This window comes from Ipomoea nil, unplaced genomic scaffold (genome assembly GCF_001879475.1).
Source record: "Ipomoea nil cultivar Tokyo-kokei standard unplaced genomic scaffold, Asagao_1.1 scaffold3147, whole genome shotgun sequence".
NCBI classification, from domain to species: Eukaryota; Viridiplantae; Streptophyta; class Magnoliopsida; order Solanales; family Convolvulaceae; genus Ipomoea; species Ipomoea nil.
Window position 1 is genome coordinate 763,248 of NW_017619575.1, and position 140,512 is coordinate 903,759.

The following is a 140,512-nucleotide window of genomic DNA, read 5'->3' on the forward strand; positions in this document are numbered from 1 at the left end:
TTTTTCGTCATTGCGGATCCCAAAAAAATGAACTATTGCTAAAGTAAATTACGGAATTAAAAAAAAAAAGGAATAAGGGTCAAATAGGCCATCGAACTGTACACGATAATGCAATTAGGCCATTGAACCTAAAAAACCAACAATTAGGTCCCTAAACTAACCAATTTCAAACAATTCTTCCAATTTATAGGTTTCCAACAAGTTAACAGGTCATCCTCCCAAATTAATTATTTTTTAAAAAATAAAATTTAAAAATTAATTATTTAAATAATTAAAAAAAAACAGAATTCAGCCGATTTTTTTTTTTTTTAAATTTAATAATTAATTTTTAAATTTTATTTTTAAAAAAATAATTAATTTGGAGAATGACCTGTTGACTTGTTGGAAACCTTCAAATTGGAAGAATTGTTAGGAATTGATAAGTTTAGGGACTCAATTGTTGGTTTTTTGGGTTCAGTGGCCTAATTGTATTATCATGTGCAGTTCGATGACCTATTTGACCCTTATTCCAAAAAAAAAAAAATCATAAAACACTTGTGATGAGGTTGCTCTAAGAACATACACCAAACACACATCTCAAAATGCCTACCTTAAAACACTTGGAAGTGTTTGACAAATGATTATTAACTAATTGAGTTAGATGATGGCTGATAGCTAAATGTGTTTAGTGATTTGATAAGTTGATACTATTAGCTAGTTGTAAAAAAAATGTTTAGTGAATTAGTTTTTTTACCTTTAGCTTATTGTATATAAAATTACCTCTAAAGACATAAACATATTATGCTAATTTTTTTTTATCTCTTAAATTACTTTTACAAAGTATTATTATTATTATTATTATTATTATTATTATTATTATTATAGATTGCAAGGATGAGTGAAATCATAAAGAAGGAAAAGCGGTATTATTATTGTTGTTACAAAAAAAAAAAAAAAAGAAAGAACAAGGGATGTCAAACACCTTGTACTCGGATGACACCTCTATGACTCTCATTGAGGGAAGGTCACATAATTGAATTCTGATTGTGGGGTATTTACTCTCTTTGTGCTGCAACATATAGAGAAAACATATAACAAATACTATATTGTAATATAGTTAATAGTACTAAAAAAAATAACAAAGGGGCTACAAGACATATCAACAACAATAAGAGATATATAAAGGTGATTGATGACAAGTGTAAAATTATCATTTCATAATTTAGGCTAATCAACTAATAAAAAAACTACGTTTTCAAAAAAAAAAAAAACTAATAAAAAACTACTCTTCTTATCTCTTTTTTTTTTTACCAACTAAATTTTAATTTATCAAGTATTTACCAAACACTACCAAAACTAAAATTGAAGAGAAATTTAATTTAAACATAAAAATTTAAAATGAAAATGAAATATTTAGTAATCAAAATGAAATTTGATTGTGTTTATTTGAGAGCTTATAGTTTATTTTAAGCTACAAATAAGTTATAAGTTTTTTTCGATAAAAATGGAGAATTTAAAATAATAGCTTATTTTGAAATGTTATCCCAAGTAGCGTTTCAAAATAAATTTATATGACTTTTTAAACTTTTTTTTATTTTTTCTTTATTAATTTACAAAAATAACATCATTATCCTTAATTAATTAAAATTTGAATATCTTAATTTATCATTTTATGTCTTTTTACACTTATCAGCTAATTTAATATTTAATTTTAATTAATTAACTTATTTATCTATTAACTTTTCAACTTTTAACTTCCCAGCTCCAGCCATGCCAAATAGAGCCTATATCCAATACAATTAGAGACTTTATCTAGCTTTTTTTTTTTTATTTTATTTTATTTTATTTTAATAAAAAGACAGTAAAAATAGCAACAAAAAAAAAATCCTTTTTTAAATATGCATGCGAAATCAAAGGGCGCAAATTCGCAAAATCCTTGACATTTCAGACAACCTGGCCCACAATCACACGCATAAGAACGTATCTAGCAGGGGCATTTTCGTCATTAACATCAACGATCTTTATTCAGAGTTTCAGACCGAGAAGAGAGTAGATCGCAGAAGAGCTAGCTAGTGACTTTAGTGAGCGGTTCCTCAGGAAGAAGAAGAAGAAGAAGAGAGAGAGAGATATAGAGAGAGAATATGGCGAGGAGACCGGACGAGGAATACGATTACTTGTTCAAGGTTGTGTTAATCGGCGATTCCGGAGTAGGTAAATCCAACTTGCTATCCCGATTTACCAGAAACGAGTTCTGCTTGGAGTCCAAGTCCACCATCGGAGTTGAATTCGCCACTCGTACTCTTCAGGTCATTCATGTTTCTTCTCTTCTCAAATCATTGCCACTAAACAAAAATCGTCTTTAGCATTTCGATCCAATATGTACTTTGGCTGCTTAGTTTTGCCGTTGATGCTTTAGATCTGCGATTCTTAGTGTTACAAACTCATGAGTGTCTGTATACGTGTCTAGATGTACGTATGGATGTGTTGTTTTCGTACTGCTCTTTAGGAATGTTGTGTGCATTAATGAACTGTGATTCTGTGAATGCTCTTTGATGCGTGCACTGGATCTCCTTGGAATTGATGTTTTATTGACTTACTAAATGTAATAAATACTGTGTACCTATTAAATCTTATTTTTTTCCTCTGCAGAATCAGTATAAAATAAGTAAATAATAGCCATTTCTTATTGCTGTTTATTCTAATCTTTTTTCAAGATTGAGGTTAAAGTTTCATTCTTTTATTGTTTTCTTTCTGGGTTTTTGTTGGTGGGGACTATAAATGTGACCTCAACTTCTTGGTTTTCTCTTCAAGCAATGGTGAAGCTAGTAATGGGCCTAATGGCACACATTGCTTTTGGAAAATATTATAGTGGCATCTTTACATTAGGTTTGCTTTGTTATGTGCATTGAGTAAACTTTTATCTCAGTTGCTTGTGCCTTAATTTGGGTTGGAGGGCTGGAATTGTGTTTCTTGATAATTTCTCTGGTTTTCCTTGAATTGTGGGCTGGATTATGAGTTGCTAATTTGTTTATAACAGAGCAGATTTTCTTGTTGTATCTAAAGCTGCTAGAAATAAATCTAAAACACATTGTGTATTAATGAATTAGAGGATTGTTGGACAAGAGCTACAACGATTTGATTTCAGTTTATGGCTATTATTCTTGTTCTTCTTAGTTGGGAATTAGTGAATCGAATCACAATGCTTTTAGATGATAGCCTGTTTACTTAATAGTTTCGTTATGTAGGTTGAGGGAAGGACGGTGAAGGCTCAGATATGGGACACGGCTGGCCAGGAGAGATATCGAGCCATAACAAGTGCATATTATAGGGGTGCTCTCGGGGCTCTTTTAGTTTATGATGTGACAAAACCAACAACCTTTGAAAATGTTAGCCGTTGGTTGAAGGAGCTGAGAGACCACGCAGATTCAAACATTGTGATCATGCTCATTGGGAATAAGGCCGATCTAAGCCATCTTCGAGCAGTTGCCACAGAGGATGCTCAAAGTTACGCTGAAAGGGAAGGCCTCTCGTTCATTGAAACATCAGCTTTGGAGGCAACTAATGTAGAGAAGTCATTCCAGATGATTCTATCAGAAATCTATCGGACAATTAGTAAGAAGTCGCTTTCTTCAGAGGAGCCAGCAGCTGCTATCAAAGAAGGGAAGACTCTTGTTGTTGATGCACAAGAGGCTAACGCAAAAAAACCTTGCTGCTCTTCATCCTAATGGTCATTGGCGCTTTTTTCCTCTCAATTTCTTCTTTTATTATTCCTATTTGCGCCAATTGTTCGAGCTTTTGTATTTTTTTACCATTCCTGTTGTTGTTGTTGTATTATTAATATGACCTTTTTGGTTGAGCTGAGTGCTACTTGAGGCTTTATATGCGAATTGTTTGAGGCTTGTCTATTAGTAGTGCAGTTCATACCTGGCTGCTAGCTTTAATTATATTGTGAAGAATGCAGGCACTTTGCTTGGTGTACTGCAAAAGATATTCATCTCAATTCTGAAGTAAAGATTCATTAGTTCATTACCAATGATTCAATGACCTTTAAACTCATTATTTAGTGTTGGGATCCCTTTAGTGTTCAATGTCCTTGTAAATATTATTCATTGAAACCAGTGGTTGTATACTTGTTCACCAATTATTTACCTGGCTGGATTATTAATGGATCAATGAAAATGTTAATTGTATTTTTAAGAAATATTATTCTCTTTACAACAACAACAAGAAAAAAGAGGGAGAAAAATACACAGACAAAAACACCCACACACATTCAGACATTTGATCTTGACCCCAAAACCCAACAACCAGTAGTAATGATGTATGCCATAAATATATATATAGCAACAAATTGCAATATGCAAAGAACAACAATGTACACATTGTAAACATGTTGTCACATGTAAACATAATCTGGGAAATACATATTTGATTACTTTGCATTCAACATTTGTAAAGCAGGATACAACTACACTATAAGTAGTTAGCTACAACAATTGCTCTTCTGTTGGATTGGCTGTCCCTTGATTTGAACAGTACTAGCTGACTTGTTTCCAGCAGGTTGTGTGCCCATTCTGCGGAAATAATTTATCGCAATCAGTGAAAAAAGTATGCAAAATTACAGACCAACATAAGACGAAATCTTTGGATTCTTCACACTATTTTTTAGGACCACCATCATCGATATTATTCTCATCCTTGATCACACACAAATACTCTGGTCCTTGTTATTATCTTAATGCTATTGGTAGAGATCCAAAACTTGAGTTCAAACATGGCACTACATGTTAATGTATTTAAAAGCGAACATTTTCTCATAACTGAAAGTGCACAATCAATTAAACAGAAATGAAAATTTCTAAATTGGGTTTCATGACATGTTTGGTGTGTCATGGTGCACAGCGGGTTTTGCCACTTAGTGTAATAGATACTCTAATTTTCTACTGCCAAAAAGTTAATATAAAACCGATCATTATTCATTAGTTTTGTTTTATGTTTTTTTGGGGGGTGGGTGGGGTATAACCCCTGATGTAACAGTCAGGTTGGCTTTAACTAATCCAAAGTGGTGTGGTGCTTGGAAAATATTTCAGTAGATGATAATTTCATAGGCTCATAATAATTAGTCGAATGATAGCTAATCACAGATAACTGGTAAAAAACAAAAAGGGAAATTATCTAGCAAATATAGAGAAGGTTATCTCACTTTTTCTTAATTTCACCAGCCATGGTTAAGAAAGCCTGCTCCACGTTGATGGAATCTTTTGCACTAGTCTCCAGGAAAGGTATACCGAGCTCATTTGCAAATGCCTGCAATTCAATGAAACAAAAACAATTTGGACCGGGTTATGTTAGGATTTTATTCATATATGGAGACGGGAGAGAATACAGGTCAAAACACTTAACCCTTACTATTAGCAAAAGAAAGACTATGATAAATAATTAAATATACTATGAAACAAGAAAACTGAACTTTAGGATACAACCTAGGAAAGAAAACATAGAAGTCTTAAGTTGAATAAAATTAAGGTATGCGTGTTGTTCAAGCTACAATGGCCTTGTTTGGCAATCAGAGGTTAGCGGATTGTGTCGGCGGTTAGCGGATTATATTAGTGGGTTTGACCAGCGGCTTGTAAAAAGATGTTTGGTAAAATTAGCTGATTAAGGTTAGTGGTTAACATGTAAAATGACCTATAAGGACATAATAATAATAATAGTAATAATAATAATAATAATAATAATAATAATAATAATAGAAGAAATAATTAAAAAAAAAAAAAAACATAAGGGGAGCCGTGTTGGCTCCCCTTAATTGTACCACTTCTCCCACATTGGTGGGAGAAGTGGTAGGGGAACCTTGAGGCTCCTCAAGGTTCCAAAAATTTATTGCACAAATGCTTGCTCATCCGTTGATGGGCAAGCTGGGTTGCTCATTAAATGAGCCGTGATGGCTCTTCATTAAATGAGCCTTAATGACTCAATTTTTTTTAATATAAAGGGCATTTTGGGGAAAGAACATGCTTTCCCCAAAACACCAAAGGGCAAACGCTGCTCTTAGTGGCGTTTGCAAAAATGGCGGTTTGGAGCAAACCACTGCTCCAAACCGCCATTTTACCAAACATTTAGTTTGGAGTTTTGACTAAGGTTTAGTCAAAACGCCATTTACCAAACAAGCCCAATATTGTTGTTGCTACACAATATGTCAATAAAATTAAGCTACAATATTTGTTGTGCCAGAATCGTAGACACAGTCCTCTCTCATTGATGGTAGAGAAGGTCTTTTTAATAACTAGAAGGTATGGGGATAACCGGATAACTACATGGAAAAAATGGTACCTTTGCCGTTTCTGTGTCCACAACCTTGTTCTCTGCCAAATCACACTTGTTTCCAACTAAAAGCTTGCAAACGCTATCATTTGCATATCTGTCGATTTCACTCAGCCATTGCTTGACATTGTTGAAGCTCTCCATTTCGGTAACATCATAGACAATCTATCCAACAAAATAAGTAAAATACAGAGATATAATTCAGAACAGTTTCAGAACTGAATTCTTAACTAACCCCTGGTGCTAAATTGTTTAACATGTAAGATTTTCAACAATTGCATATCCCTAACTTCTTGGGCCCACCGTGGATTGAGACAACAATTAAGGCTTGTATATATGAGCTAAATTTTAAGTTGTATAGCCTCAAACTGGTCAAAGAATGGACACATTATAAAGTCAGTCAGGAAAGTAAAACAACATGTAAGCTCAAATCTTGCACTAGTTTTTTGGTACCAAATTCCTATCATTCTACGACCCCGTAAATGTCTAATTGAACAAAACAACGTGAATGGATATCTTACAATGATTCCATGTGCACCACGATAGTAACTGCTTGTAATAGTCCGGAAACGCTCCTGGCCAGCAGTATCCCACTAGGAAAACCAAAGACACAAGGCATTATAACATGGAAGTTCGTCCCTAAAAAAACAAGAATTCTATATAATTCAACCTGGGGATTAAAATGTATGGAAAAACCTACTTTAGGTTATTTCTACAGTTCTACTCCACTCTACTCAATCAAATACTTGTCACAAAATGAATAAAAAAAATACTCACAATTTGCAGCTTGATAGTCTTCCCATCCAGCTCCACTGTCCTAATTTTCTGCAAATAATAATCCAAAACCTTGCTAAGAATGAAAAATTATAGGAAATCCGAAAAGAGAAAAAGAACAATCACAGTGTTGAATCAAAACTGATTTTGACAGAAAGCCTTACGAAGTCAACTCCTATGGTGCTAATGTAGCTGTCAATGTACGAATCATCCTGAAATAAACAACCATAGAGCATCGTTATAGCAAAATCTAGTCTCTTTCATTAACCCGAAAAAAAAACAAAACAAAAAAAAAAATTTAACTCTCAGAATTCAGACACTACTTCAAGATAAGCACATTTCAGTACACATACGTAAATCATACACCTATATAGACACCGTATACGTATAGATACGAAGTAGAGAGATGAACCTACAGCGAATCTGAGAAGCAGGCAGGACTTGCCGACGGAAGAGTCTCCGATTAGCAACAACTTGAACAAATAATCGCTGCAGAAAACACAAGAAATGTAAATTGGAAATCAATCTTCAAGAAGAAGCGGAAGAAGAAAATCATCGGTGAAGAATCTCTTACTATTCGGTACTCATTTTTAGTTGTCGGCAAAGAATATGAGAAGCTTGCTTGTCAGTTTGCTCAAGAGGGAAAGACAAATGAAATGAAAGAAGCCGCTAGCTTTTCCACTTGTCATTTCGTTGTTACATATTGGAGTTAATACCCGTTTGGTCCCTAATTATTAAAATTTTACTATTTTAGTCCTCAATTTTTAAACGTGCTTAATTTTATTCCCAATTAAGCAAGTTTTATCCAAAATAGTCCCTAATTCAAACTAAAATAGTCATGATTATGACCATTTTGATTAACAGGTATATAATTTGGAATCAAATTAAACAAGTTAAATGTCGAAGATTGTGAAATATTAATAGTCGATAGACCAAATCATGTATTAACTCTTACATATTGCTTATTTGCACCTCTAGCTTCGACACACAAACATGAGCCCAACATTGTCTTTCATTATTTATTACGAGAAACTTAGCAATGTTAATCTCAAATTTTTATTTTTTTTTTTGGGGGGGGGGGGGGGGGGGAGGGGGGGGGAATAATGATACTAAAATAAATTTATAAGTTTGAATCTCAAATTTGAGGGGCACACTGCTTATATTAGTCTCTAGAACAATGCCAAAACCATATAATGCACAATAATGAATTTATGTACTTGTAATAATGACTTTTATGAACCAAATTTATATATCTAAAGTGATGGCTTTATACTTAATGTAAATTTATTTTATATTTTTTCAAAATAGTGTCATTTAAAAGATTTCAATTATAGATGTTTAAAAAATATATTTTGAATGCATTAATTAAATTTGTACCCCAAAAAATAAGGTTGTAAATTTTTTATTTGTTCTAAGATATAAATATTTATCTTAGGAAAAATAGTAAAATAAATTCTAAAATTTGACCTAAAAGTGCAGTTAAACCCTTAACATTAAAAAGTAAAATGAACACTCAAATATGTCAAAATAGTTGCAAAAGAAATTAGGATCGATACCTTCGCCGAAAAGATCACCGGACGGTCATCTTCTTCAATGTTGAAGACAACCATATGGTCGTCTTCTCCAATGGAGTTCTCTAAGAAGACGACCAGTTTGGTCTATGACCAGACAGTTGTCTTCTCCATTAGAGAAGACAACTAGAGAAAACGACTTAATGACGCCAGTAGCCTGACTTTTGATGATCGTCAAATTGATAATTTAATTGTACTTTTAGATTAAATTTAAGGGCTTATTGAAATTTCTTATTATATTTATTGCATGGGTAGCTCCACAAATTACACATCAAGATAATTGGTCTAGCCCAACACACTTGCTTAGAGAAAATGACGAAGCCCAGACCCAATTTATAGGCCCAATAAAAGTCCAAAATAACATATAAAATTTTATATTGAATTACTTAAATTTTTTTAACGTAATTATGAAGTCATTGTGTTTAAAAAATAAAGAGAAAAAGAAAAAAGAAAAAGAAAATACTGCGTTGAACATTCACCGTAAACGCCGCCAAGACCAGAGTGCCACGTAGGACGAGACTTTTACGTACCAACAAGCTCGGTGGTATCCAGCTGTGTACAGCCTGTCCTCCGTCCCATTAAATACAGTTAATTTTTTATTTATTTTAGAGAAATGGATTTAAATTTCCATATCTGGGTTTGGTTTATTTGCTGGCGACAGGCTGTCTCCAACAAAGTCCTCTCCCTCTCTCTGTTCGCACTCTCTCTCTCTCTCTTTCACTCCTTTCTCGCGACTGCCTTTTGCCCTGGTTTCTCTCTGCGCTTCCTCTCTCTCTTTAGGGTTTTCCGAGCTGCTTCGCCCAGCTTCTCGATTCTGCGTTCGTGCTCCACGGATCGACCTTCTGCGGCTCGTAAGCTCTCGTTTGATCCCTGTAACGTTTCCATTGTCGTATTATTTCGGTTAGGGCTAGGATTTCTATATGCACGGCGCACGGCGGGATCAATGTGAAGGTTTATTATATGTTATACTGTGGCTCTGTTGTAATATGGCGTTGACAACGGTATGATAATATGTTCATGCAACAGAGATGCGTGATATTGCTGCCGTAAGATAATTTAGATTCATTATTACGCTCTGTTGCGATTTCTGGATTGCTGGTGTTTCCTGGGGATTGTTGTAGTCATGATTTTATGGAAATTTTATTGCATGGGCGTTTATGGTTACTTATTGCACGTATGTACTTGCATATTGCCTTGTTTCTGGTTTTAGTTTTCGCGTGGTTAGTTTGTCCTAAACCAACATGAATATTTGATCTTATGAAATCCTGTTGGAGACTTGAGAAATGAACGCCTGCTGCTGTGACATTGAGCAGCTCTGCAGCTGGTAACTTTTGGACACGGAAAGAGGGTGGCATTGCCAAATCACTTGCATGATAATGGAAATTGTAAATCAAATTTTGAAAACGAGCAGAAATTCCCTATTTCTGCAATTTTATCCAATTTTGATATTAAATGCAGTTTCTACAAATGTCTCCTTTGACTGTGGTAAAATGGGTTCTGCCATTGAACTTTGAATATTTTATTGTTTACAAGGTAGACACAAAATTGAGTATGTAAAATATCCTTAATCCATTCATTCCCTTGCTGTCGTCCCAAACATATCAGGTTGCAATATGTAATCATTTTTGGATGGAGTGTCTCATGTCTGTTAGTAGGTCGTATGACATGCTTTCATCATTCCATTTCTTCCTGAGATTTTTGATTCCATATGCTTTTACGGATTTCAAAACAATTTTTTAAAAACTCATTGCCCCTTTGGCATATGGAATATGGGCTTCCTCTATTCTTTTTCTGTTGACATTCTCATTCTGTTCTTTGGTTTTATGAATAATCATCTTCCAACATCTATTATAGGTTTGTTGGTATTGTTGTAGGTTGCAAGAGCTAACATTTGGAGAATGTTATAGGGTGTCTTCAATATTACGAAGACACTTGAAAACACTTTGAAGTTGTAACAGTGTATCTCTCCTTGTTGATTGCTGAAACACTGGCTGGTTGGAGGACTATAAAACAGCCACTTCTCTTTCTCCAACATTGCCCTGGCTAAATTGCTGGTCTTAGAACTATCATATGGTTTTCTTGGCATTCACAGGAGATTTCCAATATCAATCTGTATACTTCCTGTTGCGAAGGATTAGAGGTTTATTTATTAGAGGATATTTTGGTGTCCATGCTGACAGGGAGCATGCGTGGAATTTGTGCTTTGGGTAATGCCCCATCTGAAAGTTGCTGATGCACTAGGTGTGTTGACAATCTGTCTTGTCAGTGCTCTGTTTCTTTTTGGATTATTTTGCATACTGTATTTGATCTACTTCCGCAATCAGATCCGCACCCAAGGGAATATCCAACTTCATTATTTCAGTGGTCCTTGGATTATCAGAATCACATACATCCTTTTTGCAATCTTGTGGGGTTTTGGAGAGATTCTTCGGCTGAGTCTTTTGAGATGTGGTGGAAGGTTGTTGAATGCTCTTAGCTGGAAATGGCAAGAAACTATCTGCAAATGTCACATTGTTTCGAACCTGGGGTTCATGGAACCATGCCTGTTCCTCAGTGTTGTGTTTCTCCTCCGTGCATCATTGCAGAGGTCAGGGACCTTGAATCGGAAATGGAATGGCAAAACAGCCTGCTACCTTCTTCTTTTTTGCCTGCCTGTGTTCTTTCTCCAGCTTATTATAATTTTATCTGGGTCAAAATTTAACAAGGATGGTTACAAGCACAGATTACCTGATTATTTTACAAGTGTAGCTGCTTCGCCTAAGACTAAAGGTGATAATGATGATGGTATTGCCCTTTGTGCTTTCCCCCTACTGAGTACCATTTGTATTGGTGTCTTTGCTGTCATTGTAACTTCTTATTTGTCCTGGCTCGGAAGACGAATTGTGCATTTGATCATCAATAAGGGATTGCGAAAGAGAGTGTACACATTAATCATTTCTTTTTCTAGTTTCTTCCCATTGAGGTTTGTATTTCTTGGTTTATCTGTTCTATCTGCCCCTGGGGAAGTGGTGTTTGAAATTCTTGCTTTCCTGGGTTTTCTTTCGTTTTTGTGTTGTGCGGGGGTGGGTATTTGCACACTAGTGTACTTTCCTGTTGCAGATGCTTTAGCATTGAGGAACCTACAAAAAGATACAGAAGCTAGAAGGATAAGTGATGACCGTAATGACAGTGTTTCTCTAATCACTAACCTAAGCCATGTTGGAGCTATAGTGAATAGCCCTGGTAGAAACTCAGCTGCTTCAACAAGGCCTGGATCAATTTCTTTCCGGACAGTGGAGAAAGATGGAACTTCTGGGACGTATGTGGAGCTGAGCCTTTTCTCTCCCAGTCAGCACTCAACCCCTCCTGACTCGCCCAGATTTCTTGGTTGGCCTATGCTCTCACATTCATAAGTTGATGGACCCAACCTTTTAAGGGTTGACATGAATACAAGAACAATTTACACATTTTTGTTGGGAAGAAGAAACTGTTTGTAAATGTTTTAGATTTTAAATAAGACTATGCTTTTACGAGTAGTTTTTATTGCTAGATAAATTTACACTTATCGACTGTCAAGCTGTTGCTGCTTCATCTTCTATTTTTGTTTTCTTTCTTGGGTATAATTCTTCAGCGGTGTGGTATCTTTTACACTTCTATATATACTCTTTTGCGGAGCATTACAGCGGTGTGGACTATAAATAAAAGTATATTATTTGAATATAGAAACTATATTATTTTGTTTACTATCTAATAATATACATTCAGTATAAAAATAATGTATTTTTAATATATTAAAAATTTAAAATGTATTTTACATTTAGAAGAATGCATTATTTTATATAATATAATGTAAATTCAATATACAAGTAATGTATTTTTTATGATCTACATAATAATTTGTCTTTTTTTGCTCTAATTATTATTGTGCGGATCATACTAACAAATTATATATTTTTAGTATATTAAAAATGTAAATTGTATTTAGGAAAAATATATTATTTGAGTATTGAAGGTACATTATTTTGTAAATTTACATTCATATTGAAAATATATTATTTGAGTATTGAAAGTACATTATTTTGTAAATGTACATTCAAAATATGAACAATATATTTTTAGTATATTAAAAATGTACTTTTTATTATTATATACTCAGCACTGAATGGATCATGATCCACACAATATAATTTGCCTTTTCGTCCCGCCTACATTTGGTTGGTGAAAGGAATTTGTAAATACAAAACAAGATAATCAATTACATATATATTAACATTGTGTGTTCGTAGTATACAAATTTTAAATTAAAAAAAAAATTGTAAACATTTAGACTTGTGTCCACCTTACAAGGTAGAATTGGTTCTAAAGGATAATTTGCCCTACATTTTTTTGAATAAATAATTTGAATAATTTGCCCTACATAAATATATATATCTGCATTGGGAGCTCAACTGGTCATAAAGGTGAAAAATTAGAAGAATGACCAGGGATTGAGTCTCACTAGCCACAATGTGGGAGCTACCTCTAAGCAAAGATCTAGCCTCTGCGGTTCATGTTCATGGGAGCTACCTCTAAGCAAAGATCTAGCCTCTGCGGTTCATGTTCATGAGTTACGATGATTTGGGTTGAGGTTCAACCTTTTGGAAGAATGTTAAAATATGTATTAATTAATTGATTTTATAATACATTTTAAGATTCTATCGATTTGAAGAACCTCTGGAAGATATAATTGATTAATAAAAGAAAAATAAAAACAGAAGATCTCAAGATCTATGAAGATGTCCTGTCGCAATTCATTTTTGACGGCAGGTCTGCTTCTATTTAGTTTGTCAGTTTCGCTTTGTTGGCATTAAACAATGCAAATCTTAACATATTCCATATTTGTGCATCACAAGACACTGATTAAGAAAAATAAATTGTTAATCAACTGTGGTGCATTCATTTTAAATGTGCTGTTAACACACTTCAATAAAAACAAATACGGAGTATTTAACTTAAAACTTTAAAAGTAAATTTTTGTTTGGTTAAAGTAAAAATGTTAAATAACCTATTCAACATGTCAAATGTATTAATATTAACAATAGTAATATATATTACAATCAAAATGAAACCTACAGATAATAAATGTTAAAATAATTAAAATACTAATTAATTTCTCTTTACTTTGTGTTAGTACTTAGTAGAGGACGACAAATTATTGTGTGGACCATGGTCCACATAATGTTATGTGAACCATAACAAAAAGTACATTTTTAATATATTAAATGTACATTATTTTTGCACTTAATGTACATTATATAATATAATGTACACTCAGAACAAAAATAATGTACATCCCCTGAATACAATGTACATTATTTTTGTACTGAATGTACATTATTTTTGAACTGAATGTACATTATTTTTACAATAAACAAAATATGGTCCACACAACTTGTGTGGACCATGGTCCATACAATAATGATTGAGTAGAGGACTAATGCAGTGATGTGTATTATAAAACATTTGTGTTGTTGAGACACTATTAGGAGTGTTAATATAGGACAACCTATCCCTTGGGGGATTAGAAATTTCACAAGTTGACCCGTGGATCAATTTTCTTATGTCTTACCCTTTTTAATGTGAATTTGAGGGCTTCACAAGTAAGTTTTTAATTTTATTAAATATCATAAAGATATATTTTAGATTACATCAATAATTTTATAGTATAGATGAATTACAACTCAACACCTCGATTGAATACTTTTAAAAGCAAAACTTTGATTTAAATTATATCAATAATTTTGTGCTAGAGAGAATTGCAACTCAATGCCTCAATTAATAATTACTTTTCCAACAAAACTTGAATTTGGACTATATTAATAAACTTGTGCTAGAGACAAATTACAAGTTGATGTCTCGATTAATTTCTTTTACAAAAAAATTCATAATTGGATTACATTAATAAATTTCTACAAGAGACAAATTACAGCTCAATGCCTCGATTATTGCTTTATAACAAAACTATGATTCATATTAAATCGATAATATTATGCTAATTACAATTCAATGCCTCGAATAATTGCTTTTACCGCAATACTTGTAAAATCAAACAGAAAAAGCAACAATAATAAAAATTACAATTCAATGCCTCTATTAATTGCTTTTACCATAATACTTGTAAAATCAAATAGAAAAAGCAACAATAATGAAAATATCTCATTAAGAAACATTTTTACAATCATACAATTTTCACAATAAACTTGAGCACAATGTTGTGAATGCAGAAACACTTTATTGAGTTTCCTTTTCCTTCATTTTTTAGATCATTATTTGAATTAGACCAACCCACATTTCTTTATAATTTATTATTCAATTTTGTCATTCAAATTTATGATAACATAATCTTTCACATATATCGCACAAGTAAAAAAATTAGGCAAAATGCCCATATATCGCATGTCGTACAAAAATACTAGGTCATGCATAACTAATTGGGAAAAATACCTTAATTTATTCCTTACATTTTATACTAGAGACGTATTACATACAACTTGATGTCTTGATTAATTACTTTTATAACAAAATAAAAAATCACATTATGTCAATAAATTTGTACAAGAAAAAAATTAAATTCAATAGTCACTGAGGTCACATTACAATTGGCTTCAAATTACATTATATAAGTATTAAAATGTATTTAAAATTTTAATTATAAGAAATTTTAAAACTTAATTTAATACATAAAAAAAAGGACTTGTGAGCATTTGCGGACTCACAGTAGGGGTGATGGGGCAGTCGCACGCCCTGCCCCACTCCACCCCATATTATATATATATATATATATATGTGTGTGTGTGTGTGTGTGTGTGTACACACACACACACACACACACACATATATATATATATATATATATATATATTTTATATATATATAGATGTTGTAATTGAAGTAGATAATATAATTGTATACCAAAAAAAAAAAAAAAGGTTGCCAAAGGTTTAGGTAGATTAAATCTTAATAGGTATTTTATTGTTTCAAGAGATCAAGCAAGGGTTCAAAACTTGTCGATTGCACTTGATTATAATTTTTATATGTAAATTCCTTCATTTTTGTTATTAATTGTAAGATTTATAATGTGTTATTTGTGGCAATTAATTATTTAAATTAATTAATTAATTGATATGAAATATGTTTTGTAATTCAACTATGAATTTTTTTTTAAAATAGAATGTGCATTTTATTAACTACCTAGTCAATATACTCTAGAAGTTTAAATTATGAGTTGTCATATTGAAATTAATCTAGAAATACACATTAATGGAAATGATATGTAATTTTTTTTTTTTTTGAATGCTACTAGCTCTATTACATTGTAGTATCTATTCTTATACTTTCTCAACCTACAACCTACTGAAACACAAAGAGCTAATAACGCCTCCACTGAGGCTCAAACTTACAACCTTCCAAATGAAAGTCCAACCCAGATACCATTAGACCACATAGTCTTGGTAAATGATATGTAATTTAATTCAACAATTTCATATTTTATCATACATATTTTTTTATCACATTTTGAAAATTTTTAAATTTGTACCCTGCTTAACGATATTTCTAGATTTACCCCTGCCAGAGAGTATTGGCTACTGCCAAAATCCTAAGTTCCTCAAAATTCAAGTCGTTCAATGCTATTTAACAACTCTATTCAACATTTCTACATAAAAAAATCAGTTAGCGACTTGGCGTAAACATTTAAAAAAAAAAAAAAAAACATATTAAGACTATATCAAGAGAACTTCTATGAGTCTACGACTTTGAAGTGTGGAGGTGGAAAAATGAAAACCTAGCATTGGCGAAGCATAATCCTTTTAGGTAATTGTTATTTAGCACCTAGCTTACATTTCTTTATAATCTATTGTTCAATATTATTATTCAAAGTCATGATAACATAATTTTTCACGTACATCGCACAAGTAAAAACTAGGCAAAATGCACATACATTGCACGAGCAAAACACTAAATCATGTAAGGCAAAATACATAATTTCCTTACATTTTAAAATTAGAAACATATTATATATTGAAAGTACTATTAAACAGAAAAAATAAATTTATAAATTACTAAAGAAAATAAATAATGAATAAAAAGTTGGTTTGAGTGTTTGACTAATGAATACTGACAGGCAAAATGAGATATAGTGAGTATATATATATGTGTGTGTGTGTGTGCGTGTGAGAGAGAGAGAGAGAGAGAGAGAGAGAGAGAGAACACATATCATTATAAAAAGTGTGAACATATCCACATTTTTTCATGTTGAGAAATCAAACGCTAGGATCGTATTATTACTTAATTATAAAATAAACTCCGTTCTTAAAAGTTTTCAGTGATTATAAAATTGATTCATCATTTTTTACTAAAACCCTGAACCATTAATGAATTTGATGGAAGATTAAGATCTATCCGCAAATTATACTTCTTTATTTATATTACTAAGGAAATTTATAATATAATTTTGCTAAATATAAGAAGTATAAACATTTTATTTTGTACTCCATATATAATTATGTTTGACAAATAATCCTTTTTCTTTTAACAATTTTTTTAAAAATATTTATAAAAAGAATTAAAATTAAGATCACAAAACATTCCAATAAATTTATGTTTGGATTCGCCATGACTTGATTCCTAAAAGCACTAAATGCAGCAGTAAAAAAATTCCTTTTCTGAAATATAAATATACCGATTATAAAATTTTATTTAGAGTTTGGATTAAGTTCTAGTAGTAAAATAGATTCTAATTGTTTTTTCTCATAAAAGTGATTTTTTTTCCCTGAATAGTAGAGGGATAAACTAGGGTGACTCAATATCCCATTATACGAGATGAAGTGGGAGGACCATGCTGTTGGTGGGATCAATCATAGTGAATTAATAGTCTATTAGGGAAGAGGTAGATCACGGTGACTAAGCGGCCTATTAGTCAATCATTATTACATGGACCATGGTCCAACCAGTTGTGTGGATTATAAATAAAAAAGCATATTTTTAATATACTAAAAGTACATTATTTGTGTGCGTAAAGTACATTTTTTGAAAGTTTATTATTTGAGTACTGAAAGTACATTATTTTATATATCCTATCAAATGACGTATCTTCAGTACACAAATAATGTACTTATAGTATATTAAAAATGTACTTGATATTGATGGTACACACAGCTATGCGAACCACGGTTATTGTTTCAAAAAAAAGTTGATTCTCCAACCCTACGGACCTCACTGCCCGGCCAGGCCCGATAGAGCATCTATTAGGTGAGTGGATTATGGATAGATAAATTAAGATGACTCAACTCTAGGCTGTCAGTGACTCAACCATTTATTAAGTGAAATACTAGGTTGTGAAACTTGATCCATGCGTTTTTGTTGACATATTAACAATTCATCCACGCCCTAAGAGCCGCCCGACAAGAGCACCTGTTAGGTGAGTAGATCATTGTTGTTAGGTGAGTGGATCATGCATAGACGATTGGTGGATAGATAAATTAAGATGACTCAATTCTAGGGTGTCAATGACTCATCCATTTATTAAGTGAAAAAACTAGGCTGTGAAACTTGATCCATGCGTTTTTGTTGACATGTTAACAATTTATCCACGCCCTAAGGGCCCCACGACCTGACAAGAACATCTGTTAGGTGAGTGAATCATGCATAGATGGTTGGTAGATAGATAAATTAAGATTACTTAACTCTAGGCTGCCAATGACTCAGCCATTTATAAGTGAAAAGATTAGGTTGTGAAACTTGATCCATGCATTTTTTGTTGACATATTAATAATTTATCCATGCCCTAAGTCCCACGGACCGGCAAGAGCATTTATTAGGTGAGTGGGTCATTGTTGTTAGGTGAGTGGATTAGACGGTTGGTAGATAGATAAAATTAAGATGATTCAAGTCTAGACTGTCAGTGACTCAGCTATTTATAAGTGAAAAGATTAGGTTGTGAAACTTGATCCATGCCTTTTTTGTTGACATATTAATGATTTATCCACGCCCTAAGTCCCACGGACCGACAAGAGCATTTATTAGGTGAGTGGATCATTGTTGTTAGGTGAGTGGATTAGACGGTTGGTAGATAGATAAATTAAGATGATTCAAGTCTAGGCTGTCAGTGACTCAACCATTTATAAATGAAAAGATTAGGTTGTGAAATTTTGTCTATACGTTTTTTGTTGACATATTAACAATTTATCCACGTCCTAAGGGCCCCACGGACTGACAAGAGCATTTATTAGGTGAGTGGATCATTGTTGTTAGGTGAGTGGATTAGACGGTTGGTAGATAGATAAATTAAGATGATTCAAGTCTAGGCTGTCAGTGACTCAGCTATTTATAAGTGAAAAGATTAGGTTGTGAAACTTGATCCATGCGTTTTTTGTTGACATATTAATAATTTATCAACGCCCTAAGAGCCCCACGGACCGACAAGAGCATTTATTAGGTGAGTGGATCATTGTTGTTAGGTGAGTGGATTAGACGGTTGGTAGATAGATAAATTAAGATGATTCAAGTCTAGGCTGTCAGTGACTCAACCATTTATAAATGAAAAGATTAGGTTGTGAAATTTTGTCTATACGTTTTTTGTTGACATATTAACAATTTATCCACGTCCTAAGGGCCCCACGGACTTACAAGAGCATTTATTAGGTGAGTGGATCATTGTTGTTAGGTGAGTGGATTAGACGGTTGGTAGATAGATAAATTAAGATGATTCAAGTCTAGGCTGTCAGTGACTCAGCTATTTATAAGTGAAAAGATTAGGTTGTGAAACTTGATCCATGCGTTTTTTGTTGACATATTAATAATTTATCAACGCCCTAAGAGCCCCACGGACCGACAAGAGCATTTATTAGGTGAGTGGATCATTGTTGTTAGGTGAGTGGATTAGACGGTTGGTAGATAGATAAATTAGGATGATTCAAGTCTAGGCTGTCAGTGACTCAACCATTTATAAATAAAAAGATTAGGTTGTGAACTTTTATCTATACATTTTTTGTTGACATATTAACAATTTATCCACGCCCTAAGGGCCCCACGGACCGACAAGAGCATTTATTAGGTGAGTGGATCATTGTTGTTAGGTGAGTGGATTAGACGGTTGGTAGATAAATAAATTAAGATGATTCAAGTCTAGGTTGTCAGTGGCTCAGTCATTTATAAGTGAAAAGATTAGGTTGTGAAATTTTATTTATGCGTTTTTTGTTGATATATTAACAATTTATACACGCCCTAATGGTCCGCACGAACCGACAAGATCATTTATTAGGTGAGTGGATCATTGTTGTTAGGTGAGTAGATTAGACGGTTGGTAGATAGATAAATTAGGATGATTCAAGTATAGGCTGTCACTGACTCAGCCATTTATAAGTGAAAAGATTAGTTTGTGAAATTTTATCCATGCGTTTTTTGTTGACATATTAACAATTTATACACGCCCTAATGGCCCCACGGACCGACAAGAGCATTTATTAGGTGAGTGGATCATTGTTGTTAGGTGAGTAGATTAGACGGTTAGTAGATAAGTAAATTAGGACGATTCAAGTCTAGGCTGTCAGTGGCTCAGTCATTTATAAGTGAAAAGATTAGGTTGTGAAATTTTATCCATGCGTTTTTTGTTGACATATTAACAATTTATACACGCCCTAATGACCCCACGGACCGACAAGAGCATTTATTAGGTGAGTGGATCATTGTTGTTAGGTGAGTGGATTAGCGGTTGATAGATAGATAAATTAGGATGATTCAAGTATAGGCTGTCACTGACTCAGCCATTTATATGTGAAATGATTAGGTTGTGAAATTTTATCTATGCGTTTTTTGTTGACATATTAACAATTTATACACGCCCTAAGGGCCCCACGGACCGACAAGAGCATTTATTAGGTGAGTGGATTATTGTTGTTAGGTGAGTGGATTAGACGGTTGGTAGATAGATAAATTAGGATGATTCAAGTATAGGCTGTCACTGACTCAGCCATTTATAAGTGAAAAGATTAGTTTGTGAAATTTTATCCATGCGTTTTTTGTTGACATATTAACAATTTATACACGCCCTAATGGCCCCACGGACCGACAAGAGCATTTATTAGGTGAGTGGATCATTGTTGTTAGGTGAGTAGATTAGACGGTTGGTAGATAAATAAATTAGGATGATTCAAGTCTAGGCTGTCAGTGGCTCAGTCATTTATAAGTGAAAAGATTAGGTTGTGAAATTTTATCCATGCGTTTTTTGTTGACATATTAACAATTTATACACGCTCTAATGACCCCACGGACCAACAAGAGCATTTATTAGGTGAGTGGATCATTGTTGTTAGGTGAGTGGATTAGCGGTTGGTAGATAGATAAATTATGATGATTCAAGTATAGGCTGTCACTGACTCAGCCATTTATATGTGAAATGATTAGGTTGTGAAATTTTATCTATGCGTTTTTTGTTGACATATTAACAATTTATACACGCTCTAAGGGCCCCACGGACCGACAAGAGCATTTATTAGGTGAGTGGATTATTGTTGTTAGGTGAGTGGATTAGACGGTGGGTAGATGGATAAATTAGGATGATTTAAGTATAGGCTGTCACTGACTCAGCTATTTATAACTGAAATGATTAGGTTGTGTTAGGTGAGTGGATTAGACGATTGGTAGATGAATAAATTAAAATGATTCAGGTATAGGCTGTCACTGACTCAGCATTCATAAGTGAAATGATTAGGTTGTATTAGGTGAGTGGATTAGACGATTGATAGATGGATAAATTAAAATGATTATACTTTAGGCTGTCACTGAGTCAGCTGTAAGTAAAAAGATGAGATTCTGAAACTAAATCGATGCGTTTTGTTGATTTATTCACAATTTACAACTAAAAAAATCAACAGGTTAAACGAGTGCGGGGAAGAATTCCAATTTCTGAGTCTTCACAAACTTGGTTAGTAGCTAGTCAATAAGCAGTAAGTTTTGTCTTTTTATATATAAAAATCACTTTTCCGAATTCTAAGGTCTCTATTTTGCTTGCTCTTCTTCCTTCTCTCTCATACGTTGCACGGCCATAACTATCGTGATTATCGCCAAAAGGTTCTTACTTTACTGTTAAAGGATACATTCTTGAGTCTGGGTTCTTGCCTTTTTTGTCTTTTTCGTGGGATCACTGTAGGATTTTCAGTCTACTTTTCTCGGAACTTCACAATGACATAGTTTTTTTTTTCTTTGCAGCAAATAGAAGCAATTTTTGGTGCTGACTAACAACCATTGGTGAGAGAAAGTTGAGTTTTTGAGTCTGGGTGTCTTGATTTCTTTCTTGCAGAGCCATGCCGAAGAGGAAGGACAAAGACGACGAGGAGAATCAGACGAAAGAGGTGATCGCCGAGGACTGGTGCTTCGCGTGCAAGGATGGTGGAGAGCTGCTTCTTTGTGACCACCGGTCTCTCTCTCTCTCTCTCTCTCTCCCGAAGCTGATTTTTTTTTTTTTTTTTAATACATTTAAGACATTCCTTTTGTTCTTCGAAACAATTTTAATGTTTTGTGTGTTGTAAATCATAGAACATCTGATTAATTTGACGGATTATTTTAGCTTTGCTAGTTGGAAGAAGGGGCGAGTTGAAACTCCTGAGGTCAAAAAATGGGCCCTTTTTTATTTTTTATTTTATTTTTTTATCATATAAGCTTTATGCTGTGTGTTACTCTGGAGAGAGACAGCTTTCAGATTTCTAGGTCGAAAAAAATAAGAATGGGCCCTTTTGAGCATATGCATGCTTGGTTTTTGCCTGGAACCAAGGTTAATTTTGTCTTTGTATATCTGCCCAAACAAAGAGCCTACATGTGCTTTATTATCTATGACTATGAATTGACCATTCTTTGTTGGCTTGTTGCTCCTATAATATTAGCCTTTGAGAAGGGGAAGAACTTTTGACTATTGGCTACATGTGTACTAATCATTGGTGTTCCTTTGACCCTTGCTTATCTTTGGTTTCATTTCTCTGAGGTTTACTTTACTAAACCTTAGCAGCTTAAAGAGAATATCACTTCCTGTGAAGAGGAAGATGTTATTTTTTATGTATATATTTTTAATATGGTTGAATAGTTTGTTAACTTTCTTTTTTCGTTTGAGCAAAGTAAATGGCGATTGTTGGAATTACTGTTGTAGTGTTGTGGCACTGTCTTATCTATCACAACAAAAGGCTTCAACGTTTTTTTTCTTAAAAAAAGTCTCTTTAACCGTTTATAAAGAGGGGTTGTGGAGTCTAGAGTGCTTGATTGCTTGCCTTGCAAAGTGGTATACATGTTTTCTGTTTTTGTGAGGTTATGAAAGTTTCCCGCATATTAAACTAAATAAGGAGTATCTTTATATGTAAATTTATTTAATGAAAGTGTGTTTTTTTACAGGAAATGTGTTAAAGCTTACCACCCAGAGTGCGTTGGGAAAGATGAGTCAGCTTTGACGAGTGATGAAAGTTGGAGATGCAGTAAGCCACAAATCTCTTCTCTTGTTTCCACATTAGTGCTAATGTCTCGGTTTCTCATCTTGGTTGCATATTGTACTGTTATCTCATAAGATTTCTTTCCTTAATCCGTTATTACACATTAACTCTTTCAAGTTGATATACATGAGAGGATGTTTGATTTTTTGTGAGAGAAGACTAGCGATCAACAAATCTTTAGCATATATATTTGTCAATAAATACCGAAGTTTCACTGCCTATGCTGCCATCTTCTCATGTCTTCCTAATTAATAATAAGGGTGCATATTTAATTTCTCAACATATCAAAACACCGGTGAATTGAATTTGACTGTAAATGCAGGTGATCCATTTAGTGTTGCCTTTGATCTCTTACAAGCTACTATTACTCTCCTTATATATATGCTTTAAGGAGAATGTTTTACTTATATTTGTTCTAAAAATGAATGAAAACGAGTTTCACTATATCCATGCTTGACTTGACATTTAAGGTTCTTAACAAGTTGAACAATTTCCTATAGAGCTTATTTTAATTAAAATTTATCTATTATAGATTTGCTGTAATGCAACGCATATTGTACTAATTATATTTATTTCCCAGAATGGCACTCCTGCTTGATTTGCGATAGAGCTTCAAGGTACCATTGCTATTGCTGTCCAAATGCAGTGTGCCGTCGGTGCACAAGTGATGCAAAATTTGTGCGTGTTAATAAAAAGTATGGATTTTGCAATGACTGTCTAAAGCTAGCACTGCTTGTAGAGGAAAATATGGATGTCGACTCAGAAGGGGTATGTATGCCTAACAATTGGATTTGCATTTTCTGAAATTATATTATGTATTCTTGGGCGTTAACTACTAGGTACTCTTTTTTTAGAAGAAATATTGTCTTGGACATATTCGCTTGGCCAAGGCAATGCTATATGGAGAAGAATAACGGAATTACCTATAGGCTCTAATCAATATCCCTACCACTTAGTGTGCTGACAGTAGGGACGGGGGATTAGTCTTCTGGCTATCGGCTGGAGGGATACCTTTGGGCAACCAAAAAAAATAAAAATTGTTAGAATACTGGCATTTGTTGTTGTTGTTGTTGTTTTTTTTTTTTTTTTTTTTTTTTCCTGTGGTCTCATCCTCATCTTCACATCACTTTTATCATTCTTCGTCGTCATGTTAATGGTGGTAATATTTTCCTGTTGCTTCTCAGGAAAGTGTGGACTTAAAGGACCGGGAAACATATGAGGGCCTGTTCAGAGAGTATTATGAGATTATCAGGGAAAAGGAAGGATTTGATGGAGATATTGTTCTTAAAGCTAAAATCCGACTAGACAAGGACAAAAGTGATTCTGACTTTGATGGAACTAATGAAGGTGAAGATGAGGTTCGTTTGTCATCTGACTCTGATGAAAATGGATATGATTCGGGAGGACAGAAACATGGACAAAGAAGGAAGAAATTGAAAATTCAAAAGACCAATTCTCATAAAAAGGAGAAATCTAAAAAAATGGTATTTCATAGTTGGGGTTCTGAAGCTCTCATGCGGTTTCTTAATTTGATTGGTGAGGATACAAAAGAAGAATTATCACCGGATGATGTGGAAAGGATTATACTTCGATATGTTAAAGAAAACAAGCTTTTCCACCCAACTAAGAAAAGGAAGATTATTTGTGACTCCAAGTTGCAATCTATCTTAAGGAGGAAGGAGGTCAATAAGAACAGTGTGCCTAAACTCCTCGAAGGTCATTTTGCTGCGAACCAAGAGGAGTCAGAGGATGACGAGATTTCCGAAGATATTGAAGATGGAGCTGAAAAAACTGTGGAGACCTATGAAGTGGAAAGAAAGCAAAAGTCACCAGACAGTGATAAGCCAAAATCAGGCAATGATAAGCCTAAATCGGGCAATGATAAGCCAAAATCAGGCAATGATAAGCCAAAATCGGGCAATGATAAGCCAAAATCAAGCAAGGGTATTCCCAAGAAGGAAGGGTTGGGGAATATGTTCCAGAGTCGTTATGCTGCCGTTGTTCCAGAAAACATTAAACTTGTTTACTTGAAGAAGGGCTTGGTGCAATTGTTGTGCAAACAACCTCAAGAATTTCAAAACAAGGTGGTAGGGAGTTTTGTTCGGGTCAAATCAAATCCAAATGATATTCGCCCTAGGATTAGGAGCTCATTTCAACTTGAGCAAGTCACAGGTTAGCCTTAATTACCACCTATTAATTAATCATTCCGAACCAAATATTTCCATACCTTAAATTTTCATCGGATGTCTATCAATTTTCTCCGTTGATTCTTCAATGTGGTTTAACCCTAACCCTCTTGAGTTTCCTTAGGCATTAGGTGTGCTTCAGTTGCCGAAGAAAATGATGAGGTTATGCTTCGTGTTTCAAATATGCCGAATGATATCTCCTTGAGCATGCTCTCTGATGGCGAATTTTCAGAGGTAACCTAACCTAGTTCATGTAATTTTTATTTGTTTCGTTTATTTTGCCCATGGTTTTAGTATCAGACCAATTGCCTGTGAAATTGGCCATTCCGGGTACTTTCTTGAGTCATCTGATACAATATAGGAGTGACTGATGCTAGTCAGTGTTGCAAAAATCGCGCCTAGGCGCTCTAGGCGCCCTAGGCAGTCCCCAGGCGCCTAGCGATTTTTTCAACCTTGATGGTAGTAATGAATATTTCTTACCATTTTACTTTGCCTTTTGATCTTGTCTTGAATTTTTCTAATGAGTTTGTGTTAACATATTTGTAGGAGGAGTGTGCAGAATTGCGACAGAAGGTGAAAGCTGGCCTGCTGAAGAAGCCTATTTTGGTTAGTAATTAGTTGCTTATAGTTTTTGTGTTTATGTTACTCATACTTGCGTGAACTTCTGTAACACAAATCTAGTCCATTAGGTCGATGCTTACAATTTCAAGCGTTTGATATTACGGGATTAAACTGTCACGAGACCATTGTTTTTTTTTTTTTTTACAGGTAGAACTTCAACAGAAAGCAACAAGTCTGCACGAGGATATTGTGAAGCATGTAAGGTTCATGGTAGTTTATTGTTAAAGAAGTGCTCGGTTTTGGGTTTGGATTCTAGAGTGTTTAAACTTTAAACTCGATTACGAGAACTGCATATTTATCGTGAAAAACTGTGCTAAATTTGTTGACGTTTCAATGAAATTAAACTGTCTCGAGGATGGTTTAGGAGGTTGCATTAACAAAATGAATTATTTCTCATATGTTTTAATTTCTCTCTAAATGTGTCAGTGGATTCCTAGAGAACGGGCTAGATTGCAAAACCTCATCAATATGGCAAATGAGAAAGGGTGGAGGCGTGAATATCCTTTTAAGATGTGGCATATATGTTTTGATTATTTGAACTGTTTTGCTATAACATTTTATTAACTTATATTACATATTTATGTGTAATAATATTCTTCTCTCCCGATATAAAGAACAAAATTCAGAGTTCACCTTGACTGTTGCTTCTACTCTATATGAGTATTTGGCCATGAAAAAGAATCTTGACGATCCATTTGGAGTGTCTAAGCTATTACAAAAAGTCCCCGTGGTGATTCCGGATATAGAAGAGCGTGACAATACTCCTGAGGACATCAACAGCGAAAGAAAAGAAAACGGAGCCTCACAAGAATCACCTTCAATAGTCGTCTCCAAAGGTATTCGAATTTCAATGCTTTTGAGCTTCCTTGGCATTGCTAATTCAATTATTTTATCGATCCATCAATTCCATTGTTTTCTTCGGCTCTTAATCTCTTGTGCAATTGTATATATACATGGGAACCCTGTTATATTGCATTGCTTTATGGAGGATTATTTTGTACTGAATTATTTGCTTCTTGTTCTTGTGAAGAAAACGAGCCTAGCAAAACCGGACAGCCTCTCCAATCAACTGCAAATAAGGAGTCGAAGAGCTTAAAGACATGCCAGCAGGAAGGAGCTTTGCCTGGTAACGAAAAACCAGATTCTCAAAGGTATGTCGGGCTGGAAACAAAAAAAAACATAGCAATGATGGAACTCGATGATGATGAAAAGTCTGTTGTTATGACTTGCAGTGATAAAACGCAAATGCAGAAGCCAGATGCCAATCTGGAAAACGAAGAAACCCGCGAGCCAGCAATGGCTAATCTGACAGAATCTCGTGATAATGATCAAAACCTAAATCAGCCAATGGATGTCAAATTGGACAAGGAAAACAGCCACAAGGAAACGACGGGTGAAGTGATTGAAGGTGGCGGTGATGAAAAGTCAAAGGCTGTGACTTGCGAGGGCAAAACTCAAAATCAGCCTATGGAGGTCAAGCGGGAAACAGAAAACATAGCCGCCATGGCTGCTGTGATGAAACCCGGTGGTGGTGAAAAGTCTGTCTTTCTGACTTACACTCATAGGAAGCCAAAGCAGGCAACGGCTAATCTGACAGAATCTCGTGATCACGAAGGGTCTGGAGGCGATAAAACCCAAAATCAGCCAATGGATGCCAAACAGGACGCAGAAAACAGCCACAAGAAGCAAACAACGGGTGAAGTGATTGAAAAGCCGAAGGTTGTGGCTTGCTATGTTAAAAGGCAAAATCAGCCTATGAAACGGAAGCTGGAAACAGAAAAAAGCCACAAGCTTGGGACTAGTGATATAAATGAATCTAATGCTGCTGAAAAGGCGGAGGAGGTTGCAACCGAGGACCCAGAGGCACTCGTGTGGCATATTTCTGGGATGAACAAAAGAAACGAGAAGTATAATCTGTCGTTTTTGAAGAATTGGAGTCAATCAAATTTTCAAGCACTCAAGTACAAGGTTTGGAAGGAAGGTCAATGTGAAGAGAATGCAATTCCATTGAAGGATGCTATCAAGCTGGCTTTTCCAAAAGCCCACTAGGTAGGTAGCCTGTGCTGTTCATACCCACAACTCAGCACAACATTCAAAATGCGACAAAAAAAAAAAAAAAAAAAAAAAAAAAAAAGTTGTAGGCTCCAAGAACCTGTATCTATCTCTATCTATGTATACATGCATAGGCTGATGAACATATGCCATGCTATCCTTTAAAACCTTTAAAAACCTTGTTGGGTTTTGGCTGGGAGCTTCTGTTATGGTTGTTTCCTTAGACAATTAGCCTTCTGTTTCAAGTATTTTCTGCAAAATAATGGTGTTGTTTTGTGAATTGGTTTTCATCACCTTCAATGGCATAACATTTATTGAGAAAATCAGCATTTAGGTTATGTTGACTTTTTTTTTTTTTTTGGTGTAGCCTAAGGTTTTCACCGTTGAACATAGTGACTAATCCCTTCGCTGAATTGTAGACATTTTCATTTGGTGAGACAGCTAGCCTGGAGGTTTAAGTTTGTTCCATACTCAAAGTCAATGATGGATGAGTTACTTTTACTCAACCACACTCCCAGGTTATTATGGTGACTCTTCTGTGAGATCGTCTCACAAATTCTTAACCCTGAGATGAATCGGTTCGGATGAAAATGTAATATTTATGATGAAAAATGTAATATTAAGTATGAATAAATTTATTATAGAAAATGGAATAATTATACTTTTAAATCAAATATTTATTATTGTCTGTCATGTCAGAAGGTCAGCTAATCACGTAGCTTATGTCCTTGCACGGACGACTGATCAAATTTCTATCCTTGGTGTGTGGGATTCCATTCAACCCAGTTGTATTTCGGAGTTGGTTCCTTATTAGTTATGAAGTTCTTTGGTTTTCAAAAAATCAAATAATTATTATGATCAATTAATTGATTTTTACTTTTATGAGTATCGTGAGAGGTTTCAATCTTATTGGAGATTTTGCTTGGTGATTGATGAAGGCTATAAATGGCTTTTCAAACTTCTTATTTTGCTTGGTGATTGATGAAGAAGGCTATAAATGGCTTTTCACATTTCTTATTTTGCATGGTGATTTGATGAAGAAGGATATAAATGGCTTTATAAGAAAAACGCAAGCGCCGTTGCCGGGGATCGAACCCGGGTCACCCGCGTGACAGGCGGGAATACTCACCACTATACTACAACGACCTGTTGATCCAAAGTGCTTAAAATACATTTGTATTTGCCATTAGATGATAGACGTCATAAATATTCTTTCACCATTTTCAACTATGAATAAATGAGACTAGTTACTACTAAAGTATTAATTATAGTAGTTCATATTATTAATTCTTAATAAATAATTGTCAGTGGGATGTGATTAACATTTGTCAACATAAATTTATGAGAAATAAAGTAAGACTTGATTTAGTACTAAAAATAACTCTTATGTTAATAATATTCCATAATTAGTAGTTATTGTTGGTACATACAAATCAAATCCTAATATATAATCCTACTGAATTTGGGTCAAATTCAAACAATTTGTAATATTTTTTTTCTCACTTTCTTAATCAAAATTTAAAGATAAATATAATTTATTAATCTTGAAATATTTTACAGATTACACTTTAGCGCTTGACAGATGTGCATAAAAGTTTTTTTTTTTTTAAGAAAAAAATCGAATTCTATTTTGAGTCATAACTCGTATATTCATTCTATAGCTTTTAGATGATATAGCAGTAGAGTCCATCTAGGTTGTACACAAATTGAAAATGAACAAATGGAGAAACGGAAAATGTGAGAAAAAATATAAATATAAAAAATTCAAGTGTATATAAAAATATTTTATTTAGATATACATAAATATTAATTATTTATTATTCCGTATTTTTTAAAGTGTATTGTTGGATTTTTAAAAATAGATAAACACCTTTGAAATGTATGAAGTTTCTATATATAAATTTTAAAAAGAAAAGTTTTATAAATACAGAAACATTATATTAACTCTTGAAAGTTTATGTACAATATAAGAGTTTACTTTTAAGAATTAGGGAATATTTCAGAATCTAAATAATCTAATAAATTAGTATATTCTTTATTTATTTGATTTTTTTTCTATTATTACCATGCACATGCATACATAATATCTTTTCTTATATTATTTTTTTACTTAGGTTTTAATTAAATGTATTATATTTAGTAATATATCATATATGAAATTATTACTTGAATAATATTAATCATACCATAATTATTAATTAAATGATCAATTATACTTTTAATATAATAATATAAAAACGACTGTTAGGGTGAATTATTTCAGGTCGGGTGGATGTGACCGGAAAATCAATTGCGGGTGATAGATGTGATTGGGGATCTAATTATAGGTGAAACAATATGGCCAGGAAGTTAACTAAAGGTCCGACCACAGGTCGGGAAGCTTCGAGTGGAGTAGTGTAGGTTGGGAGCCAAAAGTCTGTCCCCCTCCTCCCAATGTGCAATAAATGTCCTTTATATAGGGATGGAAGAGGGGACACGTGACGGGTGCTCAGCATGTCCTCCACACATATCCTAAGGAGATCGGGCAGCGAAGCTAGGCTTGCCACGTATCCTTAGGGGTTTAATTACGTGATGAAATGCTTGGTGATCATTGTTTAGTTATGGATGAGACTGGTTGTGCTCGGAATTGTTTGGCTTTGTTTTGATATTTATATCACAATAGTCGTCCCGACTGGACGAGGTCGGGAAGTCTATATACAAGGAGATTGGTAAGTTTAGTTGATAATGAGACAAATGAGGTATACTACTAATATATTGAGACCAGAAGGTCTACTACTAATTTAACGAGACCAGGAGGTCTACTAACAATGAGATCGAAAAGTAGGCATGCACTCTCAAGGTCGAAAAATATGCTCGAGAGACCTGTAAGTACACTAATGAGATCGGGAAGTGCACTAATGAGGTCGAATAATACACTAGTGAGCTCCGCGGGGCAAGTGAGTTGCCCTATAACCCTATCATCTACAACTATGAATTTAAAAATAAAATAAAATTATATGCTATTATTTAAAATAAAAATATTTTAATGTATTAAGATTTTAGCATTAGGTATTAATATTGGACATATATTTTTGTACATTGCGCATATAAAATACTACTATCATTATAAAAGTAAAAATATAGATTTGTTTTGTGATTTTTTTTTTTAAAAATTTTGTTTGTAAAGCAACGTTTCACTTGCAATTGAAAAGTAGTATTTGGCAAGGAACATTACACAATAAAAAAATATTCTCATAGAATCGTTGATGATGTAACTTTTCAAAATACATTTTTTATAATAATAATAATAAAATATTTGTCACATCCATTAACATCAATAATAGACCACTACAACCCACGTCCAAGCTCCCATCATATTCAACCCAAAACCTTACCTGTTTGGTTCAAAGGAGAAGAAAAATAGACTTTACTTTTATTATTTGATTAATAAAAATTTATTATAAAAAAAAATTAAATTTTCAAAATTGAGAAAAAAATTTTTTACTCTTTTTTGAAATTTTATTTTTTACACGGAAAAAGATATAACATTAATTTTTATATTATCTTCAAATATTTTTATTATTTAATGTTATTTGAATCATTATACTAATTATTCTCAATACTATATTTTTACTCAACCAAACAATGAAATAAATATTATAAGTAATTTTTTGAAAGGTATATGTAAATATTTTCATTAATTATAAATTAAATTCATTCGCAATTTTTATATACAAACTAAAGTACTAAACAGGCTGCTGTTGCTTTAAAAGTAAATGATTATTTCATTTTAATTAATCACATGGGAAAATGACTTAAATCATGGATTATCCAAAATCATGGCGGGGTCCACCTACACCACGTGGTCAAATAAGAAGGCGAGTATTTACTCTTTAAACCTTAAACTCACGCGAAGACAGCTCGTCTCACGTCGCCGCACGGCTGTTTGTGCCACCGTGTTCCTCGGACCACTTTTTTCCATCTTCTCTCTCTCACTCTCGCTGTCGCGCGTTCACTTCCAAACACGTTTCTGCTTATGTCGTACTGTAATGGCAACCGAACCAGCATTTCTAGTACTTATCTGTGTCCTGTTCGATTCTTCTCCGATATCTCTCTCTCTCTTTCCTCTTTCTACTCTCTATCTCTCTCTCTCTCTCTCTCTCTATATATATATATATGTATGTATACACACGTATATTTTCGGTGTTTGTATGTGTAACTCTTTGCCGTTGGTTACGGCGGTGGTGTGGTGGAGCCGTGAAATATTTTGAAAAGTTTTTGGCTTTCGAGGTTGGTTGGGGTTGAAGCGACGTCGTTTATCGGGGACTTATTAAAGGCGGTGGATTCATTCTGTGCTTAATATGATTCGAATACCTTTATTGCCTTCTTTCTCTTAACTTTCTCTTCTTATGCTTTCCTTTTATCCGACGATGCTTCGACTGTTTTTCTTGTTTCCTTGAAAGTGTCAAAGCGCCGCCATTCTTTTTCTTCTCCTGTTGCTTATCAACCTCCTTTCTCATTGTAAATCCTCGGGCCGGGGCGGCTTTATTCATGAAATTATGAAGCCATTAAACACTGTAAGTGCAAATACAAATATTGTTGTTTGTGCGATCGAATTGAGTTTGAAGTTTCTGTCTTTATTTGCTGCTGAATGTTTGATTATGGTTGTTTTTTAAGGAGCAAGAAGTGATTTTTTGTGTTTCCCTTGACTATGTTTCTGACTTTATGGGGGTGGTGAAAAGAAAAGCGTGGGATGAATAGAAAAGAAATGAACTTTTGAATGCTTTTGCATATGCCCCTTTTTTGTACTTTCAGGGAACATTTGGGAAAATAGTTTTGGTGCTATTTTGTATTGGATGCTCAATGTTTGATTGCTGAGAAAATTTTTGCTCTGTACAAAAAAGAGGAACAAAGTAGACATTATTGCTTTTGTTCGATTTGGGTTTTGTTTCTAGTGTTGTATTACATTAGTTTTTTGTTTGTTTGTTGAGTACCCATTGATTTCTGAAAACTGGGTAACAAGATTTTTCTTTGTCAGCATATGTTATACTGTTTTGTAAGTTTTAATGAGGTGTTTTTTTTTTTTGGTCTGTACTAAAAAAGGCTGTTTTTTGCCTTTTGCCTGTTTGGATTTTGTTTCTAGTGTCATGTTACATTTGTATGGTCTTTTGGGGTATCCACTGAATTTTGAGAACTGGAGTTGGGAATATGATACTTCTTCAGTTTTCTGTGACAATTGATAAGTGTAATTTCTACAGACTGTTTTTGTTCTGGTGAAATTCTGGAAAAACATCCCTGTGCAGACTGTTCAGTGTTGTTATCTGTACTATGAATACGAGAAATTAAACATTTGGATGAAATATATGTTGTTTTTTTCTTTAAATTGTGAGATGGAATTTGAGCATTTGTTCCCATTTTCTTATAATTTTGCTTGCCTTCTGTTACGCTTTCAGGTTACTGCACTCTCAGATCCTAAAACTAGATCGTGCCTCTGCAGTCTCCTTGTCACAGCCGCGCTAATTTGTGGCGTATATTTCACAGGAAATGTATTCTTTGGAAGAGATTATAAGGCAAATAGCTTCTATCAATTCAGAGTTTATTTTTATGAATAGAACTCGATGATTCATGCATTCTTGTTTGGTTGATTAGCCTTTTAAGTTTTAACATTCAAAAAAACGAACTTTGTGCAGATTCCTGTCCAATTTGGAATGAGTTACTCGATGCAGAGAGCAAAACCGTGTAGATGTGAGGTCCGTTTATTAGTTTTTTTTTTTTTTTTTGAAAGTCTTGTTGTTTGCATTAATGTTGTGACCGATTAATCTTGAAATTGATATGTAGGTATCATCTGCAATGGACATTAAAGCGAGTGTTGAAGAAAAGAATCCCCAGACTGGTAAATGCGTGGTACAGATAATTACTTTATATTACCCTGTTAATTATATTGGTGTTTCTTGAATTATCTCTTTCGGGGGTGGGGGTTCCAGCCCGAGTTGTGTGTATAAAACTTATCCATTTCTGTCTCTTAGGGCAAATGCAGGCCTATTGGTAGCGAGGCACTACCAGAGGGAATTGTTTCTAAAACTTCGAATTTGGAGATGCACCCTTTATGGGGTCCTGTCAGAGAAAACGTTAGTAACTTCTGAGTTCTGACATATAGTTAATGATGTTCTTTGCTTTCATATTTCTATGTTACCTGTTTGGTTCTGCTGTTGCTTAGGTTTTGTTCGAGATCTTGAATGTTTCTTTGTACTATGTTCACTTTTATGCGATGTTTTTGAACCAGGAAAAATCCAAGAATCCAGTGAATTTGTTGGCTGTTCCAGTTGGGATAAAACAAAAAGAATTAGTGAACCAAATTGTTAAGATGGTGACTGCTCTTTATCCCTTTCAATCCTAGTTTCCTAGTAACATGTTACATTGTGTTCTTCTTCTAAGTAGTTCTTCATTGTACAATTGCAGTTCCTTGAGAACGATTTTGTTGTTATGCTATTTCACTACGATGGTGTTGTGGATGAATGGAATAATCTCGAGTGGAATAGGCGTGTCATACATGTATCTGCCATAAATCAAACAAAATGGTAAGATCGAGTTCATTGCAATTCAAGTCGTTATCTCTATAATCTTGTATAATTAGTCTCTGAATTTGCGTTAATCTCAGGTGGTTTGCCAAGCGGTTTCTACACCCAGATATCGTTGCTGAATACGACTATATCTTCCTATGGGACGAGGACCTTGGAATCGAAAATTTTCACCCAAAAAGGTACTGGAAAATGGAAATAGTTTCATTGACTGGCTCGTAAGCGAGCTAACAATGGTTTCTGATTCTGAACATTTTTGTGTTTCTTCGTGAAGGTATATATCAATTGTTAAAGAAGAGGGTCTCGAAATATCTCAGCCTGGACTCGATCCTAGAAAATCAGAGATACATCACCGCATCACAATGCGCAGAAGGAATTCTAAAGTGCACAGGTTAGATAGAAATCGCCTTTGAACTGATCAATATATTACAGAATTGTTCATCGTACTAGGAACCCGAGGCTCTATAGTTTGCTGAACTGTCATGTTTTTTGCCACATTCTTTGTTTAATACTTCGTATTTTAACTGGTCTGTTCTGTGATTGCCCTCTGACCAGGAGGTTCTATACAGTAAACGCGAAAGGATGCAACAACAATAGTACTGCTCCCCCGTGTGTAGGGTAAAGAATTCTCGATCTTTTGCACCTGTTTCTGTTTCAGAAAGTTTCGTTCTAGCATTTTTTTTTACTTAACTTACTTGAATGGTATGCAAATATGTCTTGTAGATGGGTAGAAATGATGGCACCTGTGTTTTCGAGAGCAGCCTGGCGTTGTGCTTGGTACATGATCCAGGTAATTCGACAATATCTCGTGCTTTTCCTTCTGTATTTGTCGTAATGTGATTCTTATATTAGTTTCGTTTATATAACAGAACGATTTGATCCATGCGTGGGGTTTAGATAAGAAGCTTGGATACTGTGCACAGGTAAATTCTCTCGCAACTCTTATACTTTTTTTTTGTTTTTCCTTTTCCGGTCTGATCATTTTGTTTGCGTGTTGGTGATATGTCGGGATCATTTCCTCAGGGAGATAGGACGAAAAAAGTTGGAATTGTTGATGCAGAATATGTATACCATCTCGGTCTTCCTACGCTTGGTGGCGATCCAAAGAGACAAAAGGCATGTATATTTTGCTGCTTTGAATGGCAAAACATCCTAAACCTACATCTCTAGATTGATAGATGTTAAGTGTCCCACATTGATAAAATAAGAGAGAGAGCATATGGGTTTATAAGTCCATGGGTTAGACTAGCTAATTGGTTGAATTCAATCTTTTAGTATGGTTTAGTGACTCTAGCCAAATCTTAATTTATAACAATATAAATAACTTAGGAAACTGTTTCTGAGCTTGGTCTGACTACTACTCGATACTCTCATTGATCTGTACAGCTGAGTTCGAGCGACCATTCCCCGCCTAAAAACAACCTCGCTGATTCAGAAACATTGGTATATCTCTAGACTGGATCGAACTTTCCTTAACCAGACATTCTTCCCTTCCTCAGACCCCCGGTTTCTTACTGTATCTGATTCGAAAATTCTGTTTGACTTCACAGGGAACTCCTCCATCAGTCCATAAGCCGGATAATAGACCCGAGGTACGTTATCAGTAGCAACTGTTGTTGTCACCTCTGAGATTTTGTGTGATTGCAGTGAAGTACTATGATGTTTTGCAGGTGAGGAAACGATCGTACGATGAAATGAGGGCGTTTGAGAACCGGTGGGAGAGAGGTGCTGAGCAAGATAAGTGTTGGGTTGATCCGTTTCAATAACAAGAACTGCAGAATGGTCTGATAATCCCACTATTGTACTCACAGCCAAAGAACACAAAACATCATTGTACAGACTACAGAAGCTCCCATGATGCAGTGTCACAGTTTCAGAATGGCATTGGAAAGCTGCTGCAGATATATAAGAATTTTTTGCTGTTTTTTAAAATTTTCAAATGCCTTTTTTGGGCACACTTTTTTTTTCTCTCCCTATAATTCTTTAATAAGTGTGTAATTCACTAATTTGTAAATGTTCCATATTTCATCACAGAATAATAATTGGTGTGCATAAATGCATAGTCTCTATATTTACATTTTTAAGAAGAAAATATTTTCAGATAGTTTATGTATACGTGAAGCTCTGAGTTGTTTGAAGGGGACTGAAATGGGAGATGTTGATGTTGAAACTGATTTCCAGATAGTTTATTACACTTTATTTTCAGACTCATTGTATTCTGCTTTTGGTTTTCTCATTGTTGATATTAAGGAAGTCGCATTTACTATAATTCTATAAATGATGTCGTCTTTTGCGCTGCGAAGCGATCTGTGAATCGTGCTGTCCATGCTATTGTAAAGGAAGGTGTTTCTATGTCTGATTGCGAGGAGTGGTTAGATGATTATCTTCATTAACTTGTTGACTGTCTTCTTTCAGATCTTTATTCAAATATAAAAAAAAAAAAAAAAGAAGATGATTTATTAGAGTGGTCCGACCATTCTAATTGCGTACACTATTCAAACTAAGAATGTTAATAGACAATCCTAATAAAGTCAATTGTGCTATTTTATTGTGATATTTGTCGAGAAATAATTTTAAGGAGGTAAACTAGCTTATTTGAGGGTATAAACCGAATAAATTCTGTCTTTGTCTTGTGACTTTAGTAGACAAGGAACCGCAAATCAGCTATAATTGACCGACTCAAATCATGAAGATCAATAGGTCGCAACGTTAAACTTGTAACTTTGTGAATATCAAGTCAACAACCTAAAAAACTTAGCTATGGATGTTTTAAAAGATTATTATACCAACTGAAATCCTTAACTATTGCAATTTCTTTATAAAAATTTCCTAATTAAATTTTTGCTCAATTTAACGTTACCTAAAGTCGTCATATCCTTAATTTTCACGTTAAATGGCCATTCGAATAGAATATGACAATATGACCCAAGAATTCGCAGAAATTACAGGTGTATATATGTAAGAGGGACGAAGGGTTTAAGGTTTTCCCTTAACCCCTTTCTGGACATTTCTTCTCTAAGCTTATTTTCACTCAATTAGGGTTTCTGATACAACTTCGTCCCCAAGCACAGTCGCCATGACTCTGTATCGGATCCTCCTCCGTTCACTGCGCCGTTCCTCCGCTAGCGCCACCACGAGCGTCGCCGCCGCCCGAACTCAGTTCATCTCCGTAAATCACCTACAAAATCCCAGCTTTCTTCTCCCTCACCGATCATTTGCCTTCTCCTCTGCCGAGGAGGCCGCAGCGGAGCGCCGTCGCAGGAAGCGCCGGCTCCGCATCGAGCCTCCACTTGGTGCCCTACGCCGCGACCCTGCTCCGAGGCCTCCTCCCTCCGATGATCCCCGGTCTCGCCTCCCTGACTCCACCTCCGCGCTAGTTGGGCCTAGACTGAACCTTCACAACCGCGTGCAGTCCCTCATACGAGCTGGAGACCTCGACTCCGCCGCAGCTGTTGCTCGGCACTCGGTGTTCTCAAACACCCGCCCCACAGTCTTCACCTGCAACGCCATTATCGCCGCTATGTACCGAGCTGGCAGGTATAACGATGCGAAGGCCCTTTTTCAGTACTTCTTCAATCAGTCTAACATTGTTCCTAATGTCGTATCCTACAACAACCTTATTGTTTCACATTGTGATTCCGGAGAAGTTGATGAAGCCATAAAAGTTTATCATCACATACTTGAAAATGCCCCATTTAGCCCCTCATATGTGACTTATCGGCATCTTACTAAGGGTCTAATCAACTCAGGGCGGATAAATGAAGCTGTGGATTTTCTCAGGGAAATGCTCAACAAGGGTCATGGTGCAGACTCATTAGTTTACAATAATATTATTTTAGGGTTTCTAGAATTAGGGAATTTGGAGAAAGCAAATGAGCTTTTTGATGAGCTTAAAGAGAGGTGTCTGGTTTATGATGGAACTGTGAATGCAACTTTTATGGATTGGTTTTTCAAACAGGGGAAAGAGAGGGAGGCTATGGATTCTTACAAGGATCTTTTAGACAGAAAGTTCAGAATGGTTCCTGCAACGTGTAATGCATTACTTGAGGTTTTGTTAAAGCATGGGAGGGAGAAAGAGGCATTGGATTTATTTGATGCAATGTTGGATGATCACACACCCCCAGTCTTCCAAGCAGTGAATTCTGATACTTTTAATATTATGGTGAATGAATGCTTTAAATTGGGAAAGGTTTCAGAGGCTATGGACACTTTCAAGAAGGCCGGAAAGAGTGTTAAGTCAAAGCCTTTTGCCATGGATGTTGCAGGTTTCAATAATATGATCACAAGGCTTTGTGAGCTTGAAATGATGGAGGAGGCAGAGAAGTATTATACTGAGTTGTGTAATAAGTCTTTGAATCCAGATGTGACAACTTACAGAACAATGATTGAGGCCTATGTTAAGGTGGAGAAGATTGATGGTGTGTTGGAGAAGTACACAAAAATGGTGGAGGCAGGTTTGAGAGTCATTCCTGTTTATGCCAACAAGTGGTTCAATTTCTTGATTAACAAAGGTAAGGTCCTGGAGTGTGTCCCAATTCTCACAAAGATGGGTGAGAGAGAACCAAAGCCAGATGTTATGACATATGACATTGTTATTAGGGCTCTTTGCCAGGAAGGGAATTATGATGCTAGTTTTAATTTGCTTAGCCAGATGGTGAACTATGGCGTTGGACTCACCTCTGCATTTAAAGAATTTGTATTAGAGGAGTTTGGAAACCAAGGCAGGAGAGATGAGATTGACTCACTATTTTCCAGAAATCCAACCTATTTTCCGAATTCACGACCTAGGCCTCCTCAAATGCCTAGACAAGCTGCAGCTCATCAAATTCCAAACCACTCGTCATGGCAGAATCAAGCAATGCATCAGGCATCACAACCCACAGTCATGGCTGGACAAGGAGTTTCTCAAATTCCTGGACAGCCGTCAGGGTTCGCTCAGATGCCAGGACAGTCTGAGAGATATCCTCAATCAGCAGGACATACAACACCGCCCGTCATGGGAGGACAAGGATCCACCTACAATCAAATGTCAGGACAGACATCACAACCCACAGTCATGGCTGGACAAGGAGTTTCTCAATTTTCTGGTCAGCCGTCAGGGTTTGCTCAGATGCCAGGACAGTCTGAGAGATATCCTCAATCAGCAGGACATACAACACCACCCGCCATGGGAGGACAAGGATCCACTTACAATCAAATGTCAGGACAGACCGAAAGACCTCACTGGGGATTTACGCCACCATCAAATGTCATGGGAGGACAGCCACATGCATTTAAACAAGGATCCAATTTCGAACAAATGTCAGGACAGACTGGAAGACCTCAATGGGGACAGACACCACCATCAAACTTCATGGGAGGTGAGCCACGTGCATCTGAACAAGTGCAGGGTCATAATGTAAGACCTCAGTTTACAGAACAGGCATCAACTCCCTATTTTATCGAACAGCAAGGTGAACAAATGTCAGGACAGACTGGAAGACCTCAATGGGGACATACACCAACATCAAACTTCATGGGAGGTGAGCCACGTGCATATGAACAAGTGCAGGGTCGTAATGTAAGACCTCAGTTTACAGAACAGGCATCACCTCCCTACTTTATCGAACAGCAAGGTGGACAAAGGGCTTCAGGTCAGATTGTAGGACCTCATGGGGCAGGGCAGGCATCACCACATGCTTCAACTGCAAGACAGGAAGATGAAGTCCCACAAATGGCCGGAAGAGTAGTGCAGTTTAATTCTTTTGGTAGATAAATCATTGTTGTCCATGCTTCTTTTTTCAGATACTATTCTCTGATTTTGGCTTCCGAAAGGGCGAAGTTTTGTTTCATTCTAGTGATCTTTGTGCCTCATACTAAGGTATTGATGTTACCCAAGAAAGAAAACACTTGATATTATATTGTAGTAGCTCTGACTGAGATTAAAGAGTTCTTCATAAATACAATGCAGCCCTCAGCTGTTCTCAACTTCCACATATAGTTGTAATATTTGCATTTGTTACACAGAATAAAATACATTTGCAGAATTTGTCATCCCTTAACATTCCCCTGTCACCTTATTATATATGTTAAGAGATTAGTGGTCTTGAAAACTGAAAAGTGATGTTTGGACAGTTTGGTTTTGTGCAATTTTCTGGCAGTTTTGTTAGTTAGGGCAAAGAGAGATTCATTTGTGCTAGGAAACCAATGTCCTAAAATTAATATTAGATGGTCATAAAATTTTGGACCAATTCCTCTTGATGTTCTATACTATACACTGCTCCAATAAAACAATGAAACTGAATAACCTAAATGGTAGAAATGCCAAAACCTCTGGCATCATAGTGGAGAAAAATTAGACCATTCTCTACGCAGCAAAACTTCAATATCCCATCACTTTGGAGGACAGGTTTTGCAAGGGTTCTAGAGCACTTGGAGCAAACTTTCTAGCAAATAGGAAACAAGTTTCTGTTTCCTCAGAGTTATAAGAACACGATGTACCGTTATTCCTTATGCTTTCCAGGAAGCCTTCAGTAATGTTGACTGCTGTATAAGTCGCTGGGTGGGGACCGCCTAGCGACCAGTCCACGTAAGTCACAGAGCGGTTTGCGTTCATAGGCCCGTTGAACATGTGCAGATATGTCGGGATGTAATGCTCATCTGGGTAGCAAGAAGGGTGGCAGTAATTCTTGAAAAGGTTGTAGTATTTGGTGTCTGAAACTACTATGATAGCTAAAGCACGGTCCATCTCGAACCATTGAGACCCTTTTCTCCAATCTGGAAGTCTGATGTCGGGATACATGCGGCGACTATAGCGCCCACGCCCATAGCGAGATGGATCATCATATGACTCGACAAAGCTATGATCTGATTCAGTGAGGTATTTGTAGACAGTTGGAAAATCATAAACCGGGATACAGCTCTCAGACAGAAGAACAAACCGTTCGTTTGAAAAGTCGAGAAGGGCGTTGGCTAGAAGCCGCTTCTCTGCATCAACCAGTGATACTGATCCCCACTCAACTTTCTGAAAGAAATAACTAAAACGGATTAGTAAACTGGCACAAAAACAGTTTTTTTAAAAACACATTCCCGCATCCATGCTTTCTTGATTTAGGATATTTGAGCCAGATAATAATTCATAATTCATTGAGTAACTATTCAACTTGAGATATGGTAAGTAACATGCTCTTAAAGGTCTAAAAAAATGTTTACACCCAGAATAAACCACTTCTAATCATTCATTCAAACAAAGAATTATCTTAACAGAGAAAAAGCCCAGTAGATTGGTATGATTGTATGAACCTTAGCTTTCACAGTAATCATAGATTCATGGTCTAGCTCGGTTTATCCTTCATCTTCCTCTGCCATCCATGGCATGCAGAGTTTCAAATGGACCTTGTAACTTCTCCTAAAGCTTAGTATTCATAATTCAAAGCTAGCTTCATTTCTCATGAGTTTTATTTAAGTTGCTCTAGGGAATTGAAACACATCAATGTTTTATAATACTAATTACATTACAAAATATCAACTCTGAAACATTTGGCTCAAGTACGATGAGGTGCCCCAACAACTGTTTTTTGCTTCAAATCTAAAGATAACTAGCAGAAGAACATATTATATACCCTACCTATCAACGGCCATTGAAAGTTCGAGTACTCTAAACTTTCTTGTGAAACCAAACCAATGGAGTAGATATTCACATTCTCTATAACAATAGAATTACCCAAAACAACACACTAGTCACAAAATATGCAGGACGGGGCACCAATTATGAATCTCTCGAGAAAGAATGGAATGGGAATGTACCTGACTCTTGATCTGGCGCCTGTAGAAAACAGAGGTATTGGCTGCTATGAGCTCATATCCGGGAGGCGTGTGCACATAAATGGAGTACTTGTTCTTGTCCTGCCACTCAAAGAACCTCTCCCACAATGGCATCAGAGGCAATGGACCTCTAGTCAAGAACATGAAGGCCACTTTGGGCACTCTCTGAAATGGGAACTCTTTCTTTTCAGGCACCAAAGATGCCCTCCAGAACAACTCCTCATCTTGCATACCATGAATCAAATTGCTTGGCCTCACAAAACTCTCCAAACTCAAATAACCCTTACAATCACACCCCATTCCTGTGTCAAGCAAGATAGTGTTGCTGGACTGTTGGATTTGGAAACTGAGGTATCTGTTAATGTGTGTGCTTGAAGCCAACCCAATCACCACTCCAACTACAAAGACAATAAAAGTTGAAACCACTGCTAATATACCCTTTGATTCCTCTCTTTCCCCTTCACTCCTCATTCTTCCTCCTTTTTCCATATCCAAATTTCTCTGCGTTTTTCTCTTTCTCCTCCCCCTCTATTTCAACCCGTTTTCATCAATTCTCAATCAGTACTAAAAACCCAAGTTTTTTTTTAATCAAACAGAAGAAAACAGCAATCATAACCAGTAAAAGTGTGAACTTTTAAACAACCCTCCACGATTTCCAACCGGAACCTAATAACCCAATGCTCAGAATTCCTTCAATCGCAGGTAACGGGCGCTGATTCTCGACGCTTCTGTCTAGAGAGAGAGGGAGAGATGGATCAGACTATTCAAAACTGAAGAGCCCCCAAAACACGACAATCGTCGTAAAATGTTGAAGTTTTAGTGGTTTGAAGTCGTGTAAAAAAAAAACCGCAAATTGGAAAGGTAAAAGAGTGGGCGGAGGGGTAAGGGTATATCAAGAAATGAATGTTGAAGATATAGACGAAACGGAGGAATTCGGCGCTTAAACTCTAAAGTGATCGGTAATAATGGGGTGGGTGAGATGGTGACGGAGGCGGCAACCAGTTGAAACGGTCTTCACCTCCGCCATTTACAACACACAACTTTACGTACGCGTACACGTTGCGGCGTAAACATGGATTTTAACCCCTCTGCTTCTATTACTGTCGCTAGTATTTAAGGAAAGTACAATATATTATTCCAATTTTATAATCTTAACTTTTACTCTCAGTCTCACACATATAATATCTTGATATAGACATTTGTGTTCATATGGGCAGCTCAACTGGTTATAGAGGTGAAACTTTGAAAGAATGATCAGTGATTGAGTCTCACCAGCCTCAAAGTGAGGGGGGCTTCTTGTCCCCGGTAAGCACCGGTCTAACCTCTATGGTTCATGTTCAGTTGAGTGATCATGATTTACAAAATTTAAAAAGTCTATATAGTAAAACTCTTACTGTTAATTCATATTTGAATTTTATTTATTTATTGTTTTAATATGCAGGAAAAGAAAAAGAGGAGAAAATTACATGAAAAAATAAGAGAAGAAAATTTCTTATTAACTATCGTTGTTCGTGATATCAATAAGTATAGAGTAAAAAAATGATGCATTATAGTATTACTTGTCATAGAACTCTTATTGGAATAGCAAATTTAAGAGTTTATCGACATTCTTACTTTAAAAACTGATAGAGTATTCGTCATAAAATTTTCAAATAATATAGAAGGTACAATACTTAAATTTTTACATGTTAACGTGTCTCGACGCGGTGTCTCGACGCGCTTTAATTAGTAAGATTTTTAGAACTAATGAATGAGTGTTTGTTATGTGGTAAAAAATTGAATAAAGAAGTAGGTGATTTGAGTTACCTAAAATTGGGTTCACGTCATGTCACATGTGTGGTCATTTAAGGAAATAATGATGAGGCATGAAGGGTTGATGTTTATCTTTTTTGATACTATATTTTAAAGCAGTTGGGCGTTAAGCTCATTAAAAAAAGGGGCATTATGGAATTCAATGTGTATTGTCTTATTCACCTAAAAGATTTTGTGTTCACATTTTTAACGTTGAAAAGAACTTACAGCCTTGTAATGGTCCAACTTCGAGACATGAATGAATGAAACACAATAATGGACAAAAAAGGTATTGATTTAAGTATAAAATGGATGTATGTGATTAAATGGGTCGAGCATGATTTTTCGAGTGATGAATGTGGATATAAAATTTGTACTTATGAGTGCACACGATCCGCAAATAATATAGAGGAGTAGTGAGTATAATGAATTCAGTAATCCCAATTAATTTACTAGTGCCTAAACTCTAAAGTGGGTTGCTATCTAATTTGGACAATAATTCACCTCATGATATATGTGTTTAGCGCCTGCTACAATTTTAATTCTAAGGATATGAACAAGACATCACAAATCTCTGTAGCCCTCACCATTATCTGTTGGCGTTCATCTCCATGCAACATTAAAGTGGACCATTGACATATATGTTCATTTTTAATATACTATGAATTCATTTTAATTGTATTATAAATTCATTATATTTCGATACAAGTTTATTTGTAATGTACTTATAAATAAATACTAGTTTTTTACGCGAATTGCGCGATTGGGATAATGCCCAATGTTTTTTTTAATAAATACTTTAAAGTATATTAAGGCAAGATTATATTGCAATTGTTCATGCATAGATAATTGAATGTTGAATTTGCGTATTTAAATATGTAATTCTAAGTTTACAAATGCAAGATAAGATAATATAGTCAAGATTGATTATAATTGTCAATATTATAATTGTATTGGTATGGTTGAAACTAAATACGAGACATAAGGGAGAGCAATTAAAAATTAGGGCATGAAATGTTAAATATATACTAATATTGAAGATGTAATTGCTGGTTGCCAAAGAAGGACATTGTGAGGTAGTTTTATACCTCAATTTGTTGTGTGATTTGAATACTCTTTTTGTCAATAATTTTCCCAAATAGTTAATATGATTGCCTTAATTATATATATATATATATATATATATATATATATATATATATATATATATATATATATATATATATATATATTAAAACAATTATTATTATTATTATTATTAAATATATGTATACCCTTAGGTCAGTTTACATGTTAATCTAAACAGCTAAGTTTTCTAAATATCTTTTTACCAACCGTTGATATAATTCGCTGGTCAAATCCGCAAATATAATCCGCTAACGCTAACCGCTAACTGCTGATTGTCAAACAAGGACATTGCGAGGTTGTTCTCACTTCAATTTGTTGTGTGATTTGAATACTCTCTTTGTCAACAAAACCCGTAGTTAATATGATTGGCCTTATTAATTATATTTTTTTAATTTTTTTATGGTATTAATAAAATACTTGGTAAATAAACATATAGCATTATTTTGTATTATAACTTTGATATTTAATTAAAAAATAGTGCACAAAAAGATAATAGACAATATAGTGAATAAATCAATTGATGAATTTGAATGTAAAGTATTTTTACGTTGGAGAAATATAAAGACAATATAACTAATATAATTATTTCTCTTAATTAATTTATTGATAATGAATATTCTTTTTAATAAAGACATTGTAGGGACAATGTAGCGAATATAATTATTATTTACTTTAATAAGAGTCTGATATAGTAATAATTATGCCAACTTTGATTGGGATGAGTTCGAACCTAAAACCTTTCTTATTGAAATCAATGAGTAAATTAACCGTGAACTAACAGAAATTAACGGAAAAGAAAAGATAATATTTAACGGAAAAGTTAACGGATAATCATATTCATTAAGGATAAATTAGTAAATCTTAAGAAAAAATAAAATCCGATCAATCTGAGCCATTCATTTGATTAAAAAATTTGACCGCCATTTTTTATACCCATTATAGACCTAACTCTCTTGGGCTCTTATTAGTATAGTAGATGTAGTTATTAAATTTGCAACATATTAAAAATAAATTTGTATCTGACATGCTACACGAAGTGGCCAAGTGGGCACCAAACTAATATAAAGTCTTTTATTGGTTTCAAAAATATAACAGAAGTTTACGAAAAATTATTATGTGGACCATGATCCATATAGTTGTGTGAATTATGAATATCAAGTATATTTTTAATATATTGGAAATACATTATTTTTGTACTGAAGGTACATTATATAAAATATTGTACTCTTAATATATTAAAAATATATTTTAAAAAAATATACCTTACATACATAAATAATGTACCATTTATACATTTAAAATGTACTTTTTATTTATAGTTCATACAATTGTGTGGACCAAGGTCCATGTAATAATGATCGGAAGCTTACATTGAAGCCCATCCAGCGCAATTGTGAATTTTGGGCTACTATTTCACTTTAAATCTTCAGACTTTTTTTGTAGCCCACTTGCAAACTATAACATCACTTTTGCATTTTTTTTCCTCGCAATTCACAAACGTTCTCTCTTGATTTTTTTTTTTTTTTTCAAATCAAATAATGACATAATTTTTATTTTATTCCTTATGAAATACTGGGTAATATTAATATTTTTTGTTCAATACTCGTTATGTACACCAAACACAGTATTATTATTATTATTATTATTATTATTATTATTATTATTATTATTATTATTATTATTATTATTATTATTATTATTATTATTATTATTATTATTATTGTTGTTGTTGTTGTTGTTGTTGTTGTTGTTGTTGTTGTTGTTGTTGTTGTTGTTGTTGTTGTTATATGGAAATACGGTTTTAATATTTAATTCCAATCAATTCACAAATTTAATATTTAATTTGTTTATATGTTTTTTTAGTACTATCAATTCTATTATAGTGTACTATCTATTTAATATAAGAGTTTGATTCTGTGATCTTCCTTCAAGGAAAGTCACAAAAGTGTCAATTGAACACAATGTACTTGACAATTTGTTTATATGTTAAGTACATAATAGATTAAATATTTAATTTTGCAAAAATCACATTGACTATTAACGTTTTTTTATATTAGATCATCCATTTAAAAAAGTAACCGAGCTTATTTATTTATTAGATTTATTTATTACTATTGTGAGTTCTCCTTAGAAAACTAGTATATGTGTACTTCTAAATTTTATTCCCATTTTCAAAATTTTGAAGTAAACATTTTTTTTGGAATCCACATTATAAAAATAGTATATCGTTGTTTGTCACATCAAAAAATAAAAGAAGAGAGTAGAATTTGAAAATATATGTAATAAAACTTTTCCACATATTTAATAATGTTGCTTCACAAAAATCGTTGGTTGGCAGAGTTTCGTATGTTGCCGTCTTGAAGCATGGAATCTGACTTTGATTTTTTATTTAGAAATTTTGATTTTGATTACGTTAGGCTAAGTGATGAATGCATTAAACCAACAATATTAAGAAATTATATTTATTTTCCCGAATTCGCTAATCCAACAATAAATTCGATAAAAATATGCTGACATTTATAATTTATCAATTATCATGAAGTAAATATAACTAATTTCATGTTAATAACCTTTTGATCTTGTAACATGAAATGACTTTTTCTATGAAAAGTCGTTTGAGTCTCAGTGAAGATAGTATGAACTATTTGTGTTTTAGTAGAGTTTACAATGTTGATTGACACTAATACTTATTATACAAAGTCTTTAATTTTTAATTGTACTCAACATAAAAGATAGCCGTGCATATTCACACCTTATAATTTTCTAATTTATATCAGTTGTGAACCTTCAATAAATTGACTAACTATTTAAAGCATTTATCATATGAGCAGGAAGTTTCTAGACTATTTAAAAAAAAAAAAAAAAAAAAAAAAAAAAAAAAAAGCCTAAGAGCATCCACACTTGTGGATATTGTTGAGATAATTCAGCATTAATTCTTCCCTTATTGAGATAATAGCTAGTGTGGACATGGGATAATTGAGAAATAATCTCCCTGCAGGGAGATTGTCAGAAAAAAAAAAAAAAAAAAAAAAAAAAAAAAAGAGAAAGAAGAAGAAGCAAGGCTGTGCGCGTGCAGTGCACGCGCCCGGAGGCGCGTCAGGCGCGCCAGTCGGCGCGCCTGACGCGTCTGAATACTTTCTTTTTTTTTTAATTTTTTTTTGTTTTGTTTTTTTCTTTTTTTTTTTTTCTCTCCTCTCCCACACTCTCTTTCCTAATCACTCTTACATTATCTCCCCATTCTTTCCAACCAATGTGGATGCTCTAACAATTAACAAAGTCAAAATCTGCTTTTTCAGTCAGTCATATTTACGTTTCCTCCATCCGTGCGCCACGTAGCAATAATTCAGATGGTTCTTGCGTTTTCAGATAGCGAAACGGGGTGCCCGTGAGAATAAAGACGATCGCCTTTTCGCCTTCTTTGAGAGCTAAGCTATATGGGGTGGGCCCTTTTATGCCTAACCCACCTGGCGGCCTGCCTCACAACTACGTTTTGACCATTCAACTTCTTTTTTTTTTTTTTCCAATAGTGATGCCATGGACTTAGGTCCAGGAAAATTAGGATTTAAATACACAATTTATATATTAAATATTTACAATTTAAATTATAAACATTATGTAAATTGTAAATATTTAGTATATAAAATTATGAACATTCAATATATAAATGGTGTATTTTTAGATCCAGATTCAGAGTTCACATATTAATTTCCCTTTTTTTTGGGATGTATATGATTCAACATATATCAAGATACAACAGCCATTCAATAATTCATATTTAATTCATGGTGGGTAATAATGGAAACAAGGGATCGGATTTATGATGAATGAATGACTGTATTTCATTGTAGGGAAGGGCGAGGGCCGATTATGTCTTTGATTTGAAATTTTTTATTGAACATCTATCGATAAGTTAAAAACTAATTATTAAACTCATCCAAAAAATAATTAGTTTGAAAAAAAAAAAAAAGGGACATATTGTTCCCCAACTTCAAGCTTAGGTTTAGTCTCAAATCTAAAACTTTTACCCTATATATTATCAATAAATTTTTACGTTTCAAATTAACCTTCAATCCATGATCGAAATTTATTAGCATCTTAGGAGATAAGGCTTACACGAAGAGTGAGCATGACTTCAAAAGGCCTAATCGGCCATCCATTCTCGATACAATCGATATTTCTGAAATCCAAAAAGATGTTAACAACAGTTATTATTGTAACAAATTATACAATATGTCTCTAGTTGTTTAATATTAATGATTGTTCATGACTTTGCTATTATTTGTTTGAGATTTTATAAAATCGTTAGAGTAGAAAGAAGCGACAGACTTCTAATTCTAATACTCACCAATGAACTTGTATACCTTAACCTAAAATTTTATTTACAAGATATTGTTACCCGTTCTTAGTTAACACGAAAATTACACATTCTTTAATTTAGGTTTATTTGAGTCGTTGCACTACATGATTAAGGGCGTAGTAAATTAAAATGTGAGTGTTTTAAACCCTTACACCAAAAGTAGAAGGTGCTATGTGTGACCCATATTTTATATGGCTAATTTGAGTATTTGTCACATGTCTTTAAGTTGTTTAACTTATTACCAACCTTATCCTCTTGAGAGAGAGTATAGGCATGTAGTAAATAATTGTTTATTAGGTTTTGTCGTGAACTTATCGTTAAAGTAGAAATTTTAAGTATGGTAAATGATTAAATATATATATAATTATGGTAATATTTAGTTTATATTAAGTTTAAAGATGTAAGATAATTTTATCCAATAAAAATAATAGTATGATATTTGTAGCGAAATGTACACAACTCAATAAGAATAAAAATAGACATCAATAATAGGTAATAACATTGGTTCATTTTATAAGTTTTTTTTTTTTTTTTTAAAGATGTTAGATCTTTATAGTATTGTATAATAATAATAATAATAATAATAATAATAATAATAATAATAATAATAATAATAATAATAATAATAATAATAATAATAATAACACTAGTACAAAACAGTTCATTAGCGTATGTTATAGAAGGCAATAGGCGTCTGTCGTACAACAAGATGCCTATGAACCAGACGCTAAAAGTCATCACTTTAGGCGTCTGTTGTTCGCTGATGCATGTGCATGGTAATTAATAATAATGGGGAAAGATGCACTAAAAAGGTTGAGGTCCAAATGAATTAGAAGAGGTAGTGGATTGTTTAAACTCGGTTCAATCCCCTGGTCCCTCAGAAACACCATTTCTAGTTGCTGAGATTTGCTTATTAAGGATTGGAAGGTTGAGGTCCAAATGAATTAGAAGAGATAGTGGATTGGCTAAACAACTCGGTTCAATCCCTTGGTCCCTCAGAAACACCATTTCTAGTTGTTGAGATTTGCTTAGTAAGGACTGGGAAGTGGTGATCAAGCACATTTATCGTGAACAAAATGAGGTGGCTCACATCTATCGTGAACAAAATGAGAGTCTCAATAACTGTACATTAAGTTACGAGTCTTTCTCCATCTAATCCAAAAAAATAATGGGAAAATATAATAGATCAGAAATTATATCAGTAATGATATTTTTGTTCAAATATTTATATAATACAACTCTTATAAGATAATGTATAAAAAAAATGTAACGAAAAAATGAATATAATTGATCAACTATCATTCACTGTTATTAGTTTTTGGATTTTGATATATAATATGATGTAATCAAAACACTTTCGTTTGGGATAAGCAATGAACAGAGTCAAATGGGATTTAATTGAGGGGGGTGATCTGATAATGTAATTAATTAGATAATAATGGTCATGGTGTCCTATAATTGGTGCCTTTATGTGGTTAAGGAATTTCCCATACTATTTTATTATTTTATTACAATAATTTATGTTTAGAAATGTTGTCATGACGGGCACTACTTAGTTACGAAATATTGGCTCAGTACGCAACCTATTGCGTATTCTCTTAATTAAACCACATCGGACTTATATCATTTCATTTGTGCAATGTCACGATTTTAGTCAAACATTTGAAAAAATAATTTTTTGAGGACAAGTGTACTCTAACTAAATTAGTTAGATTGTTAACTTCGTAATTATAAACTTACAAATTTGACTTACAACCGAAACAACCTTTTTGGTACTCATATTATGCTGCATGTATTATTATTTATTTATATATAAAGATATAAAGATAAATATGTAAACATATATCAAATATAGAATACCTAGCAACGCTAATATCAATCGTTATATTGTGGACCCTGGTCCAATACACAATTTATGTTCATAATGCACAGAATTTGTGTTTATAATACACATACAATAAACACGATATAATGAACATGAATTCTGTGTTAATTCATGTTCATTATATCGTGTTTATGTGTATGTATATTATGAAATGAATTATGTGCATTATGAAATCAAATTCTGTATATTGGACTACACCATATAATTTGCCCACTAATATGTGCGTTGCTTTATCTATTTATATTCCCTGGTGTGGCTGGCGTATATGTTGTGGCCTCGTGGGGCAAAACAGGCCCCTCGTGCCGCAGAAGGTGGCGTGAGACAAGCATTTAACAATTTTGTTATAACGTTAACTGTGTTATAATTATGGCTCAATAATTGCTTCATGGATCTGCAGGTACAACGTTTACTACGGTAGATGATCTGATGGTTTGGAGAGTGGAAACAGCTAATACTTGCAAATGATCTTGATTCTCGTACTTGGGGTGCATTGGGGCCCGCTACCCATAGTAGAATAATGTGACTAAAACGGTTAAAAGTTGTTATAACGAGATTGTCGTGGTCCATTATTTTGGCAAATTTTGCTACGGAGATTGAGCTGATAGAGCAAGATTGCAAAACACGTTAGGCAGCCTCTAAGTGTCGAGGGGACGCCTAACGTCTAGGCGCTGATTATTTTTATTTATTATTATTTTTTAAATAATTTTTTTAAAAAATTAAAAATTGTGAAATTCACTAATAAAACATAAGGTTCCTCTAGTTTTTTCTTACAAATTATTTACATAAGTGGTTGTAAAATCGTTTTGAATATTGTTGAAACCATTTAAATACATAAAAAATTAAAATTAAGAGCAAAAGAAATATTTTTTTGGAGAAATTAGAGGGCCAAACCGCCTTTGGCTTTTTGCGGTGTAAATCTCGAAAAAATACACAATTTGAAAAAAAAATTGTCCAAAACGAACAACCGAGTCAAAAGTTATGCCTTCCCGAACTTTTAACACTTTAAAACGCAAAAAAAAAAAAAATTAATTAAAATAAACGGTCGAACCGGCCGGCCGGCCGCGGAGGAGGCCGATTCCGGCCTTCCTCGCGGCAGCCGGCAGCCGCCTAACGCCTAGGCGCGATTTTTGCAACCATGGCTGATAGTGAGCGGAGTTCACCTGCAAATTAATCTAATTACATAAATTTTAAAAATTATGGACTACATTGCATAAAAATGAGGAGTTAAGATATCTAATTGGATTTATTTATTTTTTTAGTTTAAGAGTTTAATTGCATTTTTGTCTATACTTGAATGATCTATTTGATCCTTATCTCAAAATTATAATAATTGGAAAGTTCGATCTAATCACAAGTACGTGACACGGTTAAACATGTGCTTAAAGGTAATTTCAATAGTAAATTGTTCCAATTACTATTGAAATCATACTAACTTTAGTACTTGAAGAGTTGAAATTCATCGGCATGGGACGATTTATAAGTGGATTGTTAATGCAACAATAAGATCGAAGATCATCAACACTATTATAATTAATCTATTAATCAATTATAGATTTACAGGGCGTTTAGTTGGAGAGGGGGAATTATGTGGGAAAAGAATTACAATTCAATGGGAGATGAATTATTGGGAATAAAGCGAGAATTTAAATTTCAGTGTTTGGTTTACAGGAATAGAATTATTGAGAATTTCAATTCCAATGCTTGGTATATATGGGAATTGAAAGGGAATAAGTAATATAAAGTCAAAAATGTCAATTGTTGTTGTTAGGCATTAATTTTAGGTTAAAAAAGGAAGGGGTAATTTTGACTCATCACTATCTTTTTTTCTTCCTCAAATTCCAAGAATTAAAATTCCAGGAGGGACATGAAATTTTAATTCCATGAAAATGAAGAAATTGCAATTCCATGGAATTGCAATTTCCTTTCAACCAAACAAAGAAATTTTGTGGCCTTTGAAATTATGTGAGAATTAAGTGGAAAGTGAATTTAAATTCCCTTCAACCAAACGCCATGTTCGAGTACATAAATAAGATTAGAATAAAATTCATATAATATACACTTTGCCCTAGATTTATTAATCCACGAATAAAGCTCGTGTTCGTAATTTTTGTACTACGTTACATTTAATTTGTTTTTTTCCTTTTTGTTTTATTTTGTATTGTCGGTAGTCACTACACTCTGATTCAAAATATCTCATTTCACAGTATATTATTTCTTGTACTATTTTTCCTATTTTATTTACTACTCCGTATTTACTAATCAAATCAACTTATTTTTGTGAGTACTATTGACCTTGTTACAAGTAGCTTTCTACTCGAACCCATAATTTGTCATTTAAAAGAATCACTTCATGCCGTTTGACTACAAGATTTTTGGTAACTTATTTTTCTTTGCTTATCCTATTATTATATTTTAATAATTTTTAAACTTATCTTTTTGTGATTAATAACTTTTAATGTAATTTTTCAATATATAAATGTTATATATTAAAATTATATTAAATATTAAGAAAATCGAATTGTAAATAATTTGGGGGTTAGTCCATTAATCAAATTAGACACATAAAATGCGATGAAAGGAGTACAAATAATTTGCAGATGGTACATGGTACCATTGGTTCATTGAATATCATTTCAATTTTCAAGTATACATGTAACATGATCGATCAAAATTTTTCTAGTACGCACCCTCGAATAGTGACTACGACTTTTCCTCGTCACAAATAAAAATGATACAACTCTACATTCAACTTTGCATTATTGAAAACCATTTTAATACTACCAGGTACGACACATGACAATGTCACACCATTATAATACTAGCTATTCCATCTGTCTCATTTTATATGCATGGTTCGATTATCTAAATTTGAGTCGTCAATTATTTATAATTAAACATTTGTAATATTTAATTTAGTGTTATAAATAAATTTTATATATTAAAAAATTAAATTAAAATATTATTAAACACACAAAAATACTTTTAAAAATTAATAGAACCCATTCAAGAAAATAAACGAATAAGAGTTGATTTTATCCATAAATAATAAAGTGAAAAAGTAAAATTATAAGTATATCAAGAAATACATGATACAAAATATATGATTGTGTCATATACTATTTAAAATTATTTCTATACAGCTAGGTATAACACATTATTATATGAAGTATTACTAAAAAACCGTAATACCAAACACATGTTTATATATGACAACGTTTATTTTAACTTCTTTTTTTTTTTTTTTAAATATTCTCTACTTGTCCAATTAATCACTTTTTACCAATTTAACGGGTTTAATGGTTTTTTTTTCTAATAATTATTAGATGGTTAAATTTAATTATTCACTTGCTAGGAGGTGTAGTTTACGCTACTTTTTTCTTTGGAGGAAAATAAAATATATCGACCCTTTAAAGGAAAAAAATAAAATAAAAGTGCTATTGTTTATCTGCATTTTTAATTTGAAAATTAAATTTGAAATATTTTTCAAGTTTGTAAATACAAAATAGAGAGTTTTTAATATTTTATTTTATTTGAAAATATTAAAATTTTGAATACAATTCTTTTATTTATTTTTTTCTGAAAAAAAAAAAAAAGAAAAAAGAATGACAAGTTCCCCGTTTACACCACATGCATGCCTTTACTTTCTGGAAATTATATATTGGACCATTATTTTTATGGTGTTATAGCCAAGGCATCAATATTCAATAATCATTTATGCTATATAATAAATGCTTTATTTATTGACGATACCGATAGCGACAAACAAGTGTGGGGTTGCATTCATTGTATTTACTATTTGTGGTGTGCCAATTTGCAATTATAGATACAAACACACCATATACAAATTGAAACGGACTAACGGAGTATAACGTACATTTTGGGAAAATTTTAAAATCTCTCTCTTCATGAGGTCTGTTTTTAGTGCAATAATTGCATATTAATTAATTGGATTTTTTTTTTGAAAACAATTAATTGGATTGATAATATAAAGAAAACAAAATATTATGAACATATATTATATTGTAACCTAGTCAGTAGTACTTAAAAAAATATTAATCCACAAAAATATTTTTCTAACATTTCTTTAGTGATAGAGGAAAATCTGCGCAACCACTATTCGAGTGTGTACACTGGGTAAACTTCACTTTTGTGTAATAGATTACAAACTACAAAAGAAAGATAAACAATACTAGGAATACTTTGTAGGACGGGGTTGAGTGAGATAGTGTTGGACACCTTTTTCCTTGTAATAAAGTTACATTACTCTAAAAAAATTATTACAAATAATATCTATTTCGTAACGTATCATTATTTTATTGGATATTTTTTTTTAAAAAAAAATGATTATTGTGTGAACTGTTTATTCATTTATGGTAACACTGACCAATTTGCAAGTAATTAATGAAAATACATTTGTTCCTTTTTAAAAAAAAAAAAAATCAATTCTACGTAATATGTGGTAAACTTGATGTAATGATTTTAGTAATGAAAAATAACATTTTCCTTTTAAAAAAAATGATTATTGTTTTAGTTTGGAAAGCAAATCATATACCTACCAATACATATAATTGGAAAATTTTACAAACGGTAAAAATGCTAATTACTAAAAATAAAAAGTAATGAAATATATTTGTAATTTTTATCAGTTATATTATTGATTGAAAATCTAATGCTGGTAGAGTAATCAATTGATAAAATCTACTCAGGACACCTCGTGATATAACCACTTTTATTATTTTATAATCCCAAAAAAGTATTCTATGACTTTGTGTATGTGATCGACGGACTCAAGTACTCAACTTATAGTATTTTGACAAAAATTAAACTCGGAGACAATCAAATCTAAGTTGGTCAGGTTGGTGGATTGGTAACCACAAGTTTTCAAATTCGTCTCCCAATGAAAGCGGCCTATTGGCTAGCTTCTTGATTTAAGACGGTCAATTATGAATAATCTAGGTTAGTTTACCTTATTGTGATAATTTGTCCGGTAGGATTACAAGGCGGGATTACCCCATAATGCACTCTCTTGAGTAGTGATTGTGTTTCCCTCTTCAACAAAAACCAAAAAAAAAAATAAAAAATTGTGACCTTTTGATAAGAGAACCATATTTCCACCAACTCGACTACTCATTTTGAACATATTCGATCATATTTTGATTATTAAAAGTTTTTAAAATATTATACTTGGTAGAAGATGATTCACTTTGAACATTTAATTTGTACTTTGGCCTTCATGTTTCAAACTTTGTCACCAAATAACATTAGTTATTATCTTCTAACAGGACAGTGTAGGTTTCTTGTAACTTTTTTTTCTTTTTTTCTTTTTTTCTATACTATAAAGGAAAAAGGACTGTAAAACTTTTATTTTAGGTATTAATTTATTTTTTCTAAAGTTAGTAAATTTGATTTATTGTTAGTATGTACTTGTCCTCAATTGTATATCATTCGTTGCAACAATTCTTTATATATATATAAAAATATGAAGAATATACTATTATACATGTATATGATAAACTCTAGTGTAATTGGATCAAATACAAATTAGTTTCATAGTAATAAAAAGGAGAAAACATTGAGGATGCTACCAAACTTTTACAATTTGTACAATTAAATCACTGAAGAGAATAGTTGTGCAATTAAACTATTTAACATTAGAAATTTGGACAATTAGTATTATTTAACTTGGTTTAAGGTTAGATTTTTTGAAAGCAATCAAATCAGTATATATTAGAGATATAAGCTGAAATAGAGTCAGGAGGGATATCATCTCAATACATAGCTGTAGACTGACCAAATGCTATAGAAGCTAAAGTATGAGCTAGTAAATTATTCGATCTAGGAATAAACTTGATTAAACAATAATCGGAATAAGAAATAACAGATCTGCAACTATCAACGGCATAGCCGACGTACGAACGAACTGGAACACTGGTGGAAGACAGATAATGCTGAAGAGTTAGGCAATCCGTGAGAAGCTCTATAGACCGTTCCCTGCGATCCCTCAGCTAGGACAAGACTTCCTTGCATGCGAATGCCTCGGCCATTAACGGAGAGAAACAATCATGGAGATTGGCGTTGAAGGCCGCAACATAACCCCCATTCTCGTCGAGAATCACCGCTCCAACCGAGGCTTTGTTTGTCGCAGGGTGAAATCCGGCGTCGAATTGATATGTGCGCGACAGTAGTGCAGTTGCATGATCCGGGTTGGCAGAGTGGGTTGCGACAGCCTCGGCAGTGGACGGCTGGTGGCTGCTGCCCGGATGCACCCGGCGCCAAGCGTGCATGGCGGCAGTGGCGGTCGCCAAGAGTTTCTTCGGCGTCGGAAGGTAAGCATCCCAAACCGCACCATTTCTTGCTCTCACAATATAATATAGAATAGCAGCTGTGAACATGATTTCATTAGTGTCTAGAATATTCATAGCGTACTTCACCAAATCAAGAATGAAAAATATTTGTCACAATATTGAGAATTGGAAGGTGGGATTCACGCCATATGGAACTTGCAAAATCACACAATACTAAAGAATGCATAGTATCCTCATGAGTAATACCACACATAGCACAAGTATGATCAACCTCCCCTCTCTTTATAAGCAAGTTCTTGGTAGTGGGAAGAATATCACTTAAGGCTCTCCATATAAAAGTTTTTCATTTAGGGAATTTTAAGTTTCCATATGGAGGGTCACTTATCAAAATTGCCCTCATAATCAACATAATTCCAACAATAAATCTGTAGCCACTTTTAACAGAATAGTAACCTTTTAGGATCTCCATGTCAATACCAAGTATCCTAGTTTGGAGAAATAGGTATCTTCAAAATAAGAGCCACGTCCGTAGGCAAAAAAAAAAAATCAGACATAATTGAATGGTTCCGTGAACCAGTATCCTGGTCAATCAATACTGGTTTAAGGTGAGATGATTTAACACTTTTCTCCTAATACAAATACTAAATTATATATGTAAAAAATATATATGATGTAAATATGCAATGAGAGCATTTGAAATTTAACAAATATGGAGTAACTAATAGTAACCCATTGTTTTACAAATATTATTAATATTTTTACAAAATGAATTTAATAAATTAAATTTTTATTAATAACTAATAACATATCCCATGGATTAAAAGTAAAATTTACTGAAGAATCATGATGTTTACCTAGCAGTGTAGCACCCTTAGATTGCCTCAATATATGGGGTTTGTCCGTTTGTGATTGATATAAGTGTTGATAAAGTTTCGGTCAAAGTGAGGGGCAAAATAGACCAAAGGATCAATGGGCATGAACTTTAAACGACATTTTAAGCTTCTTCTCCAATCTCTCTCTCCTATTATACATGATCACGCAACGCTCCAACTTCCTTCCCTCTACTCATGCTTTAACAGAAAAAGGAAAAATTACCGTTTCCTTATTCAGATGAGAATTGCATCTGAACGGCTCTATCTGAAACCTAGAGCCTGATTTGCTCGTGAACAGTGAGATTCGGAAGCTTACGTACGCCGGCGGAGTTTTGTATGGATAAGGAGGAGGTAGATATAGAGAATGCGGCGGAGAGGAACGGAGCTGGTAATTGGGAGCGGGAACGGCACGATGACGGGGCGGAGAGTCACGATGAGTGGGCGTCGGGGCAAATCAGGGAGCCTTTGCTTCTTTCCAAGAGCAGAGTCAATAACACATCGCAGATTGCCATTATTGGAGCCAACGTTTGCCCCATCGAAAGCCTCGATTACGAGTATGTTCTGTTCGGTGTTGATATGCTATTGTGTTTCTCACTTTAACTACTTTATATTTGTAAAATCCAGAAAGTGCTAACTGTTTTTTTTTCCCTCAATTTCTCAGTGTTATTTTTGAAATTGAATTTTGTCTCTATTTGACTGTTAAACGAGTCATTTCTCCCTAGTATTAGAGTTTTTGGAATAAGGAATCGGACACTTTTGTATTATTGGGAGGAAGATGAAAGTTATGCCTACGGATTAGGATTTGGGTACAAGTATAATTAGTTAGCACAGTTGGATCATTTTGATTTTTCTCATTATGCTTTTCTCTTTTCAATTATTGTGTTTTCGGTTGTTTTGCTATTACTTTTTTTTTTTTTTTTTTTTTTTTTTTTGGGAGTTACGGATCACATGGTGTACGGGTCAGCTTAGATCTATTTGCCGAATTGGGCTTTTGACTGATATTGGCTTGCGTGCAAAAGCTTTAATGTAATGTACGAACTTATTGTATTGGGTATGGATGGAGTATACATGGAACTTATGTGCAAGGATGCAATCATGCCACTTTCTATACATTGCTATTATCTGCAGTGGGGTATCTAGCAGTTAAATTCCAATTTCACTCCCTTGTTATTTAATGTGCAGGATTCTTGAAAATGACCTAATTAAACAGGATTGGAGGTCAAGGAAGAAGGTTCAGATATTCCAATACATATTTCTCAAATGGACGCTTGCATTTCTCATTGGATTGGTTACAGGGATTGTAGCCCTTTTTAATAACCTTGCAGTGGAGAATATTGCTGGTTTCAAACTTCTACTTAGTAACAACTTAATGCTCAAGGGAGAGTAAGCTCTGTTCCATTAAATCTTAATTTATGAAAATTTTCATGCTTTAATTTCATTTGCAACTATTATTATGTGTGTCAATTGTCTTTTTGAGCTACAAGCTGTTTGGTTGATGTTATGTTGAAGATGCTTTATAAGCCTATTAAGGATCTTTTGACTAGTGTGCTTTACCTGCCACACCATAATTTGGCATTTTACTGGCTCCATGAAGGAAGTGACACTACATTGGATTCATTCATATGCACAATTCCCAGCAGAGTCTGAGCTCACAAAGTCTTTATTGGTTACAAAATATGTTAGCTTTATATGTTTATTTCAGTGTAACGCCATAACAAGATCTAGTTATTTCATTTGTTTTTATTCTTTGGTAGTGATTTTAAATTCAGTGCAGGTATTTTCAGGCATTTGCTGCAATGGCTGGTTGCAATCTGATTCTCGCAATTTGTGCTGGATTCCTATGTGCATTTGTTGCGCCTGCAGCTGCTGGCTCTGGTATTCCTGAAGTGAAAGCATATCTCAATGGTGTGGATGCTCATTCAATATTGGCTCCAAGTACCCTATTTGTCAAGGTAGGTTTGCCTTATTTTTCACGCACAAAAACCTGCATATAAAAATCTGAGTTAAGCCGTATGCTTAAAATGACACTATGGATGACAGTGTAAACGAATTAGGGTGCAAAACAAATACCATTGACAGTAAGGAAAAAATTATTAGTTCAAACAAAGGAGCTTTGCCTTCTATGGGAGTGACTTCTGATTCAGAGCTTGTATTACCTAAATCAGTTTTGTTTCTTTATTTTTATTCTTCTTTAGCTTCAAACTGCCTAAAAAGCTGGTGTATTCTACCATTCCAATATTGTTAGGTTCCTATAAGCACACTGTTTTTTTTTTTTTTTTTTCTTCTCACTTTCAAGAAGGTATATGCTTATTATTTGCAGAAGAACTAGATTTTTATTTGTACATTGCAACTTTGCTGGACAATTCCCTCTTACTCATGATGCAATTGGTAACTTAGTTTTGCTATGAAAATGTTTTGGTTCATGAGATTACACATTTGTTGCTTACTTTGTAAGTACTTGTTTTATTGTTAAGCTGCTACGCCAATTTCATAGCTTCAAAGACTCAAATAAATTATTGTAATTCATTGAACTTGGCAGATTTTTGGTTCCATCTTTGGTGTTGCTGCTGGATTTGTTGTGGGAAAAGAAGGGCCCATGGTTCATACAGGTGCTTGCATTGCAAACTTACTTGGACAGGGAGGTTCCCGCAAGTATCGTTTGACTTGGAAATGGCTTAGACTCTTCAAAAATGACCGGGACCGTAGGGATTTGATCACCTGTGGAGCTGCAGCTGGTGTTGCAGGTGCTTTCCGTGCCCCAGTTGGAGGTGTCCTTTTTGCCCTTGAAGAAGCTGCCTCATGGTCTCTCTCTCTCCCTCTGAATTTGGGCTATATTTATTATTCTGACTACTTCCTCTTTCATAAAACCAATCAGATGACAAACAGTCAATCATCACCACTTGTTGGGCATATGAAATTAATGATAGAATGGAGTAAATATATTCTAGCATCTAGTTTGATGAAAGTGTTGCCCAACACAAAATGTAATTGAAAATTAGAGTTTCTTAGCAAAGTTATCTTGTTGTGCGGCCCCACGCCCTTTAAGTTTTGATAGTTATCTTTTTAGTTATTCATTTTAGGTGGCGGAGTGCACTTCTTTGGAGGACCTTTTTCACAACTGCTGTAGTGGCTGTGGTTCTCAGAACTTTTATCCAATTTTGTCGGTCTGGGAAATGTGGGCTATTTGGGCAAGGAGGCCTGATTATGTTTGATATTCATTCAACCGTGCCTAACTATAACACTATAGATATGCTGGCAGTTATGTTACTTGGAATACTTGGAGGTGTTTTGGGAAGCCTATACAACTATCTTGTGGACAAGGTTCTTCGAATCTACAGCATTATCAATGAGTATGCCCTTTAGTCGCTTCTTATGATGCCATATTATATATTTTCTTGCCTTGTTTTGTTCTGGTCTTTTACAACTGAGCAAGCATAATTATTAGCAATATTTTAATGTTCTACACTAACTTTCCATGTGGGTGCATAATTTCTGCTTGTGGTAGTTTCATGATGTGAAGATTCTTTAGAAGCATGTACCCTGCTTCTCTCATTCTCTGTAGTGTAACTAAAGGATTTTTCTCTTTGCCCTTGTTGACATGAAGTTGTAATTAACTATTTCACTTGAGTTTTAAAACATCATCAATAGAGTGGCAGGTGAGCAGTGTCCTAGTTGCATGATAAGGTTGCTGTATTCCCTTTTCTTTTCCAAGTTACTTCATCTTAAAAATGTGATTATGTCTTTGACATACTTGTTAAAATTTTGTCTTTGCCATAGTTCACAGAATGTGGATTTTCATGGTTCCTTTTGGTCTTATGTTGATTTTTTCACGCTATGCAGAAGAGGTCCAGGTTTCAAGATGTTGCTTGTCATGACCATTTCTATCTTGACTTCTTGTTGCTTGTTTGGCCTTCCTTGGTTGGCATCATGCAGACCTTGTCCTCCAGGGTTGGAGAGTGAATGCCCTACCAAAGGTCGATCTGGGAACTTCAAGAATTTCCAGTGTCCAGCAGGGCAATACAATGATCTTGCTTCCCTCTTTCTGAACACCAATGATGATGCCATACGTAATTTGTTCAGTTCAAGAGATGAGAGTGAATTTCTACTCTCTACCCTATTTGTGTTTTTTGTTGGGGTTTACTTCCTTGGGATTGTTACTTATGGAATTGCTGTTCCATCTGGGCTCTTCATTCCTGTCATCCTTGCTGGATCCTCATATGGGCGTCTTGTTGGGAACTTCTTGGGTTCTGTCTCCAACCTTGATGCGGGTCTCTTTGCCCTGCTTGGTGCTGCCTCCTTTCTTGGTGGGACGATGAGGATGACCGTGTCACTATGTGTCATACTGCTCGAACTCACAAATGATCTCTTAATGCTCCCACTCATGATGCTAGTTCTGCTTATATCGAAAACCGTGGCTGATTGTTTTAACAAAGGGGTCTACGACCAAATTGTGAAGATGAAGGGTTTGCCTTTCATGGAAGCTCATGCTGAACCATACATGAGGCATTTGGTTGCTGGGGATGTTTGCTCTGGACCCCTAATAACCTTTTCTGGTATTGAGAAAGTGGGCAACATCTTTCATGCTTTAAAGATAACTGGACACAATGGGTTTCCGGTGATTGATGAGCCACCTTTCTCTGAATCACCAGAGCTATATGGGCTTGTTCTTAGGTCACATCTGCTCGTTTTGCTGAATGGAAAGAATTTCTCCAAACAGCAGGGGTTGATGGGCTCACAAATCTTGACGAGGTTTCACGCATTTGATTTTGCAAAGCCGGGTTTAGGAAAGGGGCTTAAAGTTGATGATTTGAATATCACGGAGGAGGAGATGGAGATGTATGTTGATCTCCATCCTATCACAAATACGTCTCCTTACACTGTAGTGGAGACGATGTCTCTGGCAAAAGCTGCAATACTCTTTCGAGAGCTTGGTCTCAGACACTTGTGTGTTGTCCCAAAGCGACTTGGGGTAACGTTTTTCTTTTCTTTTCTTTTCTTTTGCCTCTCATCACGACTTTGCTACATAATCTTCTGTCCTTAAAAGGAATTTGAAAACTCCTTTGTCCTTTATGATAGCATCATTTGTGGCTTCTCAGTTCTAACTTGTTAACATTTTCATCGTCGTTTTCTTTGCAGAGACCACCAATTGTGGGAATCTTGACGCGACATGATTTCATGCCCGAGCATATCTTGGGACTCTACCCTAGCATCAATCCCCACGGCCATGGCTAGTCGGGATTCGGTGAGTCTGCATTGGCAAAGGTCCCCATTATTCCCTTTTCTGAAGTTTCAGAGAGAACTTTGGTTATTTACATAGCATTGTGTTACTGTAACGGCATTGCGTTACATAGAACATAATGGAGAAATAGAGTCAACGTACTAAACTGTCGCCGCATGCAAAACAAAGTTGTTTGTTTGTTTACGCATTCGTAGACAAACGTAAAAACAGTACGTAGTAATAATGTGGTCTCATACTTCTGTAAGTTTATTCGTTTTCGAGTGCCAAATTAGCGCTCGTATATGTATTGAACTGTGTAATATTTGTCGTTTTTGGGTGCGAAATGAGCAGTTGGGCACTAGTATTTGTATTGTAGTACTTAGTATTATTTATGTGAATTTATTTAATAATTTGACCTTGTTCTACTTAGTATTATTTATGTGAATTTATTTAATAATTTGACCTTGTTCGGCAATTTTTTTTTTTTTTTTTTTTTTTTTTTTTTTTTGATTAGTTCATTTTTCCTTGCAAGGCAGAATTTCAAGAAATTTGTAATTGAAAGTTGAAACTACTGGTGAATGGTGATTAATAGCAAAATATGCCAAATGATTATGTGAATTGCTTTGAAATATAATCAAATATCCAATGCAAAACTTCTATACAAATGTCAAGCGATGCTCGTATAAGATTTTATACAGAGTATACTATTTTTATTGAGTGTGTGTGTGTGTGTGTTTTTTTTTTTTTTTTTTTTTTTTTTTTTTGTATTTTATAAAAATTGAATATAATTTGTTTCTTTATATTAATGATGTTGTGCAGTACTTATAATTCAATATAATTTTCATTTATAATATTGCTTAAGTGGCACGATGTGATGCCTCTCATAGTATTTGCCACCTTCGTCATGAAGATTAAACATTTGAGAGAATTTTTATAATACATTATTGTAAAAAGTTAAATAAGAAAAAATTGAAATCTTTTAAAAGCTTTTTCTGAAGAAGTTATAGAAGCTAGTCTTTGATTTTCTTATATGCGCTTTAAGCCTTTAAATGTGATTTGAAATAATAATAATAATAATAATAATAATAATAATAATAATAATAATAATAATAATAATAATAATAATAATAATAATAATTATTATTATTATTATTATTATTATTACTACTACTACTACTATTATTATAATTATTATAATAATAATAATTATTATTATTGTTATTCTTATTATTGTTATTATTATTATTTTATTGTTATTATTATTGTTATTATTATTTTTATTACTGTTATTATTATTATTATTATTATTATTATTATTGTTGTTGTTGTTGTTGTTGTTATTGTTATTGTTATTCTTATTATTGTTATTGTTATTATTATTGTTATTGTTATTATTATTCTTTTTATTATTATTATTATTATTATTATTATTATTATTATTATTATTATTATTATTATTATTATTATTGTTATTATTATTATGACAAACACTACAATCTCGATATCTCTATCTCTATATATATTAAAGCAAAATGATGGCCAAAATTTTTTTTCTTCCAAAGTGTGAAAGCATTTATTGTATTCACATCACATGAATTAATATTTATTATATATCAATTCTTATTTTAATTAATTAATTAATTATATATATATATATATATATATATATATATATATATATATATATATATATATATATATATATATATATATATATATATATATATATATATATATATATAAACAAAATCCTAGACCTGGCAATTCGTGTATACGGGTCCGTTAACAGGTCGACACGAACACGATAAGGCTAAACACGAACATGACACGTTATGGTTAACGGGTTCAAATTTTTAATACGAACACGATTTGTTAACGGGTTGACACGATAGACACGTTTTGTTAACAGGTTTCAAGTCGTGCTGACACGATATGACACGAAACTCGTTTAAACCCGCTATTTCTATTAATATGTTTAAAAAAACTAAAATTTAAAATTAAGTTCTATAAAAAAAAAATAAACCTATAGTTCAATCCAACAAACAAACTAAAAAATATTCAATCCATAACATTCATAAAATGATAAAATAACATCCAAAAATCATAACTAAAGGAGTCCATACTAGTTTTTGGAATCAATTGAACACAATAAAAATTCAAATTTTAAATTGTTGAATAATGGTGTAGGATTTTGGCCTAATGTAGGAAATTCATCCTTAGTCATGTTCATAATATTTTTTGTAATCTCATTCATGACAATGATTCTTAGCGGGTTATAAACATGTTTGGTAAACGGGTTCGTGTTAAATAGGTTAACACGATAATATTAACGGGTTAAACGGGTTCTTAATAGGTTTACCGGGTTGACCCGTTAAGACACGAAACATAACGAGTCCTTAATGGGTCAACCTGGGACACGTTAAGGCTGAACACTAACCCGTTATTTTCGTGTTCGATTTCGTGTCGTGTTAACGAGTCGTGTCCATAATTGCCAGGTCTACAAAATCCTCCTATATCATTAAAAAAAAAAAGTAAAATGGAAATTAAGAATGGGTAATTTATTTTATGGAAACAAATAAAGTAATTAAGTATAATGGGAAAATTCAAGAATCGGTAATTTATTTATGGAAGCAAATAAAGTAATTAAGTATAATGGGAAAAATTCATTAGTACTTCTTCGGATTAAATATGGAACGAAACTGAAATAATATATTTACCAAAAATAATTAAATGTTTATGTAAATAATAATGCATAATTATGGTATCTTCATAATTACGGTCAAATGAGTACATAATTATACATATTGCATTATTTTTGTAGAATAAGAATATTACCGTCAAATGAGAACATAATTGGTAATTGGTAATATAATAAATACAATAACCATAACCTAATTTGTTATCTACATTCTTCTAGGATATAAATACATATTAGCATCCATCTCAAACTACCATTACAGTATACATAGATGTAGAGTTTGAGTGCAATTCAAATACATAGCGAACAACCTAGGTTCGCCACCGTAGTTTCGATCATGGCTCCTATTAGGGAAAAAACTCTTAGACACTGTCAATTGTAAGATAATAAATACGGAGTATCTAACAGTAGTGAGGGGGGCTTCATATGCGCAGTAAACAAAGGTCTAGCCTCTATGGTTCAGTTGACTTACCATGATTTACATCATCTCAGATGCTCTGTCGAGTCGGGGTGTGGGGGGCCCTTATGGTTGGAGCAACTAATCGCTTTAGCCAAATCATGAGCACTGAGTAGGCTGGTTCGCTGACAATCAATGTGATGAACTACACAAGAACTAAATGTGTTAATGAGGTTCATACATGCATGAGTAACTAAGCCAACACAAAAGAGATCCCCAATCTCTTGGCAGCCACACACCTCCAAAACATATTGCATGATGCAGCCATCACTATATAATAGTCTATACAAAGTTCCTTACAACAAAGGACTAATGACTCACGTTGGGCACGTTGAGTTGCAATAGCTGCTAAACACGAGACACAATCGATAGGTGCAGAGTGCATGAAACACAGTTTCCTGCTCCGATCCACAAACTGGGCATGCAAGATCCACTTCCACTTTCTTCTTAAGTAGGTTGGACGTGATGGGAAGGATTTCTTTCCAGCTATCAAGAGGAATGAGCGCCCCTTGGGAGGGGCTTTAGACCCCAAAGCTTGTTCCAAACTCCTTCCTAAAGGGGTGCATGTAGGGTGGTTGACGACACCATTTGTGAGCAGTCTATACCCATTGTGAACCGAATATTGACTTCTCAAGTCCTTATGTGGCTGCCAAGAGATTGGGCAGATTAAACAAATGATGAGGAGCTGCCATCCTGCTTACCCAAATGAGGCAGGTTAAACAAATGTAGTTGCTTAAAGCCTAGGCCACCATTTTCCTTAGGGATGCTCATAGGATCCTAAGCTAACCGATGGATACTCCTTTTATCACTACCGTTCCACCATCAGTATTTGTTCATGCAATAATATTTTCACACAACTATTTGGGGAGTAGGAAAGCGCTCATAGCTTGCGCCAAGTTCTTGAGTAAAAACCTCTTTTCCTATATGAGAAAGAAACTTTTTGTTCCATGCCCCTATCTTCTGCCTAAGCTTTTGCTCAATGTTAGAAAAAACAACCTTCCTATTAAGCCCAATAGGGGAGGGGAGGCCTAGATACTTCCCAAAGTCTGGAACTTGAGTCACATTAAGCATATTTTCCACTGTTGGGCGTTTGTCGGGTTGGCCGAGTTCAGCTCTTGCTTGATTCGAGACGTGATGTTGTGGCTTACCATGGAGGGATGTGGCTAAATAGTTAATGTCCACCTACTTATCACCAATTAGTTTTAAGTAGGATATGACAACCAGATAGTCAAAGAACTATGTGGTCAAGCGTGCTTGACTTACAACAGTCACGTGATGAGTGAACCACTGGGAAGTAAGCATAGTACAATACTGAGATCTAACAATTGGTATCAGAGCCGAGGTCACGGGTTCAAATCGATGGCGAGGCAAAAACCGAGTCCAGGTCTAGTCCCGGATGGGATATGGGTAAAGGTCTGGCCCAGTCTAGTCCTAAGAGGGGATGATGGGCGCGTAGGATAAGGATCGAGTCAGGCAAGTTGCAATTGTGCTTGGTGTTCAAAGGTTGTGGCAGGTGCTGGGAGGGAGATTGTTGGGCATCGGTCGGGTTGGCCGAGTTCAGCCCCTGCTCAAATTCGAGACGTGACACTATGGCTTACCATGGAGGAATGCGCTTATCACCAATTGGTATTAAGTACGATATGATAACCAGATAGCCAAAAAACTCTATGGTTAAGCGTGCTTGACTTTCAGCAGTCACATGATGGGTGACCCACTAGGAAGTAAGCACTCGTAGAAGTGAGAGGCCCTTTACACATATTGGGCATGTAGAAATATAACTGAGAGACCCTCTGCACAAATGATAAAATGGTACAAGGAGAGGGGGGTCCCTTTGTCTAAGCCCACATGTGGGGAGATTGTACCACTCGAACTACCATTTACTAGGATATTATACTTGGCTGTGGTGACACACAACATCACCTTATCCACCCATTCACTCACAAACCCCGTCATTGTAATCTCTCTCTCTCTCTCTCTATATATATATATATATATATATATATATATATATATATATATATATATATATATATATATATATATATATATATATATATATATATATATAAAGCCCACTCCATTTGATCATAATCCAATTTCATGGCCACCACTTTCCCAAACTGCTCCCTTCTCAATAAATGACCAACTTCTGCAGCAATCAAAATAGTATTAGTTAGTTATCAATCTATTAGGGATGAACACACTCTAGGACTCAGAAATGACATCCTCTAGCATAGGCTTCACCCTATTCGCCATCATCTTGGCCATAATCTTATACACCATATTACATAGGACAATGGGGTTGGTCAGCCATTATGTCAGGAACCTGCTTCTCAGGAATAAGAATAATATTAGTATCATTAAGATGATCAGGGAAGACCACATCACTTAAGCACTACAAACTCACAAACATTACCACCAACTACATTCCAAAAACTTTGATAAAAACCAAGGTCCATGCCATCATGGTCGGGGGACTTGTCTAGCCACATAGAGAAAAGAGCCTTCATCACTTCTTCATCAACAGTAAAAGGGAGAAGCAGTGGGTCGTTTTGAGTCCGACCAATGCAGACCTATAAAGAATCCAAAAAAAAAAAAAAAAAACCCCATTTCCTGACTCCTATCTTGTAAACAAAAAATGCTACTGTAATACTCTAGGACCACCGGTTGGATAGTATATTATCCCCCCCCACCCACACACCTTCGTCATCTCTTACTCTAACAATCAGATTCTTACTTCTCCTAGCATAGACATACTTGTGGAAGAACTTAGTATTAGAGTCAGCATTGTGGAGCCAGTGTTACTTGGTCGTTTGCTTCTAGAATGCATTTTTATGATTAAGCAATCAGAGCAACCCTCTTAGTCGGCCACCACACCTACACAACCTCTCCTGCAACTGTAAATGACTGACTCTACCTAGGATTCCTCAACTACACCCCAACAACCCTCATCCAACAGCCATGTGTTTTCAAATCGAAAGTGACCCCCACCTCGACTCTCCAACGGACAGTCATGAATATCCAAAAATAAACCTAAGTGGTCGAATGTGTAGGTACTAATATTAAACACCATTGCTTTCCTGAACACCCTCTTCGCCACCACCCTATCTAACCTCTCATCTACTCACTCCCTCGTCCCCCTCCTTCTTTCCAAAGTAAATGGATAGCCCATCGTAGGAACCTGCAGGAGCATAGAGTCAACTAGCGTTTCATTGAAACCCTGTAAAAGGTTAATTAGGTGCAGGTGCAACCCCCTCTCCCTCCCCCTCTTCTCTTCTGAGTAGCAAGGTCATTAAAATCTCCCATTACCCCCACAGTAGTTGGGATCTAAACTTGAGAGCCCGCAAAAAATCCTGCGCCTCCCTATGCCAACTCCTTTTTTAGAAAACCATTGTAGCCTGTCAGGCACTAGGGTTGAAAGCCTAAGATCGAAATGACAAGATTAATGCGATTTATGGAGTAGCTCAAGAGACTGGCCATACTATTGTGTTTCTAAAACAAGGCTAACCATCCACTCAGATCGACTGGTTCCAGATAAAAAAACCTCTTCAAAATCTAACTTCACCCATAGACGATAAACATGAGAGTGTCCTACCTTCGTGTTCATCAAGAAAATCAAGTCGTTTTTTTTTGGACACCATGTCTACCACCTGGCGAACTATACATGGATCGCTCAAATGACGATAGTTCCACTCAAGGTACTCATTGCGAAGGGCAGATTTGGAGTTCAGAACCTGCTAACAAACCAACAGATGCTTCCCCCCATCACGGTATCCCTCACCCCTTTAATATCGTTACTTAAACTCCCCTTGCCCCTTATTCTCTTTAGCTCAGCTGCCAACTCCCATCCTTCCCCCTTTTCTTTGCTCATAAAACCTACTCGAACCCTCTCCCCCCGCCGTCTATTCACCACCAGTCATCCTCCCTCCCGACGCTAACAACTATCTGCCCAAACGATCGGACAACAGGACACCTGCCATCTCGCACCCAAGTTACAAGAACCCTTATGCAAACCCGCCCTCAACCAGGCACCATACGGGTACGTCTTCGGAGAAGCCTGAGTCAACCGCGCCTTCAAAAAGAACTGATCCATCTTATGTAGATTTTAGCTCACTATTCATCAAACACTTATTCTATCACGATTCAATTAAATAAAATTTTGTCACATTAAATTTGACCCGTTCCATCTTAAATTAAAACGAGATTACAAAGTTTAAATGCATTTAATATTTCCTTCCTATAAACATTAAACCTTTCCCTTTATGGCAATGCTCAAAATTTGTTGTTTTAGGTATGCATTTATGGTTTTCAAAAAAAGGTATGCATTTATTACCTTTTTCAAGTTAGGTAAAACAATAATTAAAAAAAATCGTATAATTTTATATAACGGTCACAAAATATTAAAAAATTTAAATGTCAAATTTTCGTATTAGTTTTAATATTAAAATAACAATATGTGATATAATATAAACACATTTGGAAAAAACATTATGTATAATATTTGTTGTTATTTTAACCTATTTTGTAAAGTAAAGGCTATATCCCATATATATATTCTCTTCCAAAAAAACACCTCACTTACCAAATGATGCAGTGTTATTCTCCCATGCAGAATTCCACCAACTTTTTCCACTCTGCCACATTCTATTTTCCTTTCCTAGGTAGCAGATATAGTATGTGCATGGCAGATATAGTACATGCATGCCGATATAGTATATACATATGGGATAACGCCTGAAATAGAAATTCAATGAATACGATGATTCCAGGCGACTGTCTCGATCGGAATGAAATGTTTTACCTCATTTTATTTGATTCTTGAAGGCCATTTATGATTATAAATTCTGGCAAAGACTGGTTTTTCCATGTATAATATATAAGCTAAGGTGGGTTATATGGTGCCGGGGATACATAGCTAAACTGTTTATAACAATGGAGAATATTGAGACTAACGAATCTGTTGTAGTTAACAGGTGTGGTATATATGTTGTTCATTTTCATTTCATGGGTTACGTTATAAATAGCGAATGGATCGGAGAATGCGGGGAAGCGTTAGTAGATAACATGAGTGTTCTTGTCGGGTTAGAATGTGGGTGCTCGGGGACAAGGGAATATCTCTTTTGTGAGCAACATAGGTGTGTCGATCTGTATGTGTTGCTTGTTTTCCTTTCATGATTTATGTATGTTTATCTGGTTTTGTTTTCTTGCTAGATTCTCGTTTTAATCTGTAATGGATCGGATGTGTTGAAATGTTCTTTGATCTTTTGTTTATATCTGACAGATTCGTGATGTGATTATCATTTGTGCAAATAGAGAATTGGTTATACATGGAATTCCTGGAAGATTGAATTCATCAGAGTTGTATAAACACTTCTTTTAGTGCAAAAAGTAAAATCATTGCTTTTTTTTTTTTTTTTTTTTTTTTTGGATGAACAATAAGGGATGAACGAAAACCCCAAGGGGAAAGCACAAAGAAACCCCAAGTTTTTATTCTCCCTGGCACAAAGAAACCCCAAGTTTTTATTCGAAATAGCATGATTGAACAAGTTGTTGATGATACAACATAAAAGGGGAAATCACCATTTTCCCCCTCGTGTAGTTTCCAGTTTTCAATTGACTCAATTGTTAGTGTAGTTTTCAATTTTCAATTTCAATTAGTTAGATCCTCAAATTGTTTAAAATCTTGTTAATTAAACTCTTTGAGAATTGCCAGGCACCTTGTGAGGTGTTGTTGACTTTTTGACTTCATTAGGTTGAGAAAATCATGAGATCCAGGCCAGAGTAGAACCAGCATTTTGGTCACTTGTAAGGGTTTATTTGGGGAGGAAGTTGAGAACTTTTTTTTTATTTATTTAGTTGGGGACTCTTTTTGTCCAATCTTTAAGGGCAAACATATTTGTGATTTTAGAAAGTTTTATTAGAAAAAAAAACTAGGGGATTGTGGATTTTTTTATATAGTTTTTTCTCCTCCAAGTAACAAATTTTTGCAGGACTCACAGAGTAAGAAAAAAAAAAAAATAGGCGCACTGTTGTGCCCAGTTAGTGTGTGCCTTTTTTTTCTGTTGGTTTTGTTTTTGCATCAGGTTTTATTTTCCTCTTTTTTCTTCTTCAATTCTCTCCCTTCTCTTGCTATATGACCCCGTAAAAATTAACCTAAAAACCAAACAAATTAGGTTGCTCTAAGCATTCCTATTTTTGTAACACATGCATTAAACCTTTCCATTTGCAGCTATAATTCTAGAAGTGTGTAATATTTACTACTAAAACTTTTAGTGTGTGGAGGTAACACATCCCTCACACCCTAGGTAGAGTGTTTATGGATTTTGAGTGTTTAATTTGTACACATTTTTTATATGACTGGACAAAATACATTGAGTGAATGTACATTCCTATATCTATGAAATATACTATGTGTACTCGGATTCTCTATTCTGAATTTTTATTTCAATTCTTGAAATTTTGATGTAGATACTTATAATGAAACTAAAGACAAAAAAATGTAGTTTATCGGTGTCAAAGAGTATTATATTTATATAGTTTTTTCAATTGTTTGCAGAAAAAGACAAAGGAGACCGAGCGTTAAGGTGTCGGAAGCCGCGGCTGCATCAAGTAATGGGACTCCTGAAACGAGCAGAAGAAGAAGGAAGAAGAAGGCTAGGGTGGAAAGCAGCGAAGAAGAAGAAGATGAAGATGAAGTTGAAGAAGAAGAATATGAAGATGAAGTTGAAGAAGAAGAAGATGAAGAAGACGAAGAAGAAGAAGAAAGGGTGCCTTTAACGGCGTCGGGGAGCACGGTTGTTGAGCAGGGAGAAGACGCGAATTCCCGGCGGTCGGCGGTGACCACCACCAGGCTGGTGGGGAGGATCTGGGAAGAGTATTTCTCCAGTAGTTCTGAAACGACGGGCAAGGGAAAAAAGAAGAAGAAGCCGGCGAGATCGAAGAAAGTTGCTGAGAAATGGATGCCTTATTATCAATCTCCGAGGAAACAGGCGGGTACAAATAGCAGAAACGAGGTTTCATGGATTGCCGGAGCAACCGGGGTAACTTCTGACGACGACGGCGGCGGCAATGCGCTTTATTACGGCGGAGTCTCCATCAATGGAGTTTTGGTTTCTCCCGGCTCCGTCGTGCTGGTGAATCAGCCTCGACGCGGCCGAGACTCCTACATTTGTTTAGTGGAATACATGTTTCAATCCTCGGACGGGACAAAGGTTGTCCATGGACGGGTAATGGTCGGCGCATTCGAGACAGTCCTAGGAAACAATGCCGACAAGAGGGACCTCTGCCTAACGGAGGACTGCCTCAACTTCTATCCCTCCGACGTGACAAAATTGTTGGACGTTAAAATCCAACCGAAACCATGGTCCCATCAGCACAGAAATCGCACGGAAGAAAAAGAAGACCCAGAAACAAAATATTTCTGCAAAAACTTATACTGCTCGGATAAAGGCGGGTTTTTCAGTTTAAAAACCGAATCCATAGGCCTCGGCAATGGCCATTGCCATTCCTGCAAAACAAGAAAATCCCAGGAAGAAAAGAACACATTCTCGTATTGTGTACCCACGAATAGCTTCACATATCAAGGGATTCACTACGAAGCTCTCGACTTCCTCTACATAAATCCTTCCCATTTCGTGGAGTTTAAGAATGGCGATCAAAGTGTCAACGAAGACGACGAGGATTCAAGGCCAAAAGCATATGCAATATGCCAGTTTGTGTCAGTGGATACTACGACGTCTTCTTCATCGGCACAGCTCAACCCTGACACCATGAATATCACAGTCAGAAGGTTTTACAGACCTGAAGACTTGAATGCCATGGATGCTTACCTCTCCGACATCCATACGGTAACCTTAAACTAATCTGCACATTCTTTATTCTATGTTGTATGGATCAAGATTTTGCATGAATAAAGAATATTCAAGAACGAGGTTTATCTTGAAATATGTTGTCTAAATGCATTATTTATGTTCTGAACTTTCAGATATATTGGAGTGATAAGACAGCAACAGTGCCTGTCAGCGTGGTGAAGGGGAAATGTGAAGTTTGGACAAAGAAAGATTTTGTATTTATGGAGTTTCCTTATATGAATGAGCATACCTTCTTCTGTGAATATGTAGTAGCTGACCCAGATCATAGGCCAAAATTGCAACCGGTAACTAATCTTAACTACCTTCTTAATTGTTTTTTTGGGTGACACAGGAAATGCACCGTCACTACTGGAGTGTGTGACCTGGTAAACTCAGCTAAAGTAAAACCAATTTAGGTACAGTTGTGCATATTTAATTGACTCAAACCAGGAAGACCTTCAATTCCACTGAGAGTCAAACTTGGACTACCTTCTTTCTTGTGACAATCTTGTTTGAACTTTACTTCTACTACAAAAAGAATGACATAAACAAAAGATAAATTAGTTTAATTGGTAAATTATATAATTTTGCCTAGTAGGGCTAGCTCAAGTAGTAGATCACTTGATTTAAAGTCAGCACTTTAATAGCAGGCAGGGTGAGGTTTGACTCCCATGCATAAAATTGATTGAGAGGCTATCTATCTGGAGGCTTAGAATTAGTACGTCTTGCTTAAGCTGAGAAATCTAATTAATGTATAAAAAAGAATGACATGCATCAATGAACTGTTTTGCTTTTAATTTATGTCTTATTTTGGTGGCTAGCTTTTTGAGGGCTGCTTGCAACTCAAAGAGACAAGAAGAAAGACAGAAGAGGAAAAGGAAGATGAATCAGGCAGCAAATGTGGGGTTCCCAGAGGCCCCTTGGCTACTCTGGACATCTTTTCTGGTTGTGGTGGCTTATCAGAAGGTCTAGAAAAGTCAGGTAATTAACAATAATAATTTCCCAGTATTATTTTACATTATATATATTCACTGTATGTACTAGCTTAAATCCCAGAACAACAAATTATATATTGGTTATGGCTTTGGTAATAACTTGCAGGTGCAGCAGTCACAAAATGGGCTATAGAGTTTGATCAAAAGGCAGCTGAAGCTTTCAAGCTGAATCATCCAGATGCCTTCACACTGGTTCAAGACTGCAACGTGGTTCTCAGGGATGTGATGATGGCGAACGGGGATGCCGACGACTGTATTCCTTTCACTGAAGCTTCATCCACGTCGTCTGCATCAAAGCTGAACGATGGGGTTCTCAGCCACCTGCCTAAACCTGGAGACGTCGATTTCATCGTTGCAGGACCTCCCTGTCAGGTTAATTTATGTTGAGCATATAACCATTAATGTGCAATCCAAACTATAAGCTCATGCTTCAATTTGGTATCAGAGCCAGACTAAAGGTCATGTGTTTTCTTTGTCTCGATGTGCAGGGGTTTTCTGTCCTGAACAGGTACAAGAAGAACTCATTGAGTGATGAAAAGCGCACGATGATACTGTCGTTTTTATCCTATGTTGATTACTTCAGGCCCAAGTATGTCCTCCTTGAAAACGTCAGGAACCTCGTCAGTTTTGACAAAATGAACCCATTTCAGCTCACCCTAAAATCATTTCTTGAAATGGGCTATCAGGTATGTATATATACCATTACCATACAAACTTATAACCAAGATTATTAGCAATTGCTGGGAAACCCAGACCAAGATATATAGTCAAACTGCAGATTTATAACCCTAAAGTTCTAAGTTTCAATCTTAGCTAGTACAAGTAGACTATTCACATTCTTAGTTTAAATCTATTAGTTGTGAACCGTGCAACAAGATGCATGCTCAGATAGTTAGTTCGGTGATGACCTTCGTGATCAGTTGTGGACAGTTTAAACTGGTTTACTCAGTGCACATCCTATATATATATATATATATATATATATATATATATATATATATATTGGCTTCAACCTTTCTTGTTTCCTTTGGATGAGTACAGGTGAGATTTGGAGTCCTTGATGCCGGATTCTATGGCGTGGCGCAGTCGCGGAAGCGGGTTTTCATATGGGCGGCGGCGCCTGAAGAGACGCTCCCTGAATGGCCAGCGCCAATGCATGCATTTCCAACGCGAGAGCTGAGAATCAAGCTAGATTTAAACGCAAATTCCCATTACACTGCTGTCCAGAGCGCAAGAGATGGTGTCCCTTTGCGTGCTCTAACTGTCAGAGACACCATCGGAGATCTTCCTCCATTGACAGATGGAGATAGTATAGGAACTATGCCGGTACGTATATTCACATGATAGATGTTTTTTGAAAATTTCTTTGATCGATCCCTCTAACCCAGCACAATATGTTTCTTGGTTTGCATGTTCAGTACAAAGGCAATCCTGTTTCCTGGTTCCAGAAAAGAATCCGAGGAAATCAGAGTGTATTGAATGATCATACCACGAAGAAACTGACTGAAATAAATCTCATTCAGTGCCTTTACCTCTCCCCAGGTGAAGATTGGAGAAATCTTCCCGACAAGAAGGTAATAATATAATGTTCTATAAATCGAAACAAACACTCTTTGAAGTGGAACATATCTTTTAATTTTCTTTAATACTTGTGTTTTGCTTTCATGTTTTTCCAGATTAATCTATCAAGTAATGGGAAGCTTGAAGACTTGAAACCAAACTGGCTGGTTAATTCGCGGGGTAAAGGTTACCAGTCAAAAGGCGTTCTAGGAAGGTTACATTGGAATAAAAATTTCCCGACAGCCATCACCAACCCTCAGCCAAGAGGTAAGGTTGGGAGATGGTTTCATCCCGTAGAGCATAGGATGATTTCTGTCCGAGAATATGCTCGATCTCAGGTATATGCATGTTTCATCTTATGACATGACAAGATTTGGAATCATTCGTGTGCATTGTGTGTGTGCAATATAATGTAGAGTTTATAACATGTAAATGTTTGTATGCAGGGATTTCCTGATTCGTATCAATTTGTAGGAACTTTAAGGAACAAGTATCAACAAGTTGGTAACGCTGTACCGCCACCCCTAGCATATGCACTAGGGAGAAAGCTCAAAGTGGCAATGGAAGGCAATAATTCATAGTATATATATATATATATATATATATATATATATATATATATATATATATATATATATATATATATATATATATATATATAGCTATGACAACTTGTAAGTTACTAAGTTACCTTGTATAAGTGCATCCTCAATAGCAAATTTTTGACAATTTTTGAAATAGTGAAAATATTGTGAGATGGTTTTTAACAAATGTAGGAAGTAGTTTTTTTTGTTGATTTTTTCTCTTGCAAAAACTATGTTTTTAAATAATAAAAAAAATTTCAGTGAGATACGCAAGTGTGTCTGGCCTGCTGGCCACTCAAACAGACGTGTTTATTCCACGCGTCCAGCCGCTTGGGCGATTAAGAGTGGCGGTCACTCTCAATTGGGGGCCTCCTTTATTCCTTTTTTTTTTTTAATTAAAAAAATATACAAAGACCACCTTCTTGTTTTTATTTTTTAAAATTTTTAATTTAATTTTCTTAACATACTCCTACGTATTAATTTTCAAAAATTTTACACTACAAGTTTATTTATTTAATATTTTAATGTAATATTATTATTAAATTTATAATTATTAATTAAATTAAATTTTCTTAATTATCAATAATAATATTATTAAATTTATAGTTATCAATAATATTGTTATCAAATTTATAATTATAATTACAATAAAGATTTTTGGAATGATAATAGATAAAGAAATAATTAAAATATAGTGGAGTAAAATAGTGAGTCCACACAAAACTTAAAAAAACACTAAAATTAATGGGAATTTTTTTTTTTTGATTGGATGAAGAGGTAGATGCATATATATATATATATATATATATATATATATATATATATATATAATGTAAAGATTAATTTGTAATAAAATAATGGTTATAGATAAATTTATGTAGATTTTAACTCACTATTCATCCAACACTTATTCACTCACACTTTAATTAAATAAACTTTTGTCAAGTTAAATTGACCAGTTACATCTTTTTTAAACCAACTCAAAACTTCATTAATGAATCAACAAAGCAAAAATACAAATTGGTGGAATAATGGATCAGGAACCGGAGCCAATTGGTGAATCAGTTGCCCGTACTAACACATGAGCCACTTGATTCGCTGATTTCTGGACATGGTAAACAACAACGTTCCCAATTTCTTAGAAACTTTAAATGCATTTAATATTTCCTTCCTATAAACATTTAAAGGATTTCCTTTGTGGCAGGGCTCAAAATTTAATTTGTTGTTTAGATATGCATTTGTTGACCTTTTCAAGGCTTCCATTGGCACTTAGCTTCAAACTTTCTTCCTGGCCAATGCAAATGCTAGAGGTGGCGGTACATTTACATGATATGCACACATAGTGCACGCATGGATGATTCCAATTCAAACCTCATCATATCATGTGAAGATCGATAACAAATGTTTGTATATTCTCAGATATAAATCATCCTAAGCTATGTTATACAAGGTAACTTAGTAAGTAATTTAGTAAGGTAACTTAGTTCTGAAACGACCGGCAATGAAAAAAAAAAAGACTACGCGGGCGAGATCGAAGAAAGTTGCTGAGAAATGGATGCCGTATTATCAATCTCCGAGGAAACAGGTGAGTACAAGTAGCAGAAAATTGTTGGACGTTAAAATCCAACCTAAACCATGATCCCATCAGCACAGAAATCGCACGGAAGAAAAAGAAGACCCAGAAACAAAATATTTCTGCAAAAACGTATATTGCTCGGATAAAAGCGGGTTTTTCAGTTTAAAAACCGAATCCATAGGCCTCGGCAACGGCCATTGCCATTCCTGCAAAGCAAGAAAATCCCAGAAAGAAAAGAACACATTCTCGTACTGTGTATCCACGAATAGCTTCACATATCAAAGGATTCACTACGAAGCTCTCGACTTTCTCTACATAAATCCTTCCCATTTCGTGGAGTTTCATAATGGCGATCAAAGTGTCAGCCAAGACGACGAGGATTCGAGGCCAAAAGCATATGTAATATGCCAGTTTGTGTCAGTGGATACTACGTCTTCTTCATGGGCACAGCTCAACCCTGACACCATGAATAGGATGATTTATGTCTGAGAATATATTCGATCTTAAGTATAGGCACATTTTTTATATATCTTGATCGACATGATGCGGTTTGAATTGGAATCATCCATTTGTGCACTATGTGTGCACTATTTGTGCATCGTAGTGTTTATATCAAATAAATGTTTGTGTGCAGGAATTTTCGGATCGGTATAAATTTATAGGAATTCTAAAGAACAAGTACTAACAAGTTGGCAAAAATTTGGTGTAAGAAATTAAATTTGGTGTAATGAGTTGGAGATGAAAAAAAAATGTGTAAAAATATGCTTAGAATATAATATTCCTTATGGTGTAAAATTTGGTGCAAAATTTAGTATTTCGGATTAGAAATGGTCTTTAAGTATGTATTTATTGACCTTTTCAAGTTAGGCAAAAAAAAATTCTTGATAATGTAAACGTATAATTTTATATAACGGTCACAATATGTGATATAATATAAACACATTTGGAAAAAACATTATGTATAATATATTGTTGTTATTTTAACCTATTTTGTAAAGGCTATATCCCATATATATTCTCTTCCCAAAAACACCTCACTTACCAAATGATGCAGTGTTATTCTCCCATGCAGAATTCCACCAACTTTTTCCACTCTGCCACATTCTATTTTCCTTTAATTTCCTACGTAGCAGATATAGTATGTGCATGGCAGATATAGTACGTGCATGCCGATATAGTATATACATATGGGATAACGCCGGAAATAGAAATTCACTGAATACGATGATTCCAGGCGACTTTCTTGATCGGAATGAAATGTTTTACCTCATTTTATTTGATTCTTTGAAGGCCATTTATGCTTATAAATTCTGGGAAAGACTGGTTTTTCCATGTATAATATATAAGCTAAGGTGGGTTATATGGTGCCGGAGATACATAGCTAAACTGTCTATAACAATGGAAAATATTGAGACTAACGAACCTGTTGTAGTTAACAGGTGTGGTGTATATGTTGTTCATTTTCATTTCATGGGTTACGTTATATATAGAGAATGGATCGGAGAATGCAGAAGCGTTAGTAGATTCAATTTGTGTGCAGTGTGTGTGCATTGTAGAGTTTATAACATGTAAATGTTTGAAAACGGAGATTTTTGGATTGGTATAAATTTAATTTGTAAGGTTTTCAAAGAATAAGGTTTAGAATTATTCGTGCGTGCACAACGTGTGCATGTAGAGTTAATTTATATCATGTAAATGTTTGTGTGTAATTGGTATAAATTTGTAGGCACTTTAAGGAACAAGTATAAGCAAGTTGGTAACATTGTACCGCCACCCCTAGCGTTTGCACTGGGGAGAAAGCTCAAAGTGGCAATGGAAGGCAATAATTCATAGCATATAATCCATATATATAGCCATGATGACGTGTAACTTACTAAGTTACCTTGTATAACATAGAATGATTTATATATGTTTGAGAATATACTCGATCTCAGGTACATACATGCACGTTTGTTCTCTTGACATGATGAGGTTCGGAATCATCCGTGGGTGCACTATGTGTGCATCGTAGATTGAGTTTATATCATGTAATGTTTTGCATTATATTGTGTGCAAGAATTTTCATATTAATATAAATTTGTAGAGACTTCTATGAACAAATACCAGACGTTGTACTGTTACCTCTAGCGCATTTGCACTAGAAAAAAAGCTCAAAGTCACAATGGAAACCACTAATTCATAGTATAAACCATGATGACTTATAACTTAGCTTACTAATTTATACTAATTTATATTGACTTTATTCGGTAAAACTTATAATTTATTTTAAACTACAAATAAGCCTGAATTATATAATTAAATATGGGAACACGTCCTACCTAATAGCTCAAGTGATCAATTAGTCAATCTTTAGTAAAAATCTGTCATTATTTAGCACCTGAAAACTGTCATAATCAATTGTGTTAAATATTACCACAATTTACTATCATCACTCCATAAATAAGTAGAGAATTGAAGTATGCACGAGTGACGTACACTATCATAGCAGCATACGTCACTAACCTCCACTTTCCTCAGCCTCGGCCATATACATCCTCACCACAACTGAAAATGAAGCTTTCATTATCTTCTTCTTCTTCACCAAAACCCCAAAATGCCATCCACATACTCCTCTTCAAATACTATCCAATAAACTCAAAATTAGTACAGGAAAGCATGCATGAGCATAAGAATCGAATTGTCTGTCAAAAATGCAGGTAATCGATTTTCATTATTGTTTTCCATTATCCATTCATGTTTAAAACATTTATGTTTAAGGTTCATAAAGACAAGATCTTTAATTTCCTGAATTGGAAATACTAAAACTGCATTTACTTATTAGTTACCTGTTTCTTTGATGAGCAGATCAATAAGTGATTCCTCGAGAACTTCACTGTCGTCAATGTTAGAAGCACGGAATTCTTATGCGTTGTTGAGGTGGAGGAGGAGGAGGAGGAGGAGAGGTAATGCCTTCAGTTCTGAGCCCGGCCTTCTGTTATCTTGTCTATATATATGCTGGCTTTTTCTTTTTGGTTGTTCTATGTTGATAGTTTTTAGGCCAATTTATAAATTGTAATTTCTAATTTCGGGTTAACCAATCATATTTGAACCAAATTTATATTCGGATATATCAGAATGGATAACCTATTAGGTTCGCTAAAAGTCCATGGCTTGGTGGGTTAAATAAGTGAAAATGGTAATGAATATAGTCGTAGTGGTGGATAGTTAAGTAAATTTTGTTGGGGTAGGTAGGCAAATAGTGGTGGGTGAAAGGAAGCGGGAATTATAATGGAGGTAGTGATAGTGGCGGTGATGTGGGAAGGTAGGTATACAAGGTGATGGTAAGATAGGTAGGTGGTGGTGATCTGATGATACGTAAGTAATGGTGGATGGATGGGTAGGTAGGTGAAGGTAGGGGTAAATAGAAGTTCGTATGTATTATGTATGCAACAATGATGGTGATTAGAGATAAAGTTATGCATTTTTTGTATTTGAACAATTTAGAAAATATGGAGAAAAAAAAAAAAAAAAAAGCTTTCCAAAATCATTTGTTAAGTTGGAAAAATGGAGAATTTCTCTAATTTCCCCGAACTAGAACTAGAAAACAGGAAAAAAAAAAAAAGATTCTTCGGTTACTTAACAGGCTCCTAACTTGTTGTTTCTCTGCTGGTGTTACTTGGTATAATTGTATAGTTGAGAACTTTGATGTGTACTTCATTTACTAAACAGGCTCGTAACTTTTATTATGTTGAAAATGAGTCTAAATTCAGGCATTCAAAGTGAGAACTTGTTCTATACAATAAATGTTTTTTTGTGTTATAGAAATACATAAATAACTAACTCCTCTATACATCATTTACCTGTTCTGTATATAGGACAAGGGAGTTGAAGCATAGTGAAAATTTATGAAGAGTTTCTTCTCATGCATAATAACTCTTCGTGATTTCAACTTTATTCGTTTAAGTACGAGTGTATGATGACTAATAAACCTTGAGAATCCCATCTGAATAGCCAGATGTTGCATGTTATTTAATTCAACACCTAAGCCCCCTTAGGTAAATTCATCATTTATCGTTCATAAGCCTTGTTTTCATAATCTAATTTATCTTAATTCTTGTCTTCTTCCAGTAATGTATGCTGAAAACATGACATCTCGAGTAACACTCTGAACTACTCTATATTAAATACTCTTTTTCTGCAACTGGTAACAGGAAAATGCAAAGAGAATCGAGTATTGGATATTGTCGTGCTAATAAGTCAGATACTTATGTTGAAATCACCTATAAAAGAAGGCAAAAGCGGACGAGGTTGGAGAGCTGTGAATATACCTCGGGTTCTTGTAAAAAACCGAGGCCAGCTGATGTCAGCTCTGAGCTGGACTTATATGAGACCGAGATAGTCGGGACTGGAAGGCCTCGGGTAGTCCAAACTGAACCGGATGCAGTGGCGTTGACAAGAAGAGGCCGAAATGAGTTTCCAGTAAATAGAAGACTGACAGAGTTCTCCTTCTACGACGAAGATGAAAAACTGCAGCTTGTTGAGGTCATAGAGACGAAGAAGATGTACATTTCTGGTGCCATTTTGCCTTTGGAAGGAGCTTTTGGGAAAGGCAAAGAAACGGGAGTGCAGTGCAATAGATTTGGACCAATTCTAGAATGGTCGATATCTGGATTTGATGAAGGGTCGCCAGTTCTTTGGATTTCCACTGTCATTGCACACTATGAATGTCTCGAACCTTCCAGTTCCTATAAAATTCTGTACGATCTTTTCTTCCAGAAGTCACGTGCATGTATCGAGACTTATAGAAGATTATCTAGACCCTATGGAGGCACCCCGGAAGTTAGTCTTAACGATTTAGTATCTGCAGTTGCTTCAACAATGGTCGAAACTAGTCTATCACACACTGTGTCAGTCCAAGACTTAATTATTTCGTGGGGCAGGTTCATCTATGAACAACTAATTGGCTTAGAGAAGTCAGAGTCCACCGAAGATCCAATTTTTAGTGAACTTCCTGTTCTAATTGCCCTAAGAGATGCTAGCATGAAAATCTCATTTGTGAAAAGCGGAGAGAAAACTAAATGTTTGCAGGGCGGTGAATATAAAGCAACAAAAATATCAGACACCTCCATTCTCACTTCATCAGAAATCGCGAAGCAAGCAGCTAGATTTGCCGGTCTAAAGAACAAATCCGGTTTGTTGTCAAAACCTCAAGTAGTTGAGAAGGAATCAGATGCAATAAGACTAACAAAAATTGATCTGTCAGATTCTCCTTCTAATAGAAGATTGACAGACTTCACTTTTTACGACGAAGATGGCATAATTCAGCTTGTTGATACGCTGGAAGTGAAGAATATGTATGTTTCTGGTCTCATTTTGCCCTTGGAAGAATCTTACGATGAACCAAAGGACAAAGGGGTCAAATGTGAAGGATTTGGGCCAATTCTAGAGTGGTCGATATCTGGATTTGATGACGGCTTACCAATTGTATGGATTTCGACTGATGTTGCTCACTATGAATGTCTTCACCCTTCCATCGCCTACAAACATTTGTGTGGCATGTTCTTCGACAAGGCTCGTGCATGTGTAGAAACTTATAGAATTTTATCAAACACTTGTGGAGGCAACCCCGATCTGAGTCTTAATGAGCTACTAAATGCAGTATTTCACTCGATGAGTAAGAGTGAGAATATACCTCAAGGGATATCCATCGAGAATTTAATAATTTCATGGGGTGGGTTTATTTATGAACAACTGCAAGGTTTAGAGAAGTCAAATTCTGATGAGGATCCAACGTTTGGCGAACTTCCCGTGCTGGTTGCCCTTAGGGATGCTAGTGCAAAAATGTCAGATATAAAAACTGGAAAAAGGAAAAGGCAAATCATCAGGTCTAATAGCAACCGATATGTCATTGCATTTGCAGAAATAGGAAAACAAGCAGCTTTGTTTGCCGGTTTAAAGTACAAATCAGATCGGTTGCTAGATAGTTCCAGAATAGGTGAATCTACAAGACATCGACTAGTGGAGAGGGAATCAGATGCAATAAGATTCACAAAAACTGGCCGGAAGGACTCTCCACCAAATAGACAATTGAAAGACTTCATCTTTTATGATAAAGATGGCACGTTGCAGCTTGTTGATATGCTAGAACTAAAGGATATGTATGCTTCGGGTTTCATTTTTCCTTTGGAAGCAGCTGCTCGAAAAGAAAAGGACAGCGGGGTAAAATGTGAAGGCTTTGGCCCGATTTTATCATGGTCAATATCTGGATTCGATGAAGGCTCACCAATCATATGGGTTTCCACTGATGTTGCTCACTATGAATGTATTCGTCCTGCTGCCACTTATAAAAATCTATACAATCTATTTCTCGAGAAGGCCCGTGCATGCATTATGACTTACAGGCTTTTATCAAAATCTTATGGAGGCAATCCTGATCTGAGTCTCAGCGGGCTACTTACTGCAGGTGTTCACTCGATGAGTAAGAGTAAGAATATACCTAAGGGGACGTGCATAAAGAATTTAATCATTTTATGGGGTAGGTTTATTCATGACCAGTTAATGGGTTTGGAGAAATCAGAGTCTGAAGAGGATCCAATCTTTGGTGAACTTCCTGCACTTATAGCCCTTAGAAATGCTAGCATGAGAACTAGAACTAAGGAAACGAGATTGGAGAGCAGAAACGAGGTAGAAGAACCTTCAGCTCCATTTGCTAGTTTAAATTATAGATCAGATAACTTCAGGATAATTGAATATAGAAAACTTCAAGAAGTTGAGGAGGAATTGGATGCATTGACGTTGACAAAAACTGACCCTAATGATTCTCCGCCAAATAGAAGATTGATAGACTTTTCTTTCTATGATGCAGATGACATATTGCAGCCTGTTGAAATGCTAGATGTGAATGCTGTGTATGTTACCGGTATCATTTTGCCATTGGAAGAACCTTCCAATAAAGTGGAAGCGAAAGGAGCTAAATGTGAAGGATTTGGGCCAATTTTAGAATGGTCAATTTCTGGATTTGACGAAGGGTCACCAGTCATATGGATCTCTACCGATGTTGCTCACTATGAGTGTCTTACGCCTACACCTGCCTATAAAAGATTGTACAGTTTATTGTCTGAAAAGGCCCGTGCTTGTGTTGAAGCTTACAGAAGGCTGTCAAAATCTTATGGAGGAAATGACAATCTCACTCTTAACGAATTGCTTGCTTCACTTGTTCGGTCAATGAGCAAGAACGGGGGCCTACCCACCGGGACATCCATCAAGGAGTTAATTGGTTCATGGGGTTGGTTCATATATGAACAATTGGCTGGTTTGGAGAACCCCGATTCCAAAGAAGAACCAATCTTTGGGGACCTTCCGGTGCTCATCGCCCTTAGGGATGCCAGCTTAAGAATTTTGGATTCGAAAACTGGAGCCGAGGAAAAAAATAGTCATTCCAATGAGTGTGCGCCTATCAAAATGAGAAGAGATCGATTGCTACAAGAAAAAAAGAATTGGCTGGCATCCTTCAAACCAAATAAGAGGCTGCATCCAGCAATATCCCCTAACAACTACCATGTAAAGATCAGTGAAGATGAGATTGCAGATGATTACCCAGTTCCTGCTTACTATAAACCCGAGGTGCAAGAGAGAGATGAGTATATTATCTTCGACGAAGATAGTTGTATTTCTTATCCCGACCAGCTTCCTCATAGCAGCCTTCATAACTGGTCTGTCTATAATTCAGAGGGAAAGATGATTTCTTTGGAGCTTCTCCCTATGAAATCATGTCCTGGTATCGATATGACAGTTTATGGGTCTGGTACAATGACAGCTGATGATGGAGGCCCCGGGTTCTATCTTCACGATAATAATAGTCCATCAAGTTCTAAAGAGCTAAGCATCGACGCCACACCTGTCTTTCTGAGCGCCATAAAGGAGTGGAGGATTGAATTTCGATCTGTCATGTTCTTCATTTCAATTCGAACTGATATGTCCTGGTAAGATAGAATTGTTGAGTTCTTTGGAAAGCATTTCATTATGGAATCAGAGTAGTGATTCTTGTCTGAGTAATCTTTTTCTCTGTATAATACATCAGGTACAGGTTGGGGAATCCATCAGAGCAGTATACTCCATGGTTGAAACCTGTGTTGAGAACTGCACGATTAGCTATTGCCATTATTACGTTATTGAAGCTGCAAAGCCGTGCATCCTGCCTTTCCTTTCTCGATGTCATCAAGAAAGTCTCTCAATTTGATAAAATTCATCCTTGCCACATTTCCTCGGATCTAGCAGGTGTTCGCAGGTATATACTTGTTCATGCCCAGATTATCTTGCAACTGTTTTCAGAGTATCCCGATATTACAATCAGCAAATGTGCTTTCGTGTGCACTCTCCGCACCAAGATGGAAGAGCAGCACCAAAGAAAATGGTCAGTAAATAAGAGTGTGATCCCGAAACAAGAACCATGGATGAACTCGAGAGCTTTCAAGGTTGCCACGATCTCGAAAAGGAAAGCTATGCCTGCAACCACCACCAAGTTGATAAGAAGGATCTGGCGGCAGTATTGCTCAAATCACATGCATTGGGAGTCAATGGAGGCCAATGAAGAGGAGGCAGAAGAAAATGAAAGAAAGGATCTAAAGTACAGAAGAGAAGATGAAATTTTAAAATTACAGAAATGTGATCATCCACACTGGAAAACAAGGTCTGCTAAAAAGGAAATCAGATGGGATGGAGAATCAGTTCAAAGAACATCCCGAGGTGAGGCACTCTTTACACAGGCTCTTGCCAATGGACATGTGGTTTGTGTAGGCCACACTGTGGTGCTAAGAACATCCGATTCAATGAAACATTCGTGTATATGTTTCATAGAGTACATGTTCCAATCATCAGATAACAGAAAATTGGTTCATGGAAGACTGCTGCTTAGAGGTTGTCAAACTGTTCTCGGAGATACTGCTAGTGAGAGGGAACTCTTCTTGACAAATGAGTGTAGAGAATTTGAGCTCGGTGATGTCATAGAAACCATGGTTGTGGAAATCGGGCAAAGACCTTGGCATTATCAACACCGCAAGGCAAATGCAGATAATGACAAAGTGGAAAAACAAAGAGCTTGGAAGGGAAAGATAAAGGGGTTACCCATGGAATACTTCTGCAGAAGTTTATACTGCCCGGAAAGAGGTGCTTTCTTTTGCCTACCAACTACAGTAATGGGCCTTGGAACTGGGGATTGTAACTCGTGTAAAATGAGACAAGCCTCAAATGTGAGGGTCTTCAAGCTCTGTACATCCACAACAAGCTTCACATATCGGGGAATTCAGTACAGTATTTGCGACTTTCTCTATTTAAGCCCTTTGTATCTTGCAGCAAATGAGAAACAGAAAACAACTTTCAAGAACAGCAGGAATGTCGGTCTTAAATCATATATAGTCTGCCAACTACTTGGGGTTGAAAGTGACAACTCCTTTGAACGAGCTGACCCTGAATGTGTGATGATCAAAGTTAGGAGGTTTTTCAAACCTGAAGATATTTCAAAGGAGAAGGCTTTCTTTTCTGATGTTCAAGAGGTAATATATTTTTAATGTGTATGGCGAAAACCTATGGGTTTAATCTACATGCTGATAATGAGACCTTTCTTTTCCTTTTTTTTTTTTTTTTTTTCATTAGCCATTTTAAACTCCTTCATTTTCTATTCAAGATAAAGATTTATTTCGAATAATTGAGAGTTTAAGTGCTTTTATGCCCATTCTGATAGCTACGTGTTTCCTCCCTTCTTTAGCCATTAAATTCTTTAATTTCTGTTCAAGAACAAATTCTTTCAGGAATGATAAAATCTCTGATATGTGGGGTTCTCATTATTTTCCTGTCAATTTTTTTCTTAGATATGGACACTAAATGCTCATTAATGAATCTTCAGGTTTACTACAGTGAACAGATAATTAAGGCACCTGTCGCTGCTGTAGAAGGAAAATGTAATGTTAGAAATAAGAAAGATTTTCAATTTAAAGATTGCCATAATAGCCTTTATGTTTTTGAGCATGTCTTCTTCTGTCAACATCTGTACGACACTGAAAGTGGGACTCTGAAGCAGGTTATTACTTATATTTCTATATGTTTAGAATATATTTTATACGGATTTTTTTTTTTTTTTATCTACATTCCTAAACCATTTATTTATCTTGCCAAAAACTATATCAAGTGAATCTTCGTGCTTCAATCACAAAGTTGCTTATGTGCATTATATCCTGTTCGGTGGCAGTTACCCCGTAATGTTGAGCTAGGCTTCCTCTCAAAAGAGCACATAGTCCATAATGATTCAATCAAAAATGAAAAAGTGAAGTGTATAGAAGGAGAAAATAAACCCGAGTGTACTGAGAAAGCAGTGGATGAAGCTGCTAAAAATCCTCTAGCCACTCTCGACATATTTGCTGGTTGTGGTGGCCTGTCTACAGGTTTAAAAGAGTCGGGTAATAGTCTTTTAACTTATGTGATGTTTTCAACTTTATTTAAGTATATTACTGACTTATTCATTGCACCTTATTTGAAGGTGTATCGGTGAGTAAATGGGCAATTGACTATGAAGAAGCTGAGGCTGAAGCTTTTAAGTTGAATCACTCAGAGGCAGTGACAATCACTAGTAACTGCAACGCAATTCTTAGGTTGATGTTTGGTCACACGTACTTGTTCCCATCTAAATTGTTCGAGTTCTTCTTTGATTGGCAGAGATAGCTTCTTTCTTCATCTTTTCATTTAGTTAATCATTTAATGGCAGGGCAATCATGATAGCCGGTGGAGATGGAGATGAGTGCATTTCAAGTTCAGATGCAGCCGAGTTGGCTTCAAAGCTTGACGAGAAGGTAATAAACAGTTTGCCACGACCTGGAGAAGTGGATTTCATTGTCGGTGGCCCCCCTTGTCAGGTTTGCACTGTTAAAACTTTTCCATATGAACTTATGATTCTACTTTGTTCATTGTTTATCTCTAAGCTTTCTTTATGTGCAGGGATTTTCTGGACTAAATAGGTTCCAAGAAAGCTATTGGAGTAGGACGCAATGTGAAATGATCTTATCGTTTTTATCTTATGTGGATTACTTCAGGCCTAAGTACGTCCTCCTCGAAAATGTCAGGAACTTTGTTCGTTTTGACAAAGGGAAAATGTTTCATCTAACTCTAGCTTCGCTGCTCGAAATGGGTTACCAGGTACATCAATATAGTTCCATGCCAAGAAATAACTGAGAAAAGTTCAATAACATGTATAGAATAAGGAGTGAATGGAGCTTCCTTTCTCATAATTTGTGGCAGATCTAGTTGAAACTTGAAAGTTTGACAGTTTTTCTATACATATGTGGTGAAATGTATTTAAGTTTGTAACATGGAGGTCTAATTTGGATGGTTTCTTCTTTGTCTCCTTGCTGTTCTTCTATTTCCATCTTCCTTTCCCTTTTTGTTTGGAGTCGAAGGTGAGGTTTGGAGTATTGGAAGGCGGGGCGTATGGTATAGCTCAGACACGCAAACGTGCATTCATATGGGCAGCTTGTCCAGAAGCCACGCTTCCTGAATGGCCCGAGCCAATGCATGTGTTTTCAGGTCCTGAACTCAGGATTCAATTAGATTCGGTTGGCAATGCTCATTATACTGCCGTTCGTAGCACTGCAGGTGGTGCCCCTTTCCGTGCTATCACTGTCAGAGATACGATAGCAGATCTCCCAGCAGTCAGAAGCGGGGCATCAGCAACAACCATGGAGGTACAATACGCTTTTCAACATTATGTTCTTTTTCTGTCGTTGTATGTATATCTTGCAGTCCTCAATCGGTTTGTAACTTAGTATGAAGGCAAGCCTCTTTCCTGGTTCCAAAAGAGGGTCCGAGGTGGCATGGTACACTTGATAGACCACATTTCAAAGGAAATGAATCAGCTGAATCTTACCAGATGTCAGAAGATCCCCAAATGTGCGGGTGCTGATTGGCGTGATCTCCCACGCGAGAGGGTAATCTTCCTTATTCTTATTCTTATATACTATGTATGTAATGTCCAGCCGCGCTGATTGGCACTGTTTGCCCAGGTCCAATCGTTAATTGTCTGTTACTTTCGTGTTTTAGCTCAACCGGTTTCTCTTGCAGGTTCAATTGTCAAATGGAAAGGAGGCTAATTTGGTACCTCGGTTCCTGAAAAACACAGCCAAGAAACACAATGAATGGAAGGGCCTATTTGGAAGGTTGGACTGGGAAGGAAATTTCCCAACAGCCATTACAGACCCTACCCCGGGTGGTAAGGTTGGCATGTGTTTTCACCCTGAACAAGACAGGATAATTTCTGTCCGAGAATGTGCTCGATCCCAGGTACCATGTTTTCCCCCTTTTCTTTACCTGCCAAAAAACACACACATTCTTTCAACATATAAAATGGTTTTGTAGTTGATCTGCTATCTCTAAGAATGTTATCTATTCATGATTCATAATGTATGGATGTTGATCTGAAACTTTTCTGAATGGACAAGAGGTTATTTACTGGAAAACATGCATATTCAAATTCAACTGAGCATTTATAACTCATTAATTCATGGAAATGAGATCTGAAGTACCTTGTATCTGCAGGGATTTCCAGATAGCTACAAATTTTCCGGCAGCATTCTACATAAACACCGGCAGATTGGCAATGCTGTCCCTCCTCCGCTGGCTTTTGCACTGGGAAGGAAACTCAGGGAAGCAATTGAACATAATTTGTACCATAATCGTTCCACATGTAATCTTCCATAAACCAAAAGCAACATCAAATTGTTCATAAATATGTTTGTCGTTTCATTTTTCTGTAGACCAAACAGCCAAAGAGGCAAATAGTAAATTTCATGAGCTTATGAGATCCAACAATGAATCCAATGTGAGATAATACATCATGTATCCTCTTAATTTTCAACATTTCCTCTTCATTGCCTAGTAATATCATCACCTTCAGGTGCTTTGACTGGCTCATACAAGATTAAAGTAATTCTGAAAAATCCTAAACTGCTAGATTAGACAAATCTGGTTAAAATGGCATCTGCACAAACTAATGCTATCATGTTGCTTTGGTGGTGCATGTTTCACACCGTAAGAGATAAACCATTGTCAGCCACCGTAAGATTAAGTATCATTGTAGCTGCTTTTGGAGCCCTGTTAACATATTTAAGGTAGAAAAAGAAAAAAAGTTAGCTACTTAGAAATCTTGGTAAGCAACATGATTATAAACATGGTATAAGCTTAAAGTTCAAATGACATGACCACAAAAAATCTTATTAAGCAAGAAAACAACAGAAGCGTGGTTCTAAATGTCCCACCCATCCATTACATAGTTATGGGGAGAGAGAGAGAGAGAGAGAGAGAGAGAGAGAGAGAGAGAAAGAATTAAGTACCAAGACTCTGGTGCCTGGTAGAGTGAAGCTGAACTGCCAAAGCATGATTGAAGCATCTCAGTGTTAATAACACCAGGGCTAAGAGCAACAACTGCAATTCCAGTTGGTATCTCCTTAGCTATTGATTTTGTCAGACCCTCTATAGCCCACTTGGAAGCACAATATGGTGCTACCTGTCAAGACAAGTTCCACAATTTGCTCAAAATCAATTCTGCAAAACTGATTATGGTGCAGGACAGAACCACACAGTTGGATCTTAAGTTTGGTATCATTCAAACCACATGAAATTTATTTCTTAAGATCTCAATACAGGGAAAAACAGAATATTATCATGCATATTACAATTCAAGATGCCAAATCTCTAAGTCCCAATACCTTTAGCAATCTATATTAAAATATAGGAACATACAAATTGGGAAAATAAAGTAAAAGTTTAACCTGTGCAGCTGCTGATCTTCCCCATCCTGAAGACAAATTAACAATAATTCCTTGCTTCTTGTCAATCATAAGTGGAATGAAGTGGCGCAGCACATTTGCTACTCCTTTCACATTTGTATCAATAACATTATCAAAGTCCTCTGCTGGGACCTCCCAGAGCCTGTTGTTCCTATTAATGGTTCCTGCATTGTTAACTACCAAAGAAGCTCATACTTTCTATATCAAGAATCAGTTACAATGAAATTGAACAAAATGTAAACGCCTTATCCATTGGAGGACAAACCAATTTATACAGACAAACACCTGCCTACATCAAGTAACACAGTAACACATAAACACCCATCAGAATCTGCACCCTGTATTTGTTGCCACCAACTCACCGAGCATACAGATCTTTCTGTCCTACTTAAGTACCACATGCAAACAATTTTTTTTTTTTTTTTTTTAAAGTCATGATACCTATAAATTAATACAGGGTACTTATTTTCCATAGCCAAAATCTGTTTGGTGAAGTAGGCAAACTTAAACACTAGTAGTAGAGACATAGATTATGTAACAGGTTTGCTAGCAGAGGCCAAAGGGAGATGAAAACTGATTGTTCATAAAAATCAAGAGCACTATAATATATCCCAAACTTTTACACACATAGTCAACTTTAGGTTGGGGACCCAAATATTTATACTCACCCAAAGAGTTGAAATAGAGTCCATACCTACAATATCAGGAATGCTCTTATTCTCCATAACAGCATGTGCCAATTCTTCAACACTGCTATTTGACCTCTATGAAGCAACGATACAAACAATAACCATCAATATACAATTCATAAGAGAGCAAACATAATTTCGTATGGAGAATTTCCCGCAAATTGGCAGCCATGATTTATTTCAAATAAGGTTGAACACCGCATCAACAAATTGTGTTTTAGAGGGAGAGAGGGAGAGCTATAATAAGTGTACCACATCAACTTTCATGATGAGGTGTTTGTTTTGGGAAGAAGATGTGGAACTGGAGGCGGATGCGAGCTCGGCATGAAGAGAATTGAGCTTATCCTGGGAACGAGAGCAGCCGATTATGGTGTGACCTCTCTTCGCCAATTCTAGGGCTAGAGCTTTGCCCAGCCCCCGGCTCACGCCGGTTATCAGCACCGTTTTGTGAGCTCCGGGCGCCGACATTGACAATTCTTCTAAATTCACCGTCGTCGGCGTTGAAAGTGTTGTCATCTTCAGTCTCAACTGTGAACTACAGTTATGATAGGCCACAATTCCAAGCCCATAGTTTTCACGGCTCACCTTTCCGCATACTTTTGGGCCGTATCTTTGGCCCAACTCAACAATCCAGTATTCTGTTTTGGGCTATATGCCTTTCTTCGTTATCCTAGCCCATTGGGTTTCGGCCCAATAAGTCCTCCGACTACTCTTCTTTCTAAAAATTTCCCACAACCAACAACCGAAAAGAGCATTCTATTAACGGTCTGCAATTTCCGGCGTCAAATTTTTCCAACATCTGAGACAAAACCCTAGCAGCTCACCTCGACTATTACTTTTCTGGGAAAGCTCTGCAACCTTTTTAAGAGGTTCGTTTCTCCATTATCGTATCTGTGTGTGTTTCTCTGTGTTTAGTATGCTACTACGTTCCATGTTCCTAATGTTTTTCTGCGGAAGCTCAGCTGGAAAAAGAAACTGTGTTTTTTTTTTTTTTTTTTTTTTTTTTTTTGGGGGGGGGGGGGGGGGGGGGGGTGGACTGGTAAGGTATGCATGATAGAGAGTGTGTATTTTATCCCTTAATTGAGTTAGGAAGGATGATAATTTGATATTGGATAAGTTTGGTTAGCAGAGATGGGTTCAGTGAAGAGGAAGTCAATAGAAGACCCGACTGATACAAGTAGACCCGAAAAGCAGCACAGAGAGGATAGTTTACTGGGTTTGGATGAGCAAGTGGCTTGTGTGCATGATGTTTCGTACCCGGAAGGCTATGTCCCTCATGCTCAAAGTTCTGCTAAGACTGAAGAAAGCTTAAAACCTGCAAAGGAGTTCCCTTTTACGCTTGATCCTTTCCAATCCGAAGCAATTAAGTGCCTTAACAATGGTGAATCTGTCATGGTACGATTTCCTATGATCACAACATTTAGCTTCCCTTGGGTGTAGCTTGTTTATTGTGAAAGTTTTCATTTTTATGGGATCTTGTACTAAATTTGGTGATAGGTGTCAGCACACACATCAGCTGGTAAGACGGTTGTGGCTCTGTATGCAATTGCTATGTCGTTGAAGAATAATCAGCGCGTGATTTACACTTCACCAATCAAAGCACTTAGTAATCAAAAGTACAGAGAGTTTAAAGAAGAGTTTTCTGATGTGGGATTGATGACTGGAGATGTAACCATTGAACCCAATGCTTCTTGCTTGGTATGTTTTTTTGCTCAAGTATGTTTGGTTATATATTCTGTATTTTATGGGCTTCTATGACTAGCATGTGCTCCAACCACAGGTAATGACCACAGAAATCTGGCGAAGCATGCAGTACAAGGGATCAGAGGTTACAAGGGAGGTGGCGTGGATTATTTTTGATGAAGTACACTACATGCGTGATAGAGAACGGGGTGTAGTTTGGGAGGAGAGTATTGTGATGGCTCCAAAGAATTCTCGATTTGTATTTCTCTCAGCTACTGTGCCTAATGCCAAGGAGTTTGCAGATTGGGTTGCGAAGGTGATTGTGTCTTTTTAAATTCGTCTTAGGGACAAAAACATTCAGTTTTAGTGATATGCAACTTGACATGTTTAGATATTTTACTGTTTATTGTGATAATGGTATTAATCTTGGTTGTTAAAAATGCAGGTCCACCAGCAACCCTGTCATATTGTTTATACAGACTATCGACCTACACCTCTTCAGCACTACATGTTTCCTTCTGGTAGTGATGGTCTATACTTGGTGGTTGATGAAAAGGGAAAATTTCGTGAGGAAGGCTTCCAGAAAGCTTTAAATGCTCTTGTTCCTGCTAGTGAGGGGGGTCGAAAAAGGGAAAATGGAAAATGGCAGAAGGGTTTGGTTGTTGGTAAAGCGGGTGAGGATAGTGATATATTTAAAATGGTGAAAATGATTATTCAACGTCAATATGATCCCGTAATATGTTTTAGCTTCAGCAAAAGAGAATGTGAATTTCTTGCAATGCAGGTTTGTCTTTTCTGCTTTTGCTTAATTGATAATCACAATTCCCATGAATCCTTAATTCCTTATAGTGTTAGCTCAACTGTCCACTTATTTTTAGGAAATAAATTACATCTTACACATAGGATTTACTTTAATTAAATGTGTTCCATGAATTTATTTATATTTTTTTGGTTGTTCAAATGATTAACCCTCTTTGGTTCCGGACTAAATGCTATTCTTTTTGGAATATTTCTAGATGGCTAAAATGGATTTAAACAATGATGATGAGAAGGTGAACACTGAAAGTATATTTTGGAGTGCTATGGACATGTTGTCTGATGATGATAGAAAGCTACCACAAGTAAGTTGCTATCACGTCTTCACATCACAAGTGAAATAAAGTGCAGTTTCCATTATGATACATAATTGCTACTAAATTGTACAGTCTTCACATCCTTTTCTGTCTTTAGCTTCTTCTTTTCATTTTCGTGTGCTCTTTTTGGCTTGCATCTGACTGTGTAAGGAAAAGTGCATCTTCTTCATATTTAAATATTTTAACATGTATACAAATTTGAATTTAAGGGATGTGGTTGATGATACTATTATATATTTATACCTATGGACATATCTCAGGTTTCAAACATGCTACCCTTACTGAAACGTGGAATCGGTGTACATCATTCTGGGTTGCTTCCTATATTGAAAGAAGTGATTGAAATCCTATTCCAAGAAGGGTTTATTAAGGTTGGTGAAACTATTTAGAATTATGTTAGCTATTGTATTTTTTTCTTTCCCCGTTTTTGACGTATCTATACTCGCTCTGAATGACATGGATTTATGTCAGTGGTCAGTATTGTCTTCTTTCTATTGGCTTCTCAGTTTGTGCACTGTGAGCAGACATCTAAAACTTACGTAACCTGGCTTTTTTGGTGCTTTCTTTTGAATATATAATAAGAGACTGAAGTCATATGTGATTAAACACATCTATCGCATTGTTCTCGTGTTTGTGGGAAAAGTCAGAAGAAAATTACATTTCACTTTCAGGATATGTTCAGAGATCATTGGGCTCTATATCCAACTATTTTTTTTTTTTTCTGGGGGGGTTTATATTTGTTACTTCTCATTCCATACTGACCATGATGATTAGTTTCCGCTTGTGAAACTATTCAAAGATCATTACTTGAATTCATATATTGATAATTTTATTTTAGTGTTTGTTTGCCACAGAGACCTTTAGCATAGGGTTAAACATGCCTGCAAGAACTGTTGTCTTCTCAAATGTGCGCAAATTTGATGGAGATAAGTTTAGATGGATATCCAGTGGTGAATATATACAAATGAGTGGGCGTGCTGGTCGTCGAGGAATTGATGACCGGGGGATTTGCATCCTGATGGTTGATGAGAAGCTTGAACCTTCTACAGCTAAATTGATGCTAAAAGGAAGTGCTGATCCATTGAATAGGTATTGATTCTTGGTTGGACATTGCCGCAATCTTAACATCTTTAGTGCCTTTGTTTGTCTAATTTTTCCAGCATGTCTGATATTTTACCTTTGTATTTGAGTTTCTACTTCTCTTCCTGATAAACCTTTTTTTGCAACCAATGAATATTCCTCATTTCTAGCTAGCCTTATTTAAGCTGCCAGACAGCCTAATTTTGTATTTTCAGGATTACATGTCTGATGTCTTGTTGTAAGCTCCCTCCTGTCTGTGTGCATGTGCACTTATACTCATTGCTGATTTTTGCAGTGCTTTCCATCTTAGCTACAACATGCTGTTAAATCAGATACGATGTGAAGATGGTGATCCTGAAAATTTGCTTAGGAATTCATTTTATCAATTTCAGGCAGACCGTGCAATTCCTGATCTTCAGGTCAGTTGAGTGGTACTAATATTTCTTTTATTTTTTGATCTACTTTTGTTACATTTTGGAGCTGTGCTTGCAGAAGCAAGCAAAAATACTTGCAGAAGAGAGAGACTCAATTCTTCTTGAAGAAGAAGATAGCTTGGAGGATTATTACTCTCTGTTACAACAGCACAAGAGCCTAAAAAAGGATGTTCGAGACATAGTCTTCTCTCCAAAGTATTGCTTACCTTTTCTGCAGCCTGGCAGGCTTGCTGGTGTATACTGTACAAATACAAATGAAAACGTTCCCTCCTTCTCCATCAAAGAAAACGTGACATGGGGAGTCATCATTAACTTTGAGATGGTAAAAGGCCTTTCTAAAGGTGAGATGAGTCCAATTTGATACGATTTTCATTGATTTTCAAGTTCTTATGCAGTTATTCTATGTTCATTCAGATGATGAAGATATGAAACCAGAGGATGCCAACTACACAGTAGATATTCTTACTAGATGTGTGGTGCATAAAGATGAACTTGGTAAAAAATCCACTAAAATTGTTCCCTTAAAGGATCCTGGGGAAGCTGCTGTTGTTTCTGTTCCATTATCCAAGGTAAGCTTATGCTGTATGTGGATTTCCTTATATGGAACCATAATATGTGGCATACCATTTACTTATTTCTATTGGTCCTTATTTTGAAAATTGTCTGTATTCTTTCAGTTCTTAAAATATTTACTCCCTGGATCCCTTTTTTAATGGGTAGTTGTGTTTGGCACAATTTTTAAGGGAACAAGCAAGATGTGATATTATTTCCCAATATGCCCTTCCAAATGGACCCACCTAGTCAAACAATTTAAAAAGTTAAAATGTATTAAGGGTAAATGGAAAAAGTAAAAAGTTAGTGGCGCTTAAATTAGGAAAGTGGACAATTGTTTAGGGACAGGCTAAAAAGGAAAGAATGACAAATAAAGTGGGACAGAGGGAGCATTTATTTTTTATGAAGTAATAATAGGTTGAGTAGCATTTGCTGCAGCCTCAGCATTTTATGACCCTTTTGAAACTGACAATTAAGAAATTGGTGTCTATATTTTACTTTTACCTTGCTTCTGAATATCATGTAGAAGCTGGAGAATATGGAGCCCTTGCATTTCTCTTTTTCCGGTTGGTTGTTTGTTTTTTTGTTTGTTCTTTGTTCACTCTTGCTTTACACAGTGTCTTTTGTAAAATTGTTATAAAAGTAGTTCTCTCTAGAGAAAATGACTTCTAGTCCTATCTGGCAAATTGCTTATACCAGTGATAAGTTCAGCTTGCCTTTACTGTACCTGTACAAATGTAGTCCCTTATCACTGTACCCTATATTTATCCTGAAACATATCTCAACAGATTGACAGTTTGAGTAGTGTTCGCCTGAAAATACCAAAGGACCTTATACCATTGGAAGCTCGAACTCATACCTTGAAAAAGGTTTCTGAAGTTCTCTCTAGATATGCTAAAGAAGGCGGTATGCCTCTCTTACACCCAGAAGATGACATGAAGGTATTTCAGCCCAACCTTATGTTTTAGCAGTTTAAAAACTTTGGGTTTTCATTCAATTAACACATGTTCTTCAGGTTAAAAATAGCTCATACAGTAAGGCTGCACGCAGGATAGAGGCATTGGAGAGCCAGTTTGAAAAGCATGACATATCAAAATCACCTATTATTGAGGAAAAGCTTAAAGTTTTGCACAAAAAGAAAGAGCTTACAGCCAGAATCAAATCAATCAAGAAAGCATTGCGTTCATCCTCCGTCTTAGCTTTCAAAGATGAACTTAAAGCCAGGAAAAGAGTCCTCAGGAGACTTGGGTAATAAGATCACCACTCTAGTTATATAAATTTAATTTTTTCTGTTGTGAATAGTCTATGTATCTTAATTCCTGCAACAACTTTGAGCTGAAGTGAGAAAAAAAAAAAGTGCCATAGTGTATGAATGCACAGGAGCAGAGAAATTAATTTGGGTTAACAGAGTTAATCAACAGTGATACTTGAATGAAATTATGATGACGTGGCACAATCTTATCCTCAGTATGGACAAGTCTGGAAAGCATGCTCTAATTGTTTATATATTCTCTCTTCTAAAGATCATAAATATACTTATCTAACAGTCGAACATCTCCCCATCCTTAATAGTGACAAATCTATCAATTGTAGTTAGGTTCTTTGTTTCGGTCTTAATCTTGTTCTTCGCTTTGTCTGATTTTTCTTGATATCTTTTATAGATTCACAAAATTGGAGAACTCTTCACTTTTTACTTCATATGGCATTCTCTTTTTGTAAAGGATCCCTTCAAAGTGATTAAATGGTTTGTGAATGTACAGATACATCAGCAGAGATGATGTTGTAGAGTTGAAGGGGAAAGTAGCCTGTGAAATCAGCAGTGCAGATGAACTGACTCTGACTGAGCTTATGTTTAATGGTGTGTTCAAGGAAATTAAAGTAGAGGAGATGGTAGCTCTGCTTTCTTGTTTTGTGTGGCAAGAGAAACTTCAGGATGCTCAAAAGCCCCGGGATGCGCTTGAGTTGCTGTTCACACAATTACAAGATACAGCTCGGAAGGTCGCCAAAGTTCAGCTTGAGTGCAAGGTACTTTGTTTTTGCTGCTCTGCATTTCCATTTATTGGCCAAAAGTCGATGATTTTTATGATTTCCTTCTATGTGCTCTCTACTTCTGTTGATGATCTTTTCTGTTATGCTTATTACAGGTTCAAATAGATGTTGAGAACTTTGTGAGTTCTTTCCGACCTGATATCATGGAAGCTGTCTATGCTTGGGCTAAGGGATCCAAATTTTACGAGATCATGGAATTCACTCAGGTCTTTGAAGGCAGTTTAATTAGGGCTATCAGGAGATTGGAGGAAGTTCTTCAACAACTAATACAAGCTGCACAATCTATCGGAGAAACCGAACTTGAATCCAAATTTGAAGATGCCGTTAGCAAGATCAAGAGGGATATCGTCTTTGCTGCATCGCTTTACTTGTAATACGCATACTTAAAGCCTGTTCGGCAAATGTTGAACTAGTTGACCAACCTTGAGGGTGGAAATCCCTACCCATTCTGCAACAGGATACCTACCAGAGGTGAGATCTCTATGAAGGACAGACATGGAAATACTGGGTAAGCTAAAGATTTATTTTTGCACATTCCATGGCATCCCTCTTCACAGATTACTCAGCTCGGAATGAGACACAATTTACATGGCCACGGTGAGGCTTCCATTTTTGCCCTTTGGTACCAAAACACCAGGCTTACTTGATTGTTGTTATCAGATCCATAAAATGATCAATTTGTGTTATAACAGCAAGTAGTGTCAGAATTTTGTGGACAAGATTAGTTACTGATCCAACTATAACATGGATGGAATTTTTGGATATTACAATCATGTATACAATTTTTTCCCTTATTTACCATAAGTTTGCAGTTGCTCCTCGAATTTGCATTTTGGGTGAAGCCGGCAACCAAGAAGGTAAATAGACAGCTCCTACAGAAAGTCAAATTTGGAATCTTATGTTTACCAAATCAATTGCCTGACTAACTTAGCTGAAGTTATTTTTATTACTTTCGGTTTTTCGTTTTCTAATTTACTAGAATTGCTCTAGCCATGTTTAAGTGGATCATGTATATGTGGTGATGATGATTGATTGTGAAAATTAATGATTTGAAAAGTATCAAAGATCAGGAGATGCTTTTTCCACAGATCAGCAAAATATAATTAAAGCCTCATAATTCTATTTTAAAAAATAACAAAGTGTAATCGGAATACAATGTGTACATAAAGCATAGATCATGAGATAATTTGCCAGAGATGAGCAAAATATGAAGCCCACAAAATTTCAGCTAATATAATCAATGAAGAAGCTGCAGTTATCACACTTGCAAACTGGAAGGAACGGCTGCCAGCATTCGATTCAGAACCTGAAGAAAACATGCATTCAAGAATCAAGAACCAAGTATATAATAAGACATATATATGCATATAACATGTTTGTTTCATAGTATAATTGTCTAGCTAGACCAATGACATGCATGCATACCCTGAAAGCCCAGCATATAGGCTTCCAAAGCCACAAACCTCAGCCAAGTTGATCAAGCAGTTGACTTAACAATCACAATATTACAAGTTTGACTCCCAGCCAAAGCGACCTATTAGCCTTCTTGATTTGAGACACTCAGAAGTAATCTAGGCCGATTTACCTTACCTCCTTGTGGCCCTAGGGGCCTATTGATCTTCTCGATTTGAGGTAGTCAACTACAGGCAATCTAGGGATTCTAAGCTGATTTACCTTATCTCCTTGTAGTCCCTTGCCCTTAAGGTAACAAGGCGAGTATACACCTTGTCGGGCAAATTTCTAGAGAAACTCACTCCAGTCAATTAAGCTGGTCAGACTGTTGCAAGCTTATATATGGTCATTTGATAACAAGGCGGGATTTAGCAAGAAAGAAGTATACCTTGAACGCATCCAATGTAGTTAACACGCTGGCCACATCTAGCGGGCAACATCTGAGCCTGGTTGATATCAATCCCGGCCTTCTGAGCTTCATTGCTGCCACGGACACTGACCATTTGACACAGGCATTCCGGCATGTTCTTTATCACATCCTTCAACGGGTCGCAGCAGCTGCTGGGCGGGTCTCGGCTCCCGTTCAGGTACTGCATGCAAGGCATCAGCTTGTTTATGCACTTCTGGCTATTCTGAGCTTCACTTTCTACAGCTAACCCACAAACCACAATCACTGCCACGCCAAAAACGCCCCAAAAACACCTCATTCTCATCCTCAATAACCTTAGTTTCAGTAGCTAGCTAGTGCGATAGATAATCCGCATAAAATGGAGGGTGGGTTTTATATATGGAGGGGTTGATTTGACTTTGATGGTTAAGAGTTGGTGATCTAACACTAACGTTAGTTGATTGGTGTTTTATGACTTCTGTGGGTTGCTTGAGATGGCGGTGTAAATTGACAGTTGGATAAGTTGATGAGCTACTTTATATCACAAACAATCCAACCCCATATATGCCTGGCTTTTCCATTTAGGTGTTCATTGACTTTTTTTTTTTTTTTTGGAGGTATTTAATAAGAGACTAATTGATTGTAATAACTTATTAATAAAGAAAAAAAGTTAAATAAACCCCTAAACTTTACCTAAAAAGTCAATTAACCTTTTAAATTTTTAAAAAATACAATTATACCCTTTAACATGTTATATTGAGGCAATGAATACAAAAACCGGTAAAAATGACTTACTATTACATGTCATTAGGGTTTCGACATCAATTTTATCCATCTCCGACGACCAGCGATGGCCGAATCGTCGCCGATCGCCGTCTACCAGAGAAGGCGACCAACTGGCTGCTTTCCCCGGCAGAGCGATCAATTGGTCACCTTGGTCGCTCTGCCGAGGAAGGCGACCATCTAGTCACCTTCTCTAGTAGACGGCGACAGTTCGGTTGTCGCCGAAGATAGATAAAATTGATGTTGGAACCCTAATGACCTGTAATAGCATGTCATTTATCAATTTTTGAACTTTATTGCTTCAATATGACATGTTAAAGAGTGTAATTGCACTTTTAAAAAATTTAGGGGGTTAATTGACTTTTCAGATAAAACATTTAGGAGCTTATTTGAATATTTTTCCTATTAATAAAAATTAAAATTTTGTAATTAAGATACCAATTTTGTTAAGAAATACAAATAACAATTTTATTACATTTTGGAGTGAATGTTAGTCTTCAGGATGCTTGTGAGCGAGAAATGGAAGTGCGAGCATTAATAGAGAGAGAGAGCAAACATGATGCTACAAATTCTTGGACAATTGTTAAATGTAATTTATTAAATGACATAATAATGAGTGTTTCTCGAATGAGAAGAATAAGTCATGAATGGTTATTTCACATCCTAGTGTTCTTTTCGATTATACCTCTTATTGAGTATGATAAAAAGTCTCGAGACCTCTACCTGCATGTTTTATATACTCAAGACATGATCCTGGTCATCCCAACTAAGTTAGTCAAATAATTGACCTAATAATTACAAAATTATTCAACTTATCAGAGATTATCTATTGATCTTCTTTATTTAAATCATCAACAATAGATAATTTAGACTAAGTTATCTCCTTTGATTACCTAGAACACACCAATTACCCAAGACAACACATTTATTCTTTGCCTACATGAGCAGATCAATTGGTCACAAGAGTAAAGTTTGAAAACAATAACCCGAGATCGAGTCTAACCTCTTTGTTCAGTTGAGTTACCATGAATTAAATCTTTCCATGTACTCTATTGAAAAATAGAGAGAACATTGGAGCTGAAAATTAAACTTTTTTGGGAACAACCCATTTATTCCTTCTCAAAAAAAAAAAAAAAAAAAAAAAAAAGGGACCAACCTTAACCAATCGTATGCTATGGACCCGTGTCCAGCATGCATGCTGGACACGGATAATAGTGCCATTAGGCACTGTTATCTTCTATTTTTTTTTTAATTTTAGACCGCTTCGTTATAGGAGTATATGTTCATAATTTTATTACTATATGTTCATAATTGTTAATTTATAATGTAGAGCTCTATGTTCATAATTCCATAACTGTACATTCATACTTCCATAATTGTACATTCATAATTCAATAACTGTAACTTTATAATTTTCGAAGCTCTATGTTCACAATTTTAGAGCTCTATGTTCATATTGTAAGTTCATAATGTCAGAGCTCTGTGTTCATAATTGCATAACTGTACATTCATAATTTCGTAACTGTACATTCATAATGCAATAACTGTAAAATCATAATTTTCAAAGCTCGATATTCACAATTTTAGAGCTCTATGTTCATAATTTTATCACTATATGTTCATAATTGTAAGTTCATAATGTCAGAGCTCTGTGTTCATAATTTTATAACTTACATTCATAATTCCATAACTGTACATTCATAATTCCATAATTATACATTCATAATGGCACAAACGAATAACGCCGTTAACGGCGAGACAAAATCAAAATTATTTTTTTAAAATGAAATGACACATTTTCTCTAAAAATAACGTCGTTTTAGACTCGTGTCCACAATGCATTATGGACACGAGTCCACTGCATAATTTGCGAACCTTAACACCATATTATTCGACCCAATTATAAGGACTCCAAACCCATTTAAGGCTCACAAGCCCAATGCCGAAAATCATGGTCCATACAAGCGCAAATTATGCCCTAGACTTGTGTCCACAATATGTGTTTTGATTTTTCCTTTTGAGCACACTAATATTTTACCACATTATAATAATAATAATTATTATTATTATTATTATTATTACTATTATTATTATTATTAGTATTTTTCCCTGTGCATTGCATGGAATAGATTTTTATAATCTTTAAGAATATTTTGATCAATATACAAATATAAATTCTAACAACGAATATTATATAGTGCAATTGATGAAATAGGTTGTATAGATTATGTTTATTTGGTGTTATCCGTGCTTAAATTTGAACAAATAATTCTCCAATTATCCGTGCAGTGCACGTGCAATGCACGTATAATTTTTTTTATTATATATTTAGATAATAAAATTGTTACTATTTCTTTAATCATTTTAAAATTTGTTAAATATTCATTCAAATATGTGTGAATACTAATATAAAAAAGTCATAAGAAGTGAGATTTTTTTTTTTGAAATCTCAGTAAAAATTAATTCTGGAATCGAATCGGAGGAGGAAGCAAAGACGTGATCGCACAGAATTCTCTCTCCATTGAACAATGTCTTCATGGAAACATCTACAGCACCGAGCAAGCTCTTAATCTTCAGGTCTAGAACTTCCGGATCCATCTGCCGGACCTGCGAAGAGCTCATTTTCTCGACTCCGAGCTTGTGTAATCCTTCGTCTATGATTGATTTCCGAATTACTTTGTAGATTTTCAAGCACTCATTGGCGTATCCAGATGAGATCATGCACTCGGCAATCAATCTCAAATCCGTCATCGCAATGCTCGACGAATCTTCAACTTCGGCTATGCAATCGCCAGCGGCCCTGATTTCATCCTCCTCGTCGTCAACGTCGTAATCAGACTGGCTAGACTGAGTCGAGGCACGGGAAACGGATTCAAGATCAAACTGAGCTCGGTTCATGGAGAGAACCTGATAGAACTCCTTCTGGAATCTCTTCATTGCAATGTGCATAAGGTTTTGTCCACGGACGAGTTTGTCGAAGCTCGAATGCTCCATCTCCAGAAACTGCATCGCTTTCTGCAAATTATACACACACTTGATGAACCCTTTTGCTTCTCTGCGGTTCTCGTAGATCAACGAAGTGACCTTTGCGAAGTTAGACCCTTCCGGGTCCCATTCCGAGATCGGCGGCCCGAATACCTCGAGCGTCCGGTGCATAACGGAATCCAAAAAACTCCGCCTCAATGACGAAGAAACTCGAGAATCAGTGGCGGATGGCGTCGAGGAACGCTTGGGTGGACAGAAAATCGTCCACATGCCTTTTCTGATATTGTTGGGATAGTGCAATTTATGAAATGGATTGTATCGATCATTTTTTTTTTGTTGTCCTTGCTTGAATTTGAGCAAATAATTCTCCAATTATTCGTGCACGTGCACGTGCGATGCACGTATAATTTTTTTTATTTAGATAATAAAATTGGTACTATTTTTTAAATCTTTTCAATACTTGTTAAATATTCATTCAAATACGTGTGAATACTAATATAAAAAGCATAAGAAGTGAGATCATGCACTCGGCAATCAATCTCAAATCCGTCATCGCAATGCTCGACGCATCTTCAACTTCGGCTATGGAATCGCCAGCGGCCCTGGTTTCGTCCTCAACGTCGTAATCAATTTGCTGGACTGAGTCGAGGTACGGGAGACGAAATTCAGGATCAAAATGAGCTCGGTTCATGAAGAGAACCTGATAGAACTCCTTTTGGAGCCTCTTCATTGCAATCTGCATCAAATTTTGTCCGCGGACGAGCTTGTCGGAGCTCGAATGCTCCATCTCCATAAACTGCATCCCTCTCTGCAGTTGATGAACCCCTTAGCTTCTCTGCGGTTCTTGTAGATCAACGAAGTGACATTTGCGAAGTTAGACCCTTCCGTATCCCACAGGCCCGGATTTTGGGTTATGCAAGATGGGTTACTGCATAGGGTCCCAGATTTTAGAGGGCCTCAAATTTTAGAAGCTCAATATTTCATTTTTATCTAGTTAGTTTAGAAATAAAAACTAAAAGTTTTCAATTAAATTTAAATGATTTCATGAAGAAATGGTAGGAACATGTGTTTATTGTGTTTCAACTTTGAGGTCTAAGGTTTAAAACTTGTGTACATGATAAGTGCATAATTGTTCATATTTATACCCCATATTTAACCTTGTTTTGTTTATGAAGTGTCACAATGTTGTTCAAAATGATCTTTATTTTGCTCATTTGATCCATTATGCACAATTCATTATCTTTGAGTAGAAATGAAGGATTTTAGATCATGTTGGAGTCAAGGGGAGCCAAGGTGAAGCTAAGGAGATGGATGCAACACTTCCAAAGGAGCCAAAGAGTGATGTATTCAATAGTGTTGATCATATGGACAAATTAAACCAAGGCAAAAGTGGAACAAGTGTCAACAAGTTGAAATTCTCGCATGGATTGGCCACTATTCTGTTTTCGGGCCATATCTCGGTCTACAAATATCCAAATTATGTGATTCTTGTCCCATTGGAAAGACGACTCAAAGATCTACAACTCATATTCAGACATCAAATCCTAAAAAGGAAGTCACAGAGTTCAAAATTATCCTTGAAGTTGAAGTTTCAAACTTACAATCCAAAACTGACCACTGTTTGGTTTTTGGACCATATCTCGGCTTATAAATATCCAAATGAAGTGATTCTTGTGCCATTGGAATGAAGACTCGAAGGACTACAACTTTCATGAAGACCATAGTTCCAAATTATGACGTTTTGAATGCCAAAAGACACGGCCAAGTGCACGGTCGTGTCTGTGACCGTGTATTTTCTGTGCATTCCAGTAGCTACTGCTGTTTTGGACAAGGCCAGGGACATGTCCATGTCCCTGGCCGTGTCACCTCTGCTGCAACTTTTTATAAGTCCGTTTTTTGTCATTTTTACTTGGTTTTGACTCTTGTTAGAACCCTAGACACTCTCTTTCATTCTCCTTCATATTTTTAGGTTAGATTAGGCTTAGATTTATGTTTCTTAACACTTTTGAAGCTTGTAATCTTGGATTTGAAGCTTGGATTCCAACATTTCAAGATTTACCATCCATTTCTTAGTGAAGTTTTCTTCTCCCTTTTATCTCTTTATCTTGCAATGTTTATGCTTTACACTCATGTTCTTGTGTTCTTTATGCTATTTAATCATGAGTAGTTAGTTTATGGACTTGAGTTAGGGTTGTATTTCATATCTTGATGCTTAGTTTGTGATTATTGTAAAAAAAGGGAAGAACACTACCTAGGGTTCATGTATTTATGAAGGTGTTGTGTTTATATCTTGTTAATGTTTGATGTACACATCCATTAGCTTGTTTTTGGAGGATTCTTTGCCTCAACGAGAGTTGGGTGATGAATCCAAGCCACCCCTTGCATAGACCCGATTTCTTCCTACGAAAATAGGGGAAATTTGGGGGCTTTAGATGCTTTGTGTGCTTGATGGACTTGGAATTGATTCACCACGAACGTGGGGCGATTCCTTGTTCTAATCCTTGTTTATTAATCATGAGAATGGTTCGTAGACTAGGATACCTACGTGCATTCCCGCTTGATTCCTTGGTTACTTGTTTTCCCCAATCCTTAGGTTGTTAAAGCATCTAGAAGAATAGAAGATAATGCTCCCTAGCTTGAGTCCTATTTCTTTATTTCGTGTTTACATCTTGTTATATGTGTTTGTGTTACTTTGTTTAGTTACCGTAGCCTCAATCTCATTATTATTTGCTTAGCTTCTTGTTGATTTCCTTATGCTAGTGCCTAGTTTCTTGTGATTGCATATTGCGTGTCATAACCCCCAATCCCCTGAGGACGACATTACACACCCGAGCTCACATCTTATTTTTGCTACAAATCAGTACATTAGACATGTTTATGAGACTTACAACACATTTCATATTTCTAAAAATATTGTTGGATGAAAAGGTGTTGATGAAACTGGGACAGATGCAGTAATTTTTTTTCTTATGAAGGTCACCGCATACAAAGTCATGTCTAGATTTTAAGATCCTATACTTATAGAATTATATTTTTTCAAAGAAAATTGAAATTAATTTTCAATCTCATTTGTATTTTATATATATATATATATATATATATATATATATATATATATATATATATATATATATATATATATATATATATATATATATATATATATATAAAAGGAAGGGTTCAGGTGCGGGTATAGCTTCCTGTGCGGTTGTGCGGTTAGATCTGAGCTGTTGATCAAATTTAGATCAACGGCTCAAATCAATAAAAATTATAAAAAATAAAAAAAACGCGTGTCGGGAAGAAGATAGCTCCTACACAGTGTCTACACAAACGATAGCGTCTACACAAATGATAGCGTCTACACACAGCGTCTACACATAGCGTCTACACAACCTCACGCACATTAAGTACAAACCCCATACACATTAAGCACAGCCTTCACGCACATTAAGCACAAACCACACGCACTTTAAATATTAACTCACATATTTTAAGTTTCAACATCTATTGACATTATTAAGCACAACCTCACGCACATTAAGTACAAACTCCACACACATTAAGCACAACCTCACGCACATTAAGCACAAACCCCACGCACTTTAATATATTAACTCACAGATTTTAAGTTTCAACAACTATTCACATTAAGCACAACCCCACGCACATTAAGTACAAACCCCACACACATTAAGCACAACCTCACGCACATTAAGCACAAACCCCACGCACATTAATCACAGATCCGCTCACCTTAATTTTGACCTACATGCAAAAATTACAAAATTACCACCGCATTTTTTTTTTTTAAATTTTGACGTTTTTGGACGTTAATTTAAGCGAGATGAATGGTCCAGATTAAACCGCACAACCGCACCTGGGCACCCTAACCGCACCAGAACCTAAATCTATATATATATATATATATATATATATATATATATATATATATATATATATATATATATATATATATATATATATATTTGTTCCGTCAAATAATTGTCAAGCGTGTAAATGAAAACATAATTCTTAAATAAAAACTTTATAAATGAATAAAGTTCATATTTTCCTTTTTATATATGAAACTTAATAACATTAATAGTTTTTATTATAAATATTACAACAATACTTCATATTTAGTTATATGAGTTTAGATCATGCAATAGAATTACTAGATTCACATGTTAAAACAACATATTAGAGATGTATAATTTCTTTATAAAACTGATACATCTCATTTACAAAAAAAAATAAAATAAAATAATACAGATACAAAGTGTAATTTATATTTTATTTATATTTATTCAAGGATTTTTTTTTAATTTTTAAAAACAATTGATTCATTGCAATGATTATCTTATTAGTTAGAAATTGTTATACATATTTTTTTTTGAAATAAATTAATTTTAAATGAGGTCTATTATACTCGATTAAGGTATGCAAATTCAACTATAATTAATAGTGTAAAAATGTAGAATTTATTTGAGATGGTTCTCTTATTACTAAGAAAATGTTAGTTTACTTCTTATTAGCATTGAGAATAACATCATACTAATCTATCATTCTTTCCAAAAGATTGAACCGCAATTCTAAGGGCCCAACAGCGTATCTGGATTCTGAGAGGATATAAAATAAAATATGTATGTGCAACTTAAGAGAGAAAACCATCGAGTATTGGGGTACACAAAAAGTACATTTTTTAATATATTACATGTACATTATTTTTGTACTGTATGTACATTATTTTTATATTATATGTACAATATATAATAAAATGTACACTCAATACAAAAATAATATACATCTCTTGAATACAGTGTACATTATTTTTGTTCTGAATATATATTATTTTTGTACTGAATATACATTATTTTATACTATACAAAATATGGTTATACAATTTGTGTGGGCCAAAATGATTGTCTAACCTTTTACTATTCCTTTTTGTCATTTTCTTGATGAAAACAAGAGGGCAAGTAAAATGAACACAAGTGTGAACTCGCCGAAAGGCTAAATCCAGAAAATTCAACGCATACATCTGAACCTAACACCAAACACATCACGCATCATGGAAGATGTTGATAATACACACATTTATCACAACAACGTTAAAAACACCTTAAAAGTGACGGCACACAAAGAACAAGTCAGACTCAAACAAACTCATATTACAAACACAATTTTTTTCCTTCAACCACTATTCATACACGTGATAACTGATAAGACCCCAGTTGAAAAATGCAAGGCTATGGCTATCTACTTACTATATATATACACAGAAGCCACCTATTACGATGACACGCTTTTATTATATTGAAGAAAAAAAAAACTTACAAAAATCCCCAAAAAATTAAAATAAATAAAGACGAGTATCTGTCCACCTCCACATTAGAGGCGGTAGGTAGTCCACGCTTTCTTCTCCATAACTAACTCGAGTCCAGACAAGAAAAACGTACAGAAACCATGAAAACAAAGACACTACTAGGATAGGGATAGGAGTTCTTATCTTTAGTGCACAGACTGTGTCTTGCCAGCTATCTGATCTTTCTTCCCACCACCACCACACGGTAAGTTAACTAACAAAATCGGCCCTTTCAGCATGAGTTATGTGTCAGGCTCAACAACGCTTGCAGTCAAAATAAAAATCACGAGGGGGGTATGTCCTCCGGTCCCGTGTTATTACTTTGTCTTCTGAAGAGTGAGGGGGTAGGTAGGCGTCATGCCTGTTCCTCGGTGCTGTTTGGAGCAGCATCTGAAACTGGCTTGCATGGTTTAACGTCCTTGGCAGGGAGCTTAATCTTAGGTGAAAGCATCTTGGCTTCTTCATTCGAGTAGATGTAGATTTTTCGGACCATGAAGCAGAATTCACTATATACAATAGAATAGCGCAATGGTTAGCAACTCAGCCAAAGCCGCATGATTATACTTGTCTAACAAAAAATATATATAGAGAGAAAAGTGAAATGACTCAACTGCCATGGGTCGTCTCCAACCATCATCATGTCATCCTCATCGTCTGTGTACACAACCTGCCATTTCTTGACTGATCCACACAGTTCACCTTCCATCTCAAACATCTCGTCCAATTTCTTGAGCAAATCTTCATACCCATCAAACCCTGCAAGATCTACTGCTCTCCCAACTGCCTTTCCTTGCATGTGGACCTACGATTACCCAGAAAAATAAATAAGTTGGCTGCTCCCTTTTGAGGGAGAAGAAGGTTATTCTTCTTTTCGAATGCTACTGACTCTATTACAATGTAGTATCTGTTCATAACCACTTTCTCAACCTACTGAAGCACAAAGAGCCAATAACGCCTCCACTGAGACTCGAACTCACAACCTCTCATATGGGAGTCCAACCCGGGTGCCATTAGACCACAAGGTCTTGGCAGAAGAAGGTTATTCTAGGGTTTTAGAGAAACAGAACTTTTTGGATAGTGGGTAGTGGGTACAGTACCTTAGTGCAGCTCCTAATTTGCTTGCTTTGTGATTCATGGGTGGATCTCAGTGATGATCTTTCAGGATCAATGTCAGATTGAGTAGGGTCTGATGGGTCAGAATTTTGGTCAGATTCAGTATCGAAAGATGGATTAGGATGACTCTCCACCACAGCTGGAGGTGCAGCCACGGGTGAGGTATCTTCAACCGTGGAATGGTCCAGCAACTCAATTCCAAATAACCTGTAGCCATTTGCCGGTCTCTTTTCAGCAACCGGTGCCGTTGAGTCTGTTTTGGATTGATTAGGCCAGTACATTGATTTAGCGGAAACAGAAGGCAGGGAATCATTCTCTCCATAACCGAGGTTGTTGTTAGCCTTTGAATCAGAAGAGAGTTTCACTGATAGGAAAGGGTCTATTACACGGGATGGATCAATGTGCGAGAACGATGAGGGAGAATCAACAGTTGGTTTCCACATGCCTATATATTTCCAGGAAGAGGGTTACAGGTTATAAGATAGATATAGTAATACACTAAGCGAATACAAAGGTACTTGAATGAAGAAAAAAAAAAAGTTAAAACCTTGTGCAGAAAATTCTTGTGTATTTGAAGCTAAAACTGTCTGGCGTGCCCGTTTATTCCTTTGTGGAGGTTGGGGATTTTGTGGTGGTGTTGCAACTAGTGGTTCAATATCCCATGGCGATACCCTATCAGGTCGGTAAATTGAAGATGGCTCATCCCATTGAACCTGAACAAATCACGGCTATCAGATATTAGCCACAATTAATGTAAATGGACAACAAACCTAGGGACAAATGTTAAAAAGAACCGCTAATAAAACAATAATTCTGAAACATGATTGCAAGTATAATCACCTTCAGATTTCTCCATTTAGAATTGGGCCATCCACACGATTTATTCTCTCCAACGCCAATAATGGTCCCACTAAACCTGAAGAAGAATGTTAATAACCATGATCTATTTATTTGAGCTACTCCAGCAATCTAAGCAAATTTCAGCTAAGCCATATCCTCATAGACCTAAAACAATCGTGTTATGAAAATACCTTCTTTCCGGGACTTCCTCGCCCTCAAACCTCATCTTAAACCTCATTCCAACAGAAAACTTGTGATCTTGTGCTTCAAGATATCGGTTCACACTCACAACGAACTCGGCTCGGCTTGTCCTGGACATCAGGCATTTAGTTGTTTAATACAAAAAACAACAAAGCAAAATTGACTAATACAAAAAATTACACACAGCACAACCTTGGCTTGTAAAAAACCGAGAAAAAAGTCCCTGTTGTGATGGCGTGTTTAGCAGTAGCAAGAACTCCGAGATGCATGCTGTGACTTGATATAACAGAAGATGGCATATTGTTTAGTTGTCTCATGAGCCTCCTAACCCCAACTCGGAGCTCCCCATTTTCACCCCTGCATTCAGTGAAATTACATCTTGTAAAAGTCGGGAATGATATACCCTGACTTGGGAAGCAAGGGCATCTAAAAAGGCAAAACACTTTGTGATTTCCCATAACAAAAAGTTTAGATATGAAACTTGCCTGAGGAAGATGAATGCATCTCCGGCAACTAATTTCTTTGCACTTACAAAAACACTCCAACCAGTTGTGAGTAAGTGACGCCTAGGTTGACCTGAAAATTAGCTCTTGTCAAGACAGTTTATGGCAAACAACATAATAAAAAGGCATCCTAACTAAGGGATCAGTTTTTCGTTAAGTATTTGTCAAGTAAAAAGATTGAGAGAAGAAATAGAATCCACATTGATGACACAACTAGATTGGATTAAGGCTTACTTCAGTTGAGTAATGATAGAAAAGCATAATTCAAAAGCAAAAGTTACCGCGAAAGATGTGACGAAAATGCCACTGACTGGCATGAAGATCAGTAGCAACCAACTCCTGCCATGGTGGTTGTTGAGTCATATCCTGCACACCAAACATAAAGTTAAAACCAACTAGGAGAAGAATGATTAAGGGCTTAAGGGAATTGAATTGCAAAGAATATAATGAATACCAATGGAGGCAAACATTCGTCCGCGTGTCTCCTGAGAACAGAGAACCCACCATGGGTGCTTGTGTCAGAAGCAGTAAGTGTCTTGCAAAATGAATGGACATTATATTGTTGAGGTTCAGGGAGAGGAGGATCAGGACTCGTGATCTCACTTTGCTGCTTCCACAGAAAGGAATAAAGTAAACATAATATCAAGAAAAATTTCTACAATATTTGTTGAGCATATAGCCATTAATGTACAATCGAACTATCAGCTTAGGCTTTTAGTTGAGATGGAGCACATGCTTCAATTTGGTATCAGAGCCAGATCATAGGTCATGGGTTCGAATCTTAGCGCCAGGGGTTCGTGTATCGAACTATTAGCTTTTAGTTGAAAAGGGTCAACCCACACAAGTACAAAAGCAAGCTTAAAGTTTTAAAGGGAGTTAAAACTTACATCTGTTTCAGGAAGCAATGTTATTTGTGCATACACCTCATCTGTCTCTGTTTCGGCCTACAGCACAAGCAGGGCTACTGCATTAAATTCAAACACAGGCGAAGGCTATTTATAACCAAATGTGTGAAGTAAACTTACCTGAAGACGAACATTCAGAACTCTGCACAGAATTTTATCTGGTAAATCGAACGAAGGAAGCTGCTGGTCTACTCCCTGATGGGTAGATGCTTCAAGCTGCAACAGAATGAAATAAAAAGAGGGACACAATGACTTAATAAAAATCTTGTAATAATGGGGGAAAAAAAACATAAACAACCACAGAGTCACATCTAGGCGACTAAAGAAATGTATTCAGGCGAATGATACCTGTTCCATGTGACCTTGCGGAAAATAATAAACTCTTTCCCCTTCACGAGGAACCGTCACAAGTGGTCCAGCACAGGCATGCCACAACTCCTTGTACAAAGGATCATTTGAAGCCCCTATAGCAAAAACTCAACTAGTGTTACTCAAGGGGGTAGAGGGGGGAATGCAGGGAAAAGAGGAAGGAAGTAGACAACCAACTTGTCAATATGAATACGTATAAAATTCCATACAAAGTTTAAGAAGTCTTTTGACCAGAAGATAGAAAACCAACCTGGATGAGCCCCTCCAGTAAAATGATTTGCAGCAATGTGTGCCATCATAAAACTTACTTGAACTGTTGAACTGTTGGAACTTTTTTGTGTGATAATCTCACAATTAGATAACCAACCCTCTCTTGAACCTAATTTAAACGCTTCTGTTATGCCAAACAAGAAGAATCAGATCCAACTACTGAAACTGAGACTAGAAATAGTCATTATAATCAATTAAAGAAACTAGTAAATGAACTATATGACATCTTAAAATCCCAATCCTACAAGCTCGCAATAAATGGATTTCTCAAAAAGCACAAAACTTTGCCAAGTTCAAAGATGTTTTCATTACATAATTGTGTCATAACCTTAAATTCATCCATTACTAAGTAAACCAGACTAATTTCTTATTACAAACGAAAATAATTTCTTCAACTCGCTACTAGATTACAGTTTGTGACCTATACTTTCACCACATCTACAAATTACCCAAACTTAGATGAGTAACAAAGAGCAACCTCTACTTCAGTTGTAACACGATGAAATCTCCAAACATATTTCAGGCTGAATCATCACAATTTTCCGACTGGAATTGGCCAGTTTCCGGCGACATTTTGGCCATAAAGGATGGTAGAAGCTATTTGACAAGTTCTAGGTCGTTGTGTGCAAAAGAGGAGAAAGGATGTTACGCTATAATTTAATCAAAAACATTTTTTAACATAAAAAACTGTGCAAAAATCATTCAGGAAGAAGAAAACACAACAAATATGAAAGAAGTTAAATTGTCAGCAAACGAATCACCAAATCATAAGATCGAAGCAAGAAACAGCCAGAACAGATCCACCAAATCCAGGGAGCTACAATTAACAATCACACAAAACCCAGAAGCTCAACGGCTTTAACAGCGAGGAGCAGCTAAATTAAGAAATAAGCGCAGCCCAGAGAAGAAAATCCAAAATCGAGACCAAACACAAATGGAAAATTCCCAAAAAAAAATCAAAACCTTACCTTAAATATTCAAACGAATTGCAATATTCCGCAGCACAACCTCGGAACAATCCGTCATTTCCACACCCCCGATACACCACACCAAACCCAGCACCTCCCAGTTGACCGATTAACCGGGGAGCAACCAATTAGGGTTTTCGCCGAAGTCCAAGCCGAAGAAAAGATAGAGAGAGAAAGAGAGATCGGAGACGGTCTTTGCCTGGTGGGAGCCGACAGTAGTTTACAATTTCTCTCTCATAATATGCGTGTATATATTCATTGTATCCATCTGTTTCTCTCTCCCACACTAAGACTTTGAATATTTATTTCCCAAAAATAAAAATTAAAAAAAAAACTCCAACTTTTCTTTGTTGTATGTTGGACTGTGTGGAGCAGTGGCGTCAAACAGGATAGACTTTGGACTGCAGCGAGACAGGGGTTGGCAGAGCCAGCAGTGCGGGGATGTGGGGTATCTCCCCCTACCCCCCACCCCCCACCCCTCACCCCACCAGAGCGTAGAATAATGAGTGCCCTGAAATGCCAACAGGTTTCCGGTCCACTGTCCACGCGCGCGTGTCACCACAATATTCCTACACAATTCCTTGGGGTGCTGCCCTGCCATGGAGATTCCTTCCATATTTAAGCTCTGCTTTCCACTTCCATTATCTCACTATTTAATACCAACTTACCCGTTACCAAGTAATGTATTACATTTTTATATTGATCCGACCAATTTCACGGATATGTATAAGTGAAACAGGCAAGTTTTTACCCTTAACAATATATCATATTATAGTAGCAAAACCACATTTTGTCTAATCCAAGGTTTTTTTTTTTTTTTTTGAGTTAATTCCATGAATGATTCATTGACTATTGACATTTACTAACTTTTATCTTTTGATTTTCAATTAGATCATAAATGGTTTCTTGACTATTAATTTTTACCAATTTTTTGTCATCCACTTTCAATATAACCATAAATGGTCCATTGACTATTGATTTTGTTTCAAATTTAGTCATTCAGTTAAATATCCATTTAATAAACCTTAAATTTAAAAATAATTGAGTTCATAAATTTAATACATTAAGTTCATCATTGCGAAGAACTACAATTTTTACATAATTAATAGTCAAGAGACCACTTATGGTTAGATTGAAAATAAAACACGAAAATTGATAAAGATCAATTGTTAAAGGACCATTTATGGTATAATTGAAAATCGAAGGATAAAAATTAGTACATAACAATAGTTTACCATTTATGAAACTAACTCTTTTTTTTTCTTATTCCCTTCTATCTTTTAAAAAACAAAAGAATAAATTTATGGTTCAACAATGTAAACAAAAATAAAATGGTAAAGATTTGGTTTATCATATTTTGATTTACAGGATCAAATCATCAATAAAATTTATAAAGATACATTAAAATTAAAATATGTAATAAATCAATAGTCAAGAGACCATTTATGGTTAGATTGGAAATCAAGCACGGAAAATTGGTAAAGATCAATAGTTAAGGGACCATTTATGGTATAATTGAAAGTCCAATGATAAAAAATAATACATAACAATAGTTTACCATTTTTGGAATTAACTTTTTTTTTTTTCTTATTCCCTTCTATCTTTTAAAAAATAAAGTCAGAATAAATTTATGGTTCAACAATGTAAACAAAAATTAAATGGTAAAGATTTGGTTTATCATATTTTGATTTACAGGATCAAATCATCAAAAAAATTTATAAAGATACATTAAAATTAAAATATGTAATAAATTCAATAGTATAATTCATAATGATGTCATGAGTACTTTGTGTTTAATAAAGTTTTTTTTTTTTAATATTACTGACTCTATTACAATGCAGTATATGTTCATAACTACTTTCTCAACCTATTGAAGCATGAAGAGCCATTGGATACAAGCTCCTTGGCTGTGTTTAATAAATTGTACATTCTTTCACTTTTTTGTCTTTCATTAAAAAACATACAATTTTAATACATACATAACATTATTAAATGCATATCATTGTATAAAAGCTCCTTAAAATTGTCCACATAAACTAGTTTAAATGGTTTCACCACCTGACATAAAATCAACACTTCAATTATGAACAAAGACGGGTAGATATAAATTGTCATCATACTTAAAATATGTTAGAGTTACAATATTTTATAATTAAGCTTGAGAATAAACAATACACATAACGTGTTAACGTAACTTGCTCACCCAGCAAATTAAACACATACTTTTCATGCACGCGTTGAGCGTATTAGCTAAACTATTTCTTTCTTTTTCTTCTCCTTGTTGCCTTGTTGGTGTAACAAAAACCCAACTTAGTGGTTGGCTTTTGCCATAAGAATTAGTGACATTACTTAATTTATTATTAGTACAACTCGCAAGTGTATGCTTCATTAATAGAATGTTAATTGTTCTCCATAGTGCAATTGCAGTTGCACTTGCTTTGATTATTGGTGGAGATGGTGTTTTACATTATTGACCCTGGGGGCATTAATGGACCGTCACTCTTTCCTTTCCCATCACCATTTTCATTCCAATCATATTTTCCAATGGTTCACACTCATCAGTCATCAATTAGGGTAAAAATACAATAGTTAGAGATTTTGTTAAAATTGAAGTGATTATATCAATTAAACCTACTTGTAAAAGATCATGGCATATATATTGTAAAAATGATTGATTATTGTTGCAATCATTCATAAGTATTGTAAGTTTTTGGACGAAAATTACTAAAATAACTAAAAGCTCTTATAAGGGTATTTTTCAATGTGATTTTTTTTTTTTTTGGTTGCGGGCATCAATCTCCAAGTCATTTATACAAAAAAATGAAATAAAAAAAATAAAGAGAAAGGGAGAGTCGAAAATGGAAGAGAATTAGAGTGGTTGTCAAGCTAGCGACCACTCCAATCGCCTAGTAAGCATGTGAAGAGTATGTGCCTACTGAACACATTGTGTGCTGCTGAATTGTCAAATTTGATTGTTCTACAATAACATTTACACTATTTCTTTTGCCACGTTATGTTATTTTTATTTGAACATAAAAAAATAAAAAAAAAAAATCTCAAAAATCACCAATGAGATGCCATAATCCTCTCTAAAATTTATGATGATTTTGCCTTTACCACAAGCCAAAGAAAAGATAAAGGCCCTGTTTGGTAAAATGGCTGTTAGCTGATAGCTGTTTGCTGTTAGCTGATTGTGTTAATTAGAGGGTATAAATAGTTGATAACATTAGTTGATTGTAGAAAAGTGTTTGGTAAATTAGCTGTTTGCTGATAGTTGTTTGGTATAATTTTTTTTCTCAAAAAGCTAATTGAAAAAGTTGCTAGGAGTAGTTTTTTTAATTTTAGCCTTTTGGAGTTGCAAAAAGCTAATTAACCAAACATTTATATTGATAGTTTAACTAAATCAAACAATTAATAGTGATCAAATAAGCCAAAATTGACCTATAGGCTAATTTTTTACCAAACAGGGTCAAAACCCCTTGGCCACATTTACCTCTCAAACCCACAACCAATCTCCTTCAAACTTCTAGTCTCTATATTTTATATATCGATTTCATTCGAATCACAAATTATTTATTGATAGATCTATGTCAAATTAAACAATTTTGTCTTTTTTTTATAATAATAGAAAAATATTTTAAACATAGTAAAGTCACTCATCACATTAAAAAAGAAAAAAAAAAGACTTGCACTAACCGCAATTCGATTTTTGGAATTTTGCAAATTATTAAAATTTGTATGTATGACTATAAATCTAAATAAATGCTACTCCCGTTGATAACAGCAAGGAATCAAGGAAGGAAAGTCTAGCAAAGAATATTGAGGTCATAATTGGAACAAAATAATAAAGAAGTAAAAGTCCAAATAGTCCGTGAATTCCAGTGTCCAAGACGTGGCATTGCCGGGACTTTTTTGGAAATGGCGAACTAGTTCCAAAGTTAGTAGAATACGCCCTTGAAGGAAACCCCAAAGACGGAAAAACAAAGCCATAAAAGGGCAGAAAAGTCCGTTGGAGGGTATATTTGTAACTTTATCCAACAATCTTCCCACGACAACTCACTACTGACTTCGATTTGACCGCGTTACTGTTCGCCGGCTTGTCGCGTGTGGCATCCTACGCGCTTCAACTGTTAACTGCCACGTTTCCTTGCCGGCCGCCCTTTATCCGAATTCATCATTTTAATAAGGCCCAGTTAGACCAGCCCAAATTAATATGTCCAATTTATGGGCTCGATCGTTCTATGTTGGGCCCAAATTTGAAAGTGTGCATCACGTGCCCATCCATTCATATTCCTCGGACATCTTGCTTTGTTTTTCCTTAATAAATTCTTGGATTGGGCCAATTATCAGTTGAAACTAGGAATTCATGTCTTTTATGGTATACAAATCTTTTCGAGTTTGGTTTTGGATAAAAAATCACAACTAAGTTATGGGTTATATATTATGGACTTTTTGGGGGTAAAGAAATGTGATTTTTCCATAAGAATCGAATGTACTCAGTTAGCCCAATTAAGAAGCAAAGGGATAGTTATGCTGTGGGCTCGTGCCCAGAGTGCACATGGGCACGGTAACGGTGCCGTCAGGCACCATTATCTTCCTTTTTTTTTTTTTTTAAAAAAAAAAAAAAATAAAAAATAATAATTTCAGACCGCTTCGTTATAGGAGCATATATTCACAGCTTTGTGTTCATAATTTCATAACTGTACATTCATAACTCTATAACTGTACATTCATAATTCCGTAACTGTACATTCATAATTCAATAACTGTAAATTCATAATTTTCGAAGCTCTATGTTCATAATTGTAAGTTCATAATGTCAGAGTTCTATGTTCATAATTTCATAACTGTACATTCATAATTCCATAACTGTACATTCATAATTCCATACTGTATATTCATAATTCCATACCGAACATTCATAATTTTCAAAGCTCTATGTTCATAATTGTAAGTTCATAATTCCATAACTATACATTCATAATTCTATAACTGTACATTCATAATGTCATAACTGTATATTCATAATTTCATAACGAATATGCCGTTAACGCCGTTAACGGCGTTTCGAACAATTTTTGTTTTTTTTAGTTAAAACAGCGTCGTTTTCACGGAAAACGACGCCGTTTTAGCGCCGTGCGCACCTTGCAAGGTGCGCACGTGCGCATAGCATAATTTGCCGAAGCAAAGTACTGACCAGATTGATTTTTCAATACAAAAGGTTTAAACGGCAAATTATTGTCCACACAGTGCTGTGTGGACCATAATAAAAGTACATTTTTAATATACTAAATGTACATTATTTTTGTACTGAATGAACATTATACAATATAATGTACACTTAGTACACAAATAATGTACATCCCCTGAATACAATGTACATTTTTAATATACTAAAAGTACATTATTTTTGTACTGAGTGTACATTACTATAGTATACAAAATATGGTCCACACAGCTTGTGTAGACCATGGTCCTATGGTCCACACAATAATGATTGGGTTTGAACTCTCGACTAGTGTTGCGAAAATTGCGCATCGGCGCTAGGCGGTCGGCCTCCTAGGCGCCCCCGCCTAGGTGCTTTAGGCGCACTAGGCAGTCCCCAGGCGCCTCCGCCCGCCTAGGCGGTTCCAAACGCCTAACTATTTTTTCAATATTACTTTCGACCTCTCTTAAGAAATGAGAATGCACGACTACTCACGTGACAAGCTGGTTATCATCCTCATCATTAATTCAAATAATTTCAATATATATAAGTTGTGATCGAGAGTTTGAGAGCGAGAATATGGGCTAATCTTGAACAAAAGAGGTGGTAGCTAGTGCCGGAGTGGAGTGATGTTGACAGGACATAGGAATGGAAAGAAGTCAAAATGGGTAATGTGAGTGGGTACTGGGTGGGTGGGTTGTGAAATCGGAAAAGCAAATACAAATACAATGTAGTGCCGGCATCCTCGGAGGCTGTTTGTGCAAAATAATGAAGAATAATCTGGCCGCCCTCTATTTTCCTTAGCTCCTTTCCATTTTTCATCTTCAATTCTCATCTCATCTCAAGCACAAATTAAAGGGCGGGCAGGTCGCAGGTGCCACTCACATGCAAATCTCTTTATTCATAGATTTCGATTTGATTGATGATACACGTACTGAGGTTAATTATTATTATATAGTAATGCTAAGCTGATCTCACAACCATAATGTAGCCCGTGTATAGTGCAAAACACATTGGGTTTAATACAATCAATTGGACGGATATAGATCAAAATAATACAACATTTATCATATCTATCACTAGGGTGGGTACAAATTAAATGAGTCAAATTAGACAGGCTCAAGTTTACTTTAAGACCAGGACAAAATCGAATCTTCTAACTAATCGCTAGTGCTCGCTTTTCCTGAGCACCCGAACGATGTGATCAGAAAGTTTACTTTAAGAGTGGGAATAAGAAACGCCCACTCTCCTGTTTTACTGCACTTGAGGCCCACCTGACACATTGTCTAATCACATCTAGCCCTTCCTTTCCCTTGTGCTGAAACACTTGGCACTGACTCTTTGATAAGTAGACCCGCACCCTCCACATGTAAAACATGTCGGTTCCATGACATGTGTCCCAAACCTTGCCTATATAAGACACATTTATTACTGAAAGATGAAATTTTACTTTATCCAACTATACTAGACTTGCCCAATTAAGCTCGTACACTTTTCAATCAAAGAAAATACGACCTGTCTCATACGCTCGAGAATTAAATGTATCAGTACTAATATTATACATAATTGTATCATATATAATCAATACTAATACTGGTTACACACTTAGAACTTTTTAACTTTTTAATATATATACACCCCCCATAGCACCTTTATATATGGTATCTTATGAAATCTTGAGCATGTGCTTGAACACTCCGCGCGCTTTTCAAGGAAAGATTTTGATTATTTGGAGGGATTATATTTATCATAGTGCATAATAATAATCTGGTTGGATTGTTAGACTTAATCCAATGGTCTATGATGCAATTATCATAGCCAATTATATTAGTGATGTTATATCAACTCACAATTTGAGGTTAATGACATGTCTTAGGTAAAATGACGATCAATACTTGACAATTCCATCATTTTATTAGGTTGCCATATTTCTTAAACTAAATAATAATAGATTTCTTTGAATTACCAGAAAGATCAACTGTTATAGAAAGTGTACTATAAGTAAAGTCGCGCCCTGTAATTATATACTAAACTTGTAACAATATCATTTGATCTTGTCTCTACAATATTCACACTAGCTAGGGTTATAATATGCGCTAAGGCGCTTAATGCGTAATTGCCCTGTAGATTGAGACAATAATATAATATAAAATGAGCAAATACCAATTTTGGTCCCACGAGTATTAGCAAAATGACGGTTTTGGTCCACATGTTTAATTTCTACCAATTTTCATCCCACGACTATTGTTTTAGTACCAATTTTCATCCACGACTATTATTTTAATACCAAAATTCATCACGCCGGTCACCCCTCCATCCAAGACATGTCGAAATCTACAAATTTTAAGGACATTTTCGTCCTTTTCAACTTAAGGCTCTAATTTGAGCATGAATAAAGGGATGTAAGCCCTAAGATCAATCTCAATTGGCAGTTCTCCTCCTCATCCTACTTTAATTTGAGGAGAAAAACTGCGAATCACGATAGATCTTAGGGCTTAAATCTTTTTATTCATGCTCAAATTGGGATCTTAATTTTAAAAAGATGAAAATACCCTTAATAATTTCATATTTCGACATGTTTTAAACAAATGTGTGATTGGCGTGATGAATTTTGGCACTAAAACAATAGTCGTGGATGAAAATTGGTATTAAAGTAATAGTCGTGGATGAAAATTGGTAGGAATTAAACATGTGGACTAAAACTGTCATTTTGCTAATACTCGTGGGATCAAAATTGGTATTTGCTCAATATAAAATATAAAATACATGTAGCCTACTTATCAGTTTAAACTTTTAATTGATACAAAATTTTGAGTACTATTGACCCTGTTACATAAGCCTAACAAGTCAATACTGCATCCACTGAGGGCAAATTATGATGTGCATCCGTATGCACCATGCATGGTGCATACGGATGCAAAAACGACGTCGTTTTAATAAAATGCGCGTCTCCCCTTAAAAAAAAAGTCAGGTTCGATTCCCAACAACAACATATGAACTAAAATTCCATAATCGATGAACTATAATTCCATAATCTAATCTATGAACTAAAAATTCCAGAATGAATGAACTAAAATTCCATAATCTATAAACTAAAATTTCAGAATCGATGAACTACAATTCCATAATCGATGAACTATAATTCCATAATCAATGAACTATAATTCCATAATCTATGAACTAAAATTCCAGAATGAATGAACAATATAATGTTGCTGCTGGGAATCGAACTTGAATTTTTTTTAAAGGGGAGACGTGCGTTTTTTAATAAAACGATGTCGTTTTGGCATCCGTATGCACCATGCATGGTGCATACGGATGCACAGCATAACGATTGTCCACTGAGGCTCAAACCTATAACCTCACATTTGGAAGAGTAACTTCATGCTAGTGAATATGTCATTCAATTTAGTATCAGTGCTAAATTCAAACGAAAAATCATGAGTTTAAACCTCCACGCTATCTAAACGTATATTATATTTTAAAATCAATGAATAAATAACACATTCTTCAGTCCTAAATCTTGGTAGGTGGTTGCAACCTCAAAATCATATAATGAAATTAAAAAACCAAGAATGATACATGAGATGGGTTGATGAGAAATATAATCATGGGCTCTGGATAATGCTAAACTATACATTGGACTGAAATCTAGCTTAAAAAATGGAACTAGAAACGGCAATGGTCAAATGTATGCATAAATGTTGACTAAATGGCCTGGCCGGGCAGCTACGACGTATGTACAATTACAGCAATAATGAAACATCCCATCCAAATCATAATATATAGTTATATATATACGATGAACCACTTTTTGGGGGGATTTGAAGATTTCAAGTTAAAAATGAGATTCGCAAAGATCAGATGAGGCGGTAGTGGCAGTTGATGTTGAAGTCAACGATGAACACGCAGGTTGAAAATCATGGACATGGAGGAGGCACTAGTGTGCCATCCATTTGCCCACAATTATATTTGTGGACTCCGATTTCGATAGTCACACGTTAAAAATTGCGTTTTTTCAGTGGTTTCGATCTTTAAACAACAACGTATGCGGTATAAAACAGGATTATTGATTAATGTAGCCCGCACGAGTTTAAGTCACTGGTTCAGTAGGTAGCATTTAAAAGAAGAGATTAATGTTCGAATCTCAATAGCGAGGTGTGAGAATTATGTCTAAAATAATTAAATTTTGTGTGCGTACAGGCATTTGACCTTGTCTGTTGGATAATTAACTCACCGTGATTTAAATCATCTCAAATGCTCTGTTAGACCGGATTGTGGGAGACTCTTGGATTTGGGATTCAACATTTTGAAAGAAAAGATTATTGATTAATGGATATGTACATTGTATAGGATATATTATGTTAGGGAAAAAAATGGATATTCTCATTATAACTTTTAAATGTGGGTCCAATTGAGCATCCGCAATTTATAGTGACGGATCGGACTATATTGTTTTTAATTTCTTGATTTTTGGAAGTTTTGTTTTTCTTTTTTTCTTTTTTTACATATGCAACTAAATATGTTTTTTTTTTTTTTCCTTAGTGATGAAACCTTTCTTTGTCTCTGACTAAAGATGAAAGTGTGAGCGTTGATTTTTTAAAATTTATTTTATTTTATTTTATTTAAATTATTATAATAAATTTTAAATTTTTTTTTTTTAGTGGAAAAATCGTCAAGTTTGTAGGAATCGAGAGAGCATGCATTTGGTTTAATTGCATAAGATTGACTTGTTTAAGAACCCAATTATAATTTTCAAGTTGGATGATATAAGGGTGTGTTTGGTTCGCATATAGGAATTGAAATCGGAATGGGTATCAAATACTTGGTAATGGTTATGAGTTTTGGTGAAAGTATTTAGCATGTTTGGTAGTAGGGTGGAATGGGAATGATTACTAATAGTAGTGCTTGAGAATGAATAAGGGAATGAAACCCTTATTTTATTTGGGTATGGATTTTTCAATTGATGGGGTATTCAAAATTCATAATAGTGTTTTAAAAACCTATCAACCAAACAACAATAATCACTTTCATACCCATTCCTATAGGCAAAACCCACCAACCAAACACACCCTAAATACAGTTTCACATGTAGTTCAATAAACTAATTGAATCGTATTTTTTAATTACGATAAGAGATGAAACCTTTAAAAAGTAAATAAGGATATAATTAAGGGAAAACAAATGTTATTTTGGATCCCTATATCAAAACTTAAGATATCATACATTTCACCCATATGGTCAAATAGTATCTTCCACTTCTAATAAATAATATATAATAATAAAGTTTTCAAACTTTACAAATTCAGCAAGATTTTAAAATTTTATATATTGGCCCATCCTTCACGCACAAACTTTCACATTAGTCATCCCTCAATTGAGGGCATAAAATTGGATAGGAACACGTGCAGTGCCTCCACTTGTGCACGTTTGACGTATCAATCTTAATTCCAAAAAAAGCCACTATATTGTTTCAATATTAGTAATTATAGATTTATAGTATTATTATTCTCGTACATGAATGTTACATGTTTGATTTTGTCAAAATTTTTGATTGAGTTCGGCATAATATGGTTTAGTGCAGTTTATTTTTTATGTGTGACTTTTGACCTATTAAAGTGCATACTCTTGGATATAGTTACAGTGAATTTATTTCGTCATCCAAAAAAAAGAAAGATATGACTACATTAGTCGATACTAATTTAGGATAAAGTTTAATTTTATTATTATATTATAAAATGAACTGCATATCAAACATATTTTTCTTCATGTTCTATATTATTTTTATTTATTTTAAATGGAAAATGATGGCCAGGTCAACACGGCTGAAACAAAATGGAAAGTTTTCCGATTCATTCAAATTATTTTGGAATATATATTAAACAAAGTTGGACTATGAGAGTTAAAATAATAAAACATTTCTAAATTTTATATTATTATCTATAAAAATTAAGTTTTAAATATGAAAAGTAAATTTTTAAACTAGATATATACCTCATTTGCAATTTTGCACCCACTTGGAAATTAAAATTATGCTTATTAACCGGAAATTCTATATTTTTTATTAAAAAATATAAAATACGTTTATGTGCACGTACGTTTAAAAAAATATTAATAAGCAAAAACTTATGTTAGACCGTCTCACAAATCCTTGTCCGTGAGATGAGTCGGATCAAGATAAAATATAATACTTATACTATCAAATATAATACTAATTAGGAATAAGGTGTTTGTTATTTATAAGGGAAAATGCAATACTTTTGAGGACAAATGTAATACTTTTAGATTTTAATGTAAAAATATTACTTTTTTCTATCAAAATATTATATTTTTTCTTATAAGTAACACTTTATTCCTAATTAGTATTACATTTGTTAATATAAGCATTACATTTTCATCTTAAACTGACTCGATTCGTCTACGGATAAAGATTTATGAGACAATTTCACACAAGTATGATCCGTATATATATACATACATACAGGGTGTAAATTAACCGTGGCTTTAATTATGATGGGTTAGGTATGCATGCATTATGATTTCAGCCTTTAGGATGTATACTCAATAGACAAGAAAGCAGAAGTCAAAAGATTGTCGGCAGCTGCGACGAAATTATTAAATAAAATAATAATTATATGTCGATCGAAAATTCAGGTTTTGATTGGCATCTTTAATAATATTACAATATAATTATATATCCAGATCAGACATTGTAGGAAGGTGACGAGATCTATATATCTCCTTCCTTCCAATTTCGTATAAAGTTGATGATGTAACACACACACAATACAAATGTCAATCGCATTTATATTTTATATATATGTGAAAGCGTACGTGTACAAATTTTGTTGTTTTTTCTTGGATGAGTAGGTGAGAAAACATGGATTTAATGTTTCAATATGTTTTTTTTTTTTTTTTTTTGCACCGCCGCCGGGTGCGGGGTTTCGGAGGGCCAATAACGGTGGTGCACTTTTACTTTTTAATATAGTGGTCTCTTAATTTTTGGGGGGAGGGGGTTAGATTAGACTATGATGTATTTTGAGTAAGTTCTAACTATAGGAGACACTTTAAGCGGATAGAGTTGTTGTACTATAGATCAGGGTCCATTTTGCAAGGTGGACCATGGTCATTGATAGGATATACGTCTGACCGCTTGGTGAAGCCTGTCGACCCAGACCTCGTGTCGCCTAGTCAAACTCCGACCGGTTGTGCATCCATCGGCTTCTGTCCCGACTGACCCTTTTGCCCAATCGACCTCCCTTGTTTCCTCTTAACTGCGCGCATCCGTCTTGCAAGGCTCCACGTGTCGACGACAGGTAGTGCCAGAGGACCAACGCCTAGCCGGAGACACATATGCACCACGTGGTCGTCATGCCGACGGCCCGGACCGTGTTCTCCTCCGACATGCCTATAAATACCTGCATTTACAGTAGTGAAGGGACTTTTGGACAAAGAGAGAAAAGACGACTCAGAGGTTCCCGATCATCACCTGGTCGGACGTAGAGTTAGGTCGATAGGCTTGTCTATTCTCTACGTGTATTAGTACTATCAGTCAAAAATGACGTATAAATTGTGTATTTTTTGTATTGGAATTGTGAACTTCTAGAATATAAATTGTGTTTCTAAGACAAGACACATTACTGCTGTATGTAGAAGGAAATTTGTGACTGTAGTATTTAGAGGTGACTTGTGAATACAAAACAAGATAATCAATTACATATATGTTAACATTGTGTCTTCGTAATATACAAATTATGAATTTTTAAAAGGTAAATTGTGAATATCTGGACTCACATCCACTTTGTAAGGTGGATCTATGTCCACAAAATAATTTGTGAAGCCGGTTATTAAATGTTTGTTTCATCAACTAATTGAACAGTGGAAAGTTGCAATGTTAGTTTATTTGGAGTAATTGAACAGTGAAAATTATATTGGTGAGGTTAGGTTATGGCTAATGGGGGTGAATGTGGTTTCATCTTTCTTACCACTTTGACATGTGGATTGTAGGGTTATAAGAGAACAAAGTCTGCCATTCAAACTAACCCCCTACATCTTGTTCACCATTACTTTGACAGCATTTCAAGCATTCTACTGTTCCTCAATAGGGATATATAGGATCAACTTTTCTTTTCAATAACCTAAACATTTACCACATGCATTATTTCATTACTTCATTACACTTGGGTGAGAATCAACGCTACGTTTTGATGACAGGATGTTATACTCGACACTCTGAGTCATCATTCAATCATCTTCACCGACACCCAATACCTACCAGCCTCAACTGTAGCACAAATTTATTTTAGTATATTTGTGTATTAGCACTCAGTGCTAACTTTTGGTGTCAGTATGTTGAACTTAAACCTCCCGAGTCATCGCCCAACAATCTCCTCCCAGCACCTGTTAGCCTCAATTGTGGTGTAACTTTATTTCAATATATGTATCTAAAACCGCTCCATTTTGATAGCTTTCTTTAAGCTACCAGCTATATATGGTTTCCTAGAAATAACATGATGCCAAAGGGTGGTAGATGGAGCACAAATGGAGGAAAAGGAGGACACGTGGCGGGGAGGGATTGGGTTGTCGGTGATGAAGTTAGGGTGTGAGTGCATGCCAACGTAGCACATACAATCTATGTCGAATATAATGTGATAGGGCTTTTTGGATCGGAGAGGTTAATTTCACAAATTAATTAAAGTACAATATAATGTTAAGTTGAGGAGAGTTTTTGTGTGTTGGATGGATAATGTGGGAGACAAAGTGGAGACATGGCTTTTGAATTCTACATACTTCATTCCACTACCAACACTCCAATGGGACCATCTACTCCTATGCACACCATTTCTATATATTCAACTTCAATAATCCATTCTTTAAATTTAAAACAATTCACACTTTTTTTTTTCCTAATAACTCAGATTTCTGGTGAAGGTGTATATCTTAGACCACATAAATTCACCCCAAACCTATAAAGAGATAAATTGAATGAATTTCAGTTCAAGAATCAATGTCATATATTGTATACTTCTATGCACAATGACTCAAACCCAAATTAACCACTAATGCGCATGGCAAAAATAAGACACACACCTTACTGTTAAAACTTAGAATCAAGTCTTAATTCTTCAATTGGTTATGATCATAGTGTTAATTTAATCTTTCAAATATTTATTATATAATTAAATTTAGTAGTAATTACGAGTTTTCGTGGAAAAGAAAAAAAGAAAGAAGAAAAGAATCAAGAATTACATGATAGAGATCCATACTTTCTTCAATCCCATTAATTAGCACCATAGCTAAATAGTCAACATTTATATTAATATATAAGAAACCTTTAGCAAATGATGGAGCGTGGTCCCCTAATATTCTAATCCACATTATTCATATTTTAGGTCGGAATATACCCTAGCCATGGACTAGGTTGTCTTGCACTCTACAATAATCTTAGAATTGAAGTTGGAGCCAATATTTCTAATTATTTAATTATCAAATTCTAATGCGTTCTAGCTTTCTAGGTACTTGGTCTTGTATATGTTGGGTGGTGTTACAATTTTTTTAAAAATCTTATTTTTAATTATTGAAAGAGGTATAACGTCTTTAATTCGATCACTTCTTTTTCGTCAAAAAAATGAATTTCGTCTACGCTTATGCATATTTAAAAATTTATGCATCAAAAATATTCGTCCACCAAGCTCAATGGACAACAATGTGGCCAAATTATGGTCAATTGGCTATTTTCTTTTTAATTTTTATCCATTAAGGTAAGTACAAATTTTCATAGTTTTCAAAAGATATGAACTTAATTAATGTACTATAGAAAAGTGGTTGAAAATTAATTAAAGAATATCCACCCATAATTGTTTTCAATTTTTTTTTTTTAAAAAAAATTCATGTCCACCTTTTAGGGTGGATAGGTGAAAATTTTCTTCCATTTGTATATATTGGTAGATTTTTTTTTCTTATCAATTTCTCTTGAAATGAAAATATCAATTGTCGAGAAATAAATGAAAATTTTTGTCTTTTTAGATCAACAAAAAAAAATTTGGTAAGAAAGTAAAAAAGAAGCATTTTTCTACCAATGCATATACAAGACAATGAGTTTGCATTGTATTAACTATGAAGATTTCCAAATGAAAAGGTCTTACATATATTGAATTGGCACTACATAATTAACCTATAATCTAGATACAAAAAGGTGTAGCTAGAAAATGAAATTAAATAAACTAAAATATATTCAATTAATTACCTTTTCCCCCCTATACCACCCATTAATTGTCAAAGAAGAAGTTATTATGAGTTGGTGGTTAGGCACTCAAATTAAAGCAAACCAATCTTTCTTTTGGGTTCATTCCCACTCACTTCCAATAGCTTTCTCCTCTTGTGTTGAATCCACATTCTATTATTAGCTAGAATTCACACACTAATTAATAAAATTAATTAATATATGGGCAACCCCTATTGTTACTCGTTTATTGGTCTTACCGGTTTGAGTCGAACAACTATAAAAAGTTTAGGTTAGTTTATTTTTTTGTGGTCATTTGTTGATTATGGTCACAAAACAGACTTCACCCAAGGTGCACTTTAGGATAGTAGTTACACGTTTTACGATAAATAAAAATGATAATTAATCACTTTTACTAGGTTGCTTGTGCAATAATCACCATCATGTCACAATGTTTACCAAGATATATGCAAAATCCTAATAACACAACCAGACACCATTAATTATCCCATTGATAAGACTATTCATTAATTGTCCATTAATAATAATACTTTCTTCTTGAATTAGTCAATTAGACTAAATTCTAAGACTCCCGTATGTCCTCACCCTAAAATTTCGGTAGATTAGAGTGTGCCACGGTTAATTTGTAGTTATTAATTGAAAAAAAAAAAAAAAAATTAACATAGTCATAACAAAAACAATAACATACTGGTGAATGACCTTGTGGTCAAGTGACTCTCTCGAATTGGATATCATATATTTGAGTTCCAGTGAGACATAAACAGATATTGCATTATAACAAAGTTAATAGTATAAAAACAAAAAAACAGTAACACAGTCATGTGGGCTTCATTCAACGTTGTTCGATCACCTCGTAGATGATGGCCTGAATCTAACGACGAGTGTTTATTACTTTTTCTTGAAATGTTGATCAGACAAAAAAGAAGATAGAAAACCAAAGGGCAATCATATATTACTTTCCTTTTCGACACTGGTTATTATAGTTTTACTGCATTTATATCTAAGTAAAAAAAAAAAAAAAAAAAAAAAAAAAAAAAAAAAAAAAAACTAAAGGACAATCATATATGATATTACTCTCCTTGTCTCGTTCTCTCCACTTCAATTCTGTACGATTGTACTAAACGGCGATTAACCCGACTGTCGTCTTGTCGGTTGTTGTTTTACGGTTACAGAACTCAAGTGGCCTGGTTTGTTTTGGGGGGAGGGGTAGGGGGTAATTTTTATTATCTTATCATTATTATTTTTTTATATATATACGTTAGATTTCCCAATTTATACTAGACTAATTCTAGCTCTAGAACCCCTTCCCAAGTTTGTGGAGGAGGTAAATCGCGAGTAGTCCAGTAGTCCCTATGTCGTCAATATACTTTGCACGCAAAGAGTTTTTATCACTTCTTATCAATTTTTTAAATTTTAAATTTTTCCGTGAAGCCTCATGTCTTCCGTGGGAATCGGATCCCCACCCTGTTGGGGTAAATTTTAAGGTAGGAAAAGAACCAATAAAAATTTGAAGCGTGTCTTATGTCTTTAGGTATTATTATTTGAGATCTTACGAGAAACGACTATAATACTTTTCAGTTAAAATATAATATATATATATAAATAAACAATATTCTTTATGATTTAGTTACATTGTAGTACAGACTCTATTCATTGTAGTATCTGTTCAAACATACTTTCTCAACCTAATGAAACACAAAGAGTCAACAACGCTCCCACTGAAGCTCGATCTCATGACCTCACACATAAGAGAGGTCACTACATGTCATCTGAGTACAAGATGCTTGACTTTTATGATTTAGTTATAGTTTATGGTGATTTTTATAATTAACTTATTGTGTATAAAAGAAATTAAATAATCATTATTGATGTAAATTTCCATAATGAGCATATATTCACCCCACAATTGGTTGGACTAAGTGTTAAAAACTCTATTACCAGTGGAATAGAGGTGTGATATGGTGTGGCATCCAATCTCTTGTTTAACTTATTGTCATTCCTCATTACAAACATGCATGCTTTTTCTTTTTTAGTAATTTATATATTTTTACCATTGACAATTGAGAATATTCAATTGCATTATTTACTTTGCAGGCTATGGCCTGGTCACAAGATAGGGTTTATCTAGTGCATATTATCGGATAATATAATGACTCCTTTTCTTTTTCGCCCTTGAATTCCATTAGAGTTAGGTTTAAAAATTCAATTCGTAGACAATTGATGGAGGAATAAAGCCATTTCATAAATAATTAAGGGCAAAAAGTAATGAAGGTGTAAATGAAAGACAAAAAGTGTCATTTTTTCAAAAATAAACAGATTATTAGAATGAAGAAAGAGGATGAAATTAAAGAACTTTTTTTTAATTAATTAATTATTATTATTATTATTATTATTATTATTATTATTATTATTATTATTATTAATTTAATTTGTGTATCACGAAGGAAGGAAGATTGGAGAAGTTTGAACCCCCTTTTGTATGAAAAAATCAATTTGGTAAGCACTTTACCCCTTAATTAGGCCGATTCAGTGCGAATAGGGATTAATGTGACTGTCTGAGTATGATACGGGCTTAAAGGTGTCTCCTACCGTTAGGGCCCGCTCCAGACACCTCGTGGTCTAACATTAAAAAAAAAAAGGAAAAAAAAAGAAGAAGATTGGAGAAGTTGACTAAGAAAAAAAGAATGTGGTTAATTACATCCACCAGTAAGTGATGAAGCTAAGGGGTTTGCATTTTGCACCAAAGAATATGATTGAGTTTACAAATATATTTATATTATATAGTGGCCTTAATAATTATTTGGGATGTGGAACTTTGACGACCCTAAAGAGTGATGTATGTATGCTCCCATAATATATGGTCCCAAACCCAACATTATTAGACCTTCGAATACATGTCATTAACACAATAATTTTTGTCCATTAAGTATATCCACTGTTGATGCAATGTTGACCAATCATATAAAATATTACTCCGTATATTATATATGGAAACAACCTTAATTAAGTTGGTTAGACTGTTAACTTAGTAATATGATAGCTAGTCTATATATTAGTCTTTTTGGTTCGAATCATTCAACTCTGAACCGTCTAAGCTGATTTATCATTTTTTGTCGGCTATAATCCTAAGAAGAGATTTAATCAGTACACATCCTTATGTAGTAACCGTGGGTTTCCCTGGCACTAAAAAAAATATTATATTATATTATAATTGGGCTGGCTATAAGTATGAGTGGCAGATGGCTGGTTAATTCAGCATATACCAAGAGAGAATTCAAACTGCCCCTTCTCTTCTTGCTTCAAAATAAAATATTCTTTAATTTCTATCTCTTTTGGTCTTTCAAGAAAGACAAAGAAACTGAAGCTTTGTGAGAATGGATATGGAGAGAGGAAGGAGGCAAGAGCAAGAGAACAACAATGATGTTTCCGAGGAGACAGCCACCACTCTTGACTGGAGAGGCAGACCTGCTAATCCTAGTAAACATGGCGGAATGAGAGCCGCTGCTTTCGTTCTTGGTTAGTAATTAAAACATGATATTTAGTACTAAGTTTCATGCATGTCTGATCTGATCTGATCTGCAGGCAATATATATGTGTTATTTTTGACTGAATTTTTGGTGTGAAAATGGTGGATATGAAGGGGTGCAAGGATTTGAGATAATGGCGATAGCGGCGGTTGGGAACAACCTAATAACATACGCGATAAATGAGATGCACTTTTCGCTGTCAAAGTCTGCCAACATAGTGACAAACTTTGTTGGAACTGTCTTCATCTTAGCCCTCCTCGGTGGCTACCTCTCTGATTCTTATCTCGGTTGCTTCTGGACCATGCTTATCTTTGGCTTTGTCGAACTTTCTGTACGTTCTCCTTATCCCTTTGTACTCAATCCTTAACCAAACCAATACTCGATAAACAAATTACTAATGCAACTATAAGGTTGACCGTTAGTTTGATACTTAATTAATTAAGATAGTCAGATAAGATAAACAAACTGTTAATACAACTGTAAGGTCGGCTGTTTGCAGCCTGGTAGCGTATTAAGAACAAACTGTTAATACAACTGTAAGATCGATTGTTAGTCTAGTAACAACTTAAGACAAGATAAACAAACTGTTAATACAACTGTAAGGTCTGTTAGCTTATTAAGAACAAACTGTTAATGCAATTGTAAGGTCGATTGTTAGTCTAGTAACAACTTAAGACAAGATAAACAAACTGTTAATACAACTGTAAGGTCTGTTAGCTTATTAAGAACAGACTGTTAATGCAATTGTAAGGTCGGGGACGGGGTAGAACTGATGTGAATGTTGTAATGGTGTAGGGTTTTATATTGTTGTCTGTGCAAGCTCATCTGCCACAGCTGAAACCAGGAGAATGCAACATGGTTTTAGAAGGGGGGAATTGTGAGGAGGCTAAGGGGTTTAAGGCACTGATATTCTTTGTGGCGCTATATTTGGTGGCGTTAGGGAGTGGGTGTGTGAAGCCAAACATGATCGCCCATGGAGCGGATCAATTCAACCAAGAAAACCCAGCACAATCTAAGCTTCTTTCCAGGTACTTTAATGCGGCGTATTTTGCCTTCTCCATGGGGGAGCTTCTTGCTCTCACGCTCCTCGTTTGGCTGCAAACCCACTCCGGCATGGACGTCGGCTTCGGCGTCTCCGCCGCCGTCATGGCCGTGGGGTTGATCACCTTGATCTCCGGCGCATTTCTCTACCGGAACAAGCCTCCTCAGGGACACATTGTCACCCCCATTGCTCAAGTAATCATTCAATTCATTTCACTTTTTCATCATCATTCTGATCTTCTACTGTGCCCATATTTTGCTAGCATTATCTTCTCCATTACAATTCAATTTTTAATAATAATTAATTTTTTTCTTCTTTATTTTGGTATATATTTGTATGTATATGTATGATCAGGTTTTTGTGGCAGCGTTTTTGAAGAGAAAACATGCACTTCCATCTGATCCAGGGATGCTTCATGGGAGCCACACCTCCATGTCTCATGATGCTGTCACTCTTCATTATAGTAATGGATTCAGGTATATCCATACATACACACACTTCATATGTATAAGAAAAAAAAAACATTATTTAATGACCTGGAATATTTATATAAAGAAAATATATTTCTCTAGTCTTTTGCATCCGGTAGTATCATATATACATACATGATTGCTTGGGATAATATTATTGGTAATAGTTTCTGATGTACCTGTTATAATCATGTATGGTTACATGATGCATGGTACTATGAAAAAGTTTACTATACCCATTAACACCAGGCCTATTATTTCACCAGATTTTTGGGTTGTTTCTAGTATTGTATATCAATTTTAATTTTTTGAGTAATGAGAAAAATTCACAGTCATTATCTAAAAAGTGTTTACTAAATCTGGCCTCGGGCAATAGAACACAAGGAGATTGGATAAATCATTGCCCATAATTGACTGCCAGCTCAAACCAATAAATTAGTTAGTCTAACAAATAAAACTTATAAGTAGGTCAATAAGCCGCTCCCACTGGGAATAGTGTAACCAGCAGCATGATCAAGTTATCCTTATAATACCTAGTAAAACCAATGATGCACTTTGTGCAAAAGGCACTGATGCTAATCTCCAGACCATAGGTGTCCTGGCCAGATCTAACTGTAAGAGGCACTTTAAACCTATATCATACTCAGACTAATCCTCATTCTTACCGGACGACTCAATTAAGGGGCAAAATACTGGTCAGATTGATATTTTTATAAAAGAGGGGATTCGAACTCCCACCCAACCTCTCTTAATATAATATTGGAGCAAATTTTGGTTGCAGGTTTTTGGACAAGGCTTGTATCAAAAGCCAAGAAGGAGCAAGCAACTCAAAGGAGAGTCCATGGCGGCTTTGCAGTGTGACACAAGTGGATCAAGTGAAGACACTGATCTCAGTGATCCCAATCTTCGCATGCACCATTGTCTTCAACACCATTTTAGCACAGCTCCAAACATTCTCAGTCCAACAAGGGAGCGCCATGAACACACAGCTAACCAAAACCTTCCACATCCCGCCGGCGTCTCTCCAGGCCATCCCTTACATCATCCTCATCTTCATCGTCCCTCTCTACGACGCCTTCTTCGTCCCCCTCGCCCGCACAATCTCCGGCCAGGCAGACGGCGTCACGCCGCTGCAACGCATCGGCCTCGGCCTCTTCTTCGCCACTTTCTCCATGGTCTCCGCCGCCGTCATGGAGGAAAAACGGAGAACCGCCGCCGTCAACTCCCGCGAAATCCTCTCCATCTTCTGGATCACCCCGCAGTACATCATCTTCGGAGTCTCCGAAATGTTCACCGCCGTCGGCCTCATCGAGTTCTTCTACAAGCAGCCATTGAAGGGCATGCAAGCTTCCGCAACCGCCATAACCTACTGCTCTTACTCCTTCGGCTTTTACCTTAGCTCCGTCCTCGTCTCTGTCGTGGATAAGATCACTTCTGGCTCCTCTAATGGCGGCTGGCTTGCCGACAATAATCTCAATAAAGACAGGCTTGATCTCTTCTACTGGTTCCTTGCAACCTTAAGCTTCCTTAACTTCCTCAACTATCTCTTCTGGGCAAGATGGTATTCGCGGAAGCGGTCGTCTTCCTCAGCTTCGCCGCCATTCCACCATGAATTCATCAGTACTAAAAAGATTGCTGGGAGTGATGATATATAGAATATATAGAATGTCTAAAAATTACTTATTATTATATCATTATGTGAAATATATAATATATAATATAATATAATGCCAATTATATTTTCTCAACATTTCTTAATTAGGCTATTGTACTTAGCATTTATATATGCCCATGCCTCTATCTAGCTGCAGGCTAATATAATCTATAATTATGTGTGTGTGTGAAGTTCAAACATTTTCCCGCAACTACTCGAACTCTAGGTGAAGCCTAAGAATGTAGCTACCTGAACTTTGGGTGAAGCCCAAAAATGTCAATAGATAGCTCCCTACAAGTAATCGAACTTGAATCTTGTAGCTACCAAATCAACTGTTTGTCTGACCAATTTGGTTAGAGTTGTCATCATATAGCTAGACAATTAAAACTTGTTAAGTATATTCTAATTGATCTCTTGTTTAAAACTAAAATAGGGATTGGATGGCATTTACAAGAGATTGAGTATATAATAATTGGTATATATATGTACAATCAGATCGAATTGATCAAACCGAATTTTATAATATATTCAATCAATCTTTTTTATAAGTGTCCAATCTGATCAGGACCCAGTTTAAACAAGCTAAGAGGTCAGAAATATTATAATGATAGACACGCTAATATTACTTGTATTATTAAAATGTGATGTATGTTGAGGATAAAGATAAGGAAACTAAGATGAAGGGGGGACTTTCTAAAGATTCTTTAAAGGACATTTTGAGTTGGTCCCAACAGGATAACCTTGGACAGAATGCCATATATTTCTAAGATTCAATGCATCTTGATTATAATATAAACACATCAAATTAAAGTCTTCGATTGATGATGGAGGTAAATGAGGATATCTATCTCCATCCACTTTCATATTTGATTGACTAAAGCTGAGGACATGTTAGTGTAGTGGCAGACTAGTCTTCTTTGCTTAGCTTTTTGTTGCTTGAAAGAAGGGTTTGGAAAGAAAACAAAACTGTGCTAACTATGATGGGAAGCATGTTCATGGAATATAGCCAAATGCCTCTATCCATAAAGCCAAAAAGAGCACTAGCCTATAAGGTAAACACAAAAATAATATGAGAAATAATTCTATATCTCATTCATCTTGAACTAGCTAGTGCAAAAGTAGTAGTTACATGTCCTTTCATCAACCTTAATATATATGTTCTTAATCA

General features: G+C 35.2%; 16 protein-coding genes, 1 long non-coding RNA gene and 1 other non-coding gene across 32 annotated transcripts; 10 read left to right on the top strand and 8 right to left on the bottom strand.

Annotated features, from left to right (window-relative positions):
• The first annotated feature begins 1,895 nt into the window (after positions 1-1,895).
• Positions 1,896-4,012, top strand: LOC109167155 (ras-related protein RABA2a). The gene is made up of 2 exons (XM_019316103.1): positions 1,896-2,285; positions 3,225-4,012. The coding sequence occupies exons 1-2, from the start codon at positions 2,121-2,123 to the stop codon at positions 3,702-3,704; spliced, it is 645 nt and encodes a 214-aa protein (XP_019171648.1). The 5' UTR covers positions 1,896-2,120; the 3' UTR covers positions 3,705-4,012.
• A 276-nt stretch (positions 4,013-4,288) lies between these two features.
• On the bottom strand, positions 4,289-7,765 carry LOC109167029 (ras-related protein RABD1-like). The gene is made up of 8 exons (XM_019315929.1): positions 7,652-7,765; positions 7,494-7,566; positions 7,242-7,289; positions 7,081-7,128; positions 6,825-6,896; positions 6,313-6,468; positions 5,183-5,286; positions 4,289-4,553 (listed from the first exon to the last, which is right to left on the bottom strand). The coding sequence occupies exons 1-8, from the start codon at positions 7,663-7,665 to the stop codon at positions 4,463-4,465; spliced, it is 606 nt and encodes a 201-aa protein (XP_019171474.1). The 5' UTR covers positions 7,666-7,765; the 3' UTR covers positions 4,289-4,462.
• A 1,519-nt stretch (positions 7,766-9,284) lies between these two features.
• Positions 9,285-12,264, top strand: LOC109167252. 4 transcript variants are annotated; one of them, XM_019316260.1, is made up of 2 exons: positions 9,285-9,649; positions 10,523-12,264. In XM_019316260.1, the coding sequence occupies exon 2, from the start codon at positions 10,859-10,861 to the stop codon at positions 12,038-12,040; it is 1,182 nt and encodes a 393-aa protein (XP_019171805.1). In that variant the 5' UTR covers positions 9,285-9,649; positions 10,523-10,858; the 3' UTR covers positions 12,041-12,264. The 4 variants fall into 4 exon arrangements, with proteins under 4 accessions (XP_019171805.1, XP_019171804.1, XP_019171802.1 ...); XM_019316259.1 differs by having other exon boundaries at positions 9,285-9,499; positions 10,503-12,264; XM_019316257.1 differs by having other exon boundaries at positions 9,286-9,499.
• Positions 12,265-21,715: 9,451 nt separating this feature from the next.
• On the top strand, positions 21,716-28,319 carry LOC109167283 (uncharacterized protein At5g08430-like). Of its 4 annotated transcripts, none has more exons than XM_019316299.1 (12): positions 21,716-21,734; positions 21,964-22,080; positions 23,043-23,122; positions 23,718-23,905; positions 24,322-25,309; positions 25,448-25,557; positions 25,870-25,929; positions 26,092-26,142; positions 26,371-26,442; positions 26,597-26,780; positions 26,975-27,095; positions 27,177-28,319. In XM_019316299.1, exons 2-12 carry the CDS (start codon positions 21,968-21,970, stop codon positions 27,991-27,993), a joined length of 2,784 nt encoding a protein of 927 aa, XP_019171844.1. In that variant the 5' UTR covers positions 21,716-21,734; positions 21,964-21,967; the 3' UTR covers positions 27,994-28,319. The 4 variants fall into 4 exon arrangements, with proteins under 4 accessions (XP_019171844.1, XP_019171845.1, XP_019171843.1 ...); XM_019316300.1 differs by lacking the exon at positions 21,716-21,734 and having other exon boundaries at positions 21,873-22,080; positions 27,177-27,232; positions 27,287-28,319; XM_019316298.1 differs by lacking the exon at positions 21,716-21,734 and having other exon boundaries at positions 21,873-22,080; positions 26,371-26,441; positions 26,596-26,780.
• Positions 28,320-29,070: 751 nt separating this feature from the next.
• TRNAD-GUC lies at positions 29,071-29,142 on the bottom strand. Its single transcript has one exon. It is a non-coding gene; the product is annotated as a tRNA-Asp (tRNA).
• A 2,845-nt stretch (positions 29,143-31,987) lies between these two features.
• LOC109167169 lies at positions 31,988-36,622 on the top strand. 2 transcript variants are annotated; one of them, XM_019316128.1, is made up of 16 exons: positions 32,060-32,552; positions 33,429-33,545; positions 33,666-33,725; positions 33,814-33,879; positions 34,002-34,103; positions 34,259-34,342; positions 34,435-34,553; positions 34,634-34,735; positions 34,828-34,944; positions 35,109-35,171; positions 35,277-35,343; positions 35,423-35,476; positions 35,577-35,669; positions 35,940-35,996; positions 36,104-36,145; positions 36,224-36,622. In XM_019316128.1, exons 1-16 carry the CDS (start codon positions 32,535-32,537, stop codon positions 36,317-36,319), a joined length of 1,257 nt encoding a protein of 418 aa, XP_019171673.1. In that variant the 5' UTR covers positions 32,060-32,534; the 3' UTR covers positions 36,320-36,622. The 2 variants fall into 2 exon arrangements, with proteins under 2 accessions (XP_019171674.1, XP_019171673.1); XM_019316129.1 differs by lacking the exons at positions 35,940-35,996; positions 36,104-36,145; positions 36,224-36,622 and adding an exon at positions 35,874-35,890 and having other exon boundaries at positions 31,988-32,552; positions 35,577-35,731.
• An 881-nt stretch (positions 36,623-37,503) lies between these two features.
• LOC109167167 (pentatricopeptide repeat-containing protein At1g10270) lies at positions 37,504-40,581 on the top strand. Of its 4 annotated transcripts, none has more exons than XM_019316121.1 (2): positions 37,504-39,586; positions 39,671-40,581. In XM_019316121.1, the coding sequence occupies exons 1-2, from the start codon at positions 37,630-37,632 to the stop codon at positions 40,306-40,308; spliced, it is 2,595 nt and encodes an 864-aa protein (XP_019171666.1). In that variant the 5' UTR covers positions 37,504-37,629; the 3' UTR covers positions 40,309-40,581. The 4 variants fall into 4 exon arrangements, with proteins under 4 accessions (XP_019171666.1, XP_019171669.1, XP_019171668.1 ...); XM_019316124.1 differs by having other exon boundaries at positions 37,504-39,422; positions 39,594-40,581; XM_019316123.1 differs by having other exon boundaries at positions 37,505-40,006; positions 40,169-40,581.
• Positions 40,582-40,722: 141 nt separating this feature from the next.
• On the bottom strand, positions 40,723-43,388 carry LOC109167170. The gene is made up of 2 exons (XM_019316130.1): positions 42,339-43,388; positions 40,723-41,556 (listed from the first exon to the last, which is right to left on the bottom strand). Exons 1-2 carry the CDS (start codon positions 42,843-42,845, stop codon positions 40,915-40,917), a joined length of 1,149 nt encoding a protein of 382 aa, XP_019171675.1. The 5' UTR covers positions 42,846-43,388; the 3' UTR covers positions 40,723-40,914.
• A 15,417-nt stretch (positions 43,389-58,805) lies between these two features.
• LOC109167168 (chloride channel protein CLC-c) lies at positions 58,806-64,338 on the top strand. Of its 3 annotated transcripts, none has more exons than XM_019316126.1 (7): positions 58,806-59,248; positions 59,877-60,077; positions 60,464-60,646; positions 61,234-61,496; positions 61,775-62,044; positions 62,535-63,663; positions 63,831-64,338. In XM_019316126.1, the coding sequence occupies exons 3-7, from the start codon at positions 60,491-60,493 to the stop codon at positions 63,924-63,926; spliced, it is 1,914 nt and encodes a 637-aa protein (XP_019171671.1). In that variant the 5' UTR covers positions 58,806-59,248; positions 59,877-60,077; positions 60,464-60,490; the 3' UTR covers positions 63,927-64,338. The 3 variants fall into 3 exon arrangements, with proteins under 3 accessions (XP_019171671.1, XP_019171670.1, XP_019171672.1); XM_019316125.1 differs by having other exon boundaries at positions 60,469-60,646; XM_019316127.1 differs by lacking the exon at positions 58,806-59,248 and having other exon boundaries at positions 60,000-60,077; positions 60,479-60,646.
• LOC109167171 lies at positions 64,187-64,624 on the bottom strand. Its single transcript, XR_002051801.1, has 2 exons — positions 64,376-64,624; positions 64,187-64,328 (listed from the first exon to the last, which is right to left on the bottom strand). It is a non-coding gene; the product is annotated as an uncharacterized LOC109167171 (long non-coding RNA).
• Positions 64,625-71,999: 7,375 nt separating this feature from the next.
• LOC109167052 (DNA (cytosine-5)-methyltransferase 1-like) lies at positions 72,000-78,053 on the top strand. The gene is made up of 12 exons (XM_019315955.1): positions 72,000-72,227; positions 72,349-72,428; positions 73,624-73,726; positions 73,874-74,914; positions 75,052-75,222; positions 75,739-75,898; positions 76,019-76,284; positions 76,401-76,598; positions 76,954-77,238; positions 77,331-77,486; positions 77,589-77,810; positions 77,919-78,053. The coding sequence occupies exons 1-12, from the start codon at positions 72,000-72,002 to the stop codon at positions 78,051-78,053; spliced, it is 3,045 nt and encodes a 1,014-aa protein (XP_019171500.1).
• Positions 78,054-82,182: 4,129 nt separating this feature from the next.
• LOC109167053 (DNA (cytosine-5)-methyltransferase 1A-like) lies at positions 82,183-92,460 on the top strand. The gene is made up of 13 exons (XM_019315956.1): positions 82,183-82,328; positions 82,477-82,605; positions 83,823-87,593; positions 87,692-89,162; positions 89,513-89,686; positions 89,855-90,062; positions 90,143-90,254; positions 90,368-90,515; positions 90,598-90,795; positions 91,056-91,340; positions 91,422-91,583; positions 91,717-91,935; positions 92,191-92,460. Exons 1-13 carry the CDS (start codon positions 82,183-82,185, stop codon positions 92,350-92,352), a joined length of 7,185 nt encoding a protein of 2,394 aa, XP_019171501.1. The 3' UTR covers positions 92,353-92,460.
• Positions 92,398-94,672, bottom strand: LOC109167175 (NADPH-dependent pterin aldehyde reductase). Its single transcript, XM_019316136.1, has 5 exons — positions 94,382-94,672; positions 94,135-94,204; positions 93,423-93,616; positions 92,985-93,157; positions 92,398-92,745 (listed from the first exon to the last, which is right to left on the bottom strand). Exons 1-5 carry the CDS (start codon positions 94,643-94,645, stop codon positions 92,676-92,678), a joined length of 771 nt encoding a protein of 256 aa, XP_019171681.1. The 5' UTR covers positions 94,646-94,672; the 3' UTR covers positions 92,398-92,675.
• Positions 94,673-94,866: 194 nt separating this feature from the next.
• LOC109167173 (DExH-box ATP-dependent RNA helicase DExH9) lies at positions 94,867-101,877 on the top strand. Of its 3 annotated transcripts, XM_019316133.1 has the most exons (16): positions 94,867-94,999; positions 95,243-95,524; positions 95,627-95,827; positions 95,910-96,128; positions 96,258-96,596; positions 96,829-96,933; positions 97,206-97,316; positions 97,784-98,034; positions 98,321-98,444; positions 98,518-98,800; positions 98,874-99,028; positions 99,800-99,952; positions 100,027-100,259; positions 100,772-101,036; positions 101,156-101,460; positions 101,494-101,877. In XM_019316133.1, exons 2-15 carry the CDS (start codon positions 95,261-95,263, stop codon positions 101,432-101,434), a joined length of 2,982 nt encoding a protein of 993 aa, XP_019171678.1. In that variant the 5' UTR covers positions 94,867-94,999; positions 95,243-95,260; the 3' UTR covers positions 101,435-101,460; positions 101,494-101,877. The 3 variants fall into 3 exon arrangements, with proteins under 3 accessions (XP_019171678.1, XP_019171676.1, XP_019171677.1); XM_019316131.1 differs by having other exon boundaries at positions 101,156-101,877; XM_019316132.1 differs by having other exon boundaries at positions 94,867-94,998; positions 95,259-95,524; positions 101,156-101,877.
• Positions 101,878-102,160: 283 nt separating this feature from the next.
• LOC109167176 (lipid transfer-like protein VAS) lies at positions 102,161-103,352 on the bottom strand. Its single transcript, XM_019316137.1, has 2 exons — positions 102,901-103,352; positions 102,161-102,366 (listed from the first exon to the last, which is right to left on the bottom strand). Exons 1-2 carry the CDS (start codon positions 103,223-103,225, stop codon positions 102,236-102,238), a joined length of 456 nt encoding a protein of 151 aa, XP_019171682.1. The 5' UTR covers positions 103,226-103,352; the 3' UTR covers positions 102,161-102,235.
• Positions 103,353-106,086: 2,734 nt separating this feature from the next.
• Positions 106,087-107,455, bottom strand: LOC109167054 (exocyst complex component EXO70A1-like). The gene is made up of 2 exons (XM_019315958.1): positions 107,196-107,455; positions 106,087-106,945 (listed from the first exon to the last, which is right to left on the bottom strand). The coding sequence occupies exons 1-2, from the start codon at positions 107,453-107,455 to the stop codon at positions 106,087-106,089; spliced, it is 1,119 nt and encodes a 372-aa protein (XP_019171503.1).
• Positions 107,456-111,809: 4,354 nt separating this feature from the next.
• Positions 111,810-117,495, bottom strand: LOC109167174 (auxin response factor 1-like). The gene is made up of 15 exons (XM_019316134.1): positions 117,203-117,495; positions 116,215-116,358; positions 115,944-116,059; positions 115,716-115,811; positions 115,578-115,634; positions 115,145-115,297; positions 114,972-115,056; positions 114,673-114,763; positions 114,380-114,544; positions 114,178-114,297; positions 113,987-114,062; positions 113,694-113,859; positions 113,131-113,591; positions 112,645-112,835; positions 111,810-112,539 (listed from the first exon to the last, which is right to left on the bottom strand). Exons 2-15 carry the CDS (start codon positions 116,261-116,263, stop codon positions 112,389-112,391), a joined length of 1,977 nt encoding a protein of 658 aa, XP_019171679.1. The 5' UTR covers positions 116,264-116,358; positions 117,203-117,495; the 3' UTR covers positions 111,810-112,388.
• Positions 117,496-135,909: 18,414 nt separating this feature from the next.
• Positions 135,910-139,518, top strand: LOC109167024 (protein NRT1/ PTR FAMILY 4.3-like). The gene is made up of 5 exons (XM_019315921.1): positions 135,910-136,167; positions 136,292-136,509; positions 136,974-137,414; positions 137,575-137,696; positions 138,472-139,518. The coding sequence occupies exons 1-5, from the start codon at positions 136,026-136,028 to the stop codon at positions 139,343-139,345; spliced, it is 1,797 nt and encodes a 598-aa protein (XP_019171466.1). The 5' UTR covers positions 135,910-136,025; the 3' UTR covers positions 139,346-139,518.
• The last annotated feature ends 994 nt before the right edge of the window (positions 139,519-140,512 follow it).

Coding starts and splice junctions, on each gene's coding strand:
- LOC109167155 (XM_019316103.1), top strand. CDS start 2,121: ATGGCGAGGAGACCGGACGAGGAATACGATTACTTGTTCAAGGTTGTG. Junction 2,286..3,224: donor TCGCCACTCGTACTCTTCAG/GTCATTCATGTT, acceptor TTCGTTATGTAG/GTTGAGGGAAGGACGGTGAA.
- LOC109167029 (XM_019315929.1), bottom strand. Junction 7,129..7,241: donor GCACCATAGGAGTTGACTTC/GTAAGGCTTTCT, acceptor TATTATTTGCAG/AAAATTAGGACAGTGGAGCT. Junction 6,469..6,824: donor GTGGTGCACATGGAATCATT/GTAAGATATCCA, acceptor TTTGTTGGATAG/ATTGTCTATGATGTTACCGA.
- LOC109167252 (XM_019316260.1), top strand. CDS start 10,859: ATGCCCCATCTGAAAGTTGCTGATGCACTAGGTGTGTTGACAATCTGT.
- LOC109167283 (XM_019316299.1), top strand. CDS start 21,968: ATGCCGAAGAGGAAGGACAAAGACGACGAGGAGAATCAGACGAAAGAG. Junction 26,143..26,370: donor ACGAGGATATTGTGAAGCAT/GTAAGGTTCATG, acceptor TAAATGTGTCAG/TGGATTCCTAGAGAACGGGC. Junction 27,096..27,176: donor GAAAAACCAGATTCTCAAAG/GTATGTCGGGCT, acceptor TATGACTTGCAG/TGATAAAACGCAAATGCAGA.
- LOC109167169 (XM_019316128.1), top strand. Junction 33,726..33,813: donor CAAAACCGTGTAGATGTGAG/GTCCGTTTATTA, acceptor ATTGATATGTAG/GTATCATCTGCAATGGACAT. Junction 33,880..34,001: donor CCCAGACTGGTAAATGCGTG/GTACAGATAATT, acceptor TCTGTCTCTTAG/GGCAAATGCAGGCCTATTGG.
- LOC109167167 (XM_019316120.1), top strand. CDS start 37,630: ATGACTCTGTATCGGATCCTCCTCCGTTCACTGCGCCGTTCCTCCGCT.
- LOC109167170 (XM_019316130.1), bottom strand. CDS start 42,845: ATGGAAAAAGGAGGAAGAATGAGGAGTGAAGGGGAAAGAGAGGAATCA. Junction 41,557..42,338: donor GGCGCCAGATCAAGAGTCAG/GTACATTCCCAT, acceptor TATTTCTTTCAG/AAAGTTGAGTGGGGATCAGT.
- LOC109167168 (XM_019316125.1), top strand. CDS start 59,031: ATGGATAAGGAGGAGGTAGATATAGAGAATGCGGCGGAGAGGAACGGA. Junction 61,497..61,774: donor CTTGAAGAAGCTGCCTCATG/GTCTCTCTCTCT, acceptor TATTCATTTTAG/GTGGCGGAGTGCACTTCTTT. Junction 62,045..62,534: donor ATCTACAGCATTATCAATGA/GTATGCCCTTTA, acceptor CACGCTATGCAG/AAGAGGTCCAGGTTTCAAGA.
- LOC109167052 (XM_019315955.1), top strand. CDS start 72,000: ATGGAGAATATTGAGACTAACGAATCTGTTGTAGTTAACAGGTGTGGT. Junction 73,727..73,873: donor GAAGGAAGAAGAAGGCTAGG/GTGGAAAGCAGC, acceptor GTTGTTGAGCAG/GGAGAAGACGCGAATTCCCG. Junction 77,239..77,330: donor ATAGTATAGGAACTATGCCG/GTACGTATATTC, acceptor TTGCATGTTCAG/TACAAAGGCAATCCTGTTTC.
- LOC109167053 (XM_019315956.1), top strand. CDS start 82,183: ATGAAGCTTTCATTATCTTCTTCTTCTTCACCAAAACCCCAAAATGCC. Junction 82,329..82,476: donor ATTGTCTGTCAAAAATGCAG/GTAATCGATTTT, acceptor TTTGATGAGCAG/ATCAATAAGTGATTCCTCGA. Junction 90,516..90,597: donor TCGGTGGCCCCCCTTGTCAG/GTTTGCACTGTT, acceptor CTTTATGTGCAG/GGATTTTCTGGACTAAATAG.
- LOC109167175 (XM_019316136.1), bottom strand. CDS start 94,645: ATGACAACACTTTCAACGCCGACGACGGTGAATTTAGAAGAATTGTCA. Junction 93,617..94,134: donor GAGCATTCCTGATATTGTAG/GTATGGACTCTA, acceptor CTTCTTTGGTAG/TTAACAATGCAGGAACCATT. Junction 92,746..92,984: donor TACCAGGCACCAGAGTCTTG/GTACTTAATTCT, acceptor ATATGTTAACAG/GGCTCCAAAAGCAGCTACAA.
- LOC109167173 (XM_019316131.1), top strand. CDS start 95,261: ATGGGTTCAGTGAAGAGGAAGTCAATAGAAGACCCGACTGATACAAGT. Junction 98,801..98,873: donor GGTAAAAGGCCTTTCTAAAG/GTGAGATGAGTC, acceptor ATGTTCATTCAG/ATGATGAAGATATGAAACCA. Junction 100,260..100,771: donor AGAGTCCTCAGGAGACTTGG/GTAATAAGATCA, acceptor GTGAATGTACAG/ATACATCAGCAGAGATGATG.
- LOC109167176 (XM_019316137.1), bottom strand. CDS start 103,225: ATGAGAATGAGGTGTTTTTGGGGCGTTTTTGGCGTGGCAGTGATTGTG. Junction 102,367..102,900: donor CTACATTGGATGCGTTCAAG/GTATACTTCTTT, acceptor TGTTTTCTTCAG/GTTCTGAATCGAATGCTGGC.
- LOC109167054 (XM_019315958.1), bottom strand. CDS start 107,455: ATGGAGCATTCGAGCTCCGACAAGCTCGTCCGCGGACAAAATTTGATG. Junction 106,946..107,195: donor GATTTGAGATTGATTGCCGA/GTGCATGATCTC, acceptor CAACAATATCAG/AAAAGGCATGTGGACGATTT.
- LOC109167174 (XM_019316134.1), bottom strand. CDS start 116,263: ATGATGGCACACATTGCTGCAAATCATTTTACTGGAGGGGCTCATCCA. Junction 116,060..116,214: donor TACTGGAGGGGCTCATCCAG/GTTGGTTTTCTA, acceptor TTTTTGCTATAG/GGGCTTCAAATGATCCTTTG. Junction 112,836..113,130: donor AAATTAGGAGCTGCACTAAG/GTACTGTACCCA, acceptor GGGTAATCGTAG/GTCCACATGCAAGGAAAGGC.
- LOC109167024 (XM_019315921.1), top strand. CDS start 136,026: ATGGATATGGAGAGAGGAAGGAGGCAAGAGCAAGAGAACAACAATGAT. Junction 136,168..136,291: donor AGCCGCTGCTTTCGTTCTTG/GTTAGTAATTAA, acceptor GTGGATATGAAG/GGGTGCAAGGATTTGAGATA. Junction 137,415..137,574: donor TTGTCACCCCCATTGCTCAA/GTAATCATTCAA, acceptor ATGTATGATCAG/GTTTTTGTGGCAGCGTTTTT.